The 144,179-nt window shown below is 41.2% G+C and overlaps 2 protein-coding genes across 3 annotated transcripts; one reads left to right on the plus strand and one right to left on the minus strand.

Annotated features, from left to right (window-relative positions):
* Positions 1-1,289: 1,289 nt before the first annotated feature.
* DLL1 (delta like canonical Notch ligand 1) lies at positions 1,290-12,139 on the minus strand. 2 transcript variants are annotated; one of them, XM_038396060.2, is made up of 11 exons: positions 10,002-12,139; positions 9,367-9,681; positions 8,518-8,578; positions 7,781-8,038; positions 5,232-5,292; positions 4,614-4,744; positions 4,305-4,474; positions 3,977-4,193; positions 2,369-3,161; positions 2,134-2,248; positions 1,290-1,707 (listed from the first exon to the last, which is right to left on the minus strand). In XM_038396060.2, the coding sequence occupies exons 1-11, from the start codon at positions 10,059-10,061 to the stop codon at positions 1,702-1,704; spliced, it is 2,187 nt and encodes a 728-aa protein (XP_038251988.1). In that variant the 5' UTR covers positions 10,062-12,139; the 3' UTR covers positions 1,290-1,701. The 2 variants fall into 2 exon arrangements, with proteins under 2 accessions (XP_038251988.1, XP_043367267.1); XM_043511332.1 differs by having other exon boundaries at positions 2,134-2,251; positions 10,002-12,137.
* A 16,818-nt stretch (positions 12,140-28,957) lies between these two features.
* Positions 28,958-118,602, plus strand: FAM120B (family with sequence similarity 120B). The gene is given in 15 exon segments (XM_038395252.2): positions 28,958-29,083; positions 29,085-30,014; positions 32,968-33,148; positions 40,760-40,861; positions 46,811-46,828; positions 49,471-49,499; positions 49,501-49,553; positions 49,555-49,624; positions 54,899-54,983; positions 77,929-77,936; positions 95,997-96,203; positions 100,517-100,625; positions 101,990-102,130; positions 106,873-106,936; positions 115,701-118,602. Coding segments are annotated over 15 exon segments (2,103 nt in total). The 5' UTR covers positions 28,958-28,993; the 3' UTR covers positions 115,717-118,602.
* The last annotated feature ends 25,577 nt before the right edge of the window (positions 118,603-144,179 follow it).

Genomic DNA, 144,179 nt, shown 5'->3' on the forward strand with positions numbered 1-144,179 from the left:
CATAATTTAGAGTTACAGATCACTACTTGCAATGATACTTTGACTATTTGTGTTCTGGACATGTTCTTATTTGCAGATAGGGCCTGATCCAATCCCATTGAAGTCAATCGGAGTATCTCCATTGTCTTCAGTGGACTTTGAATCAGGCCAGTAATGATCAGCCACATTCTGTTATAAAAGATCGGAATGGAAATGGTTTCTTAGATTTTTCAAAAGTACATTGCAGCTTGCAGGCATGCCAGTTAGTACAAACTGTAACTCAGTTAAGATGCCTTGGCATTAAAGGCCAAATTCACCACTGGCACAATGTGGGTTTGACGCCACTGTGCTCAGATATTATGGTGATAGGTATAGTGCAAGTATTTTGAAACAATAATCGATTTGATAGACATACATTAAAGTCATTGGCATAGCAATCACGTATACCATCAATCAATTTAGTCTCATATGCCTAATAGAACTCCCTCTTCTTCTAAGATGGAAGTTTTGCTTTTATTCAGGTTTAATTTGGAAAGCTCACTTTTTATGGCTATACATGAAAGATTTGGCCACAGATGCCCATTCTGGCATGCCTAGTACACCCAAAATTCCCATTGACTCCAAGGAGAATTTGGGGATGTAAGAAATGACAACCTGAGTCCTTAAAGGTTCCATGTATCAAACAGGAGCATGCTTGAATTGATCCTTCTAAGAGAATTACGCAGTATTTGTTTATATACACTAAAAAATGACTGTACAGATATTACTCAGATTTTCCAGAGAAGTTCACTTTTGGGATAAGACAAGCATATGTTGTGTCAACCCCAAAGGTCAATCATTCAGAAAGTTAAAGAGGGAATGAAAAGTGTAAGGAGGGATTTACATCGGAGAAGTTCTTTTCCATACTTTCTTGCAACTTTGAGTCCTATCCCTGCTCCCCCTAATCACCTACTGAAATATGTCAGATTTTGATTGGCCATTGATGGCAAAATTGGATCATATTGTTTTGGAGAGTAAAGATATCTTTTTCGTTATCATTAATAATATTTATTTTGGAAAAATATTTTAAAAATGAATTTCTTCATTAACAAAACAGTAAAAAAAACCTCAAATAACATTTGCACAATATTCCATAAATACATTTATATACAAAAAAATATAGTCACATAGACCCGAAGTGCCTTTGTACATATTTACCAAAAAAATTAAATTATAAAAAAAATGAACATCACAAAATACTCAAGCTTTACAATTATCATGAAAATATTTTTACAGATTCAAAAAAATAACACACTTTTTTTCACCTAGTAAAAAACACATTTTAGTATCAAAAAAGACATTAAAGGCAGTGTTTGTGTCTCTAATTCAAGAAAAGACTGGCTCGTAAGAATCCAAAATATACACTTCACGCAGTGCATGCTTCTTATGTAGTAATTAAGTCCCTTCATTTAAATATATATAGAAAAGCAACTGACCATAGTGCAATGATAAAATTCATAAAGGCAGTGCAACAGTTATTCTTGAACACAGATCCTTGCCTAGTGTCCATCTTGTTTTTTTGCAGTCACTTTGCTAACTTCAGTAGAGAACCAGCTCAGCCTGAATTTAGTTTCTCAGCAGCAGTCAGTGAAGGAATCTCCCTTTCCTCTTTCAGCAGCATTCATTGGGGCATATCTCCTTTGAAATTGTTTTGAACAACAACTTTGTCATATCACTTCCATTTTACACCTGTAGAGAGTTGAGAGAAGCCAAGAACAGACAGAAGCAGAATTTAGTAAAACACAGAGGGTCTCAGTGATTAAGAGATGGACAGAGATCAAGGAGTCCATCGGTGCACTAGGGCAGAAGAGACTCCACAGATGAGGAATAACTCATAAATTAAAAGTATACTACAGCTGTGTCCCAATCCTGCCAGCTCTCTGTGTGTGGAACTCCCACTGAAGCGAATCATTTGCAGGATTGGGCTTTATCTTAAAAAAAAACCTATCAGTTTTACAACCTCCACATGATAAATAAACCCACAGGGCCAGATCTCACCGAGTGTAAATTGGTATAGCTCCATGAAAGGCAGCAGAGCCGTGCTGATCTACACTAGCTCAAGATCTGGCTCAATTATTTTTATTTTCTTTTACAACCATTAGGCACTGTACTAACCTCAGTTGCTATAATGCATTCATCTTTCTCTTCTGATATGACATACACCGACTGGTACTTTGTGTCCTTTGAAGTGGAATATACTGATTCTGGTCGTTTTCTTTCAGAAGTATCACTATTGAAGATAAAACCAACAAAAATAAAAACAAATCAGATGGCTGCTACTAGTACCAACAAGGAAACATATACACTCTTTACAGTAAACTGTTCCCCCAGAGCTATTTCTGAACCGTACCTCTTTAGTGGTACTGCACTTTTCTCCTCTGCCTCTGAATTGTATGGTTCACACTTGGCTTCGCATCTGCTGTGTTCCTCTTTAACAGAGTCCTCATTCTTAAGTTCATGCACCAAATTGTAATCCACTGATGGGTATCTAACTTTGTAGCCATTTTTATCAGAGTTATCACTGTGAAAGTCTACTTTCTTATTTGTGTTTTTAATCTGAGTGGCACCAATGACACTTATTGAAATGTCCTTTTCGCGTTGGCAGTTGGCCAAGTTGTTCATGGTCTCTGTTTCACTCCTGCATGCATCAGGCTGATGGTGCCTCTTTTGCATTTTGAGTCTGACACAGACAACCATAGCAGCGCACCCCAGCAATAGCATCAGGACCAAAATAATCCCAGCACATACTGCAATCCAAGGAAACTGTGTATTCTGACCTTCGGTGTACTTCTCAGTGAAGTCAACAATTACAGGTCCCTGAGGCTGTTCAGGGAGCAAAAACTGGCAGTTGAGTCCACCATATCCCCGAGCACACTCACACACATAACGGTTGTTTCTTTCATGGCAAGTAGCCCCATTGTGACAAGGGTTGTGTTCACATTTGCTGACTGGAGCACTACAGTTCTTTCCATTGTATCCTGGTGGGCAGGTGCAAGAAAAGTCATTAATTCCATCTTGGCAGGTTCCACCATTCAAACAAGGAAAGGAGGCACAGTCATCCACATTATCATCACAGTGTCTTCCAGTAAAACCAGCCTGGCATTGGCATATGTAAGAATTTCCAAGATCAACACACTGGGCTCCTGCAATATTAAATATGACAAATAATAGGTAAGTGTTTTTATAATATCAAGTAACAACTCTTCAGCTTCACAGTGTACTTAAAATGATGAAAATCAAGGCCAAGGCTTTCAAAAACTGGATGCCTAGATACAAATACGGAATTAGGATTCCACTTCTGAAAATCGTAGCTCACCCTTAAAGTTTTTATCTCTGTTACCAGCAGCAAAACTTTCATTAATTTTCTAAAGCTTATTTACTTTTCACCACTTATTCTGTTTACTTTTTTGTCTTTTACTCAGCTTCATTGGTGAAACTAGACTGAATCAATTTCACACCTTGGTTTTTATGCATTGGCACAATGTTGTGGAGTTTGGATTGCAACCAGCATGGAAGAATGTTTTTAAAAAAAAACACTTTTTTTAAATGAAGACAGCTTTACTACTGCTAAATAATAAAAAATATTTAGCATTTTGATGGCATATTTCATCCATAGAGCTCAAAGCAATTTTACAAAGGCATTTTTAAAAGATTGCTATCCCCATTTTACAAATGTGGAACGTGAGGCACAAGGAGGCCAAATGCCAGACCCAAGGTCACACTGAAAGACAATACTATTGATACTGTGGAGCCATATCATGCCATCACCTTTTAAGCGGAACTCCTCCATTTAGTCAATGGGGGAGTTCTAGATAAAAACTAATGACACAACTCGGCAGGGAGTTCCGATTAAAAATAATGGACTGACCTGGCCTATGCTTTGTAATTTTATTTTATACAAACCCTCAACTACATGACAGTGTCCCTTTAAGAGACAAAGGTATATAGTTTGCCTTACCATTAGCACAAGGACTGGAGCTGCAATAATCAATTTTCTTTTCACAGTTAAACCCAGAGTAACCCAATGGGCAACGACAGCTGTATCCACCATCAGGGTTGTCTGTGCATCGCCCTCCATTGAAGCATGGGCCATCAGCGCAAGTCATAGCACTCAGCTCACAGTTTTTACCATAGAAGCCAGGTGGACAGGTACATGAATAGCTGTTTTCAAGATCCTGTCAAAAAGAAAAGATTTATTCAACTTAAATAATTTAAAAATCAAAATGACTGTAAAACTGTCTTTAGTTGATCAGATTTTAAAAATGTCATTAACTCCTTTAACTTACGGTGCAACTTCCACCATTCTTGCAGTGGTTGGCATCACATTCATTGATTTCAATCTCACAGTTGGAACCAGTGTACCCAGGACGGCAAGAACAAGTGTAGCTGCCCTGGCCGGTATTGGTGCAAGTGGCACCATTCTTGCAAGGCTTATGATGGGTACAGTAATTAAGATCTGAAAAAGATTTAAAAGGAGAGACAGATCCATAAAGATGTGCACTAGTTTGCAACTGTTGCATGGCTTGAATGGGGGGTACTCTAGAAAATGGAGTTATTTTCTAAAAGACAATCATAAGCAATGATAGACAACTTACCTTGGTTACAGAAAAGGCCACCCCAGCCTTCCTGACAGTTGCACTGCCACGGTTGTTGACAGGTACCATGAAGGCAGCCTGGGTATCGGATGCACTCATCACAATAACGCCCTTGCCACCCAACCCTACATCTGAAAAACAAACAAAGGATTGTAAGATTTGTACTTCCAACAATTAGAAATCCTATCTCAAACTCTGCAAACACACGGAAGCAAAAACCAGGAATCAAGTTTCCTAAAAAGCCTTCCATGATCCTTCATGTGGGAAAGTCACTGAGTCTAACTGTAGCATCAGCTTTCATCAGTCCCAGCTACCTCTTTCATTGCATTAAACAGAGCTATTGTTCTAGGTACTTATTTTGTTTACTATCATAACAAACCGCTAACCTTACATATACTACTGGAAACTCATTAAGTTAATATTAATGACACTGATGTTTGACTTCTAGATTAATACTTTTGATCTGGTATTATCTGGATTTCTCAGGTTACCATCTCCTATGAGGAAAAACACTTAAACTAACCCTCAAATGACAAATGTTTTATCTAAGTCTAGAGCATCAATTTGACATTACAGACCAAAAAGAAAAAAAAATAGGAAAAACCTCAGAAAACTTACTTGCATTCTCCAGGTTTGTCACAAAACCCATGTTGTTCATCACATCCAGGCAGGCAAATTGCTGCAGACAAATAAAAAAATATAGATACATAAGCTCCTGGGTCAAATACATCCCTTCTGAAAATACAGTTGTGAAGTGTCTTCTGGGTTGGGACAAACCCTCTTTCACTAGTTCAGTCAGTTAATAGCAGCTGAGTTAATCTCTGAAGGCTGTGGAGTATTGATCTTGCTTAGTAACTGGGTATTTTACTTATCACTAGGGATGAGCTTTCTTCTTAATACAGTTGCACACAGACAAAAGAGGACTCACAATTGCTCCCTTCCCTACAGCCCCTCACCCCCCTTTCCTTCCCAGTGAGGGTCAGAAGTCCTTTTTTCCAATTCTATGCACACAGCTCCACCTCTTAATATCCCCAGAAAGTGTGTGTGTAGATAAGAGTGGACAGCTGGTGTGCAGGGTGCCAGTGCAGGACAGCTGCTCTATTGTCTATTCTCTCCCAGCAGCTGCCCCATTGCAACAATACCCCCAACCCCTTGCAGCCAATTGGGGCTAAGACATGCTTCCCCAGCAGCCTATCCCTGCCCAGATCTAATCTATGGCACGCGCGTGATTTCTCTGCAAAAACTTTTTTTCTTATTCAAATAAATAAGTCTAAAGTTCTTCCTCCCCCCTGCAAAAAAAGGGGGCGGGTGGGCACAAACATAGTAAAGAGGTAAGCGGGCCAGAAGGAGGGAGGGTGGGGAAAAAAGAGACTTCTGCTCATTATTTCGCATGGTTATGGAACTCATTAAGCAGGCACTGCAAAGTTTTAATTCAACAAAGCTAGCTGGAGACAATGACATGCAAAAGAAAGAAAGAAAGAAGGTGCTGATAATGAGATTGTCTCACAACTGGAATGAAAGGAGATGAGAAAGGGTATAAGGGAAGCAATCTGGAGCCTGGAAACCTCGCTTGCTAACCAGAAAACATTCTTTTGCATAAGCACACACAGCCTACTGCCTAATAAACATATGATTTCATATTTTTAGCTGATTTTTCATAAGACTCAAAGTACACTATACTGCATGCACACAATGATTCAGAAAAGAGGGGAAATATTCTGCTTGGTTACTGAAGAAGCAGCAATATACAAATATCAAAAGGTGCCGACATCCCTAAACAGTTCATCAAAGAAATGTTTCCTCTCCCTCTACCCCCTAACATGTCTGCAATAGAAACCTTTAATCCAGGGGCACAACAACAATTTAAAGCCTTCACAGGGGAAATTCAAGCCCCCAGTTTACTATGCAAAATTGTGTCACATAGGGCTGTAATCACCTTACTAGTCCCTAACAATAAGAATAAACTGCGGCTGTTTAATATCAGTCCATCTGAATTCACGATTTAACTCTTTTTTTTTTTTTTTTTTACAAGGCAAACAGATAGGCTGCCTTGCACACTACAACATTCAAATTGTTTTCTTCCCGTTACTTATCCTGATTTGTGAGGTTTGAAGGGGGATATTCAGATGGTGAATTATCTGCCAATATATTATTATAGACATACACACAAATTAGAATATTAGTATATACTAGAGTGTATAGTAGAGTCGGGTGGGAGGTGCACTAAATTAATCTTCAATTTATCTGATTTCTTTGACCACCTCAGTTGCAATCTGCTCCATCTCTGCCAGGACTACGTCTAACATTCCAAACCTGCCATCAGAGTCAAGCTCAGCCCTCATTTAAAGCTTACAGTTCTTCATATAATACAAAACAAAACCAAGCCTGCCTCCATAATGTTTCCTAGTTTCCCACAAATGTGTTTTTTTCTCCTCGCAAATTACACTGATCTGGGGTACAGAGGGGGCAATGTTCAGACCTCAACCAGTGTCAGATTTAGGATCCAGTATCTCATGATCTTCCAGGATTAGAAATATGTTCTTTATATCACTAGAGAGTATCTTGGACTCCTCCTTTCCAGTGGGTGACACCACTTGTTTCGAGCCCTGTTAGGTTACGAGGTTGCAAGGTATCAAACCGTACAATCTTGATTTTATGATTGATGGATAAGCTATTTCAGCATTGTAGAAGTTCTATTAGTTATAATTCCTCTTTCTAAGGCCTGTACCTCTTGACTCATGGTGTGAAGATATCCTGACTTCCTGGTAGAAGGATACCATAAATAGCCTCCATATGTTTTCTTTTAAACTTCCTAAAACATTTGTAGAATAATTTTTCTATATAATTTTTAGTGTAAACAAAATATGTGATGGTGTAATATGGCATCAAGATGTCATTGGTGTAAGATTGGATCATTTCAGGTAACTCACTTATGGTTTTGGCACTTCTGAGTAATGAGGTCATCCCATGGTTCATGCCAATAAAACCTTCACACAGCAGCACCATACCATCATATATTCCTTCTACCTTGGTTTTTATTCTCATCTGGGACCTGAACCAATGCATAGTGAAATCAATGGAATGTCTTCCATTGACTTCAGTGGCCATCATAATGCATGTGACTGTAGCCAGGAGAGATTCAATAGTCTTTCTTTATGGACACTCACGTTCGGTGCAGTACTGGCCCTTCCAGCCTGGGTTGCAGACCTTCTCTCCACGCTCTCCGCAAGTGAAGTGGCCAAAGGCATCATCCCTGGGCCGGCAGAAGACAGAGCATCCCTCTCCATAGTAGTGTTCATCACACACAAAGCGGTAGGAGTACTTGAGGTCAGTGCGGCCACTGCTGTGCAGGTCCTGGGACCACTCTTCCCCCACTGTCAAATGCCTCTGTGTGGCCAGCCGACTGATAAGGCGCTCTGGGTTCTCTGAAAGGAGAGGGAAGGAAAAAATGCAATTAACTAACTGGTTTCAGAGTAGCAGCTGTGTTAGTCTGTATTCGCAAAAAGAAAAGGAGTACTTGTGGCACCTTAGAGACTAATAAATTTATTTGAGCATAAGCTTTCGTGAGCAGCTCACAAAAGCTTATGCTCAAATAAATTTGTTAGTCTCTAAAGTGCCACAAGTACTCCTTTTCTTTTTAATTAACTAACTGTGAGTCATGAGGGTGCAATGGGAATAAATGCAATAGATTACCTAGAGGAATTCACAGGAGGGGAGAATTGTAAATGCAGACATGTTAAAGCCATGGGCTGACAGGGCTCTCTTTCTTATAACACTTATGAAGAACAGAAGAGTGAGAAAGGGCAGGGAGTGGCTACATTAATTGAGAAAGTAAGGAAAGTCAGCCTGAGAAGTAGCAGGTTTGGATTTAATCCTGGGAAAGGATTTGCACCAGGGTATTTACCTGGGTTGAGGTCATCGGGAGAATCTGTATGAAGAGCTTCAATGATAAGAGAGAAAGTGCCCTGGAAAAAAAAAATGCACACAAAATGAGAATCAAAATCTAAAGTGAGCAAAAAATGTGATCACAGGCAGGAGCAGCACCAGGAATATATGTGGCCAGTCAGTGCAACCCTCTAACCCCTCGCTTCAGCCTGTTTTCACTTTTCTCAAGGGATTGGAAGAGTTTTTGAAGAGTTGTTTCCTGGCCTGTTTTTTCAGCCTGTTAGTACAGGATATGGTGTAAAAAAGGAGGGAGTCAGGGTAGGATGTGAGGGCAGTTGCCATTAATCTTCACACTTAATTTCCCCAGTTTCACACATTGGGAAGATGGCTGGAAGGTCCTTTGGGAATTTCACGCAGGGCGGACGATTTCTACAGCCTGCACCGGGCACAGAAACGGGCAATCGGGCGGGGAGGGGAGAGAATCAGGACCCTTCCCCCCCGCACTGGGGGCGGGGGGGGGACACCATACATGTGTTGGCAAGTGACGGGAGCGGGGGAACCGCTCTGCCGCTCCCACCGCCGTCCGTGCCTCTGCCCGGCTCACCGGGTCCACGGCCAGACACAGGCCCCGCTGCAGCACGAGTCTCCCGCCGTCCAGAGGCGGCCAGGACATGCTGCCCCCCAGCCCCAGCCCCAGCCCCAGCCCCAGCCCGCTGCCGAGCGGCTGTGGCGCACCCAGGCCAGCCTGTCCTTTGGCCGCAGACCCTTAGCCGCGCCCCGCGCGCGCGCTGCTCCGCGCTCCCCGGCGCTCGCGCAGCCCCTGGCGCGTGGCGGGGCCGGCGCGGGAGCGGCCCGCGCTGGAACTTACGGGCCAGGTGAAGCCGAAGGGGAAGCGGATGGGGTTGCTGAAGGCGGGCTCGGCGCCGCCGGCGCTGTCGGGCACGCTGAAGGAGTTGGCTCCCAGCACCGGGGTGATGGCGCTGCCGTAGGTGCAGGGCGGCTCGGGGGACACGCTGGCCTGATAGTGCTTGAGGCACACGCGGAAGAAGGTCTTGCAGTCGCACTGCTGCAGCCCGGCGCCGGGGCCGCCGCTCCCCCCGCCGCAGCAGTTGCGGTTCCCCAGCAGCCCCTTCTTATTGACAAACTCCTGCAGCTTCAGCTCGAAGACCCCGGAGCACCGCACCTGCGGGGGACAAGGAGCCATTCAAAAGGCGCCCGCCAACCGGGGCGGGCAAGGCGGGTGCAGCAGCCAAGCCCGGAGACCCCACACGCTCCGGTTCAGCTCCCCTAGGAGCCACGTGCCCAGAGCCAGGGCCAGCTGCCCCCGGGGCTGGAGGACAAGCCTCCGCCAGAGAGGAGGCTCAACAGTTTGCCAGTCTTTGCAGCATCCCTCCCAGCGTTTCCCTTTGCCACCGAGTCCCCCGCCGCCCCTGGTTAGCTTGGCAGTTGTTCTTAGCAGTTGCCCTGAACAGCGCCTGGAATACAGACCCCAGATCCACTTACCTGGCAATGGCAAAGCAGCACGGAGAGGATGGCAAGGGTCAGCATGGACTGACCTCCCATTTTGAAGAGTAGGGTTTCTTGTCTTCTTGCCACTTTTTTCTTTCTTTCTTTCTTTCACAGGCAAAAAAAAAAAAAAGTGTCTCTCAAGAAGCCTGAGCAGGAGAAGCCTCTTGTCCTAGTGGAGTTAGTGTTAAAGTTTACCTCTTTCAAGTCTCTCTCTCTGTCTCTCTCTTCTGGTTATGCTTTTAGGGACGCCCTTCGGGGGACTGACAGCTCTTCTGGGTGGCAAAAGAGGGGACAGACTGTTTTTCAGACTGATATTCTAAACAACTTTTTTCTCCCTGTCTCTTCCAATCCACGATTTTTCTCCTTTCGCCTAAAGCTTCTGCCTCCACCAACCAAAACGGAAAAAAAAAAGCCACTTAATTCCCAATAGAGGCAGAGAAAAGGCTTCCCGTGGAAGATTAAAAATCAGCGATCTGGAAATCCCTGTAGACTAGGAGGAGGAAGCGATAATTCCTGTTGCCTTCGAATGAGCAGAGCGAGAGAGGGGGTTTGTGTGTTATCTGCGTGTGTGGAGCTGGCCCCTCGCAGATCAGGGGCTGGGAAGTGTCAAACAGCAGCAGCAATTTGCAGATCACGTTGGACTCTTATCCCCTTCTCGCAAGATGCAAAGATCGGTTATTTCTTGTAGTCTTATTTTTTAAAGAATCCAAGCCAAAAATAATAATAATAACAATAGTAATAAACAGATAATGTCTTAATGGAAGCGAACTGAGCGCGCCCGTGTGTGCTCCTGGGTCTCTCCTTGCGCGTGTATGATCTTTGCTGTGCCTCTCTCCGAATGTAAAGCACTATGGATCTGCCTCTCATCAGGCGCCTGCCTCCCTTATATCCCGCCGGCCGCCTGCATGGCTAATGAGATGCAAATGAGCAGCCCCCCAATCTGGCTAGAGCTGTCACAAAGGAGCCACTTTTCCAAACCCTCCTCTCAATGGATCGCCAAATGGTCAGTGAGCTGTAAAATGTGCAATCCTCCTCCTCCTCCTTTACCCCTTTCCCCTCCTGCTCTCACCAAACGCGCTCATTTACATTCCTGCAAATTTGGTAACCGCAAGAATCCCCCTTCTGCTCTGGGGAGATGGTAACACCCTCTCGCAACATGCACAGAAAGAGAGAGAGCAACACACCCCAGCAAGAAAACGAGTTCCAAGCACTGAGATCTATAATTACCTCTTGAAATTTGTAAAGCACCACTGTGCCCAAAAAAGTAAGTTGTTGGTGATAATATACATTTCCAGGGATATCCTTTAGCTTAAAGGGGGATGGGGGGGGTAGCTTGACACACACGAGAAATCTGATCCCTTTAAATTCACACCATCTTCCCCATGGATCATTTATTTAAAAAAAAAAAAAAGCTCACGAATATTTTTGTGGGACCAGAGAAGGTCTTTGCTGTTCTCCTTCCAGTTTCTTAAAACCAGGCTATACCAGGGAGTATGTTAAAGGTGCTAAAATAATCCTACCGCGGCAGGGGGAGAGAATCTGGCGTTTCAAAGTTGGCAAGCTGGAAGAGGCAGGATGCTTAGGGACTGATCATTATTCTGGATACACTACAGAGATTTTCGTAGCGAAGTAAAACTGGGAAGAGCCATGAGTTAAGTTTCAGGGGATGGGGAAACATTTGGGCTTTTTTAAAAAAATATGTATCTCCTCGCTGAGAACAGGTTGCGAACTGCTGAAGCAAGCAGTTAGCAAAGCCCATTTGAGTCCCATATCCCTATATTATTATGATCAGCCTCCTCCTCATCCTCTCTCCCTTTTTCCCCCTCCTTCAGCTTAGTAAAAAGTGAGTTTGGTGTGTGTCGTTCGCGTGGCTGTCATTAAGGCAGTTTGTTATTGTGTGAGGGCTGAATCAGTTGGCTCTTTGTGCTCTCAGCTGTATGGTAATGTAGACAGCACCTGCTCGCTGCACAATGCAAGGGAGAGAAAGAGCTCCCCTCGGCGCACGCTACTGCCTCTACAACAATGTCCGCACATTTTTAAAAAAGAAATCCCATCCAGCACCGCCCCCCCCCATTAAAAAAACAACTTTACACCAACAGCCAACTCCTTATTTTTTTACACGTCCATCGGACACTAGAACTTTTGTTTCGATTTTAAAAACACGGCCAGGAGTTTACTGGGGGTAGAAGGGCCTCTCACTGCGAAATTTCTTAATTATGGCTCAAAGTGGAAGATAAAAAGTTTGCAGGCGACTTTGGGATATAACTTGGAGATGGGTTTTCACTTTGTTTTGGGCCCTTTTCAAGCACCTAGATAGGCGCAGGCGGATTCATTAGGATGCAAGGTGTAACTGTCTGTGTAAATGTCATTTTAATTGTAACACAGCATTTCAGCGCAGATTAAGCTCGTGTGCAAAGGAGAGGATTTGGCTACAATAACCTCACTGTAGGTATGCCATGCTAAAAGCCTTATTATGGCTACTTTATTGGGTTGTAACGTGCATTTGCATGGCAAAATGTGACTTCCATTGAAGCAGATGTCTTGATCACAAATTATCTTACAATGCACTGGAAAAAATTCTCAAACACTTTTTAAAGTAAAATCACTGGTTAATACCAATTAAAAGAAAATCATTAATGAGTCCATTCAGCCTAGCACATCCTGGCTATTACACGATTGTAACTGTATACTTCCCAGGGCAGCATAGCCTTTTTTCCTCTGCTGGCACCAAAACTTTCCAAGTATCTGTGTCATTTAAACAAGTATCAAAATATTCGCACCCTTTCACCTTTTAAATCTCCTTTGTTTAAATATAACTTGGGTCAAACGTATCATTTTTACCCAAATATTCTCCCCTCCCCCCCTTCCCGATTATAAAATCTCATGTGCACAGGAATGTTTGCTTTTAAACTACAGGTACTTCTGGGATAATCAGTTTTAAACGTAGGATCTCATCAAACAGTCTCCCATTAACATCAGTGGGAATTTTGCCTGAGTAAAGATGGCCGGATCGGGCCCATTAAGCATGTTCATGCTAAAGACTAAAAATTCACCTACACTTTCACCTTCTTTAAGTAAGGAACATGTGGATATGTTAACAGAGGATATTGGAGAGTAGCGCTAGATTTAACTTGTAAATTACTCTTGCCACCTAGCGTCAACATCTTTTTTAATGACTTGCCACTGCTTCTGAAACTTTACTGCAGCCTCTTTTCCCTCGGAAAGCAAATCTGGTTTATATAGGTTTTCTGGGCACGTGGGAGGGGAAAATATGTTTAAAGTTGGGGTCGTCTGTAGACTGAGGTTAGAAGTGATATATCACCACAAATCTTTTAATCTGGGAGAGATAGAAAGTTCTTTCATTTGCATCGCTGTTAAAAAACTGTAAATAAAAAGTTACACGCGCAAGAGCTTAAACCTACAAAAAAAAAAAACTTGCCCCAAATCTTTAACATCACCCTTCAGTATCAAGTATTTGTTAAATTGACGTGGCACAGATTTCTCGATTACTGCTGCAAAGCGTAACTGAAAGGCGTCGTAAAATCCATCAGAATCCTGACCAATGCACTTATTCTTTTCCAACTTAATTTATGCCACGCGATTCTGTGTTGGGGAAATCAAGCAGAAAGCTCCTTTTTTTGCTTTTTTCCCCCCTCTCCCTCTCTCTTTCAGATGCTGGGCTAACGGGGAGACTGTTTAACTTAAGTGTTTCTATAGGAGGCTGTTGTAGTTTAACTCCTGCCCACCAGTAGCTGGGACGAACAAAAGAGGGACTCGAGGTCTAACTATTCATCCTTTCTCTGCACTTTAATTTTCATTGATTTTAAAGACAAGGGGAGCCCTTAGGGATTCGAGCTGAAGGGGGATGACACGCCTTTAGACGCGATCAACCCCCTAGCCAGCCATCTGCTCCTAACCAAATGGCGTTTTTTCACTCCTAACTGCATGTCTCTATACTCCTCTCACACTTACATACCCGAATCAGAGCCCCCCAAATGCAGAGGCAGCTTACGTTGAAGTATGTTAAGTAGACTATCGGTGGCATGGCCACAGCAGCCAAAGTCCTGAGCTTGAAGGGAGGTAATAAATCCTAACCTTTCTCGTTAAGAAAATGCTGAAACCCGCTTTTAAATACTTTTTGATAACTCAGCAAATATACAGTACAAAGTCAGGCTCATTAAGGAGCGGAAGACAGCCCCAGACACTGGCAATGGGGATGGAAGGAAAAATTTCCCTGCGAACAGGATTTTGGTAATTCAAGAGAATCACGTGTAGGCACCTTGCTTTTTTGAATGACGTGTTAGAAATCGAGTTCAATAAGGGAGAGAACAGAATGCATTTACGCGGTCTAAACATGTAGGACTAAAAGGTTGAGCCTTATCGTTAAACAATTCTCTAGAGCGGAGATCTTGCATTGTCTCAGGCGGACTGAATACTGTATATTTTAATTTATAGCATCCTGTAGTGCCAGGCTCCCTCTTCCCTTGCAAGAATTACAGCTCAACCACAGAACAACAAAACTGAAAACTTCCAATCAGTCAAATCATCTTTTATTTATAACCATGCCAGATTATAGACATAGTCATTGCATGATGTCTATTAATTAGGGTTAGTAAAACGCATCAATTTCTACAGGATACTGCTTATTCACCCTTTATTGTCTTGTATTTTTCTAGAAATGTATCAAGCATAGCCATATGGTGCATGTCGACATATGCATGCATACGTGTATGTGTGTAGTTATGTGAAGCTGATTGGGGATAATATTTTAATTGGGTATATATTATTTACCTAAGTGTGTGTCATTGATATGTATACTACATATCCGCTGCCATGCTAATACACAGAAATATTTAACATACAAGTATATTTATAATGCATCTGAAGGTCTAGAATGGTTAGGTGCGGTGAAGCAGATGGTTGTATTCATACTTTATGGCAACGGGGGTAAGGGTAAGTGGATGTGATTGGAAATAGTCCCACATAAACCACTGGCCTCAACGCAGTTCGATGGTGGCTTTTCTGATACGGTAATCAGGACGTAATGAGTATTATATCTATCATTGTACTGTACACTTTTCTGATCTGGAAAACTTAAACTTAGCCACCTCCTCACTAGGAACTGGCAGACCAAGCGCTGGTGTGGGAAAAGATTGTTTTCCCCAGAGTGTTATGCAATGTAAGCTTTCCTGTACCCCAGTCCTGTATAAAAAATAGGGCGAGTGGTGAGAGGGGAGGGGAAGAAGGGAATGTATTACAATAAAGCAATTATGGGGGTAATATGATTGCTCTGTATTTTCTGATGGATATTCGCATGTTTTTATGTGTGAGGGGGATTAAGAAGTTTAGCATGAAGGTTTGTAGAAAGTTGCAAAGGCATGTGCTGATTAGAATAAGAAAGGGCAGTCGCGTGGCTCAGCTGGCACACAGAGAGGCCAGATGATAGATAAGCAGCTCGGTGGCTTCTCCCCCTCCTCCCCCATCCCTCTTTTTCAAATCGCAAATCATCTGCTCTAGCCCTATCCTAGCCCCTCATTTTCATAACAAAGGTTGTGTGTTTACCTGTGATCCTAGAACCGACGGGGCATTCCTTTGTCTCCAGATCAGATTACTGCAGCCAGCTGCTCTTCAGCCCTTTCCTGTGAAAATCCGAAAGTGGCCCCTATATATGTTTTACTGACTGAACATGGGGGGAAACCTTTTCCCTTTGCTCTGGCTGTTTGTTTGGTTGTTGGCTTGTGTCCGACTCTATTTTGGCTGTGGGAAACTGTGATGAGGAAAGTTGGTGACTGTTCTTTGTGTGTGTGTGTGTATGTGTGTGTGTGTTCTGTTGCTGTTATTTCAAAATGGCAAGGATTGTTGGTTGAATATTCTTGCAAGGGTTGAGGTCAGTCGCGTGCCGATGTCTGCCACGGGAACATCTGCCGGTTCCTTAGGGCAAATTTAGCAAATGTGATGTGCTCAGGATTACACATACCTCCGGGCCATAGAAGAAACAAAACCAAACACACAAAAAAAGGCACGACAATAGACTGGCCCATCTCCCCCACCAACAGATTGCCATCGATCCCCAAAAAAGAGAAGCCAGTGTGACCTGCTCCGACCATCTAGCTATCTCTCTCTCTCTCTCTCTCTCTCTCACACACACACAGAGAGAGAGAGAGAGAGAGAAAGCAAGCGAGCTTAGCTGCACATTCAATATCTTCTGAGGCTAAACTCCAGAATCTCATAATCGTTTTAGATCTCAGATTGCCTTTCTAAATTAAAAATAAAATGTAAAATGTATCCAAAGGCGTCTGTGTATATTATATATGCATTCCAATATAACTATATAAAGCACACATGCTCTATAGAATACATTTCTTACATTTTCCTTTGTAAAAAAAAAAAAAAAAAGGAGTACTTGTGGCACCTTAGAGACTAACAAATTTATTTGAGCATAAGCTTTCGTGAGCTACAGCTCACTTCATCGGATGCTCACGAAAGCTTATGCTCAAATAAATTTGTTAGTCTCTAAGGTGCCACAAGTACTCCTTTTCTTTTTGCGAATACAGACTAACACAGCTACTACTTTGAAACCTGTCATTTTCCTTTGTGTCCATGTATTGTGTGCAATTTTAGTAATAATTCTAGGTGTTAATGATAACTCAATACCAGATGTCAGAGAATTTGCTGGGAAAGACAAATATGGACACAGGTTCTTTCTGGCAATTCAATTATATTTTTGTTTTGTTTTGGTTTTGCTTAGCGCCTTTTCTTTTGATTTCTTTTTTAAACGACTAGGTCAATGGTTAGAAATTATGTAAAAGGATTCTACAAACAAGTTTGATAACTTCAGTCATTATATGTGACCTATAATACTTATCAATAATGGCCCAAGTTTTACAGGAAATGATAGGGAGTTTTGACGAAGTAAAAGACTCTAAAGTTTGATCCATCGGATAGTTCTCCAATTCTTCTTTCGAGAGACTACAAGAAAGAGGAAAAGGTTAAACGTTTCTCCTCCCCCTCCCTAGTTCTTTTTAATTGACTCTAAAAATCTCATCTATTTTACTCTCTAAAGCTTACTGTAAATAAAAAAAACTTTATGAAAGTGGTTTCATCTTGGAAGAACTGCGGGTGGGCTCATTTTATCTGATTATACCATTGACAGGCTGTATGCACCAAAATCTCCAGTTATAGATCAAGTAGTGTACAAGAAACACTTGGTAATTACAAAGGTCATGGTTTTAGCGCTATTTTTGGGTGGACTCAAACCATTAAAATAATTTAAATTATATTTTCCCTTTCCGTTTTAGCTCCGCATTTGACTTCATGAGCACGATCATTACTTCACAAATTCTGATAGAAATAGCCTCTATGCTGGGACAAATCTTGCTCTCCTTACTCATGCAACACTCCCATTCACTTGAAAGGGAGTTCTGCGTGAATAAAAGGAGCAAAGTTAGGATTCCTATCAATGACTTATTTGTCATAGATCTCAGTGTGAAGTCATGGAATGTGTTAAATCCTAAAGTGGTCATGATTATGGACCGGATACTGCCTGTCCAGTGGCATCGACTTCAGTAGGTACATGAATGTGAATCTAGACATTCTAGTAAGATAAGACCATTCTCTTTTTCTATCACAGTGGCTGGATCCATGGAGGGGGAGTCAGGAAAACCTTCCATTCCTGTTGTTTATTTTTTTGTTTTTTGCTTGAGCAAAAAGTGCAAAATCCAGCCCATTCTTATTTCAGTCTAATCTTTCTACTTGGCACATGAAGAAATCTAGAGATTGTGGCTACTTGTTAATTTCAATATGTTCTAGAAAAATATGAGTTATTCACTGGTTATGAATTTTCAGAGAGTGGATATAAATGTTCCCATCACTGTAACCCAAATTTTAGTAACAATGTCATCTGTGTTCACAATGTCATCTGTGTTCACTCGCTACTAAAGGGAAAGAGACCTCTTCCATGTTCCAAGTTTAATTATTCACTGGCATAAACCCTAACATTTTAAACTCCAAATAATAGCTTGATACATTATTTCTTTATTACTGTAATTATAGCAGTTTATACTATACTATACTATACTTTACTATACTACACTGAGCTTGAGAATAGTCTTTTCCTCTTATACCTATGGAATGCATCCGACGAAGTGAGCTGTAGCTCACGAAAGCTTATGCTCAAATAAATTTGTTAGTCTCTAAGGTGCCACAAGTACTCCTTTTCTTTTTACCTATGGTCTAGTAAGACCACCAGTTTTACACTGCAGTTTCAAAACCTGGAAATTATAATGCTTTGGGGTTTGGGGCTGGTTTGTTTTCTTTGCACTTGGGCTTTCAAAACTTCCTCCAGTTTCCATGAGGTTATTTTTATTTTCTTTGTGGATCTCTCTACGTCTCTCTCTCTCACACACACACACATACACACACACACAAAGCAACTTCTTTGCAGAAGGTGATTGTAAAAAGAGGATGGGTTTGGACGGGGTGGATCGGAGCTTTTGGAAATGCTCTCCCCTTTTCTGTGAGCATCTGCCTGGAGAAGAACAGATGTGGGCACCTGCGGTGACAGGCTGCATATGTTCCATCCTATTCACAGGCATTCAGACGTGGCCACAATGGTAAGCCTTTGTGTATGCAGAGTCACTAAATATATTAATCTGTACTCCCTCGAGCACTGCTCTGTTTAATTTTTCACTGGCAATAACATCTGATCTAATCCTGAAATCGGTTTCCCAAAGTCCCTTCTTCCCCCCCTGAAAATATGTGAAGTTATTTAAGCTTCCACCTGTTGCCTATGGGATAGAGTAGGTTATGTGAACATCTTGTGGTTGAGAGAGGAGAGCATTAGTGTTAGTATGCTGTGTGCACACACAAGGAGGGCCCTGGCATTTTTATAACGATGATATTATGTGTGGTGACTGCTAGGAGAATAACCTGATAGAAACAAATGATATATGGAATGTATATGTAAAATGTATGCAGGCACAATAACTATTAAATAAAACAACCAATACCCCCACCATTTCTACTCAGTGCCTTTAAAAATGGCACATAAAGTTCCCATGTATTGCTTTGTTTATTAAACTCTAGTGGTTATTATAAACATCGGTCAATAGGCCACGCAGCCAATAGGTAACATAAATCTCAAATGTAAGACTTAGATTTTTTGAACAATTTTGTTGCATGACTCTTTTATCTTATCATCTCTTATTCTATTTTGATTTGTTTTCGACCACAATGAGTCCTTTAGTCCCATTGTAGCCAGCACAATACGCATGGATATCAGGCTGTGAATGAAGACAGAAGCAGTTTAAACAAACCAGGCTCTTTCTTTCCTCTCTGCCCATTGTAATATGAATGGGCCTTCTGCATTCTGCTGCTAGGAAACGCTTTTTTTAAAGCCCAAGTCCAATAAATGGACATAGCAAAAGAGACCCCAATAAAAAACCTAAAGATTTAGTAAAGGGGGAAGACATGTTTAAGCAAGTCCTTTTCACGTCAGCAAATTCTGAAATCCTAGTATGTCCAAGAAAACAAATACATCTTTTATAACGTTACCCCTTCCCTCTGCACCACACATGTGAGGGGTACAGCAAGCAAACAGGATCAGTAGTAAGAACTGTTTTGAAACACAGTGCTGCCTTTCAGAAGAAAGAGAGACGGTGCACACTGGGGTTTTATAATTTGGGGATAACAGTAAGATATATTTGGGGGGTACAATTGGGGATAACAGCCGGACAACAGAAAAATAATAAAAGATATCTTTATGCTACGGTTACCACGAGAAGGTAATGTACCGGTCTGGGAAAATAGGCATATCGTAGGCAGTGGGACGCAGTATATATATAACTGGGGAGGACATAGTGAGATGTAACAGATTAGAGCTAAGAGGTATACTGTATCGGAGTACCATGTGTATATGAAATAACACAGACACTGCGATGTACCGTAAACACCCCAGGGCAGGTGCTCTGGCATGTCTGAACAGCACCAGGTGCAATGATGCTAGAGATGCAGAAATACTGGTGTCACATGATAGCAATAGGTGGGATTTACACTGGGGGAGGAGGTGCCTTGCAGTTTACAGAGCGCGCGTGGGAGCCCCCGGACTATCTGCGGCTCTGGGGAGGCGGGGGCCGAGCCCCTGGCCGGCGGGAGAGTTAAGTGCCCCTCCGCGGCACTTTCCTCTGTCAATCAGCGGCGAGGTAAGTGCAAACTGCGCGGCGGGGGGCGCAGCGCGCGTGCGCAGCCCCGCCCTCTGGCCGGAAGCGGAAGCCCGTGTGGTGCGCGGCGGGGTCGCCGGTGTGTCGCTAGGTAGGGCCCTGGCGGCAGGTGTCCCTCCTCCTTCTCCTGCCACCCATCCCCCGCCCCCGTCCCAGCGGGCCTCTCCCCAGCCGGCGGAGAGTCCGTCCTGCAGCTGTAGGGGGCAGGACCCCATCCCCGGAGCGGGCAGGCAGCCGTGCCGGCGGGGGGGGGTCTCCCACCGCCCCCGGGGCCAGCCAGGGCCAAGACTCCTCCCCCCAACCCCCGCACTCTCTTGCGGCCTGTGCGCTCGCCGCGGGGAGGACAGAGAAACGCTCGCTACCTGGTGTGCGTTTCCTGGCCGTTGCGCCCTGGGACCAGCCCCAGGAACGGGCCTGTACCGGGCCGTGCGGGCTTGGCGACAGGTGTGTTTAGATACAGTGATGCGGGGCCGTGTGTAGAGGCGCGCATTTCAGGGGTTCATCGTGGTTTGACTTCAGCTGGAACAAGACAGTCTACATACAGGCTCTCACCGGCTCAACTAGACTGGTATAAAAAACCCATACTTCTAATGAAACCAGTGCCAGTGTGAGCACTGCTGATACCACAGAGTTCAGGGAACAGCAAGAAACAGGCGGGGCCTGATTCTCTGTTTTGCTGCATCTGACTAGTCATTAAGTGCAAACTGATGTAAGAATGGTTATGGTTTACACCTATTTTTGTGTTAGAGTAAATGACCACACAGTGTTCAGGACAGCATAGACCGGCTGCCTATTCCCTCAGGCCTGCCCTGCACTTAAAATGTAGATCGACATAAGTGTGTCACTCCGTGGCTCGTGGGGGAGTGAAAGATTCATGCTTCCAAGTGCTGTGGCTATCCCAACCTAACCCTCGGCGTCGATGTGGTTAGGTTGATGGAAGACCACTCGGACCTGGGTTACCTACAGCAGTGGTTCTCGGCTTTTCCAGACTACTGCATCCCTTTCAGGAGTCTGATTTGTCTTGCATACCCCAAGTTTCACTTCACTGAAAAACTTGGGCTTTGGCTTCAGCTCCATGCTGCAAGGTTCAGGCTTCAGCTTTCTGCCCTGGGCTCCAGTGAATCTAACACTGGCCCTGACGATCCCATTAAAACAAACTTGCCCACAGTTTGAGAACTGCTGATACAGTATATAGAACTGTATAAACAAATCGTTGTCTATATGACATTTTAGTTTGTACTGACAAAAAGAAAAGGCATACTTGTGGCACCTTGGAGACTAACAAATTTGTTTGAGCATAAGCTTTCATGAACTACAGCTCATTTCATCGGATGCATATAGTGGAAAATATAGTAGGGGGATTTTATATACACTGTATATATATACACACACACACACACTGTAAAGAGAGTGATCAGGTAAGGTGAGCTATTACCAGCAGGAGAGAAAAAAAACCTTTTGTAGCGATAATTGAGGTGGCCTATTTCCGGCAGTTGACAAGAAGGTGTGAGGAACACTAGGGGGGAAAATAAACACGGGGAAATATGTAATGACACATCCACTCCCAGTCTTTATTCAAGCCTAATTTAATGGTGTCCAGTTTGCAAATTAATTCCAATTCAGCAGTCTCTCGTTGGAGTCTGTTTTTGAAGTTTTTTTTGTTTTTTGTTTTTTTTGTAATATTGCCACTTTAAGGTCTGTAATCGAGTGACCAGACAGATTGAAGTGTTCTCCGACTGGTTTTTGAATGTTATAATTCTTGACGTCTGATTTGTGTCCATTTATTCTTTTACGTAGAGACTGTCTGGTTTGGCCAATGTACATGGCAGAGGGGCATTGCTGGCACATGATGGCATATATCACATTGGTAGATGCGCAGGTGAACGAGCCTCTGATAGTGTGGCTGATGTGATTAGGCCCTATGATGGTGTCCCCTGAATAGGTATGTGGACAGAGTAGGCAACGGGCTTTGTTGCAAGGATAGGTTTCTGGGTTAGTGTTTTTGTTGTGTGATGTGTGGTTGCTTGAGAGTATTTGCTTCAGGTTGGGGGGCTGTCTGTAAGCAAGGACTGGCCTGTCTCCCAAGATCTGTGAGAGTGATGGGTCGTCCTTCAGGATAGGTTGTAGATCCTTGATGATGCATTGGAGAGGTTTGAGTTGGGGGCTGAAGGTGACAGCTAGTGGCGTTCTGTTATTTTCTTTGTTGGGCCTGTCCTGTAGTAGGTAACTTCTGGGTACTCTTCTGGCTCTGTCAATCTATTTCTTCATTTCAGCCGGTGGATATTGTAGTTGTAAGAGTGCTTTATAGAGATCTTGTAGGTGTTTGTCTGTCTGAGGGATTGGAGCAAATGCGGTTGTATCATAGAGCTTGGTTATAGACAATGGATTGTGTGGTATGATCTGGATGAAAGCTAGAGGCATGTAGGTAAGTATAGCGGTCAGTAGGTTTCTGGAATAGGGTGGTGTTTATGTGACCATCGCTTATTAGCACTGTAGTGTCCAGGAAGTGGATTTCTTGTGTGGACTGGTCCAGGCTGAGGTTGATGGTGGGATGGAAATTGTTGAAATCATGGTGAAATTCCACAAGGGCTTTTTTTCCGTGGGTCCAGATGATGATGATGTCATCAATGTAGCACAAGTAGAGTAGGGGCATTAGGGGACGAGAGCTGAGGAAGTGTTGTTCTAAGTCAGCCATAAAAATGTTGGCATACTGTGGGGCCATGCGGGTACCCATCGCAGTGCCGCTGATTTGAAGGTATACATTGTCACCAAATGTGAAATAGTTATGGGTGAGGACAAAGTCACAAAGTTCAGCCACCAGGTTAGCCGTGACAGTATCGGGGATACTGTTCCTGACGGCTTGTAGTCCATCTTTGTGTGGAATGTTGGTGTAGAGGGCTTCTACATCCATAGTGGCTAGGATGGTGTTTTTAGGAAGATCACCAATGGACTGTAGTTTCCTCAGGAAGTCAGTGGTGTCTCGAAGATAGCTGGGAGTGCTGGTAACGTAGGGCCTGAGGAGGGAGTCTACATAGCCAGACAATCCTGCTGTCAGGGTGCCAATGCCTGAGATGATGGGGCATCCAGGATTTCCAGGTTTATGGATCTTGGGTAGCAGATAGAATACCCCAGGTCGGGGTTCTGGGGGTGTGTCTGTGCGGATTTGTTCTTGTGCTTTTTCAGGGAGTTTCTTGAGCAAATGCTGTAGTTTCTTTTGGTAACCCTGAGTGGGATCAGAGGGTAATGGCTTTTAGAATGTCTTGTTGGAGAGCTGCCTAGCAGCCTCTTGTTCACATTCTGACCTATTCATGATGACAACAGCACCTCCTTTGACAGCCCTTTTGATCATGATGTCAGAGTTGTTTCTGAGGCAGTGCATGGCACTGTGTTCTGCACGACTGAGGTTATGGGACAAGTGGTGCTGCTTTTCCACAATTTCAGCCTGTGCACGTCAACGGAAGCACTCTATGTAGAAGTCCAGTCTGTTGTTTCGACCTTCAGGAGGAGTCCACCCAGAATCCTCCTTTTTGTAGTGTTTGTAGGAAGGTCTCTGTGCTGTTCAGAGGTGTGTTGGAAATATTCCTTGAGTCGAAGACATCGGAAGTCTTATTCTAGGTCACCACAGAACTGTATCATGTTTGTGGGGTTGGAGGAGTAGAAGGAGAGGCCCCGAGATACGACAGATTTTTCTGCTGGGTTTAGAGTATAGCTATAGCTAGATAGATTAACAATATTGCTGGGTGGGTTAAGGGAACCACTGTTGTGGCCTCTTGGGGCATGTAGTAGTTTAGATAGTTTAATGTCCTTTTTCTTTTGTAGAGAAGCAAAGTGTGTGTTGTAAATGGCTTGTCTAGTTTTTGTAAAGTCCAGCCACGAGGAAGTTTGTGTGGAATGTTGGTTTTTTATGAGAGTATCCAGTTTTGAAAACTCATTCTTAATCTTTCCCTGTTTGCTGTATAGGATGTTGATCAGGTGGTTCCGCAGTTTCTTTGAGAGTGTGTGGCACAATCTGTCAGCATAGTCTGTATGGTTTGTAGATTGTAATGGATTTTTTACCTTCAGTTCTTTTGGTATGATGTCCATCTGGTTGCATTTGGAAAGGAAGATGAGTTCGCTAGTGCTTTTTATGTAGCCTGTTGTAAAGACAGGCAAATATCTAGATGAGTTGATGTATCCCCTGGAAGACCTCTGCGAACTCCCAGAGGCACATATACCCCTGGTTCAGAACCACTGATCTACAGTGGTGGAAAAACCCCTTCCATCACTGTGAGAAGAGTCTATGCTGTGACACTATAAAGGCATAGCTGCCGTAGTGCCCATAGTGTAGACAAGGCTTCATTCTGTGTGCCTTGGATGGAGGAGTCTGATGGGGGCTGGAAATACTTATTTTAAATATTTTTGCCATCTAGCAGCATAATGTCTAGTTGTTGAATGGCGGGCTTTTTTCAGCTACTGACAGACTGCACTTTAGCTATGAGTCTAATAAAATTTGCATAATGATAGGTTAGCTGTTCGGTGCTGACATACATGTAGGTTATATCTGACTGATGATTTGCCACCATTCCAAAATAAGGGTGGGCCATGCACATCTGTATCTATATACAAACTTGAAGCAAAAAATAGTTCTGATTATATTGCTCCTTGGAGAATAGGAGAGCTTCCATGCAGGTGTACACACTTGATATTTTGGTAATCAGGACACCATGATAGGCTGAACATTGTATTTTCAATAGCAGTTAACTTGTTAATTACCTGAGGAAATAATGTTAAAAATAATGTTTAGATTTATTTTGTGTTAGATGTAAACAAATGATATTGTGTATGTATTTTCTGTTGTTGAGGATGGAAAGGCTGTTAGAAATCTACCTGGAATTTTAAAACAAAGCATTTGTGGCCCAATTTTGCTACATTTATTCAAGTTAAGTAGTCTTGAAATCAATGGGTCTGGTTGTGTAATAATCTGCTACTGAACCTGAATAACTGACAGATTCAGGATCTGGGTTTTCTTGTTTTTTAGGGGGACTAGTGGCTCACAAGATTGGCTGTAGAATATAGAAACATTCTTCTCTTAGTTGTAAGTTAGCCTAGGTCATTAATGTTAAAAAAAAAATATTTAAAAGTGAGGGCTATCTGAACTACATAAACTAATTTAGTGGTCTCAGCCCAGATCCCACAAGCCTCAGAAAAAACATCATATTTAACACTTACGTTTTTTGTCTACATTATAAAATGTTACATTTAAACATGATTGTAAATGATTGAGTTAGATTTTGACTATAATTTAGTGCTTAATGATAGGTTTCAGAGTAGCAGCTGTGTTAGTCTATATTCACAAAAAGAAAAGGAGTACTTGTGGCACCTTAGAGACTAACAAATTTATTTGAGCATAAGCTTTCGTGAGCTACAGCTCACTTCATCGCATGCTTATGCTCAACTAAATTTGGTTAGTCTCTAAGGTGCCACAAGTACTCCTTTTCTTTTAGTGTTTAATGTAGCCCAGGAAAAACAGGTCAGTATCCTGTTATTTGACTTGAAGCTGAGCGTGATTTGTCCCTGGTCTACACTGATTACTTAGTCATGGTCATTATCATCTTATTTTATTGTTCGCAGTTGTGTTTAAACATGATCAGATTTTGTTATGTAGATCATTGGTTTTCAGCTAGGGGTCTGCGAGGCCCCATGACTGAAGCCCGGAGCTGTGGGGATGAAGCCCGGAAACATGAGCCCTGGTGCTCCCGTGGGGCAGAATCCTGGAGCCACGAGTCTGAAACCCAGAGTCCCAAGCCACAGAATCCTCCCCCTCCCCCCCAAAAGCCAGAAGCTTTGAGCCTCGTTGCCTCCTGTGGGGCTGAAATCCAGAGCCACAAGCCCCGGTGTCCTACAGGTCAGAAGCCCTGGGCTTTGGTGAGAATCTCTGATGTAGACAACCCGAAATTGGTACCCTTGTCAGTCTCAGCAGGGAGTTTGAGGACTGAATGCACCTGGAGACTGAACTGTCTCACCTCTTAGAGGTTTCAGAGGAGCAGCCTTGTTAGTCTATATTCGCAAAAAGAAAAGGAGTACTTGTGGCACCTTAGAGACTAACAAATTTATTAGTGGGGCAATGCAGGAAGCTTGCACTGCTGCTGTTGCTCAGGCTGTAGCTGTTCTGTGGTTAAAAAGAAGACTTAAACCTCCAGTACTGTCTGTTATCGTTCAACAGCACTAAAATTAATGCACAAAAAGTAGCATTGTGTTGATTACATCTGTTTTGAGTATGGTTAAATGATAGTGCTGAAAATACTGATGACAGCCCACAGTCTGTCTACACTAGGTTCCCCAGCACTGCTGTTATTGATGTTACTGAACTAGTACAGGCAATAGTGGGAAGTTTTGTGTAAATGTTCCTAGTATAGTTTGGCCTTAGTTATGTGAGAGAATGTTTCAGATATTGATATAGCCATGAAGGCTGGAGAGTATTTGCATCACCTTTAAATAGTGCTGCTTCTAAATTATTTAGTGCAGGCTTCTTCCTTCAGCACCTGGATGGGAGAGAGTGTCTCCTTTTCCTGGATCTGGGGAGAGAGAGTGTCTCCTTTTCCTGGATCTTCATAGCTAAACTGTTGCTTGGACCCAGTGCATTCTGCAGAAACCTGTGAGTTCCTTTCAAAACCCAGTGGCAGACCTCACCACATCACTTGGTGTAACTGCAAACAATAATACCTAGGTGATGGAGGGGTTCTCTCAGTTCACAAGTCCAACTATTGCTGGGTCTCCATAGAAATGTGATAACTTCGCTTTAAGGAACTCTTTATGGTGCAATTGTATACACCAGTCCTCAAACTAAAGAGATGTGTAACGCCTCTTGTGATCACAGGTGCAACTGAGTGAAAACCTCTGTTTTATGACACACACAGCTGGAATTTGAAGGACACCCACATGGCCTTAGAAATAGTGCTTGGGAAAGCAACCCTGTACTGTATACACCTTTGCGGTAGTGATGGGGATAATATTTCTATTTTTACAAAAGGTAATATCCACAGTGTAGTTCTAGATTGCTTTAAACATTTCATCTCACTTCACACTGAAGAGGGTGTTTGAAAACTGCATGTGAAGGGTGTTACAACTCTGAGGAGGAAGAAAGGCTCATAGGCACCTTTCAGAGTTGTAAATTCATGATACTTTTCATATTCAATTCCTTTTTTTTAAACACTCCTGAGGTCGTTTGTAATTCAAAATGTGAGAAATGAGCAGTGTGAAAGACAGGAATACTTGTACTTGCTTAATTAAAACAGGCAGTGAATTTCCTCACTGTTTGGTGTGAGAAAGGAGGGGACAATTTGAATAAAGTCAAAGTAAAAAGAAAAACAAGCTTGTCTTGCTGCATAAAAAATTCTGTATTGCCACCAGCAGGTTTGGTAGAAAATCCTTTGAAATAAAAAGCCTTTGTATTAGTAGAAAAAGACAGCTATCATTAAAGCTATGTAAATCATTTAATATGAGCAGGGATTTCTGTAAACAAAGATGGAGGTGGTTGAAGGTTTTAATTTTAACCCTTCTCCCGTTCTTATTTTCACAATATATAACTTGGGTTCCTTTGCATGTTTTTAAACACAGAAAATGATGGGGGAATCCATATTTCTATTATCATTTGGCAGTTTTTTAATACAGAAAAATCTGTTTAATCCCTTCCTTGTATTAAGATTGTAGTCAGTATGTGTCATTTTTTATTTAGATTAATTGATTCAAAGTGAACACGCATTATAGTTTTCAGAGTAGCAGCCGTGTTAGTCTGTATTCGCAAAAAGAAAAGGAGTACTTGTGGCACCTTAGAGACTAACAAATTTATTGGAGCATACGCTTTCGTGAGCTACAGCTCTGTAGCTCACGAAAGCGTATGCTCCAATAAATTTGTTAGTCTCTAAGGTGCCACAAGTACTCCTTTTCTTTTTACGCATTATAGTGACCATTAAAAGTGTTAATCCTTTACCAGTCAAGTTATCAAACTTACTACATATAACTAGGGACATAATTATGAAATGTGTTCTGAAATTTAGCTTTGAGCTTGAAAATATGATAGTAAAATGCATAAGATTTTAAAATCAAAATACAATGGAAGCAACTAAAACAGCATGCAGAAATATGGGTTCTCAGTCTTGCAGTTGGATTCATGAGGATGGACCATTGACTATACTGAAGCTTCAAGTAGGCATGGAGGTTTGCCTGCGTGGATCCAGTTGCAGGATCAAGGCTGTAGGCTGATTTTAATAGTTGTTGAGCCCCTATTTCCACTAACTTCAGTTAGAGTTGTGAGTGCTGAAGGCCTCTGAAAGTTAAGCTAGTAGTCTCTATGTTGTAAACCCCCTTGGCACAGGAAAAGTTACTGTTACACTGAATTTTTAAAGTAGACTTTGTGGTTTGTATTAAAATAAATCTGTTTATTTGAGCTTTGTTCATCTTTGTTCATCTTGATTTTTAAAGTAATACTTTTAGCATAGATTATAATGTTTTGTGCTAATATAGTGAGAACTAAAGATGGAAGGCAGAGTGCATCACAAAGGTTTTATTCCCCAGTGTAAAGATATAAAAGCAGGTTTAGAGAGTTAAGGCCTAAGATAACACAAGGAATCGTGAGCAAAACTAGAAACAGAACCCCATTCGTTGAACTCCCAGTTCCCTTGTCTAATCATTGAACATTGCTTCTCTCTTAATATTGTGGTTTAGAACATTTTTGTTTTGTTTTTCCTTTTTCAGATTGCTCAGAGAATTCGGCTTAAAAAGAGATCAACTATGGGCATTAAAGGTTTGCAGTGGTTTGTGGCAAACACTTGCCCTGATGCATGTACAATGGTAAATCTGAAGGAAATGGCAGAAAAACACACACATCAGTCATCCTGACTCCCCTCCTGTAATTGTGGTAGATGCCATGGGTTGTATTCGACACTGGTACACACCAGAATCCTGGGTCTGTGGTGGCCAGTGGCAAGAGTACCTTGCTAATTTGCAGGATTTTATTAAAGCTTTTATGGCAGCTGATATCAAGCTGGTGTTCTGCTTTGATGGTGTGGTAGAGCAGAAAAAGAGAGCTGAATGGGTCAAACGAAGATTGAAGAACAACAAAGAAATAGCCAGAATCTTTCAGTTCCTCAAGTCCTATAGACAACAACCAGGGAGAGGGATGTTCTTTATTCCTTCAGGGTTGGCAACTTTTACACGCTTTGCCTTAAAGTCTCTTGGTCAAGAAACAATATGTTCATTGCAAGAGGCGGACTATGAGGTGGCCTCTTATGGTCTGCAAAATAATTGCATGGGAATTCTTGGACAAGATACCGACTACCTCATCTATAACACCTCTCCCTATTTTTCTATTAATAAGCTCTGCTTGGACAGGATGGTCACTGTTATGTACTCTAGAGAGAACCTCTGTCATGCACTTGGCCTCAACATAACAGACCTCCCTCTTTTTGCTTGTCTGCTTGGGAATGATATAGTTCCAGAAGACATTTTGGAGGGTTTCTGGCAGAAATGTGTAGCTTCATGTCCTCCAAAGAGCCAGAGCTATGATAAAAGGGCTAACATAATTTTAGCTGTAGCAAGCTACATATCAAGAGTTCCATGCTCTTATGATAGCCTGAAAGACTTGGAAGAAATGCTACCTTTGGCATCTGACAAGAAATTGCTTTATAGGGGAGTGGAGTCCTATCTCTTGCCTGGCCAACAGTCTCCATGGCTTCCTCCCAGTGTATCAAATTCTCAAGTACACCTGGTCAAGCAAGAAACGGCCATATGTCCAGATCAGGAGATCTTTCAGGTATCTCATCTCTTAAAGCTTCGCCATCACCCTTTTGCTGTAAACGTTTATTGATACGTGATAATGAGTGGACTCATATATATCTTTTTTTTTTCTGAGCAAAATATTATTTTCCTTACTGAATGCTAAGGCTGATCCTGAAATGGTCTGGAGTTCTACAGGCACTGGTACTTCAGGATCAAGCTAAGAATAGTCTTTTTTTTCCTTGAATGAACCAAGTCTTTTTTTTGGTAACCAGAAACACAGAGATTTGTTAATTCTCTAATATATTTTGTAAGACTTTTCATTTACATGACAGTGTTAAATCTATGACAATGTATTAAGAGAAAACTTTGAGACTTCAAGAAAATTCCCCTTTAGAAATTGTGTGTAGGATCTAATTTAAGAGCCATATTTTGTTAGGTGCCCATAGGCTTTGAACATAGGATCTCTCAGTCTACCTCTCTTAGATATCTTAAAAAAAAAAAAAGTCTCTGAGTATAATTTGAAAGTATATTTATATTTACATTATGATTTCCATCCCAAAAGATTCCAAAGCACTTACAAACTGAAAAAAAAACTACACAGTATTCACTTAGTCCACCTTTAAAATGCAGCTATCCCTCAGTTAAAATATAGCAACTGTTTAAAGATACACATCCACATATAATTGATTGTAATGACTCCTGTTAGAGTGGAAAGTCAAAATGAAGAAGAATACTGTTTCTGATTGAAAGCGTGAAGGAAATTTAGGTAGGTAAAATTTAATTATCTAGGACTACGTCTACACTGCAACCTATGTCGACAACACTTATGTCACTCAGGTGGTGTGAATATTCCACCCCTCTGAGCGACATAAGTTACACCAACATAAGCATTCATGTGCATAGTGCTATTCTGGCAGGAGAAGCTCTCTCCCGCTTGCAGAGGTCATTTTTTTTATGCCAACAGGAGAGCTCTCTCCCGTCAGCGTAGAACGTCTTCACCAGATGCGCTGCAGCAGCGCAGCTGCATTGGTACATCTGTGCCTCTGTAGCACTGTAAATATAGACATACCCTAAATTGGAATATGGCCAGGACATCAAAGTTGATATTCCTTCTCTTATGGAACATACCATGAATCATAGAAATGTAGGGTTGGAAGGGACCTTGAGATGTCATCATGGTCATTACCTCGGTTTGATCTTTAATGCAAAAGGATACAGTTTCCTAAGATGATGAGGTAGTGTAATAAAATCAGTTAATAAATGATAATGTCTGGAAGCTCAGCTTAAGTTTGTGGCCCTGTTGTACTTGTTTCTTTATAAACCCTAAGTAAAGAAGTCCCTGCCCCAAAAATCGTACAGTCTAATTTGTAGATACACGGTTTGTTTTTCCATGCTTGAACATTGACAAAGCAAATACAACTGCTTACATTTTGGAATGAACACAACTCTGCTATCTTAAATGCAAACAAATCCACATATATACTTCAATTTCAGCCTGGGTACATTGTCTCCCAATGCTGCTCGTCTTGAAAAGTTTGCACCTCTTGTGTCTGCCTATTTATATACAGTGGAAACATTTTTCAGGATGCAGTGTCAATTACACTTGTATCCATGGTTAGTATGGAGCCCAGCTTGTGTTTTTACTTTTCAGTATATTGTAAATCATGAATTTTTGGTACATTGTGGCAACCAAACTTGCAATTTCAAAAAATTTGTGAACTCATGTCTATGCAAGCTATATGCCTAAAATAAAATAAAATGAAATGACGTATATTATTAGTGTAGCATATTTTGTATCAAGTCCTAATCCAATTTTGTAGCATCTAAAATGGGCTATTGGAATAAAATTTATTACTTCATTGAGGATATAAATTGGTAAAATAGCTGTAAACACCTCTTCTGGAGTAGCCATCAGCACTATGCTAATGAGTGCTGCAGATAACTGCTAGAGCAATGAGTGCTATAAAAATCCTGATACAAGCCCTTCATTTATTGACTTAATATAGAGTTGATTTTGTAAACTGAAGCCCTGTTTACTTTATTTGGACATTAAAGATTTTGATGTCCTTTTATGCTTAGCCAAAATTTTTCCTTCCCCACTATTGTGCCGTGTGCTCTGCACTGATTGATTGCCAGGGTGTTCCCTTTAGATAGCTGCATTTCAGTGGTGGTATGTGGATCCTTGGGGATGAAAGATGCTATTTCAATGTGAAATATTGCTACTGATAGGTTTCACTGTGGCATCTATGGCCTTGTAATTTGCATAGCTATTTTCTGAGTGTACAAATCGGGGGAAAAACCTGAAATGGTTTTTGTAAAACAAGCTATGCTGGTCCCTTAGTCTAGCATCAGCAAAGCTTGCTTCCAAATGTGGGTCCTAGGCTTTTAGAGACTGGAAGTGTTGCAGTGTTGCTTGGTCCCTTTTGGTATGTTGCTTTCCAGTGACATCTTTAGTCCTTGTCTTCTCTGCTAAAAAAGGTGAGGTCAGTACTGTACCCCTGCCTGGGGTTGACCTCACCCAGTTTACTGCACAGTAAAACTAAAGTGCTTTGTCTTCTCTGTGTTTTCACCTTGGGATAGCTCACACGTTAGTTCCCCCAAATTAAAAAAATACACATTTTTAGCAGTGAAGACAAGGCCTCAGCTGACGAAAGAGTAGTACTGATTTTCTCTGATGGGAGTTACTGGTAGCAAAGACATTGGCACTAATTGCCATGGAGAGTGGGGGAATAATAGGAGGAGAATGACGGAATTCTTGTGGACTCGTCCTCGCCACAAAAAAATGACACACCAATAAGATTATATTATTTGCCTTTTCCTTAAGACAAAATGTAGGATTCTGATATTTTGAAATATCAATTGTTTCCTTTTTGGGCATCATTTCACCAAGATCAGAGGAAATATTTATTTTAAAAAGTTAATTTTGCCATTTTTTGTTTTCTTAATTTTAAAGTAGAAAATAAATGACTTCTTCCCCATTTGAACAGCTAGCTAAAGAACAACACGTCAGAGCTGATAATTATATGGTGTACAATGTCCTCAGTAAAGGAGAGGTTGACTGCAGCAATACATTGGAAGATGAACTTGATACAGAACTTCCTGGACAGGCACTTATTTACCGTCCTGTTCGACAACATATTTATTCTGTTCTGCTGGAGTCCGGAAAAGGTAAGGGTTATCCCTGTATTCATTGCGCAGTGTCAGAGACAAGTAGTTTTAGGGCATGCAGATTGGACCACATACTTGAATTATTTAAGAGACCTGGTGAGTGAGGTAATATCTTTTATTGGACCAACTTCTGTGTGGGAATGTTCCAGAGAGAGTTTAATGGACAGGTGGTAGTTGTTGAAGTTGTGGTGGAAATCTATGAGGAATTTTAAAGCCGTCTATCCAGAGAATGAAAATATCATCAATGTAGCTTGAGTTTTGTGGTGCACTAGTCCAGCAATTCTTCTTTAGGGTGACCCATGAAGAGGTTGGTATATTGGGCAGCCAATTGATTGATTAAATTAAATTAACAAGCAGCAGTTTAAAGCAAAAAAAAAAAAAAAGTACTTCTTCACAGAATGTACAGTCAACCTGTGGAACTTGTTGCTGGGGATGTTGTGAAAGCCAAAACTATAATGGGTTTCAAAAAAGAACAGGGGGATAGGTCCACCAGTGACTATTAACCAAGATGGAACCTCATTCTCGAGTGTCCCTAAGCTCAGATTGCTAGAAGCTGGGAGTGGGTGACAGAGGATCACTCAATGATTGCCTGTTCTGTTTATTCCTTCTGAAGTACCTGGCATTGACCGCTGTCATAAGACAGGATACTGGGCCAGATGGACCACTGGTCTGACCTAGTATGGCTGTTCTTATGTTCTTATTAATACCTTTCCCAGACGTGAAGAAAAGCTCTGTGTGGTTTGAATGCTTCTCTCTCCCACCAACAGAAGTTGGTCCAATAAAAGATGTTACCTCACCCAGTTTCTTTCTAATGTCCTGGGACCGACAATGCTACAACTGCACTTAATTATTTGAGGACATTTAAAATTATATTTTTGGAAATCTAAATTCTTTAATTCCAAGTTTCAGCGGCTCACATCTGTATCACATTTAGGATAAATACTGTGGACAATATACATGTAATTAGTGAGGAATCAATCAGAAATCATGAAAATTAGAATGTTGTAATGTTTCTACATACTGTTGAATTTTAGTACCTTTTAAGTTTTTTAAGTTTAAAAAAAAACTGAATGTTTTTCATTTATTGTTAAAAGAATACATGTGAAAGTTATTAATGATCAGAAGACGAAACAAAACCATTTAAGTTTCGAACGTTCTGGTTAAGAAATATGGGAACATTCTTTTGCTTTCACGACAGTCCTAGGTCTCAATACAAGGCTTCTTCAGAGGCTAAAGTACCTATTATTTACGTACTTATAAAATTGAGTAATTTTACTCTGATTTTTTGTTTGCAAATAAAAGGAAGGTTTAGGCAATTCTTGTTATTGAGCTAACTAAAAATAAAAATAAATGGAAGCACTTTTGAGAATTGTATTTCTTTCATCCAGTTGTGAGTGAGAAAATATCATTTCTTTCCCCACTGATTTGGACCCAATTCTGTAACTGGATTTGCTTATGTGGAATCCCATTGAACTCAGTGAGACTCTGCATGAGTGCAAAAATCTATTTGTACAGATCTGAGTGGAAAATTCATGATCTTAAGTCTTCTGTTTCATTACTGTTGTATATTTATGTGTCTTTTGCCTCAAGCTTCCAAAGATTTTTAGACAATGGATTGAAAATGAAAACTGTTGCACTTTTATATGTTTTGTAATGTTTTCTCATCCTATTTACTTTGTATGATTAGCAATGAAAGTTCGACATCAATTAAACGTTTTTTATTACAGACTGAAATCACGTAATTGGGCACCTGACTTCCTTTGTCTACTAAAGATTGAAGTCTTACAGTAAAAGGAAAAAATAGGAAAAAGACTGAGTTTAAAAGGCACATGAAGAGAACAACATAGGTTTCAGCAAAAATAATGCGCAACAGCCATTTTTCATTTTTCAGCCCATCGTTTCTCAGTTTTTGAGGACAATAACAGCCTGGTTGGCTTTTGTTTACTCATCTGAGCAGCAGGACTTCAGTGATGTCTGCAGGAACACACACAACTAATATCTTGTCTACACTGGCACTTTACAGTGCTGCAACTTTCTCACTCAGGGGTGTGAAAAAACACACCCTGAGCGCTGCAAGTTTCAGCGCTGTAATGTGCCAGTATTGGATCTCTTTCCCCAAATCCCTGCTCCAACCCCACCTCTTCCCAAGCACGCCACGTTCCCCCTCCTCCCCCCTCCCTCCCAGCCACCCAAAACAGCTGTTTTGCAGCGCAAGCACTGGGAGCTAAGGGGATAAAGTGGGCACGCGGCGCACTCAGGAGAGGAGGCAAGACGGAGGCGAGTTGGGGGGGGGGAGCAGCTGGGAGCTGCCGGTGGGTGCAGAGCACCAACCAATTTTTCCCCGTGAGTGCTCCAGCCCCGGAGCACCTGTGGAGTTGGCACCTATGGTGAAACCTATGTTGCTCTGAGGGGTGTTTTTTCACACCTCTGGGTGACAAGTTTTGCTGACAAAAGTGGTGGTGTAAACAAGGCCCTAAGTCAAGTCCTATTGAACCAAAATAAAAATTTTAAAGGGATATGTCTTCTGAGGTTCTTAAGCATATGCCTACTACTAACTACTTTGGGCAAGTGATTCCATGTTTGTTTGTTAAAAGTTTTCTTGCATCTTCCGCTAATATATCTGGTTCTAGCTGTTGTTGTAGATGGGATATTAGACAAGATAGACCAGGGGTCAAATTTGAGGCTAGCCTACACTAGAAGCACTACATCGGCACAGCTGCACTGTGCTGCTGCAGTGTGTCTGGTGAAGACTGATGAGAGAGAGTTCTCCTATCCGTGTAATAAATCCATCTCCCACCGACATACCACTGTCCACACCAGCGCTTAGGTCGCCGGTGTAACTTATGTTGCTCAGGGGCGTGGCTTATTCACACCGCTGCTTGACATAAGTTTTAACAATATAAGTCGCAGTGTGTACAAGCTGTTGGTGTGGCAATTCATAATTAAAATAAGAATATAAACACGGCTATACTGGGTCAGACCAAAGATACATCTAGCCCAATATCCTGTCTTTCAACAGTGACCGGTGCCTCAGGGGGAATGAACAGAACAGGTAATCATCAAGTGATCCATCCCCTGTTGCCCATTCCCAGCTTCTGGCAAACAGAGGCTAGGGACACCAACCATCCCTGTCCATCCAGGCTAACAGCCATTGATGGACCTATCATCCATGAATTTATCTAGTTCTTTTTTGAACCTTGTTGTAGACAATACTGCATTGTTTTTCCAGAAATTATTTTTAGAGCTTTAAGGAAGGATTGTTGGTGTTCATCACTTTCCAATTTCTCCCTCAAACAATGCCATCAGATGGCCTGTTCTGTTCTGTAATAGTGATTTTTCTTAAAGCCTCTCAGTTTAAAAAGAGAATTGGGAAGGGAGCAAGTGAAATCATTTAGCTAGTGTTAAATATTATACTTAATTTTTTTGAATCCTTAAAATCTATCAGTTTGACATTCCTGTCGTAGAAATTGGCCTCTTCTTTTTGCAGTCATCTGATATACCTTGGCTTCTTTTAGTTGCTTGAAGAAAAGGAGTACTTGTGCCACAAGTACTCCTTTTCTTTTTGCGGATACAAACTAACACAGTTGCTACTCTGAAACCTTTTAGTTGCTTGATATTTTTTAAAAAACAGTTAGCTCAGAATAGATGAAACTATGAAACAGTCACACAAACTGCTGCCTCAGGGCCCTTCCCCCCCCTCCCCCGAAGCTCCTCAGGATTGAGAATTTAGGCTGTTTTTTTTCAAAAGTGCCTAAGGGAATTGAGAATTCAGTAGGAGTTGGGGGCCTAGCTACCTTTAGATCCTTTAATCCCCACCTTAGTAAACCATGATGTTTTTCCCTCAGGCTCTGATCTTGCAAACACTTAAGCACGTGTGCACCTTTACTAATGTGGCTGCTCATGAGTAAAGTCAGTCACACAAGTCCTGATGTGTTTGCAAGATAGAGGCCATATTTTGAGACTCATTAAAAAGTACGGGCTTGATTGTAGTTTTGCCCATGACAGCAGGCAGTTGCTAAATTTTTAAAATAAAGGTGGTTCATTTAGCTTCATTAGTTCCTTAAATATAATTTAGCAGACATACTACCTATACAGCATTGAGCTTTTATCATCTTTCTTTTAATAATACTTTAATAATACTACTGGAAAAAGTATTTTAGATAGAGAAAAAGTTAATAGTGGATAATGCTTCTGTTAACCCCACCTCAATAACCCAAACAGATTATTTTTTTGTAATAATTCTGAACAAAGCTGGCAGTTATGTTTTAGAATTTGCTCATTACATGGAAACGTCTGCACCTGTATTGCTGTTGCTAATTTTAAAAGTATGTGATGTATCATAAATACTTGGCTGACTCCCAGAGATCATGGAATTACTCCCAGTTCTGAGATTAGCCTGCCAAACTGACCCTTGCTTTGACACTGCCAAAAGACATCCTGTGTGGAGGATTCTGTGCTCGTTGTCACCAGTGTGCACTCGGTAGGGCTGAAGTGTTCACAGATGTGGAGGAGTATATGTAACATAACATAATTTATAGACGTCTAAAGTTATGCATGTTGCACACAGGGGTCCTATCCAATTTGGAATATTGTTTATACTAATAGACAACAGTAATTCACAGATCGTTCACAAAAATTTTTTTTTTTTTAAATAGGTGCCACTTTCCACTCCAGATGTGTCTGGATTTCAGTGATGATTTCTGTATACATAGTGCAGAAGCATTTTGAAAATGTAGTCTGAGATTATCAAAAGTTTCTAAGGGAGTTAGGAATTTAATGGGATCCCTCAGGATCGAAGGTGCAGCCATTTTAGATTATGGTATAAGATTTGAAGTGAATATGAGGTCACCCAATATTCACATTAAGTTCATGAAAATCTCTCTTTATTAATTCTTAACTTGGTGTATTTTGGAATCATACCCAATAGAGAAGCACTAATGCACAATTTCAGTGGACATTTTACTTGATCAAAGAAAATCAGCAGGGTGGTTTTTTCCTTCAAATGTCACTTAGGTGTTACATTTTGATCTTTGAATGGTAAAGAATTTAAAATATAATCTTTGAATGGCTCACTTCCTGGCACCCTAGAAGCCATGCTGCTTAAAAGATTTGTCATCAGTGTTATGCCAGGATATGTAGTGGATGTGAACAAAGGTAATACGAATGTCTTGTTGGTGGGCAGAGGCTTTCAGTCTTATGGCATTTAAGGAGTTTCAGTCTAATTAGTGCAGCAGGTTTTATTATGCCACCTGAGCAGTAGCCAGGATGGACCCTTATTTCCAGAACTGGGGAGAGACTGAATTTGGCATTCACATCCCTGTCCTGTTCTTGTTGTATTTCTATGTTGTCAGTTGTGCAGAATCGTGCTTTTAGCAGTCATTGTTTGTTTGACTACCTCAATTGAATAATTGAAAATTTATATAATTGATGGATTATCATCACCAAGATGTTGTGATGTTTTGTAAATATATATATACAAACACATACAAATGTATACATAAATATAATAATAATAATAAAGGTTTACAATGACTACTCTCTCCTTTTTGGTATGTTAATGCTTGAGCAGCGTAAGTGCCAGAAAAACGTTCAGTGTAAAACTTGTTTATTTCACCCAAATTTAGAACCCAGTGACAGTTTATAATCTTAATAATAACATTTTTATAACCCAGCATCTCATTTTTATTGAAGTATCCTGACTTGCTCATAAGTCTTTTTTTTTTTTAAGATAAATACAAATTTCAGAACTCTCTTCAAAAGGTGACACTAGAATTCTAAGTTAGACACTCCTGTTAATGAAAGATTATCAATCCAAAGCATTATTATTCCAAAGCAGGATGTTAGACTCTTCAGCAATTCAATTGCTATACAATCTCAGGGTATCTTTTTAATGTAGGATTTTTTTTATCCTCTAGCATCTGCCTGGAATTTGACAAATCTGTTTTCTTCATATTGCATATTGAAACACAGAAGTGAAAATTCAGAGCATGCTCCACTGAGCTGTATGAGATGGTTGTGATGCAAGCAAATTCTGGACCGAAAGGGAGAGCACCATGTACAGGGGGAATAATACTAATTTAAGTATTTTTTCACAATGATGGGAGGTGATCCGGAAAAGTTTCTATAAATCAAATTACAACATGAAGATGATGTGTTGAATACGCCAAACAGAATTAGGATACTTTTCAAAATTACTTAATTATTGTATTGTTTTAAAAAAAGCTTCAAGTAGTTAGAGCATGAAAATAGCAAATGTAACATTTAAATACTTTTAGGGAAAAAATGGTTATAACTATTTCCATATCAGTAAAAAAGGGCAAGCCTGCCAGGTAGTAATAACTAATAAATCTAGTTAAATATGTAGGAATGTGTGCTGGGCAAAAGAGGTTTCTGTGACTTGCAACATCATCAGGAAAGCATGGACATGCCCAATACTACTAAGGTAAAAAAATAAGCAAGAAAAAAACTTTATTTTGGGGGGACCAGGAGACTTTTCAGACCTTCTTTATACAACTAATTCAAAAAGGACAAATGGCTATTTCCCCCCCTCCTCACAAATGGTTTGCCTTTAAACTGAGATTTTCAAAGGAACCTGAGAGAGTTAGGCACCCAGCTCCCATTAGATTTCAATGGGAGCTGGGCCTGAAAGTCAATGGGAAATGGAGGCCTAATTCCCTTAGACCTTTTTTTGAAAATCTCAGCCTAAATTGCTAGCTACCTCAATCATCACATCAAGCATTTTTCAAAAATATACTTAGGGATGAGATCCTCAGCCCCCATGCCAGTCCCTTTACACCAGGTGAGAGGGCTGGAGTGGTGTAAAGGGGCCCTAAAAGCCCCGGTTCTAGCCAGAGGAGGATTCCACTGGTGCAGATAGCTGTATAGGCTGCCCTGTAATGACCCCTTGCAAGACCTGATATAGCATGTGTGCCAGGGTCAGATCTGGGAGCAGGCAGGGAATGTTAGGGGCGGTGCTGGAGCATGCAGCACTGTGGAGAGTCTGGGCTGCTTTGTGATCTATCAGGCAGCCTCGGGAGGCTGACATAACATAAAAAGAAAAGGAGTACTTGTGGCACCTTAGAGACTAACAAATTTATTTGAGCATAAGATTTCGTGAGCTACAGCTGAAGCATCCGATAAAGTGAGCTGTAGCTCACAAAAACTTATGCTCAAATAAATTTGTTAGTCTCTAAGGTGCCACAAGTACTCCTTTTCTTTTTGCGGATACAGACTAACACGGCTGCTACTCTGAAACCTGACATTACATAGGTTCCCAAGACTGCCTAAGTTACACCGAAGGGCAGCCCAGGATGAGAAGGGCACAAAAAGCTAACTTAGCCCTTCCTCCTCATTGCCACATGGATAGCTCAAAATTTTGCCTTGAGTTTTCAGTTGCGGTTCCAACACTGAACTCTTGTCATAATGTATAACTAAACCTATAGCCATTTGTTCTGATCACTTGTGAAAAGATGCTCTAAACTGTTTCTTGTATTTTTAAAGGATCTGAGCAACCAGCTGTAATCTAGTGCTTTGCAGTCCCCTCCTACCACTCTTCTTAACCCTTATGTGAACTTGTATTTCGTTTATTGATCAAATTGTCTGTTCCTTTAGACACCTGCGGAGCCTATCCTATAGTAAAGGAGTGGTTTGTGTACTTTGGGAATCCAATGGAGCAACCAGACCTCGTACAGCCTATACAGCTTGACATCCCAGGTAGAATAAATCTCATCTTTATATTTAACTCCAAACCGATTAATTATATTATTTGAGTATTTGGTTACAAATCTGTTTAGAAAATCTTTCATCAGATATTTGGTGGTGCAGTCAAAGAGGACTATGAAAGACCAGTTGTTAAAATGTTAGTGCTGTATCTCCATAGCTGCTTGGAATTGCACTGTGTGTTTAACAGTTTTAATCTCAGAATTTCATATTAATACTGTATTAAATTAAAATCTCAGACCGTTCTTGAGAAATTGACATTTGAAGCAGATGTGAACAATTATATAAAGAGTTTGAAAGGTATATTGCATTTGAGGACAAGGAAGTGAAGAGAGGCTGTTTTACCAAACCATACATAAATCTAAAAATTGTCCCATTTTCAAAAAAAATGTAATTGGACCTCCTATATGGTGCCTGTGAATTCTTTTCTACTATTTGTGGCCCATACACTTGCTTTCGAGGTTGCACTGCTTTGTTTCTTCTCTATCTTTATTTTGCTTTAAGAAAAGGGACACATAGCTGAAATGCTGGTGGTGCAATCTTATTGTGATTGTAATATTAAAAGGACCGTTTTACATTTATAAAACATTTTTCATCCAAATGTTTTACACATTTTTAACTACATGATTGGTCACACTGTATATGAATTGCCTGTCTACCACCGCAGTGCAGTCACCCCTGGGATTGAATGTGACATCTTTTTAATAGCAAACAGCTATACTGTAATAGTTTAGGATAGGAAGTGAACAATACCAGTTGCATTCTCAAAGGGAATTCAGATTGGCCAAAAGCAGTTACCTAGCTGAAATTTATCCAAAATATTTTTAGTGTAACACCTTTACCCTTATCACAAGTGTGTCAGGAGCTCAATTTTATCTCTCACTCAAAATATGGCATCTCCGTTAGCGCGGCACCCCCCAATAAAATACCAAACTTTGGTACCAACCCCCAATCTTTTGACAGTGAGCTATGTACAAAGGGACCCCTGCAGAGCTCATTACATGGCTGGGGCCTATGCTGTAACAATAAAGTTGTGACAAAAATGACCAGATGCTAGTAAATTGGTCCTTTGGTCCAGTTTCCGACCTGGAATAAGCAGGTGCAATTCCCATCGACTTTAATGGGAGTTGTCTACTTACCTCATGGATAATTTGGTCCTTAATTTTTAATTCACATAGTGGAGGGAAAAAATGCACAGCCATCATGAGTTAAAGGGGGATTGTGAATCATTGACTAACCTGCCATTTTTTTTCTATTTGTGTCATTATTTTAAAACACAGAATATTATAATAGCTATCCTGCCTTGCCTCTTTCTGGAAGTAGCAAGTACTCCCATGAACTGTTTGGCACCAAATACTGCTGTTACTTTTCTTACTGCATTTATGTAATTGGTTGTGTTTATTTTTTCTATTTTGGTTCTTTTTAAAATAAATAGGATATAGAAATGTGTCTCTGAACTTACTTGACTATCACACAATCCAGTAAAGGAAATAACTGGTAAGACCTACCTTCTTCCTTGACCCCTCAAGTCCTTTTAAGATGATATAAGAAGATGCCGATTAAATCTGGTGACCTTTCTACTTGTTCCAGCACCCCTAGTCTCAAATTCACATTTTCCCTACTGTCAGTGCACTCCAAAACATGCAGAATTTGAAAAGCATGTGCTACTTATATGCCCTTCTTCTTCACAGTATCTGAGCACCTCAAAATCATGAATGTGTTTTATTCTTACAAAACACCGGTGAGGTAGCAAAATATTCCAATTTTACAGGTGGGTAACTGAGGTAAAGGATATTAAATGATTTGCCCAAGGTCATAAAGGAAGTTTGTAGCTAAGCTATGAACTGAACCTAGGTTTCCTGAGCCCAAATCCAGTATTCTGTCCCAGAGACTGTCCTTTCTTCTCTAGGAATTTAGTGATGTAATGATTGCAAATTCAAATACAGATGTTAGGGGAATTCAGGAGACAGGCAGCTGGCTGGGGAATGAGATGGATCTGGAGATGCCTAGGATAATATGAAGCCATGGTATAAAAATCAGTTGGTCTGTCTTATACAGCTTTCACTTTATTTCATTTGAGTATGTGTTTACAGAGCACCACACCTTCTCATTTTTTTTAAAGTGGGGGGAGGTAAAATCTTAGCCCCAAATCTGTCCTGAACACTCAATCTGAGTACTATGGTTAAATCTTCCCTTCCAGGTGGTAGAGTCGGAGAAGGACTTACATAAAATGGCAGATGCTCTGGCTACACCATTCACCTTCATGTTGAGAATAACCATAAAGAATTCAAGTCCAAAATATAGTTTTAAAAGTATGTGCAACCTAAAAATGGAGGTTTATTCATTCCTAATAACTACCAACTCAGTAATAAAAAGCTGATCTACTTTCAGAGCAGACTATTACAGAAAGGGAGGATGACTTCTGGTGTTTATTTTTAGTGCTCTGTTTTCATTCCTTCAGAGAATGAATATTTTTCTGAATTTTTTGCTGTCCATATTTGTATGACTTAAATTCTCTCATGCAGCTTTTATTTTCCACTGCATAACTCTGATTCACCAAATAAGGATATCAGCAGCACATCACAGTTTTCAAATGGGAATCTTATTTGGAAATAAATTTAAAGATGTTGTTATAGGAAGTTAGAATTCAAATCTGTCAATCAAAGTCAGACCAACAAAAAAGAGGAATCTTGATAGAAGCTGTTGTTTGAACCACAGGCATTTGTAATATGTGTGATGGGTTTTGGTTTTTTGTTTGTGTGGTTTTTGTTTTCTGCTGCAGATTCTGATAAAAATATGTATCTTTTTGGAAAATTTTATATTATATAAACATTTCATCACTTTTTCTCAAAGAAGAGTACTAAGAGATTATGGATGAAATCATGGCCTGTTGAGATCGGTGTGAGTTTTGCTATTGACTTCACTAGGTATAAGTTTTCACCTATATCTTTTCAGGTTTCTTAATTTGTTGAAGTGGTTAAAGAAAAAGCTTACATTTTGACATATATTTTAAACTTTAATCTGGATCATTGCAGATATCAGAAATTTTCAAAAAAAAACAAAACAAAGGGAAAACACTACTAAAATATACTTGTTATGGGACATAAGACAGTAAGATTGTCTGTCTGAAAATCTTACAGCTGATAGAAGATGCAATATTCGGTTATAAAATCACTGGTGTTAAGGCTTCAAGAACAATAATTTAAGATATAGTGTGTGTGCCTGTATACAAACAAATCCTTATATGATCCAGCCCTCTGAAGGTGTCCCATCTGAAATTTTGGAGTGTCTCCTTCCATTTGAATGACTAGGGTATGGATTTTCCCTTACTCTCCCTCACACATTTTAACAGACCAAAATTAAATTTAAACCCTTAGATGACTTTTTTGTTATTTTTAATTTAATGGTTGAGCAAAGATGGCCATAAAAACATAAAAAAAGACCTATTACGCTATCTTGTCCATCCCCCATGCTATTGATGGGGATATACTAGGGTGACCAGGTGTCCAGTTTTCGACCGGAACACCACTGACTGGGCCGTTGACTGTCCAGTTGGCGGTGCCTCTCAGCGGGGCTGGCAGCTCCCTGCTAGCCTCTGCGCCATGCTGCTCCCAGGAAGCAGCTGGCATGTCCCCCCGCTGCCCCTGGCCCAAATGTTGCCCCTGGCCCAAATGCTGCCCCTACAGTTCCAGTGGCTGGGAACTATGGCCAATGGGAGCCGGGTAGGGGGGCAGTGCCTGTTGATGGAGCAGCACACAGAGCCGCCTGGTTGCGCCTCCACGTAGGAGCTGGATGGGGGACATGCCACTGCTTCCAGGAGCTGTTTGAGGTAAGCACCGCCTGGAGCCTGCACCCCTGACTCCCTCCCGCACCGCAACCCTCTGCCCCAGCCTTGATCCCCATCCTGCCCTCGAACCCCTTGATCCCAGCCCAGAGCACCCCAAAGCCCTCATCCCTAGCACCACCCCAGAGCCTGCATCCCCCCAGCCGGAGCCCTCACTCCCCCTGTGCCCCAATCTTCTGCCCCAGCCCTGATCCCCCTCCCGCCCTCCAAACCCCTCGGTCCCAGCCTGGAGTCTGCATCTCCAGCCAGAGCCCTCACCCCCTCCCACACCCCAGCCCCTGAGCCAGCCTGGTGAAAATGAATGAGTAAGGGTGAGGAGTGAGTGACAGAGGGAGGGGGGATGGAGTGAGCGGGGGACAGGGACTTGGAGGAGGGGAAGGGCAAGGGTGTTTGGTTTTGTGCGAGTAGAAAGTTGGCAACCCTAGGATACACAAATCTGTTTAAGGAAAATGCATGTAGATTTAATCAATATGTTCTGTTTTCCAGAAATAATCTAGCAAATAAAATGCTGATGAAACATTTCTAAAGGAGATTAGATTTGATAACAGAGACGTGAAGTGTATTAGGAATGTACCATTTAATGAGTTTGAAAACATCCTTATCTCCTGAAGATAACCGATCCATTTGATGTATTCAGGGTCTGTATTTTACTACTGATTAAAGAGATACTTGGCAGCCTCCGCTGTCACAAACATATTCTGATACTGCTTTTCATTTTGTTACCAAAAGTATCTCAGATACTGTAGGTGAATTTAAATATCAGTCACTTCACATAGGAGGGGTCTGGATGTACTTTCATAGTTCCAATCATTGGTTAGTACAGGCATATATGTAATGGATATACCTGGTTTCAGAAGAGGGTAATTCAAAGATTTATTTTTAAGAGTCAAATTTAACAAGTGTTCTGGCTTGCAGTAGTAAACCTTTAAAAGTGGCCAAGACTTTTGACAGGTTAATGTTAAGCATTCCTGATAAGCAGTTTTCTGAAACCCTTCTTATAGTTGTTTTTTCATATACATGTAAAATAGCTAAAATGTTTGTTTTATTATATTTTTATAATTATATTTATATCATATTTTACTATAAAGCCACATCTCAACTCTCATTATTTATTTCTTCAGGTTGGGAAGCTGTATTTTTTATTTTAAACTGTGTGGCTTGTATATTACACATGCAGTGCATGTACCATATGGTGACCTGACTTAGGTTGGTGTAAATTTATACAGCAGCTTCATGTAAACCTAGAGTTTAATGACACTGAGGTGTTAATGCATTCCACCAGTTTGTCTGAATGCATTACTTGCTTATTATAAATCAATTATTGAAGCTCAGCCAACCAAAATAAAGACTTACTATGCATGTGAGGTTTTCTTGTTTTTTATTCATACATGATCACATTTAAATACATTTATTCTAGCACATGAATTAAAGGAAAAATAATTTGATCAATGATCTTTTCACATATTGACTAAAAAGTATCTTTCTTGTTAGAAAAATATCAGCTCGTATCCCTGAGGTGACCAGGCAACTCATCTTGGTGATAGTCTCACTCTAGGAATGCATAAGGAGTATAAGCATGAGTACTCCTAAATTTAGCTCTTCACACAATTTTATTGCATAATAAAGGAAGACTGAAAAGGACAAAAATCATGTAAAGTTGTAGGGCATCTTTCTTTGATTTACATAAACTTGTAATTGTTAAATCTCAGATAGGACCGTTAATTTTCCCTCGAATAATCCTTCTAGTAGCAACTGCCCAAGCAGCAATTATGAATTTTTTCCCGTTTTGTTTCTTAAATATTTTTTTCAAAAGTGAATCAACGGATTGGTCTACATGGCACTGCAGTCTGAATTACAGGAGTGTGAATTGTAGAGCTCTCTATATGTTGAATTCTAACTGTCCAATCTGGATCCTGCTGGCACAAACTAAAAGGTACCTAGTTCGTGTTGCTGTAGTCCCATTTCTAACATGTTGTGCTCTAAGTGCCCCATGTAGATCCTGCTGGGACAGTCTAAAAGGTACCTCGTGCACATTAATGTAGTCCTTTTTCAAATGGGACGACATCAACACAAACTAGATACCTTTTAGTTCACACTAGCAGGGTCGACATCGGGCAGTTAGAGCATAATACGTTAGAGTGCACTACAGTTCACACTCTTGTAATTCAGACTGGTGCCGTGTAGATAAGCTCTAAATAAGAATATCCAGAAGTATTAGAAGAAAAATGTATTTTCTTTCATATCCAAGTAAACCCCTCTCTTCCTCAGAAGTGTATTATAGTTATTGTTAAATCTAGCAGAGAGACAATGTAGTTTAGTGGTTAGAATAAAGAACTGAAAATCAGGACTTCGATGTACTTAATCTTGGCTTTGCCATAAACTGTTGATGAAACCTTGGGCAAGTCATTAAACTTTGCTGCATTTCAATGTACTTGTCTGTCAAATGAGGGTTATATAATAGCTAACTCCTAAGACCATTGTGAGTTTAATTACTTGTAAAATGCTTGGAGATCCTTGGATGGAAGTGGTTGTTGTTGGTTGGTTGGTTGGGTTCACTTTTAATTAGAGAGATAGAATTATGTTTTCCTTTACAAGTACAAATAATTTATAATTCACAATCCATCATCTTCCCACCGCACATGTGGATTTTAATTAATGATGGAATCAGCATCTTTTACAGGGGAGATCTATTGATTTTTCTGCTGAGATTTTTCAGCACACCTGCATGCTTGTACATTGTACTTGTTCAAGGGGTGTATTTTGGAGGAATCATTCCTTGGATCTTCATTCTGTTTCATATAACATGATTCCATTATCACTGCAGTTGTTAAGCAGTGTTGTTTTGAAGATAGTAAAATTATTATCTACGCTCTTGAAATAAAATTCACTTATAAAATCTTAGAAATTAGAGATGAAAGAGATTATTTTCTAACAACTGACTCTTGGAGTGTATCTGCCTATCCAGAGGCAGCTGCATAACTATTTTATCTTATTTCTCCCCCCTCCCCCCAAGTTACTCTCTCTGGTTGCTCTTCTGAACTCTTTCCAGTTTGTTGACTTTTTTCTGATGCAGCGATTCCAGAATTGGATTCAATATTCTAGGTCTCATCAATACTGGATAAATCACTTCTGGTTGGTCTGTGGTGGTATTAGTCTGTATTTTTAGCACAAATTATTCTTTTTGCTAATTAATGTCAAAACGATTAATGTTTTCCTGAAGATTCCTGCATATTTTTCCTGCAACATGACTTGAGACTGAAAAATCACCATTTATTTGGTATGGGTAAAAGCAAAGAACTTTATCAGTGTTGCAGAGAACAGTTCTTGTTCCTATGATTGACATCTGTTGATGGGAACCATAGTCTTGAGAATATTAAAGTAACATTCTGGAGGGTGAGGAGGAAAATATTTAAGGATTTGCTTTTAAGTTCTCTCTCTCTCTAGGCACAGTACCATGTGGTTAATGGCTTTCTTTGCTAAATAAACACGTCAGCCGTCTAGATCTCAGCACCTTGACACTTTAATCACTTGTTGTTGCCAAGTGGCTCTAATTGTAGAATGCAGCTGCTGCTCATCATAAGGAAGATGTGTTACCAAATGTAGCTTTGTCCAGTCTTAAAACTAGCACCTCTCTGCTTATTCAACAACAAAAGCACATTGCTTTACAGTAGGTGTGTATCTTTATTGGGATTTTTGGTGCAGCTGTCTAGAGTATCCACCTGGCATTTCACCCACAATATTATTTATGTTGACAGTGGGATTAAATGTAATATAAGTGGAGAGCTCCAAAGTTCCATTGAAAATAATAGGAGTTTAGGAGCCTAACTACCTTGTGGATCTCCCTAGTTACCATACTAAAGAGTCCACTAAAATGCCTAGATTGATATAACATGAAACATAGTTAGTCTCATAACGCATGTGTGTCCATTAGTAGTGACATTATCATACTGTAGTCTAGAGGAATAAATAGACCCTCGTGGGTTTGATTTAGCTCTGGACTATGCCACTGGACGTAATGTAGGGGGCTGACAATAGTTGGGTGCTCGAGGAGTTGCCGTGACAGAAGTTACCTACACCACACTCTGCCAGGGAATACCAGTGTCATTCCTAAAAGTAGGTGTCTGGCCCAGAGAGGGCATGACCACTGTTCCCAAGGACGCACTGATTTACCACCGGGGGGATATGCTGATTCCTATCAAACCCTGTTTCAGGTTAATACTGACCTCTCCTTGTACACTGAGCTCTTACGGGAAGGGCAGTAGTGAAGACAAAAGCCTGCTGTCCCAAGAGATGATCCCCTTTGGCTTCAGAGTTGCCTACACTAGCCCTGGTATAAAAGTGTAGCTCTCTTCAATGAAACTTGTTTAGATTGCAGGCTTTTTGTTTGTTTTGTTTGGTTTGTTCAAAACGAACTTTGTTACAAATGTAAATTACTGTTAATTTTCACATTTGTTCCTTGCAAACTTAAAGAGCAGAACAAGCGTTTCCTCTTAAAGTTTAATTCAGTGGTTCTGAGCCCATGGCCCACTTGTGGCACAGTCAGCACACAGCTGCGGCCCATGTGACATCTTCAGGGTCATACGGGTAGTATATTTATTGTGTGGACGTGGTCCACATAACACACGAAAGCTACATATGTGTCCCACAGTGGTAAATAGATTGAGAACCACTGGTTTAATTTAATAGGCAAAACTTGTCTTGTCTTCCTATTGCAAAGATAAAATAATGGATTTCTTTGTAGGTGAACACCTAGTCTGAGGAACATTGTGGCTCACTAAAGGACCAGAGGGTGCAAACACTACGGTTTAGCACATTTCTGGCATGCTTTCACCTTCAGACAATGTGGAGAGTTCCAGTTACTGGACCCACCTGTTGCGGCTGTCTGCTGTCTGCTGATTTACCTTACTCTGCAGGTAAGAGTGAATAGTTACTATGTAACCAGCTCTTGCAGCTTACAGTTTTGTCATTTATCTCTTCATCTTTAGCTCAAGCATAGTTGATTACATTAATAGTACTAGATTACAGTATTTTTTATTATTCCCAGTTAACTCGTGTCATCCGTCTGAGAGAAATACTGTTTCCGTACATTATACATCTTAATTTTTGAATGCCTCTGACAAAAGACCTTTGCGCTCCTAACAAAAAAATAACTACTAAAATGTAATCTTAGGATTTTCTCCGTATACCTGGCTCATCGGTAAATTGTGGCTGTTCTTTTGTTTTTCATGTCATGATTTTTGAAAAAAAGGAAAAGAAAAAAACCTCTCTAACAGAAAAGAAGTACTTGTGGCACCTTAGAGACTAACATTTATTTGAGCATAAGTTTTCGTGAGCTACAGCTCACTTCATTGGATGCTTCTTAGATTTCCACTCAATACGGAATGCATCCGATGAAGTGGAGCTGTAGCTCACGAAAGCTTATGCTCAAATTAATTTGTTAGTCTCTAAGATGCCACAAGTACTCCTTTTCTTTTTGCGAATACAGACTAACACGGCTGCTACTCTGATCTCTGCTAACAGAGGCTGTCTGTTTCTATGGCTACTCTAGGCCTTCTCATCAGCTCCCATGACTTCTTCACACCACCCCTTGTCAGCTCCCCCAGTTCAAAGCCTCAATGAGTGGCCATAGCAATTCTCACGTGCAAATACAAATTCTTATCTGACTATAATAAGAAGTCATGTACATATTTCTGCTGTTACTCTAAAATATTTGCTGCTTATGTACCTAAAACAATGAAAACCAAAGAAATTTAGGACTGAATAGGATATTAATTAATTGTTTCCATTTCTAAGAGATTTTAACACAGTCTTCACAATTTTAGTCACCTTTTAAAAGAGTGAACTCACAAATATATCGTGTTTTATTAGTGCAACAAGAAATATTTCCTTAATCTAATTTGAATTAAGCTTTTTGTATTTCCTGTTTCGATGAACTCTTCTTTGATTAAAATATAATTTGTTTTCCTCTGACTCTTGGTTTTCTCAGTAGAGGGTTTTTATTTGTATGTGAAAATAGGATCTTCCTAATTTTCTCTTACTCTTTTCAGTCACATGAATTACCCAAACTAAGATTTTTTCTGCGCTTGGAAAGTACATGTGGGGAATTGTACTACTGTGTACAGTAATCACTTTTCCCTCCCTTTAAGTGGTTGCATTTACAAGCACAGATCTTAATGAAAAGTACAAAGGCACATGCTTAAGTGCTTTGCTGAATTGTGTGGTTGACATGATTTTGACAGTGTTAACTATGTATCACTTTATTCCTGGATACCCTTCATACATTGCATACTAATATCTGTAGGAGGTTTTTTGGGTGGGACTGAGGGAAGGGATAGCAAAAGAAGCTCTGAAGAAACTGGGCTCCCCTCCCTCTTGGCAGTTTAAAAAAAAAATCCTGTGTCACAATTTCGGTGTTAACGGCACCTTTGACCCCACCCCACCTCCGGGTCTTCTTTGAGGGCAGCCTCTTTAGGTTTCCATGTCCCAGCTATTCACCTCTTTTGGGCAGAGACCTGTCTCTCCTTCCCTCCAGACTGAAGATTTAGGCTTATAGTCCTTCTGCACCTCACTGTGGTTTCCCCACCAGGTCTAAATGAAGCCTGGCACCTGTGGTTAACCTCTCTACAGGGACTATAACAGTATATACAGTTTATCAAAAAACCTTCACAAAGCAAGCACATTTATTCTTAAAGTAAAAGTATTACAGAGAAAACATTAAAAAAAAAAAAAAGCTCCCATGCACAGGCTAAAGCTTATCAGAGGTCATCTGTCATTTATGGGGCCCTACTATACCAAAGTCTAAGGGTTGGGGCCTTTGGATAGGAGGTCCTGTCCATTTGCTAGATCAGAAAGAAGCCCTGGAGTCAGTGTTAACCCAGCTTTTTATCCAAAGTCTTTTCTTTGTCTGATGGTCTCTAGGAAGTTCAGTTTGAACCAGTATATGTGAACCTCTCCAGATGGTGGTATCTCTCTGGAGGTGTTACAACCTGAGTGATTTGTCTTAATCACCTCCCACTGTTTTGGTTTCTGGAGAAGTTGTAACCTTCTCCCCATAGTTGCATACATATACAATCCCGAACTCAGTGATACATAAACTTAATAGAATGGTGTGTGCCTCTGGGTTTGGCAATATCTGTCACATCTCCCTTATAAGAGTTTGTGTAACTGGGCTTCTTGACCAGCATCCTAGGGAAACGCCTTATTCCTTGGATGGTGTTTCTGCCATTATCTTGCCTAATTTCAGTTTTCAACTATTCTTTAATAAACATTCTGCTGACAAGCCAGTATACATCATTCATAAATCTGTGCAGTCATTTGACAACCATACCATATATTTTGTTTCTTTGGAACTATAAGGCAGTTCTATAGGTGGAACTCTCTCCACACACCTTTTACCTCTGTCCGCCCCAAAACCTGGTCCTCCAACTCCCACCTCCTATCTGGTTCTAGGGGGGTCGCTCCCATAAAAGGGAGCTCTTTTTCCCCCCCCCCACACTTCATTTATCACACAGACAAAAACACCATATCACTTGTGGGTGTACACGGTTCTCAGAACATTCACTCCAAATCTGACCTCTCAGTCCTCATCCTCAAGAAAATCTGCCAACACCTTCAAAAGATAAGCCTGGGAATTTAAATTCATAACTTTGCTAGAAACTAAAAATCATGGACTCAATAAAGACACTGGATTTAAGGCTCATTACAACAATCTGTAATCCACTACCCCTCTCCCCTTTGTCCTAGGACTGCAGAGGTGTTAATCGCCCATTTCACCTTGATGATTAATTGCAACATGTATTAACTCATTATGCTAAACATCTGTTCACCTTGTATTTAGCTGTGACACTAGTACCTTTCCCAAATCTGAAGAGCTCTGTGTAAACTCAAAAGTTTCTCTTTCACCAACAAAAGTTGGCCCAATAAATATATTACCTGACCCACCTTGTCTCTCTAAATCAACAGAACCAGTTTAGAAAGCAAAGTGCAGCACTCCTCTGTGTGTGAGCACCAATTAAATGTCTCTGAATTAAGAATAAAATGTTAAAAATAAAGATCCAAGTGATAAATCTGCTCTTAAAAATCTAAATAGACAAATGAGATTAAATCATGAACGGTCTTTGGGGTAGGGGAAGCCAGACTTATCTTTTGAGGCTATTAAGAAATTATAAATGCTCTGATACTGGATGTGTGATAAATGCTTGAACAAATCAAGAGGAAATGCTCAATAAAGTGTTTCTTAGAAATGAGTATTTTGACATTTAAATAAGCTCTTAAATTCTTTGGGTGATTGTGTTAGCACAATAAAAAATACAGACCCCAAAAGCAAAATACAGAGATTTGTTGAGGAGCTCTGTCTTTTAGAACAAAATTCTGGGAGCATTAATAATGTTCTGTAGTTAAAATCACATTTTTTGGTTGGCCGCACAGACTAGGGTTTTCAGATTAGTAATTTTCTCTTGCTGCCATTTACACAAAGGTATCACCTGCCTTGAAAATAAAAATAGGGGAGGGTGAATTTGGGGTTGGTAAAATTATCAGATTTTAGCAGGCAATCAATAATTCACGCTTCGGTGGAGTTAATGAATGGCAGGAGTACTTTGCAATGTTACACTATTCTGATATCTATTACGCAGTCCTGCTTTGTGCAAGGTTTAAAGACCTTCCAGAAGAAAGAGGGTTTCAAGGAGGGAAAGGGGGTTGAGCAGAAGTCCCTAATGCAAAGTCTTCCAGTTTTATGATGGTGTCATTTTTTATCTAAGGTGGGTGGATTAAATGTTTTTTATCATCTAAGAAGAGTAAATGAAGTTACCGTAGATGGCTTCTCTCTGTTTCTCCTCTTCCCTGGTTCTTTCTCATTGACCTACCTGCCCTTTTTCCCCCTCCTCCACTTCTCTCTGAAATTTATAAAACAGTATTATTCCATAAACAAATTCTTTGTTTAAAATGGATTGTGGTTGGATAAGTGTAACATTCCCCCGCCCCCAAAGAAAACCCCTTAAAAGCAAGGAAATGCCAAATTATGGAATACCTCTTAACTGTACCTGAAACCCTACATAGCATGTTTGCACGACAATGCAGATTCCATATATTCACAAACACTTCCTTCTGTTTCCAGCTGATAAGGAAATGCACTGTACACATTGCATGGATCTCCTTCAGAGTAGAACTCAAAAACCTTATTACAATATTAGCAAATATTCAGTATTGACATATATATGCACAGATTAAGTGTGCAGTCTTTTGGGGGAGAAATAGGAGATCATAACTTAGTTGGGATCCATGCTGCAGAAAGAGCACAGAGGGTGTGAGGGTGCAGTTGCTGGTGCAAAACCATAGGGCTCCACACAGAATGTCCCTTTGTCTCTGTCAGATCCCAGAGACCCATGAATTTCAAGGAGTCAGACGTCTGCTTCTTCCACAGGGGCAGACCCCACCTCTCCTTCCCTTATTTCTGAAGAAAACAACTAGATAAAACTCAGAGTGTTCCTCTGTCGTTTGGGTTGTTCTTTATAAGAGGTGAGTTTTCCCCAATTTTCTTCAAAAATTTAAATTCCTCCCACAAAAAAAGATCCAACCCTGCCGCTCCCTCCCCACAAAAAAAAATACAACCAAGGATTAATCTAATCTGGAAATTTACTTTTGAAGTAAGAAATTTTGTTCTAAATGATCTTGTCATTTTACTGACACACCCATTTTAATGATGTAGCTAATTTTTTATATCTTTCTACTGATAGTCAGTAGATCATTTGTACTGGAGATAAATCATAATAGCCATCAACAATGGCTGGTTCAATTAGTCTTCACTTGGGACCCTAGTTGTAGATTGATTTGTACTGTAAAGATACTTTATACCTCTGAAGTAGCCTTGGTATTGTGGCTACTGATAGATATCCTGTGGGTACTACTTATAAAGGTCCTAAAAGAAAAAGAAGAGGGAGAATGTGAAAGTTAGCTTTTGGGTAAGTTGGGGAGAGTGGAGCTAATACAAAGCTACACAAATGGAGTTGTGAAATTAAATACCATGTTCTTTTCTTTATCTAGATTCTTTATCTAAGTTGTTGGAATGTCACTCCTTCACCACTGCCATACTCATTTGGTATGTCTGTCTGTACACAGTGATAAAGACCAATTTGCAGAAAGGTTTTTCTTCCATACTCACAGCTCGATTTTTTTCATCTCTGTTTCAGGTGGACAGTCTCTCTCTGGAGGACTTGAATGCGTTTGTGGCTCACACTCTGTGCCTTCAGGGGAAGTCAGCTGCTCAGCTATCAGGTTGCAGGTAAAGACTGACTGATCTGCTAACATAATGCAGGTAACTAGGGTAAACAAAATGTGGCTTTCTTTTGAGCATTCTTCTCTTACAGTTACTCACTCAAGGTTTGGGAATTGAGCGTCAGTGTAACATTTACAAGCATTTTATTTCTATAATTTTGTCTGGTTCATTTGTGTTCATTAATGACATACAGTGTTTAAACGTGAAGGGGGCATTTTCTAGAGATTAGAAACCAGGACTGGGAATCTGAAGATCTAGATTTGTTCCTGGCTCGCCACTGATTTGCCATGTGATCTTAGGCACGTGACTTAACCTCTTTTAATTTACCCATCTTAGGCCTTGTCTACACTACAGAGTTTTGTTGACAAAAGTTATTTCGACACTCAAAAAGCACTGTAATAAAAATGGGTAATGCATGTTCACACTCACTCCCTCTGTCAGCAGAGCACATCCACACTTGGGGCACTAACATCGACAGTGTGAGCATGCACTGTGGGTAACCTATCCCACAGTCCAGCTCGACACCTTCTGTCGCTAGGTGTTGTGAGAAGGCGGAGCAGATTGCTGCGCATCTTGGGACAGGGCTCAATGTCCCATGATGCATTGCTTTCTGTCTCAGCAGTCCATGGGCTTCTGGTTTGCTGTCATAGCATTTTTTGATGCCCCTTCTTGCTGTGCACACTGGCATTTTATGAGAGTGGATGGATCCTGATCTGCTATCCAGTGTTCTAACTGTCATGAAGACATCGCGATGACAGCGCAGTTAATTGCGAAGTTTCCTAACTGAAGAAGACTCCCAGTTGCCTGACCATGCTGTGTGATATGGATAGGAGCACTTGAAATTGTTTTTGGCATTCACAGAAGAGCTTCAGAGGAGGTGCTGTCGTCATCATGAATAGGTCTGAGTATGAACAAGAGGCTACTAGGCAGCTCTCCAACACCACTTTCTACAAGCCATTACCCTCTGATCCCACTGAGAGTTACCAAAAGAAACGACAGCCTGTGCTCAAGAAACTCCCTGAAAAAGCACAAGAACAAATCCGCACAGACAACACCCCTAGAACCCCGACCTGGGGTATTCTATCTGCTTCCCAAGATTCATAAACCTGGAAATCCTGGATGCCCCATCAGCTCAGGCATTGGCACCCTGACAGCAGGATTGTCTGGCTATGTAGACTCCCTCCTCAGGCCCTACATTACCAGCACTCCCAGCTAGCTTCGAGAACCAACCACTGACTTCCTGAGGAAACTACAATCCATTGGTGATCTTCCTAAAAACACTAGCCTAGCCACTATGGATTGTAGAAGCCCTCTACACCAACATTCCACACAAAGATGGACTACAAGCCATCAGGAACACTATCCCCGATAATGTCATGGCTAACCTGTGGCTGAACTTTGTGACTTTGTCCTCACCTATAATTATTTCACATTTGGGGACAATGTATACCTTCAAATCAGCGGCACTGCGATGGGTACCCGCATGGCCCCACAGGAATGCCAACATTTTTATGGCTGACTTAGAAGAAACGCTTCCTCAGCTCTCATCCGTAATGCCCCTACTCTACTTGCACTACATTGATGACATCTTCATCATCTGGACCAATGGAAAGAAGCCCTTGAGCAATTCCACCATGATTTCAACAATTTCCATCCCACCATCAAACCTCAGCCTGGACCAGTCCACACAAGAGATCCACTTCCTGGACACTACAGGCTAATAAGCGATGGTCACATAAACACCACCCTATATCGGAAACCTACTGACCGCTATTCCTACCTACATGCCTCTAGCTTTCATCCAGATCATACCACTCGATCCATTGTCTACAGGCAAGCTCTACGATATAACCGCATTGCTCCAACCCCTCAGACAGAGACAAACACCTACAAGATCTCTATCATGCATTCTTACAACTACAGTACCCACCTGCTGAAGTTAGAACAGATTGACAGAGCCGGAAGAATACCCAGAAGTCACCTACTACAGGACATGCCCAACAAAGAAAATAACAGAACGCCACTAGCCATCACCTTCAGCCCCCAACTAAAACCGCTCCACGCATCATCGAGGATCTACAACCTATCCTGAAGGACGACCCATCACTCTCACAGATCTTGGGAGACAGGCCAGTCCTTGCTTACAGACAGCCCCCCAATCTGAAGCAAATACTCACCAGCAACCACACACCACACAACAGAACCATTAACCCAGGAACCTATCCTTGCAACAAGCCCGTTGCCAACTCTGTCCACATATCTATTCAGGGGACACCATCATGGGGCCTAATCACATCAGCCACACTATCATAGGCTCGTTCACCTGCGCATCTACCAATGTGATATGTGCCAGCAATGCCCCTCTGCCATGTACATTGGTCAAACCAGACAGGCTCTACGTAAAAGAATAAATGGACACAATCAGACGTCAAGAATTATAACATTCAAAAACCAGTCGGAGAACACTTCAATCTCTCCGGTCCACTCGATTACAGACCTGAGGGTGGCTATCCTTCACAAAAAAGCTTCAAAAACCAGACTCCAACGAGAGACGGCTGAATTGGAATTAATTTGCAAACTGATACAATTAACTCTAGGCTTGAATAGAGACTGGGAATGGATGAGTCATTACACAAAGTAAAACTATTTCCCCATGTTATTTTCTCCCCCCACCCCACCCCCACTGTCCTCAGATGTTCTTGTTAACTGCTGGAAATAGCGTACCTGGCTTGTCACCATGAAAGGTTTTCTTCCTTCCCCTCCCCCCTCCCGGCTGTTGGTGATGGCTCATCTTAAATGATCACTCTCCTAACAGTGTGTATGATAAACCCATTGTTTCATGTTCTCTGTGTGTGTGTATAAATCTCCCCTCTGTATTTTCCACCAAATGCATCCGATGAAGTGAGCTGTAGCTCACGAAAGCTTATGCTCAAATTTGTTAGTTTCTAAGGTGCCACAAGTACTCCTTTTCTTTTTGCGAATACAGACTAACACGGCTGCTACTCTGAAACCAGAGTGTGGACTGTCACTTTTGGGCTTGGGAAACAGGCATTGAATTGTGGGATGGTATCGTCATGCAGGTTACAGGAATACATCAAAAAGAAGGGATACTTCTCCATGGTGTTGCAGGTGTTTATGTATCATCGTAGGTGTTTGACTGACATCAACGCAGGGTGGTCCAGGAAGGTGCATGATGCATGCATCTTCAGGAACACTCGCCTATACTGAAAGCTACAAGCAGGGGCTTTCTTCCAGACCAGAAGATTACAGTGTCGGATGTTGAAATGCACATAGTGATCCTGGAGACCCAGCATACCCCTTATAGCCGGGCTCATGAACCTACACAGGAAACCTGGAAGGCAGCTTAAAGGCGCGCTAGCGTTGCCTTTATGGCCGGTTAGACCTCACTGAGGATGATATTCCCATGGTCATAGGCACCTGTTGTACATTGCGTAATCTTGTGAAGCTAAGGTGGAAGGTTTGCTCAGGTGGAGTGTTGAGGCAGAACCGCTTGGCTGCTGATTTTGAGCAGCCAGATGCCAGGGCTAATAGAGGGGCACCCAGATGGGGGTAATTCAAATCAGGGAGGCTTTGAGGGCAACATTTTGAAAATGAGAACCAGTAATGTATATCACTGTGATTGGTCCTGCAATGTTACATTACATGTAGTTTTCCTAGGAAGCAATGGTGACATTTGGGGCCTTATATTCCGGTAAGCAAATTATTAAACTTCCTGTGCATGTACTGGTAATGCCTGCTATCTCAATTTGTAGGAACAAATAAAGATGAGTTATCATTCAAAAACTTCGCTTTTATTGCACAAGAAACCACACACACACACACCACACCCTTGGTGGAAAAGGAGGTACCAGGGAAGGGCAGACTTTCAAAGCTGTGTGTAGGTCCAGCTGTCATTTTGAAGTTGTCTGAGGGAGTGGAGTGAAGGGGAAACTGAGAAGTCCCGGAAAAGTGGAAAGGAATGTGTGGGTGGAGTTTGGTGGGGGCATGGAAAAGAGTTCTGAATGTGTTGTAGGAGAGGGCGGGCACACATTTGCTCAGTCCTGCAGCATTATTAAGGACTTTGGTATCTGTGTTTGCTCCTCCATGACTTTAATCATCCATTCAGTAGCATCCTTAACAAACTCCTGATTTTCTTTTCTGTCCTGCCTTTTGGCTTCCTTCTACACCTTAAATTCCCTTTTCTCTGCATTGGAGAAATGCAGTACTTCCCGGAAACATGTCTTCTTTGCTCCATCTTGGGTGCTTTTTTTATCTGGCGGAAACTCTTGGCTGGTGTGTGTGGGGTGTTCCTGAAGGCCACATCTGTCGAAGCAGAAGGAACAATTCACAGAAGCATGATTATTAAATTCATGCACAGCATTGAAACATTTCAGTAAAATACACCTCTGGTAACACAACAATCACTTTCTCACTGACCTTGGCAAGCACACATCTCTGCGAACACCCAAAGCATGGTGAGTGTTGGCTGGGAGGATGGGGGGCGCTCTACATGATGGAAAAGAGCACTGTGCAAGAGTTGCGGTGCAGCCGACTAGGGAAAAAAATTCTAAAATTCTCCCACACTTTTCGACAGGCAGCGGTCATTGTTGCAGATATCTCACTGCTGAGGGTAAGCAGGAGAGCGAGGGTACATCTACTACACACTTGGTGGCTCTTCTCTGGTCCCTATGCTCCTCACCTCTGTGCCGCTTTGGTACCTGCACAAGTGATTGCTGATGGTGTGGGAAAGTTTCTTATAATGGGGGGGAGGAACAAAACAGCTCTGCCAAGGAACCTTCGGCAGAGGATTGCCGAGTACCTCCAGGAAATGTTCCTAGAGATCTCTCTGGAAGATTCCTGTGAGATTTGGCATGCATCAACACCTTGTTCTGCCGTACTGATTAGCTACACAGGGAAATGTCCAGCATACAGAAACACAGACAGCCCTGTACATTTCTATACCCTGAACCCACCTCTGCACTATACAAACTGCAGCGACTTACCAGGCATCTCCTCTCCTGCTTCTTGCTCACCAGAGAGCAACTTCTGAGACTGGCTAGACACCTCTGGACTGGTGAACAGTTCCTGGCTGCCTGCCCCACCGGGTGACCCCGCTGGGAACTCTACCTCTTCATCAGTGACTTCATCCTCTGGGTTAGATCCTTTTCTGCCGCCTCCAGGCCTTCTGAAGGGGCTCTTGGTGGTGGAGGTGTGGTCACCACCAAGGATAGCATCCAGCTCCTTATAAAACTGGCAGGTCTTAGGTGCAGCACCAGAACGATGATTTGCCTCCCTCGCCTTATGGTACGCCTGCCTCAGCTCCTTTATCTTCTCTGTGCAGCGTGTTCCAATCACAGCCCTTTTCACACAAGCCTTAAGAAATCTGCCTGTAGGTATCAAATTCCTACGGCTCAAGCACAGCTGGGACCGCACAGCCTCCTCTCCCCATATCCTGAGCAGCTCCAGCAGCTCTGCAGTCATCCAAGCTGGAGATCGTTGCTCTGATAACCTGCCATGATCACCTGTGAAGATGTGATGAGACCTCCCCACACCGAGCAAACAAGAAATGGAATTTCAAACATTCCCTGGCTTCCCTGGGGCAGATGGTTGTTGAACTCCACTGCCCTGCAGCCAGGTAAAACTACTGACCAGAGTGGTCACAATTGGCATTGTGGGACACCTCCTGGAGGCCATTAAAGCGATAAAATAAAGTGTGGTGTCTACATTGGTACTTTGTCGACAAAAATTTTCGTAAAAAGCCTTATGTCTCTCGTTGGGGGTGATTTTATTTTGTCTCCAAAAACAATTTTTGCTTCCAAAAGTTGCATTGCAGTGTGTACGCATCCACCGTTTTAACGACGACAAACTTTATAGTCTAGACAAGGTCTAAAAGATAGTACTAATACATATCTTTCACATGGACGTTGCAAGAATACTGTAATTAAATAACAATGGCAAAATAGTTGGAGATTATTGGATGAAAGGTATTAGATAAGTGCCAAGTATCATCATAGCCAATGCTGCAGTTAAGATTGAATTGTTTCCATAATAGTCCCACTTTTCCAGTTGCTCATAGCTTTCCTCAAAAATGTTCCTTTCAGGTTGAAATTTTCCTGGGTCTAAGTATAAAGATGAATTTGGTTGACTAGTGCAGGAGGAGGGTGAACATGTGCAGTCAGTTGCAGGATTGGGGGCCTTTGTATGGAATTTGAAAAAATTAGCTGAGGTTTTTATGAGATACTCGAGATGAAAAAATAAAATCACTCTTCCCATAAGTTCCAGTCAGAAATTGGTAAGTTCCCTGTCTATACTTTGAATTGGGGATGGTAGCGTCTAGTCTATTTCAGATCATGTTAGACAGAAACTTGTTTAATTCCACATGCCATATTCAAAAATTATTTTTTAATATCTAAAGGAATGTTTGAATGCACATTCCTGTCTAACGAGAGAGTCTATTTTTTCTGAGAACTCTTAACACATTTGAGAATACAAATTGTATGAAAGACACAGTACAAAATAATGCATTGTTACACCATTTGTACTAAAGTGTTAGCCTCCTTGTAAAGAATCACATGTTGTTTTACATTTTCCAGTGTTGTAAAGATCCTCATTTGGGATCCAATACTGCAGTATCTAGGGACACAAGACAGCGTTTAAGGTGTGGTGGAATCCTTTAGACACAAGTTCTGTTTTTGTGATTTGTGGGCAAGGCCTTTAATATAATCAGAAAGATCCACAGAAGTGGTTTACAGTACTTGTTTGACTTTATTATTTAAAATTTGGAAGAGAGAATGAAAGTATAAACTAAATAACATTGAAAATATGTCCTGTAATGATGGATTTTTTATGGAATCAGCCTGAGATGTGGAGTGTGTCTGTATGGAACAGTTAACCAATGTTAGATGAAGTGCTGAGGTCAAATAGTCTATTATTAGCAGAGCAATAGCAGCTCCTATAGTTAAGATTTCCTAATATTTATAGAGGTGACTGTCAGGAACAGAGGCCTGTTATTCTAAGCACTACAAACATATGAAGTATGGATTATAGTCTAGAATTTTGTGTTGAAATATTGGTTTGATATCATATGTAGGATGATCAGATAGGAAAAACAGTCAGTCATATACAGTATATATTGCAAGTAGCTGGGTGGAAAATGTATGGATTTTCGGGTTCCTTTCTCAGCTGTGCCACTGATTACTTGTGCCATTTCTGTATTGTATCAGCCATGGCTTGTCTTCACTTTCAAGGCCCTTCATAGCCTGTCCCCACTCTGCCTATCATCTCTCATTTAGTAGTGAAAGGTTGAGACCTGCCTCCAGTTGGTCAGTTGGCCTGTGATGCCAGCCTCTATCAGAGAGGCTAAATTTTGTTAAATTTTCAAACAAGCACCTTTGTGCTGTCTATAATGCTGTCCCTTATGTTTGGGAGGGTACTCCTTGTAAACATCTGCAAAGCCATTTCATTATTCTCCTTCAGATCCCTCCTTTAAACTCCTTTGCAGTGATGTCTACAAAAAATTTGTTAGACTGCTGGTTTGTTAAGACCACAGCTTATCTTGCTGACCAATATTATCTCATTGTTTCCTTGTACTAGTCTGTCTATCCATCTTTTTTTCTCATACTGTACTTAAACTGTAAGTTTTTGGTGCAGGGACCATCTATCTATCTATTTGTTCTATGTTTGTACAGCACCTTGCACATGGTGGCGTCCTGGTTCACGACTGGGGCTCATAGACCCCATGGTAACAGAAATAATAAATAATTTTGTGCAAGTCATTAATGTCTCCATGCCTCAGTTTCCCCCATTTGCAAATGATTGTCACAATATTTATTTAACTGAGAATTACCAAAGAAACTACATCATCTGCTCAAGAAACTCCCTGAAAAAGTACAGGAACAAATCTGCACAGACACACCCCTAGAACCCCAACCAGGGGTATTCTATCTGCTACCCAAGATCCATAAACCTGGAAATCCTGGACACCCCATCATCTCAGGCATTGGCACCTTGACAGCAGGATTGTCTGGCTATGTAGACTCTCTCCTCAGGCCCTACGCTACCAGCACTCCTAGCTGTCTTCGAGACAACACTGACTTCCTGAGGAAACTACAGTCCGTAGAGTGCTTCCGCCGACGTGCACGAGCTGAAATTGTGGAAAAGCAGCATCGCTTACCCCATAACCTCAGCCATGCAGAACACAGTGCCATCCACAGCCTCAGAAACAACTCTGACATGATAATCAAAAAGGCTGACAAAGGAGGTGCTGTCGTCATCATGAATAGGTCGGAGTATGAACAAGAGGCTACTAGGCAGCTCTCCAACACCACTTTCTACAAGCCATTACCCTCTGATCAACTGAGAGTTACCAAAAGAAACTACAGCATTTGCTCAAGAAACTCCCTGAAAAAGCACAAGAACAAATCCGCACAGACACACCCCTGGAGCCCCAACCTGGGGTATTCTATCTGCTACCCAAGATCCATAAACCTGAAAATCCTGGACGCCCCATCATCTCAGGCATTGGCACCCTGACAGCAGGATTGTCTGGCTATGTAGACTCCCTCCTCAGGCCCTTCGTTACCAGCACTCCCAGCTATCTTCGAGACACCACTGACTTCCTGAGGAAACTACAGTCCATTGGTGATCTTCCTAAAAACACCATCCTAGCCACTATGGATGTAGAAGCCCTCTACACCAACATTCCACACAAAGATGGACTACAAGCCGTCAGGAACAGTATCCCCGATACTGTCACGGCTAACCTGTGGCTAAACTTTGTGACTTTGTCCTCACCCATAACTATTTCACATTTGGTGACAATGTATACCTTCAAATCAGCGGCACTGCGATGGGTACCCGCATGGCCCCACAGTATGCCAACATTTTATGGCTGACTTAGAACAACGCTTCCTCAGCTCTCGTCCCCTAATGCCCCTACTCTACTTGCGCTACATTGATGACATCTTCATCATCTGGACCCATGGAAAAGAAGCTCTGAGGAATTCCACCATGATTTCAACAATTTCCATCCCACCATCAACCTCAGCCTGGACCAGTCCACACAAGAGAGCCATTTCCTGGACACTACGGTGCTAATAAGCGATGGTCACATAAACACCACCCTATATCGGAAACCTACTGACCGCTATTCCTACCTACATGCCTCTAGCTTTCATCCAGATCATACCACTCGATCCATTGTCTACAGCCAAGCGCTACGATATAACCGCATTTGCTCCAACCCCTCAGACAGAGACAAACACCTACAAGATCTCTATCATGCATTTCTACAACTACAATACCCACCTGCTGAAGTGAAGAAACAGATTGACAGAGCCAGAAGAGTACCCAGAAGTCACCTACTACGGGACAGGCCCAACAAAGAAAATAACAGAACGCCACTAGCCATCACCTTCAGCCCGCAACTAAAACCTCTCGAACGCATCATCGAGGATCTAAACCTATCCTGAAGGACGACCCATCACTCTCACAGATCTTGGGAGACAGACCAGTCCTTGCTTACAGACAGCCCCCCAATCTGAAGCAAATACTCACCAGCAACCACACAACAGAACCACTAACCCAGGAACCTATCCTTGCAACAAAGCCCGTTGCCAAATCTGTCCACATTTCTATTCAGGGGATACCATCATAGGGCCTAATCACATCAGCCACACTAACAGAGGCTCGTTCACCGCGCATCTACCAATGTGATATGTGCCAGCAATGCCCCTCTGCCATGTACATTGGCCAAACTGGACAGTCTCTACGTAAAAGAATGAATGGACACAAATCAGACGTCAAGAATTATAACATTCAAAAACTAGTTGGAGAACACTTCAATCTCTCTGGTCACTCGATCACAGACCTAAGAGTGGCTATACTTCAACAAAAAGCTTCAAACCAGACTCCAACGAGAGACTGCTGAATTGGAATTAATTTGCAAACTGGATACAATTAACTTAGGCTTGAATAGAGACTGGGAATGGATGAGTCATTACACAAAGTAAAAACTATTCCCCATGGTATTTCTCTCTCTCTCCCTCCCACCCCACCCCCCACTGTTCCTCTGATATTCTTGTTAACTGCTGGAATTAGCCTACCTGCTTGTCACCATGAAAGGTTTCCTCCTTTCCCCCCCCTTCTGTTGGTGATGACTTATCTTAAGTGATCACTCTCCTTACAGTGTGTATGATAAACCCTTTGTTTCATGTTCTCGCATCCGATGAAGTGAGCTGTAGCTCACGAAAGCTTATGCTCTAATAAATTTGTTAGTCTCTAAGGTGCCACAAGTACTCCTTTTCTTTTTGCGAATACAGACTAACACGGCTGCTACTCTGAAATATGTTCTCTGTGTCTGTGTATATAAATCTCTTCTCTGTTTTTTCCACCAAATGCATCCGATGAAGTGAGCTGTAGCTCGCGAAAGCTTATGCTCTAATAAATTTATTAGTCTCTAAGGTGCCACAAGTACTCCTTTTCTTTTTACAGTCCATTGGTGATCTTCCAGAAAACACCATTGTGGCCACTATGGATATAGAAGCCCTCTACACCAACATTCCACACAAAGATGGACTACAAGCTGTCAGGAACAGTATACCCAATAATGTCACGGCAAACCTGGTGGCTGAACTTTGTGACTTTGTCCTCACCCACAACTATTTTACATTTGGGGACAATGTATACCTTCAAGTCAGTGGCACTGCTATGGGTACCCACATGGCCCCACAGTATGCCAACGTTTTTATGGCTGATTTAGAACAATGCTTCCTCAGGTCTCGTCCCCTAATGCCCCTACTCTACTTGCACTACATTGATGACATCTTCATCATCTGGACCCATGGAAAAGAAGCCCTTGTGGAATTCCACCATGATTTCAATAATTTCCATCCCACCATCAACCTCAGCCTGGACCAGTCCACACAAGAGATCCACTTCCTGGACACTACGGTGCTAATAAGCGATGGTCACATAAACACCACCCTAGATCGGAAGCCTACTGACAGCTACAGTTACCTACATGCCTCTAGCTTTCATCCAAACCACACCACATGATCCATTGTCTATGGCCAAGCTCTACGATACAACCACATTTGCTCCAATTCCTCAGACAGAGGCAAACACCTACAAGATCTCTATCAAGCGTTCTTACAACTACAATACCCACCGGCTGAAGTGAAGAAACGGATTGACAGAGCCAGAAGAGTACCCAGAAGTCACCTATTACAAGACAGGCCCAACAAAGAAAGTAACAGAACACCACTAGCTGTCACCTTCAGCCCCCAACTAAAACCTCTCCAATGCATCATCAAGGATCTACAGCCTATCCTGAAGGACGACCCATCACTCTCACAGATCTTGGGAGACAGGCCAGTCCTTGCTTACAGACAGCCCCCCCCAACCTGAAGGAAATACTCGCCAGCAACCACACACGATGCAACAAAAACACTAACCCAGGAACCCATCTTTGCAACAAAGCCCATTGCCAATTCTGTCCACATATCCATTCAAAGGACACCATCATAGGACCTAATCACATCAGCCACAGCATCAAGGGCTCGTTCACCTGCACATCTACCAATATGATATATGTCATCATGTGTCAGCAATGCCCCTCTACCATGTACATTGGCCAAACCGGACAGTCTCTACATAAAAGAATAAAAGGACACAAATCAGACATCAAGAATTATAACATTCCAAAACCAGTCGGAGAACACTTCAACCTCCCTGGACACTCAATTACAGACCTAAAAGTCACAATTCTTTAACAAAAAAACTTCAAAAACAGACTCCAACGAGAAACTGCAGAACTGGAATTAATTTGCAAACAGGACACCATTAAATTAGGCTTGAATAAAGACTGGGAGTGGATGAATCATTACACAAACTAAAAACTATTTCCCCATGCTAATTTTTCCCTTACTGTTACTTATACCTTCTTGTCAACTGTTTGAAATGGACCATCCTGATTGTCACTACAAACATTTTTTTCCTCTTGCTGATAATAGTTCACCTTAATTGATTAGTCTTGTTAAAGTTGGTATGGCAACACCCATTTTTTTCATGTTCTCTGTGTGTGTATATATATGTCTTCCTACTGTGTTTTCCACTACATGCATCTGATGAAGTGGGTTTTAGCCCACGAAAGCTTATGCCCAGATAAATTTGTTAGTCTCTAAGGTGCCACAAGTACTCCTCGTTCTTTTTGCTGATACAGACTAACATGGCTACCACTCTGAAACTGAGTTTTGGTGACTCAAGTGAGCTGTTAAGAATCGAATCAATAACACTTATGAAACCTGTAACTTGGATTCACTGTGACATTCTTTATAAAAACAAATATGTAACTTTTATTCTTTCTCATATTTTTGAATCAACATGTATAAAAACAATTTACCAGATGGTAACCTTTGATGTATTGTAATGGAGTAACATGAATTATGCCTCTTTCATATGTGAGATACAAGGTGGGTGAGGTAATCTTTTATAGGACTAACTTCTGTTGGTGAAGGAGACATCCATTTGAGCTACACAGAGCTGTTCTTCAGGTCTCTTTCATATGTGATAATGTAAGAACTTTAAAGCTAATTACAAAGAATTTTAAAAAAGAAAAGGAGTACTTGTGGCATCTTAGAGACTAACAAATTTATTAGAGCATAAGCTTTCATGAGCTACAGCTCACTTCATCGGATTCCACCAAATGCATCCGATGAAGTGAGCTGTAGCTCACGAAAGCTTATGCTCTAATAAATTTGTTAGTCTCTAAGGTGCCACAAGTACTGCTTTTCTTTTTGCGAATACAGACTAACACGGCTGCTACTCTGAAAAGAATTTTAAGGCACTTGATGTAACATGCCCTGTGGCACAGTCAGAGTATATGTGTCTGTTATTTTCTAATCACTCTGGAGTTTGGGTTTTATTTAGAGGTAAACAGGGTGTGTCTTGGGTCTGCCTATTTAATAGATTTGCATACAGATAAAATGCATGGGGAGGAAGCATGGGAGTGGGTGGAGCCTTATTCCAGATCCTGATGATCTATTCACACACTTGTGGAATGCTTTGTTACTTTGAACAGGCCAGGACACACTTTTGAAAACGCCTTCTCTTGATAACAAAGTAAATGAGCCACTTGTGTGTAGTGTGCCTTGTGTCATTGCCCATTGATCACTGGTGTATTTGAATTGGAATTCCAAAAATGCTCGGTTTGCCCTGTATCCTGTCATTTCTTGTCTTGTCCTAACTGCTGAAATCCAAACTTTAAAAAAATCATTTCTGCTGAGTCATCAAGGAATTGTTGTATTGTAGAGCAAACATTAAATCTGCATAACAAAAGAGAGAAAGCATACATTGAGTTGAAAGCAGTGTGGCTCTTAGCAAAAATAAAGCATTTATTCCCATATAGAAATCCTGTTACATATAGTATAGTACTTAACATCTGGAATTTTGATGTGCTCTGAAGCCTAATATTATCTATCACAGTCATTCAATAAAAACATAAAGCAAATAGAGCATGAACATAAAGTGTTGACTTTTTTATTTTTATGAGGATACTTAGGTGTTCTTTTATGTACTTTTGTAAACTGCTGTCACATTACTTCCGTTTGAATTAGATGTTACTTTGTGTAAGCAGTTTAATCTTTTGGGACAAATACTGCTCTTGGATGTTGTACATGGCTCCCATTGTGGTCAGCACACAGGGAAGAATTTTGTCATTTTGCTATGGAACCACACAGTGCAGCAGCATAGTTCTATCTTGATGTTTGGAGCCATGACTGAGAAAATCCGATGAAGTAAGCTGTAGCTCACGAAAGCTTATGCTCAAATAAATTTGTTAGTCTCTAAGGTGCCACAAGTCCCTCCTTTTCTTTTTGCGAATACAGACTAACACGGCTGCTACTCTGAAACCTGTCATTAATTCCTACAGAGACTGAACATGGGATGAGTTTATAAATGTATTGTCTTGTGCTCCTACAAGTGTACTTAAAATATATATACTTGATCAGTAATAAGTCAGCACTATGTCCCAATTCTTTCTTTTCTTTCCCTTCCTCCATCTTAATACAGAGAATGGTCTGTGGCTACAAACATTGTTCCACTGTGAGAGGCACCCTCTGCTCAAAATAAGAGGGGTCTGGAATTTTCATCTGGAATTTGATTATGGAAGAGTTTTCTCTTCCCTTGGGAACTGCAGAGCTGAACAGAATCCAGAAAACCCTGCCAACTCTGAGGCCTGGTCTACACTAGGAAATTAGATCAGTATAACTACATGCCTCAGGGTGTGAAAAATCCACACCCCTGAGCAACTCAGTTAAACTGACCTAACTCCCAGTGTAAACAGAGCTAGGTCCACAGGACAGTTCTATTGACCTAGCTACAGCCTCTTGGGGAGGTGGATTATCTATTCCAACGGGAGAACCCCTCCCATCAGCATCGGTAGCGTCTTCACTGAAGCACTACAGCAGCACAGCTACAGTAGTGCTGCTGTGCCACTGCCGCGTTTCAGTGTAAACAGGCCCTGAGCATTGTGACATCGAAATTAAATTTTTCTCCTGTATATGTGAGTCCTTATCCAATAGTCTTGCTGTTAGACAAATGGCTGAAGTCTTGAGCACTAATGATATACAGTCCTCCTTTATTAGCAGCTACCATATACAGATATGTTGCCTTGCATGTTTAAATCCTTGCCAGACTAACAGCCAATTAATAGTTCTCATGTATCATTTTAAAACAATGTCATTTTGCCCTAATCTTGTGCTGGACTTGGACTTTTTTCCTAAATTGGAAGCTGCTGGAATGTTCCTCCATTTCTTCTAGCATCCTAAGGCTCTGCATATTCCTGCTTGTGGGATGCACCAGCCATTGCAGCTTAAATGATGTGACCTTCTCAAAGCCGTGCCTGTTAGAGTACTTACTCATGCCTCCTACCTCTACCCTCTGTGTTCCTGAATGCTCTGAAGCTGAGGGTATAAAAGGTGGCAAGGCCACTGCTGTCTCAGTTCTTTGTTCAAACCATAGCAGCAGCTGGCCGTAAATATCTCTCTCTCTCTCTCTGGTTCTTCCTTGATAATCCTACCATCCTTTTTTCCTTTAATACCGTCCCCCCTCACAGACTGTAACTCTCTCCCCGTCAATCACAAACCTCTTACAGAAAAAACCCTCATTTTATGTATGATTGTGTCATATTTTACTGGATGAATGTGATCTTGATCTTTGTGTGTTTAGATGCCAGACCTGCTTAGCCTTGCTTCACTAAATCATCTATTTAAAATACTCATGAAATAACATTCTTTTTCACTCAGGTGGACCACAGCTATAGCGTAATTGTTAAAAGTGGTACTTCTGACATAAAGTCATAATCTATGGATTGACATGTGAGAGAGGAAGTGTAGTCTTGTGCACTGTATTGGGACTCAGGTGATCTGGGTTCAATTCCAGACTGTCCCAAATTTCCTGTGTGAACTTGGGAATGTCACTTAATCTTCCTGTGCCTCAATTCTCTATCTGTAAAATGAGGCTACAAATACAAAGCTGGTGTGAAGATAAACTCATTAATTTTTGTGAATTGCTCAAATACTGTGGTGATGGAGGCCATGTTCATACCTAGATAGATAGAATAACTTTTAAAGTATTCATAATTGTCGGTAACATGAGCATTCTGGGAATTGTAGTTCGAGTGACTTTCATGTTAAAGCACTTTACTTGCTTTTCTAATATATTAATGTAATAGTTTCATTACATTTTAATGTAGATCTTGCACTAATAAATATGTTAATTTTAAATATTTTGTAAATTAAAATCAGGTGGTGGCTTCAGAAGCAATGAATATACTACACTGTCTAACATGGAAGTAATTTGAATTTAAGATTTTGGTAACAAGATGCATCGTGGGAGCAGAGCTCAAGTGGTTTATCATAGCGACATAACTTCAGTGGAAAAGTGAAAGTTAAATATGGACTTTAGAACACAACGAAGAGCCTTCTAAGAACTGAAGCCAAACTTACTTCCTTCAGCTCATAGGAAATTTTATGAGAATGCTATAGAATCATTTAGTACAGCGTTTCTCAAACTGGGGTCCGTGGACCCCTGGGAGTCTGAGAGGGTACTCCTGGGGGTCTGCAGGCCCTGCTGATCAACTCCTCCCCTACCCTCCCATTGCCTCCTGCATGCTGGGGAACATTATCCCCATTCCTCTCCCTCCCGCCCAGCATCTCCTGCACACTGGGGAAGAGGCGTGCTCAGAGGAGGGGGTGGAATCATGTCCGGGGCCACTGGCCCCAGTGATTGACTCCTTTCCCTCCCTCCCAGTGCCTCCTGCATGCCGGGGAGCAGCTGTTCAGTGGTGTGAAGGAGGAGCTGGAGAGGGGATGGGGCGTGCTTGGGGGAGGGGGTAGAAAGAGGAGGGGCAGGGATGGGGTGGGGGCGGGAAGAGGTGGGTGGGGGTGGGGTGGGGGTGGAGCCTGTGCTGAGCATGGGTGGGGGGCTTGGGGATCCGATAAAATTTTAAAATCAAAATGGGGGTCCTCAGGTTGCTAAAGTTTGAGAACCGCTGATTTAGGGCTTGTCTACACTGGCAGTTTAAAGCACTGCAGCTTTCTCACTCAGGGGTGTGAAAAAACACCCCCCTGAGTGCAGCAAATTATAGCGCTATAAAGTGCCAATGTAAACAGTGCACCAGTGCTGGTAGCTACGCCTCTCATGGAGGTGGTTTATTTAGAGCGCTGGGAGAGCTCTTTCCCAGCGCTCTGCCGTGACTACACACGCCACGTTAAAGCGCTGCCAGTGTAGACTAGTCCTAAGTATGTCAAAGCTTAATATCTGTGATGCCGGTATTTTAATATACATTTTTATGACTAATCACGTATTTAATTTATCAAAATCATTTACCTGGGGATTAGTTTATGAGCAACTTATATCCTCTGTACAAAATAATTTGGCCCAATTCTGAAGGCTGTGCAAGAGTCTGTCCATTATTTTTAGTAGAAGAAAACCCTTTGTTAAGCATAGAAGTAAGTAAGCAGGCTACATCTTTGATATGATAAATATATGTTCTCAACTCCCACCCTGAATTTGCTTATTATGCTAATAGGTCATCTATATTTAATATTTCATTAGAGTAATAACTCTATAGATTTATGTAATGTATCTGTGGTTTGAATAAAATAAGTTAAATACAGTCAAAATATAGTTTGTCTGAAGTTGAGAGAAACCAGGCTGTGGATATGGAACTAACACACACATTAAATTGTTACTTTCTTAGAACTAATGGAATGTTTATAAGTGCTCATTTGATTATTTTTCGTGATTGATGGCTTCAAAATACTGAAAAGTGCTCTTCATATGCAGGATTTTTTTATTCATTCTTTTTCCATAAGATTGTTCCAGCTTCCCCTTTTCCCCTTTTATGGTATATAAACATTATGTTTTGCACAGGCCTCCCATGGAGCTGTACGTAAGGTCAGAATTAAGATTTTGGACCCCAGGTTGCCTATTTCCATTCTTTCTATTTTAATCTGATGTGTGGTTTTGGCAAAGAGCCCAGAGAGCCAACATTACAAGTTTGCAGGCATTGCAGAGAAAGAGGCACCAGCAGTCATGTTTGTAGTGTCCTTTCTAACACTGTGCCATTCACAGTTGTTTTGCAGTAAGTGCAGCCATAATTTATCTTTCACACAATGTATGTAGAATACTGTCCAAACAATAGTGGCTGTAATAAGTTGTAAAAAGGGGCACCCTATAATACTGTCCCTTCAAGCTGAAAGACAGTTCTTGTAAGATTTCTGTAAAATATAGGAGTGGAAAGATTCACACTGGAGACAAAAAGCTTCTTAAAGTTGAGGTTAAAAATCAGTAGAGGACATCTAATACCATGTTCAAAGTAAATATGCTTAGGCTGACATTTGAGTCCTATGCAATGTGCAGAATGTGTTTTAAAGTGAACTGCATGCAAGCAAGTATGAATCAGATTTGACAGACTCTCAGCACTCTCTTGTGTTCTGTTTTTTTCTCACTTTTAGAGCAAGTTTGTTTTAGTACAATGTCTCTGATTTCTTGCAGAAATATACAACAATTGGGATGAATTTAAGTATTATAACAGGAGCAGATGGCATATGTAGAAATACACAGCACTTATAGTGGCACCATTTCCAACATTAATATTTTTCAGAGCTTTATAACTGTTGTTAAAAAACAAAACAAAAGATCCCATCAAATTATCTGCTTTGGAACAATATACCTTTTTTGACCAGTGTTAAAATGATCAGTTTAGCTATTTAGATGTACAAGAAAGTAAAACACTGAAATGTACTTGTTTGAATATACTTCTGTTTTGAATGCTCTTGTTGAAAACAATTACATATTGACGTGAAATAATTCAATTTGGTACGATGTTTGGTAGAATATTATGCTAAAAAATGTGAAAAAATAAATACAACAAATGAAATTATAAAAGCTGCTTTCAGCTCAGCTCCATAGGTATTCAGATAAAAACTCTTTTTTTTAGTAAAGAGTTAATTGCTTTATCACCTCTTGGAAGAGAATATTTTCTTACATGGTAAGAAAATGTAATCGCAACAACAGTTGCAATTTATCTGTGTGGTCCCAGAATTCTCTGCCATACAGAGCCATGGATGATGTTAAATGAATTTGTGTTATTACCATAACATAACAAATCAACAGGCATTTTTTTCTGTGAATATATTTTTAGGACATGCCTTGTTGATCCTATCCTCCCAAGTGATATGTAACAGCTTGTAGTGTGTGTTTGTAGATGAGAAAAGTGGCCTGAGTTACGTGATTGGCTTCAAATATCAGGCAAGGCAAAATACTATAGAGTACAGAATACTCTCCTTTTGAGCTCCACTAGATTTTCCCCCCCTACATTCAACCAGAAAAGGAAGGAAAAAATAGCTAATTCTGAATATACCAGAACTTCAGAGTCCTTTGACCCGTTTGGCAAATCAAAACTTCATCTGTCAATTCTCTTAGACGTAATGTTTTTCTGACGGATTCCAAGCAGTCTCTGTGAACTAGCTACGTTATTCAAAATAAAATTAATTGCGGTTCAAAAATTCACTCCCCACCCATGGAAAATAAACAAAGCTCTTTGTTGATTCTGCCCATGTGATTTTTCTTGTTACTAATAAAATTTTGCCTGAAGCCTGAACAAAATAAAAAAATAAAAGCAAAGAAAAATGTAAGATTTCCTGGGTAAGCATTTATTGCTCACTTAGGACCTGGTTCAGTAAAGCACTTAAGCATTGACTGCAATGAGATTTAAGCATATTCTTATGCTCCAGCTAGGTTTGGTTCTGCCAAAAGTCTTCTAAAAACTGTGAGCAAAACTGCAAATATGAGGGAGTAGGAAGGATTTAGTGGTCTTGTGATCCTTGCCCCCAGCCTGTTCTCTCATCTGTGGTCTTTAGTCTTTCTCAATGCTTTGAACTAACTGGACCAAAAGTGATGATAACATCCTGGGGGGTGAGATAGTTTCACTCCCCTCCATGTCCTCAGAAGCTTAGATGTCTTTACCTTTTCTTGAGATGGCCCAAAGTGAATTACAGTATCCCCCAAATTGTCCAAGTCCTAATGGATCTAAAGTAAGAATAAAAAATTGAGTCAAACCAACCTTAAATTATTTATGAAGAATAAATTATATCAAACACATTTAGTTCTGAGGCCATTTGTTCTTGCCAAAGTAGGTCTAAACCTTTGGAGTTACACTACAGAAAACCAGAGAATTAAAAGGATTCTCTTTAGGTATCCTGATTAATAGCCTGATAGATTTAATATATATAATGTCAGTTTCTGTCTCTCTGACAAGCTGCGTTTCAGTCTCTCAATTCAGCATGCCCACTTCCATGTGTCTCTCTTGTACTGCAGGATTTTCCACCGAATGCATCCAATGAAGTGAGCTGTAGCTCACGAAAGCTTATACTCAAATAAATTCGATAGTCGCTAAGGTGCCACAAGTACTCCTTTTCTTTTTGCGAATACAGACTAACACGGCTGCTACTCTGAATACTGCAGGACTGTTTGTTTTATATTCTAGTCTGGGGACTTTTAAGTGGTCAGGTATGATGTCCCTATGTCATTATTAGCCATGGCATCCTGTATTGTAATCGCATAGATAAAATGATGTTTGCACAGGTGTCATAGCTTAGGGACTGAAATTACCCATTGTTTACTATATTTAACAACAAAAACCTTCTAGAACTGTAGCCATTTTTCTGATTTTATCTTTTGCCCCCTAGTATTTAAAAATCTCCTTTGATCCTGATGCATAGACAATCACTTGTCTTCCCCAAACAGCGCCTTTCCCCAGCTGACAATGGCCCATTAACATGTAAATATTCTTTAGTCCAATCTGATACATCAGTCTTTAAAGGTAGATTAGCATTCTCTCTCTCCACCTTGTTGCTTTCTGTCAGATGCCTCTGCATTTTCTGATTTAATTATTAGTGTAATCAGAGTATGTCATCCCCACACATTCTTATATCATTTATTTATAAATATGAAAACACTGTAATTTCTTGATGGACAGTATCCATTCTGTTATAGGTCCAGATATCAGAATTGAAATATTTATACTCCCTGGAAGCACAGGTACAAATCTTAGCAGGGTGGACTCAGCCCTTCATCATTTTGAGGTAGATGCATTTAGTTCTGTGCAGTGTACTAGTGTGCACGTTTTTGGAGCAAGTCCTTAAAAGTGAGGATTTGTCTTCCCTTTGTGGACCTTAAATATATTTTTGTATTTTTCATAGGGGGATGAGTTTTCCCTGAAATCATGGGCCAAAATGTTTTCTTCCTCTACTATGATGTAGCTGCTTGTTTACTGGTTGTTCACCTGGCTAATAGTAGCAGCATTTCAGTTGTGAAGTATTTCCATTCTGTGAATAATGTGGTAAATGCTTTTTAGGATCTTTCAGGATAAAGGAAATGGAAATGTTAGGATAATTATTGCTACTTTCACATGAATGCAAGCCATACTCTATAACAGTATGGAAGATTTTATATATAGGAAAAGCCTTCCTGATTCCTGCTGGCAAAGCAGCAGAGAAAGGAGAATAAAACCCCTCCCAAAAGGTTGATTAACAGAAACTGACAACTATAGAAGTGACAAAGTGGGTGAGGTAATATTTTTTTATTGAACCAGCTTCTGTTTATGAGAGAGATTAGCTTTTGAGCTTATACAGAGCTGCTCTTGTCTTAGAAGAAGAGCTCTGTATCATCTTGAAAGCTTGTCTCTCTTACCAGCAAAAGTTGGTCAAATAAAAGATATTACTTCACCCACCTTGTGTGTCTAATATCCTGCACCAACATGGCTACAACGTCACTGAATACAGCTATAAAAGAATCGGGGTAACTTTTAACATGCAAGGGAAATACTAATTTCTGGTGTGGACTGACACGATCCAGCCACTTTTGTATTGATCATAGTCTACATTTGTTCATAAGAAGAAAGAGTTGTCCTTTCAAGATAGGTTGTAGATCCTTGATGATGCGTTGGAGAGGTTTTAGTTGGGGGCTGGTGATCACCTTCAGCCCCCAACTAAAACCTCTCCAACGCATCATCAAGGATCTACAACCTATCCTGAAGGACGACCCATCACTCTCACAGATCTTGGGAGACAGGCCAGTCCTTGCTTACAGACAGCCCCCCAATCTGAAGCAAATACTCACCATTAACCACACAACAGAACCACTAACCCAGGAACCTATCCTTGCAACAAAGCCTGTTGCCAACTCTGCCCACATATCTCTTCGGGAACACCATCATAGGGCCTAATCACATCAGCCACACTATCGGAGGCTCGTTCACCTGCGCATCTACCAATGTGATATATGCCATCATGTGCCAGCAATGCCCCTCTGCCATGTACATTGGTCAAACTGGACAGTCTCTACGTAAAAGAATAAATGGACACAAATCAGACGTCAAGAATTATAACATTCAAAAACCAGTCGGAGAACACTTCAATCTCTCCGGTCACTCGATTACAGATCTGAGGGTGGCTATCCTTCAACAAAAAAACTTCAAAAACAGACTCCAACGAGAGACTGCTGAATTGGAATTAATTTGCAAACTGGATACAATTAACTTAGGCTTGAATAGAGACTGGGAATGGATGAGTCATTACACAAAGTAAAACTATTTCCCCATGTTATTTCTCCCCCCCACCTCAGCCCCCACTGTTCCTCAGATGTTCTTGTTAACTGCTGGAAATGGCCTACCTTGCTTGTCACCATGAAAGGTTTTCCTCCTTCCCCCCTTCTTCCCCCCCCCCCCCCCCCGGCTGCTGGTGATGGCTCATCTTAAGTGATCACGCTCCTTACAGTGTGTACGATAAAACCCATTGTTTCATGTTCTCTGTGTGGATATATAAATCTCCCCACTGTATTTTCCACCAAATGCATCCGATGAAGTGAGCTGTAGCTCACGAAAGCTTATGCTCAAATAAATTTGTTAGTCTCTAAGGTGCCACAAGTACTCCTTTTCTTTTTGCGAATACAGGCTAACACGGCTGCTGCTCTGAAACCTGTCCTTTCTTTTGTTGTCTTGAAAGGTGATTGTTAAAGGAGAGGTTTGAAGGTTGGAGATAACATGTTTGCCTGGCTCAGGTGTGGCTGCACTCCATCATGTTTAAGAGCTGACCTGTGTCCTTAAGTGGCACGTGTTGGCCAGAGGGCAGGGCCTCTGAAGGAGAGGGGAGCCTGTATTAAGTAAGCAGTGGCACGCGCACCTGCCTGTCATCTACTTTTCCTTGCACCCGTCAGCATGTCCATTGTTTTGCATGACCAGGAATGCTAATTTCACATCTGCCCAGGATTTTACTGCAAAAGCAGATGGTTGTGTGACGCTGAAGAGAACTAAAAATATTTTGCGTAATCATCCTAACAAGTCATTTGTAGGTGGATGGCAAAGATAAAATAAACCTTCAGGCATACAGGTGCAGTGCTTTGTAGGATGTGCTGGAATGTGTTTAATGGAATTGTTACCTTAAAGATGCCAAAAGACAGCCAGGATAACCATGAACATCTTTGCTCACGTTTTCTCTGTGAAATATGTTGCTAGTTGGGAGTATTGTTTACTAGGTAAGAGTACAGAACTGGGAGACAAAACTTTTATGTTCTGTTCCTGTTTCTGACTTGATTTGTGACTTTGGGGAAGTCATTTAACTTCTCTTTTCCTCTGTTTTCCCATTTGAAATGGTTAAAATATTTATTGGTATTATTTATTAATTAATAATAATGTGATCTTGGACTTGAAAGATGCCATTAAATGCAAAGTATTATTAATATTAAATTAATAAATTTTAAAGGGGTTTTCTTTACATTGCTATTTTCCCCCTCTTTATTTTCTGACTGTTTTGTTTGATGTTTGCCTGTACTATGGCACTTTGATTTTGCAAAAAGAGTAAAATGGTTCTTTTCATATGTGAGGGTGAAAACTGAAACTGTCTATCTATTTTACATACTTATATGCTCCCCTCCCTTGCCACAGTATCTGAGTCCCTGACAATCTTTAATGTATTTATCCCCACAACACTCCTGGGAGATAGGGAAGTAGTATTATGAGGCACAGAGAGACTAAGGTCATGGCTACACTGGAGACTTCAAAGTGCTGTCGCGGGAGTGCTCCTGTGGCAGAGCTTTGAAGTACGAGCTCTCCCAGCGCTCAGAACCTGTTTACATGAGCGCTTTAAAGTGCTCTGACTTGCTGCGCTCAGGGGGGTGATTTTTCACCCCCCCCCGAGCCAGCAGGTTAGAGTGCGATAAAATGTAAGTGTAGACAAGCCCCAAGTTACTTGTCCAAGACCACACAGGAAATCTGTGTCAGAGAACGGACTCAAACCTAGGTCTCCCAAGTCTTAGGCTAGTGCTCTAACCACTGGGCCATGCTTCTTAATGGGTGTCAGCTCTTCCAGTGATCCATGGCCACATCTACATTACAGTTAACAGCTTAATTGAGCTTGACATTGTTTTTTTTATCTGACATCATTACAGTGAACACAATTCAGCACCTCCACATGATGCATTTTTAAGTTATAGCAAGGTCACCTATGTGTGGATAGGCATTCTTTCTAGCATATGTTATAAATATTTAACAGTTTCCCCCGGACACCTGTGTATAATCAGTCAAGCAATTCCTTAGGCCTGAATGTAGTTGAGACACTTAGGTGTAGACCTAGCCTAGGTCAACTTAGCTAAGTCACTTAGTTAAGCCAACCCTGTACCCCAGTATAGACACCGCTGCAGCGATGGAAGAATTCTTCCATCAACTTGGCTACCACCTCTTGAGGGGGTAGATTTACTATAGTGGCAGAAAAACCCCTTCTGTTGCTATAGCAAGTGTCTACACTACAGTGCTAGAGTGGTATAGCTGCAGCGCAACAGTAGTGCGTCTATAGTACTTGTAGTGTGGACATAGCTGTATTTCCTCAGCAAAGTTCCTAAGGAGCCAAACACTGGCTTAAAATTCCACCCATTGCCATGTGGTTTTGCTTTGAAGAGCCATCCCAGTCCATGTTAAGGTAAGTCTTTAAAATTGTGAATGAGGAAGATGTCCAAGTTAACCTCTTTCCTATTTGCACTTGTATTTTCAACTCATACTAACATACTGGTGGCATTGCAGAACATTAAAAAATGCCATATTTAAATCACAGCATTAATTTCCTTGCATTTTCTGTTTATGGTCACTCCTCTGAGAGCTGATGTAGTCTACCTTACTCCAAACATCCTATGTGGAGTTTTTTTCCTCCAGTTCCTTGCCCCAAACAGGTGAGGGTTTGCCAATATGATTGTTTTAGATGTTTAATTGAAATATATACATAAACACACACACAGACCAATATTCATTCCTAAATTTGCTACTTTTCCATTCAGTATTGGGCCGTATAACATATGTATCATACATTCAATATAATTCATTTTTGTAGAAGGCACACATGAATCATTTTGCACTGAGAATAAACTAGAGAATGAACTCTGTATTGAGTAAGGTATAGCAATTTATACATGCACAAAAGGACAATAAATACAGAGACAGAGAAAAAGAAGAGACATTTTAAAATGGCAGTATTATAAGTAAGATCATGGAAGTTCATGCTACTTCCAGGAAGAAAAGAATGAATGGAAGCAGTAAATATTTACTTCAAGATTTGCATAGAGAGTGATTCATGGGGTAGCAGAGAGTTCATTACAGAGCAACACAAGTGAGGCAACAACTTCTAGCTATAGAAAACATCAGAGGAGATGATGTTGTTGAGGAGAAAGTGGTATACGAGATCAGCAATGTAGGTGGAAGCAAGACTGTGGAGAAATAATAAAAACTAAGATGCAGTTATGAATTGAATTCAGCAACAGGAATTCAGAGCATAGAGGTGCTGTAGCTCCTTTGCCAAAAGGTAGGATATTTTGCAAGTAGGTTTCCCGTTGGAGGAGAAATTGGTGATATGGAGTCAGGTGTTTTCTGTTGTAATTTGTTTATTTACAAAATGTACACAAGTCTTGATTTCTTGAACAGAAGTGGCCAAAAGCTGTACACAGACAACTCCCTTTTGCAGATACCTCATCTAAGACACCAGTGCCCTGTCCCAAGGAGCAGTTGTCTTGGGCCTCTAGACTCTCCTGGAGTCTAGGATCCTCACAGCATGAACACAACTCGTGGACATGTCTTCTGGGAAATCAACTAGCCCAAAGCTGCTAATTTTGGACAACATAGCTAGAAAGGTGAGCCTGGGTGTCAACCCTCCTTTTGTGTAACTGCTTTGCAATACAAACAAACTTCAGAAAAAGTTTGACATCCTAGGCAAGGAGTGTTTTACCTCATACAGTCCCTTTCACAACTGGTTGGGTGCAAGGAGGGTTTCAGCTTGAGAGCTTATACATCAGCCATTTCATAACACACATGACATTAGCACCAGTTACCAAAACAATATGGTTCAGTTTTCTGGAGCTGTAGATCTTTCTGGATGTCCAGTTAGTGTTTGATCCAGCTCCCTTTGAAGTCAAGGGGTGTTGGAGCCTTAGAAAGTAGATCTTTAAAAGCATAGAAAAGAGAATTATAATCTGTTGAGACCCTTAATCATAAGCATAGGTAGGCATGAGAGAAACCATAGCTTGCTAGGTTCCAGTCTTGGTTACATATTATTACCTGGTCTAAACTGGAAAGTTTTATCAGCAAATCCCAAACTCCCACAATTCCCTGAAAGCACTGATGTCATCCCACAATACATGGCAGCAGCCCCACTATGCACTGCAAAAATTTCCCACAACTAGGTGCACCAGATAGTGGTCCTGGGGGACACTGGAATGCATACCCACAGGGCCATGTTTTTTCCCAATACGATGATGTAAGGTCATACTTTACCATTAAAAACAGCCAAGTGTGAATATTCAAATAGCTATGCCATTAGAACTACCGCTGGTAAAATATTCTAGTATAGACAAGGCTTATGATTGAGCAAGACAAAAACTGTTAAAATAAGGCATGAATAGGAGTTTCAGAAGGGGAGGAAGGGTCAAGATACACTGGCACATGCAGCCTCTAGTTTTAGAGGTGATGAGATACGGTCTTGAATACAAGGGAGATGCTGAAGAAAACAAAATTTTCAGTATAAAAGATGACTGTAGGCTCTCCACTTTATGATGAAAGTTGTGGTTTGAATTAAAGAGTTTGATACCTGTGTTTGGAAGGTATAGCAAAGAAAATACTTTACCTTGAGAGGAGAATGTTAGTCTTTGAAGCATGTAGTAGGAAGTTATTGGAGCTGAAAAAAAGAGTAGATAGTGAATGTTTTTATAGTAGGAAAAGGAGTGTAGTGTTTTGTTTTTGTTTCTCCCGTGTTTTCATGGCTCAGAAAGGGACAAATGAATTTTTTTGCAGTTAAAACAAAACAGAACCAAACTTTGGGCTGAAACCAAGCATTGAAAAAGGAAAAAAAATCATAACATATAGAACATGGGGTGGTGATGGTTATAATGAAAGCCCCAGTAAAATATCAACTGTAATTTTTATTAGCAAGCGGGTGCAATAAGGTGAGTATAGTGGGTGAGAGTGTTCCATGACAAGCTGTCAGAAAGTACAGAAGAGTGCCCATTGAGAGAGTGAGTAAAACTAATTAAATACACAGTGAATCTGCTCTTTTTTATGGGTTTTATGGGTATAGCTGCTGGGTGTGTGACAGTTAAACAGATGGTTTGCCTATTTAAGTTATCTGTGAAAGTTTATGCAAATATTATATAGATGTGTTTTGAACTGTCACTAACCCAATACAAATTCTGGATCAGAGCTGAGCAAGATTTGATTCTACAATTGTAATAAAGTGGAAAAGGAAAAGAACCCATACTTGTATCTTTTCTGATATAAGCTCTGAAAGCACTGATATTTCCCATTACGTAACTATATTATCACTTTGAGTTTCTAGAGTTGAACTGGGTATTAGCAAACATCTGCCTTTTTCAACTGCAGTAAATCCTATTTATAATAGGTACTTATGGTCTATCTGAGAGGGAGCTCTCTGAGGAAGACGCATTTTTGAGCATAAATTAAACTACAAGCAAACTTTTTATGAACTCTAGAAGTAATTTTAACTGGCTGTTTTTAATAAACAGTACCATATTTGTAGTGTGTTTCTTGCTTTGTTTTGATATTCATTTTTTATAGAACACCCAAGGTAAAGCAATATTTGAAGCTTTGTTTAGGTTTACTTCTGTGTTTTTTGGCTTAATGTAAATAGCAGTTTTACTCAACAGAAGTATCCGTTTACACCAACCTGCCAGTAAAACCCAGTAAATAAACCTTCCTTAGCATATAAACACCAAACAGTTGGACTGTTTACTGTTAAATATTTACTGGGAAGTATTAGGAACATTTAAGAACTGGTTTTTCTAGTTTTCTGTCCCACCAGATGCCTGCACAGGGACCTCCTTCTCTTTTCAGTCACACTGCCTTTGCACCCACCTTGTCTAAGCAGGAAGAGCTTAGTTTAAGCTGACGCTGTAGTCCTTTATCAGAATACACCCGTAAGCGTGTTTTCAAAATACTGGCTTTTTTCACTCAGACAAGCCGAGGAAGCAGGTGAAATATAACTCTTTCAACAATCTGTTGCATCAAGCTGATTGATGCCAACTAAAGTTACCACCTTGACTAAGCTGTCTCTACACTAAAATTTCCCGCCATTGTTATCCCTAGTTCAGTGCTTCCAGTGGTATAGACAAGGCTCCAAGCAGCTATTGGTGTTCAAAGTGCCATGAGCCAGATCCTCAGCTGATGTAATTCCATTAAATTCAATGGAATGATGCCAGTTTACATCAGTTGAGGACTTGGCCTTGGGTCATCAGACTCTGCTCAGACCAGCTTTACATGTCATGGTACTTTAAGTTCTGGTGGCCACCAGAGTCTTGTCTGCATCTAGTGCTCCTACTGTGGAGCTGATCCAATGGAATCAACAGTAGGATATCTTAACCAAAAATAAATGAATAAAATAAACAACCTTGTGTAGATAAGGCCGTAGATACTTAGATCTGAAGTTCCCTTGTGCCATCTTTATCTCCATTACCAAGTGATTTGCAGTTTGCAGTAGAATTCTTTCAGGTGGAGGGTGGCTTCTTGACTCTCTCATCCCTGTCTATGTGGAATTTCAGCCATGGGTTTCCAGCCCAGTAGTGTAACACAGCACTGATGCAAACCCCTAGTATAGATAGGGCAAATCGCCTTGCACACCATTGTAGCTTATCTCTGCTTGAAAACAAGGTGAGTTGCCCCACCACAGGTGTTGGTTATTTCAGCCAGTCTATACTAGGGATTTGTGATGATGGAAACAAGGATGAATTCAAAGTGCAAATAAAGCCTCTGTCAGGGGAAGATTAACTTCATATTGACACTCATAAAATTTGTTCTCTGTGGTGTTTTCCAGTGTTGAGACTTTAACTATAGTAAGGGTTGTCTCTTCAGTATCAGTTGGTAGAGTTTGTGTTTGTTTATCCCTCCCAGCAATTTCCATGAAGAGCAAAGCTAAATTTTGCTTTTCTTTACTGCAAGTTTTAAGATATGATCTACTTTGCTGTATTTGCCTAAGCATATTTTCACTACAGTTAAATATAGAATGACTTATGTTCGAGATGGGAAACGTAGGATATGTGGTAATCTTTCATAAGTGGCAAAATAGAATGAAAACTCTAGTACAGTGGTTTTCAGCCTTGTTTCATTTGTGGACCTCTAAAAAAATTTGAATGGAGATTCAGACCCCTTTGGAAATCTTAGACATAGTCTGTGGATCCCCAGGGGTCCACAGACCACAAGTTGAAAATCAGTGCTCTCCGATGAAGTGAGCTGTAGCTCACGAAAGCTTATGCTCTAATAAATTTGTTAGTCTCTAAGGTGCCACAAGTACTCCTTTTCTTTTTGCGAATACAGACTAACACGGCTGCTACTCTGAAACCAGTGCTCTAATAGTATACTGGTCCAGCTCAGATTAATCTAAAAGAACCAGTTTGTTTAGAAAAGTGATAGCTTCAGATTCTGATCACCATCATTTGGTTTGAGTTCCAGCAGTTTGTTACTTGGATCAGATTTCATTTGTTTTAATTACTTCTCTTGCATGGATTGATTGAATCAGGAATTAGCAAGTACTAACCTGTCCTGGAATCTGTTTGAATGATGTCTTTTGTTGAATTTTCTTTTGTATATAGACAGAAGCATGCTGCTTTATTGGCAATGCTTTCATGTCCGTAAAAATGAGAATAAAAACTACAGACTATTCAGGTAATTTTGTAATCTCTTGTTTATTTAACTGTATATTTAATTTTAAAAATTAAAGCCAAGAGGAAGAAAATGTAAGATAAGGAAAAGATAAATGCACAAGATCAAATACTAGACCTCTGCTTCTTTCAGTGTAGAAAATAAACCATAATTTATTTTTATACCACTATGATGGGTATAGTATAAACCTGAATAGAATAAAATGTTAAAACCCCATTAAAGTAGCCAATCAACATGCACAATTACATAATATTAATATGTATGCTATGAAGTTCTGTTAGACAGTTAATTAAGTCAGGTAAATGAGTGTAAAATCATTAAATATTCCCATCATATCTTCTTGATCTCAGCTAGGACACTTTCTAGCCTCCACTTGCGTGATCATACATGCAGCCACATTGTGCATGTTCAAACACTTGCCATTGCACTATAAAAATGCTAAAATCTGCACACGCATGTGTTAGAATTTGCATCCACAAAACCCATTAAAGTAAATGCATTTTGTGAGTTCATATCAGTTGAATGCACACATATAGTACAGTTTTTGAAGTGCATGGGCAAGAATTTGCACCTGCAGAATATGGTTGCGTATGTCCATGTAAGAAGAAGCTGAGAACTGAAAATCTGGCCCTAAAAATCTTAAGACATGTTTGCATCCTCAAAATCTGAACAAGAAAATATTGACTGCCATCTAAAAACTACTTTTAACTTCGCTGGATGAAAATATTGCTATGTCTGCACTAAATTTAATAAACTTAATTCTGTTTTGTTTCCTTAATTGAGTTGATCTAGGCATGTCAGTCACAGATGGATGAATTTCCCTACACATGTGACTATTTTTTCTGAATTAGAACTTGAAAAGTAATGAGTTCCACATTGATCAACAGATTTCTGTCCCCTCCCCCAGACAATCTCATTATCAGTAGTTACCTCTGTGACACTAGCACTTGGTTCAGGAATTCAGTAGGCTGATACAGTTTGAATTGGAAGTATATATTCCAGATCAAAGACTCTCCCCTCCTCCCCAAACAGGTTGGGCAAATCAGCCAAAAAATCTTTAGAATAACTTCAGAAAGATCTACAATCTATGGCTCTCCTCCCACAAACTGCTCAAAGTGAGAACCCCTGCTCCTAGGCAGATCCCAATTCTGAGGTCAGTGGCGGTCCAGATGGACACAGGTATCTGCCCACACCAACAATTTGCAGGATCAAGGCTTGTGTCTGTAGAGCAGAAAAAGATCTGAGATGGCGACAGAGATCAGATTTCTCAAGTTGACCAAATGAGTGTTTCATCTTATTGATTCTGGATACCATAATATTTTTGTATCTCTTTTTTTAAAGTTAGATTATATATACAGTATGGCTCAGGAGTAGGCCCCCTAAGAGCAGTGTCAACAACCTCAATTACAGTGATTAAAAAAAGTGAGTGAAATCTAAGTTCACTTTTAAATCTTCAATTAATGTTGGTAAATTGGGAAAATAATCTTTTCCCAAAAATGTTAAGGGGTGGGAAGCTGCTGTTGGTAAGAGCAGTGACGAGTACAGCACAAGCAGGTGGAGCAGTTTTCACACACTTCCCCTCTCCTTCCTCCAAATGTTATCAGTTGGTGGTAGGCGCAGCAGCAGAATCCTAGTACTCTATCTCACATCATGCGTGGGAGTCCTGTGTTTATAAAAATAATAAAAAGGACAAATGCAATTTCCAATAAGAAGTAATCTGTAGGGTGTAATGCCCTCAAAGGCAAGCCTGTCTTTTCTTTTGAAATTTTCCGTTTGTCCTCGTTGTGACATCTTTGCATTGCTGACACCAAGCAGCTGTGAGCTTTCCCATGGGTTTCCCATGTGTGTCCATTCGTTGCAGGCTCACTGTGCTTTCATTTTATTTGTTAGTTTCCAGACATGGGGGGAAAAAAACCCTACCCGTGAATGACTGCATTTCCTGCTTATTAAAATAAAGAACTCACTGTGCTAACTGTAGTCCTCATTCTTATCAATATTGATTTCCATTTGTAATTTTTTCTTTAAAAAAGCCCCAAACAATTATTTTTAACGTGCAAGAAAGGTACTGGATTGACATCCCTTGAGAATGAAGTCTTCTACTTTCAAAACAGGACCACCAGCATCAACAGCAGCATAAATTTCCTTTAACCTTTCCAACAGTGTGTCTGAGCCATGGTGAGGATGGGTTCAGCTAGGGTTACAAGGTAGTTCTGTCATTCATAGATTCCAAGGCCAGGAGGGACCTTTGATAATCTAGTCTGACGTCTTATGTAACATAAGCCATAGAACTTCCCCAAAATAATTTCTAGAGAAGATCTTTTAGAAAAACGTCCAATCTTAATTTTAAAATTGCTGGTGATGGAGAATCCACCAGCACCCTTGGTAACTTGTTCCAGTGATTAATCACTTTCACTGTTAAAAATGTGTGCCTTATTTCCAGTCTAAATTTGCCTAACTTCAACTTCCAGACCTTGGATGATGTTATAGCTAGACTGAAGAGCCCATTATTAAATATTTGTTTCTCATGTAGGTACTTATAGACTGTAATCAAATCACCCCTTAACCGTCCTCCTTTGCTAAGCTAAATAGATTGAGCTAATTAAGTCTATCACTCTAAGACATGTTTTCTAATCCTTTAATCATTCTCGTGGCATTTTGCTGGACCCTTTCCAATTTATCAACATCCTTCTTGAATTTTGGACACCTGAACTGGATACAGCATTCCAGCAGTGGTCACACCAGTGCCAAATACAAAGGTAAAATAACCTCTCTACTCCTACTTGAGATTCATCTGTTTGTGTATCCAATTGCATTAACCCTTTTGGCCACAGCATCACACTGGGAGCTCATGTCCAGCTGATTATCCACCAGGACCCCCAAATCTTTTTCAGTGCCTACTTCCCAGGATAAAGTCCCCCATCGTGTGAGTATGGCCTACTTTCTTTGTTCCTAAATACATACATTTACTTTTATCCATATTAAAACCCATATGATTTGCTTGAGCCCATTTTGTGAGGCAATGCAGATTGCTTTGTTTCAGTGATCTGTATTCTTCGCTGTTTACCACTCCTCCAATTTTGTGTCATCTGCAAACTTGATACTTGTGCAGTCCGTGGTGCCTCTCTGAGACTGTCAACACTGCTATCAGTAAAGATGATGGTTCTCCGTTCCCAAACTGCTGACATGATAAGTCTCTTTACTTGTTGTCCTCTATGTACAGTGACATGCAAGATTTATACTATTGAAAAATAAATTTAAAACGGAAGGGTTTTTTTCCTGACATAATCTGTGGGTCTGCTTTCTATCTTGACTGAGACCCAAAATCTTAGTTATTAATCTTTTAAATATTAAAAGCCAATCTGTAGTTTTATCAAATAGGTAATATTGCAGCACCATTAATTCAGGGATCTGAAATCATTTTACAGACACTGATTCTCACAACATCCTTCCGATAAGGATGCCTAGTAGTTGTATACATTTTGCAGATGGGTTAACTGAAGCACAGCATGACTTGCTATATGTCATAGTGGCAGAATTGGAAATAGAATTCAGAAGTCTGAATATCAAGAGCAGGAGGCTTAGGAGCCAACAAACAGAGCTGAAAACAGAGGAGTTTGGGTGGAGAGCTGTTGGAGGAGAAGGGAGCAAGCCCCTGTTCCTTAGGGACAGTAAACAGGAGCTTAGGATGGAAGGCTATGACAGCTACAGAGGCAGCAGTGGTAGTGATCTGAGGAATGGAAGAGACAATGAAGATGACTGGATGCGGAAGCTGCAGGATGTACATTATTCTGGAGAGATTGCCTGACAGATACTTCATTTGTCTGACGTGTCACCTGATAGATCTGATGGAAGAGAAGATCCAAGATTCGGAGAGGCATCTGCCAATTACGGTTGAGTTATGAAGGGGATTTGAGTGGATGATAGCAGAGGAGGTGAGAGGAAGCTGAAGAGAAACCTCAAGACTTGCAGAAACATGACTTAAAGTAATCCGAGCTCCCTTCACATTCATATCCTTGAGTTCTTCAGTTCAGTCCATTTTCCTAACTAATTCCCTTAATTTATTAAAGTTTGACCTTTTGAAATTAAGGAGTTTCAGGCCTATTTTTGTTTATCCTTCCACTTAGTTTAAACCGTATTAACTCATGATCACTTGAGCCAAGGTTGTCCTCTACAACCAGATACTCTATGAGGTCCTTCTGCTTACAAATACTAAATCTAAAATGGCATCACCTCTTGCTGGTTTGGTGACTTTGGCAAAGAAATTTATGCGCTATCACATCCAGAAATATCTGAGCTCTACCCTTATTGTCTTCCAATGTGTATCTAGGAAATGAAAGTCCACCACAAATCACACAATTCCCAGTAGTATTTATTTCATTAAAATATTAAAAAGAGATCTCTAGCCATATGCAGATCAGACCGTGGGGGTCTGTAGCAGACCCCAAACGCTATCCCAGTGGAGCCTTTGTAACTTTTCTTCCCAGAAGTGATTTTGACCGAAATAGATTTCCTTGTATTCATTCCATCACTTCTAATTTGCAGTCAACCTTGTGATTAATATACAGTGCTACCCCACTACCTTTACTTTTATTTCTGTCTTTCCTGAAAGCAAATATCATTCAATATCTGTATTTCAGTCATGACTACTATTCCACCATGTTTCTGTTATCCCTATAATATCTGGTTTCACTTCCTGCACCAGTAGTTTTAGTGCCTCCATTTTGTTCCCCAGGTACCCTTACACTGGTGTACAAAGATCTTTGATTCTACTTGGCTTCACCCAGATTCTTCGCCCAATTAGGTACTGTCATTTTACTGCCACTATCACATACCTGACTGTTAGTGTCATTAGTATTGGCACCACCTTTCCTCTTGATGTCCATTCTCATATCTTCTGTTGTTTCTTTCTCCATTGTTGTATCTTTTCTTACTTGATTTTCCTCCCACCTAATATTAGAATCAGGCATGGAGATTACGTGAGACTCTCTCCGCCATCTACCCTGAATTCCTAGTTTAAAGTTCTTTCAATCAATTGTGCCATCCTCCATCTCAGAAGTCTATTTCCCTGCCCTCTCAAGTGGACTCCATCCCATGACAACAGTGCTCTGTCTGTGAATGCCTCCCAAAGCCCTACTTATAGCAACATGCCCTGACCCACCTGTTGATCACCATAATCTTGTCTCACCTTCACTCTCCTCCTCTAGGGAGGTATAGAATCCCATTGAAGATAATCTGTGCTTACAATCTGTGGAGAAACAATCTGAAGCCTACATCCTAAGAAAGGGGGGGAAATTGTAGGGAAGGTATGCAGACCAAACTGAATGAACAAGCATTTCAAACAGGTTATTAAGAGAAAGGAGAAAGGGATGGATCAGCAAGGAATGCTACCTCTTTGAGGTCAGAAGGTGTAGGGGGAAAAGTGAGAATTGCCAAAAGCCAAGCAGAATTGGATCTTCCAAAGGAAATTGAAACTAATGGTAAAAGGTTCTTTAGCCATATAAATAAAAATAAAACAAAGAAAGAAGAAGTGGGACCACTAAGCATTGAGGATGGATGGAGATTAAAGATAATCTAGGTATGGCCCGACATGTAAATGAATGCTTTGCCTCAGTTGTTAAGAAGGGTAATGATGAGCCTGGGGTCACTGGTAGGGTAGCTAATGGGAAGAAGGATATGGAAGTAGAAGGTGGAAGCCAAACTCAAACAGCTTAATGGGACCAAATCAACAGGCCTGGATAATCTCCATCTAAAAATCTTAAGAACTAGCACATGAAATTGCAAGCCCACTAGCAAGGATTTTTAATGAATCCATAAACTTGAGGGTTGTACCCTATGAACTGGAGAACTGCAAATATAGAACCTGTATTTAAGAATGGAGGGGAAAAAAGTGATCCAAGAAACTACAGTTTGAATCCATTAATTTGACCTCTGCTGTATTCAAGGTCTTAGAACAAGTTTTGAAAGAGAGAATACAATACAACATAGTTTTACAAAAGGCAGATTTTGCCTCCTGATCTCTTCCTTTGAGACGATAACCGATTTTCTCAAAAAAGGAAATGCAGTCAATATAGTTGACCTGGATTTCAGTAAAGAATTTGATACAGTTACACATGGAAAATTATTAGTTAAATTGGAGAAAGTGAGGATAATAAATTAACTGAAAGGTGGGTAAGGAACTGGTTAATGGGGAAACTACAATGGGTCATGCTGAAGGATGAACTGTCAGGCTGAAGGGAGATTATTAGTAGAATTCCTTAAGAATCAGTCTTGGGACCAATCTTATTTAACGTTTTCATTAATGATCTTGGTACAAAAAGTGGGAGTGTGCTAATAAAATTTGTGGATGGCATAAAGTTGGGAGGTACTGCTACTATGGAGAAAGACTGGAATATTATACAAGAAGATTTGTGCAACCTTAAAAACGAGTTACAGAAATGGGATGGAATTTAATAGTACCAAGTGCAAGGTCAGATACTTGGGGACTAACAAGAAGAATTTTTGTTATAAACTGAGAACGTATCAGCTGGAAGTGACAGAAGAGGAGAAAGACCTAAGTGTGTTGGTTGATCACAAGATGTCTGTGAACTGCAAATGTGATGTGCCCCTGTAAAAGGCTAATGCAATCCTAGGATGCATCAGTTGAGATATTTCCCGTAGAGATATGGAAGTTTTACTACCATTATACAAGGCACTGGTGAGATCTCATTTGGAATACTGAGTGCAGTTCCAGTCCCCCATTTTAAGAAAGATTAATTCAAACTGGAACGGGAGAACGGCAATGAGGATATCAGAACCTACAGTATGAGAGGAGACACAAGGAGCTTGGCTTGTTTCACCTAACAAAATGAAGGATGAGGAGAGAGATGATTGCTTTCTATAAGTACATCAGAGGGGAAAAACACCAGGGAGCAAGAGAAGTTATTTAAGTTAAGGACAGTGTAGGCACAAGAAGAAATGAATACCAATTGATCATCAATAAGTTTAGACTTGAAATTAGATGAAGCCATCAGAGGAGTGAAGTTCTGGAACAGCCTTCCAAGGGGAGCAGTGGGGGCAAAAAACCTAACTTATTTTAAGACTAAGCTTGATAAGTTTACGGAGGGGACAGTATGATGAGATTGTCTTCTATGGCATATGGCCTATCAGTGACTTAACAAATCTATCCAATGGCCAGAGATGGAACACTAACTAGGGAGGGCTCTGAGTTTCCCAGGTGTCTGGCTGGTGGGTCTTGCCCACATGCTCAGGATCTAACTGATTGCCATATTTGGGGTCAAGAAGGAATTTTCCCCAAATCAGATTGGAAGAGGTCTTAGGGGTTTTTTGCCTTCCTCTGCAGCATAAGGCATTGGTCACTTGCTGATTTGAACATGAATAAATGGTGGATTCTGTGTAAAATAAAGTTTTAAAATCAAGATTTGAGGACTTCAGTAACTCAGCCAGAAGTTAGGGGGTCTATTACAGGAGTGGGTAGGTGAAGTTCTGTGGCCTGCAGTGTACAGGAGGTCAGACTAGATGATTGTGATGGTCCCTTCTGACCTTAAAATCTTTGAGTCTATCTATCCTAATCACTAGATTTAAATTGTAAGAGCTTTGGTGAAGGGCTGTCTTTTAGTTATGCACAATGGGGTTCTGGTCCATGACTGAGGTAATACAAATAACTAATAATAATAATTGATTCACTGCTTCTCGTGCAATAAATACATTATGAACATTTGCTCAGTCTTCAGGTTAGTGAAGTTCTAATTTTATTCTCCTCTCCATGTCTATAAAACGGACAAAACAGGAGAGTTGGATTAGGAAGGGAAAAGAGTTCTTTGAGAGCAATGGATGTGAATGAATCACACTAGAAAAACAATAAGTATGCTGCAGGTATCCATTTTAGTTCAGAAAATGAACTAAGAAAATCTCAGTCGTAAAATCCTCATACAATAAAGATCACATTTACGTTAATACAGGATACTTTCTTATTACTAAGATTGTAAACTGCTGGTTTAGAGTGAGAACCAAGGACAGGTATTGAAGGCAGGGGAAGGCTAAGCCTCCCCAAACAGCCTTGCGTGGCCCTGCCCAGGCCCATTCCTGGTTCCAGGTGCTGTTCTGTGCGGGGCTCTTCCCCCCGTGGCTGGGGCCCCAGGCTGGGGCTAATGGGGCCAGCCTGCAGTTGTGGGAGAGCGAGCCTACACCGCCTGCCCACCCAGTGCTTGGGGGAAAGGGGTTGTGCTGCCCTCCCGGCACGCTTGGGGTGGAGCCTACTTGATGCTCCAGGGCATGCCACCCACTCACCCGCCTGGAGCTGGGGGAGGAGAGCCATGCTCAGCACTCTGGGGCTTCTGCGCTTTGGTGGGAGGGGCGGGGCCTCAGGCAAAAGGGGCAGGCTGGGCCAGGGGTGAGAACAATGGACAAATCGTAGATGATCACTTCTGCTTTTGGTATGGCAAAATTTGTGTACCAGTGATGGTGGGGACATGTCCCCAACTCTTGTTTACAAAAGTGTGGTTATACTCGGAAAATGAACATACATATACCCAGAATTGTGGGGTGAAGATTTTTATTCTAACAGTGAGTGCTGAAAACTCAGCCTGGGACCTCAAAGTCAGTCTATGCTCTTTCTGACTTGTGCATCATCAACAGTCGTAAAGAATCTCTAATTTAAGTTTATGCTCCAAACCTGCAAAAACTTAAACATGTGCTTAACTTTTACTCACATAAGTAGTCACATTGAACTGTCACATGCCTAAAAGAGAACACATGCATAAAACTTTGTGGGATCAAGACCTTAAATATGTATTCTGTCAATGAAACATGAGCCAAAATGGAATCCAGCTCACACACTATACTAATAATATTCCCTAGTAGCTGTTCTAGCTCTTCAGTGTTAATTGGAGTGAAAATCAATAACAATATATTTTGATAAGTAAATTAAGCAGATATGAATCAGAATCCACATAGGAGCAGATCTGTTGAGTAAGAAGATGACAGATTGTCCCTCACATATGACAGTGTTTACTATTATTATTTTGAGTTGAGCCAAGTTAAACCTGTCCTGCTTGGGTCTAAACATCATTTATTTGATCTATTTAGTTTATTGAAGGCTATTTTCATGAGTTCTACAATTAAATTCCTGAACATTACTACTGGGAAGTCCTCTAGGGAAGATGGCATTTCAGAATCTGTCTGAAATATACTGTGTCTCCCCCCCCGATTAATCTAAAATAACAGAACAACAGTGAAGGGCATGTATCATTATAAATTTTGGTAATGCTATTGTAGTTGGTTGGAATATAGTGTATTACAGTGTTAGCATTTGGGATTCTGCTAATTTGGTTTAATATTCCCATTCTGTTTATAACTCGGATGCTAGGAACTTGATTTATGCTCACACATCACATACTGTAATACAAAATAATTGTATTTAAGGGTCTTAAAAGCTTGTTGAAGGATGCTAGAATTCTGAGCGGTTCCCCCAGCAGGAATTATGTTGACCCCAGAGGGAGTCCTGAAGATTCCCATCAGTGTTTTTCCTCTGTTTGTACTCCCTCTTACTAAATCTTATTTCATAATCACAAACCAAGCAGGTTTCATTTTGAAGATGACAAGGTGCATCTCATTAAGTACAATTGCTGTATATATGATTCAAAAAAATTACAAGGAGCTATATTCATTTCCTTGGCATGTCACTGAGACAACTTTAGTTCTAAATGATACAGGTTTGTTTGTATGTTTGTTTGTTTGTTTTTCTTCATCTCGAGTACGGTATTAGAATGGGGTAAACTTCTATTTAATCTAAATGAATTACATAACATCCTTCAATTTAGTGAAGAATAATTGTAGGGATTACTTAGAAATCCTTCACCCTAGGGAGCTAGATACATTATGTTCCTTATACTTTACTGTGTGTTGATCCTTTGGATGAGACCTTAAAATCTGAGGCCTGGTTTGCTCCAAGTGACCAGTAAAGAGTCCATGCCTCTTTGGTTTTGCTATGCTGTCCCTTGGCAAAAATCGAATGTGGTTCAGTGTGCTGTATGCTGTTATCTTCACTCTGTAGGTGTTTTTCAGAGGTGCTGTTATGTACGTAGTTTCTGAATCTCTAGTCTTTGGGATCCTTCAAGCTGTAAAGCTGCTGTTATTGTTACTGATAATGACTGAGATTCTGTGTTGCACCTTAAGCAGAGAACTCGCAGCCCTGTGGAATAGAAGGTAGACAAAAGGGGCTTTAAGCCACCTTTTTGCCCTCCGTAATATGGGCTACTCTCAGAGCCAGTGCAGCCCCTGATTTAACTTATGCAGCCGGGGCAGTTGCTTTAAGTTAAGGCAACCTCCATGGGCTGGTCTATCAATGGTGGCATTGCCAAGAATGAAACCCTCCTGCCCCGGCAGACTCCTGTACCAGGGCCTGTAGAGGTGGCATTACTCAGAAGGCAGCCTTGACCTGCCCATGCAACGCCTACATCAGGGAAATTGTCCCTTTGCTGGCTCCAGAGCTTTTATGGCTTTTGTACTCTGGCACGGCAGCCGGTTAAATCCCTCACCACAAGTTTATCCTGGCTGCAAGGTTTTAGGTTAATTTTGTATTTCTTAGATGATGTTGCTACCATTCCAGTATTTCTTCTGAATAAATCCACATTGAAGAGAAATTATTTGATCTTTGGACTGCTGGCAGAGGAAGTCTTACAGTGTTTAAAATATTTCTACAGTTTGAACACAATTAACCCTGTTCCTTCAAATCTTATAGCTTGTATGGTCTCCATCAAGCGTGGTAACATTTCTCATTTGACTCAGTTATGAAAAATCTATGAATCAATTAATCATTTCAGTTAAAGTTTTAAATTACACTAAAAGAATCCCTGAGGGAACTGCTAATATTTAAGGAGTATTGTAGAGATTATAATTAACTTTACTCATTTCTTTAGTCTTACACTTAAAACTAAAAATTGGCTCAGTGAATCAAGTTTTTAAACTTGAGTGCGGTATTGAACTCCTAATTTCTTGTAAACAAATCTCGCAAATTCCTTTATTTCAGTGAATTAAAACCTCAATATACAAATAAACATGATGGTGCTACAAAGCTCTTTAGCACCTGTGGGGGTAGAGGACAGCAATATCAGAGTTCCCCTGGCCTAGAGCCAGCATATTGTTTGGTGCAGAGGTGGCCTCTGCCTGGTATAGTTTGTGTTATGATGGAATCATCACTCAGAAGTTCATTTAGGTCCTCTGTTATCTGTGTTTTTAATTTCAACAGCTTGCCCAGGTTGATTCCAGAGCTGTTCAGCTTGGTTCTCTCTTCATTCGTGGTCTTACAACTTTAATTATGGCCAATAGTTCCCTTGGCTTTCCAATGAATATGAATGATTTGATGCCTTGGAAGGTGTTTGATGGAAAACTTTTTCAAGAGAAGTATCAGCAGTCACACAGAGGGTGTTCTTTGGAGGAGCTTTTGGAGGGCAATGTGAGTATATACATCCCTTGCAAAAGTTGTACATTCTTACCTGAAAAACTGTAACCATCAACTACAAACATTTTTTTATTTTAAAATGGAGGTTTTCATTGGTCTCATTTCATCCTTTTCCCTGCCCCTCCCTCCCCAGCTGACCTCCCCTGCTTGTGCCCCCCCCCATACAAGTAAAATTAATGTTGAGGCTATTGGGGAGGTTACAGTTTTACTGTTATAGTTTTTTGCTGCTTCATAAACAATAAAAAATACAAAATTGGTCATCTGTTTAAAAAAAATGAGAATTACAAAATGTGTTGCAGTTTCTAATATTAGTGTTTCTGAGAACTTCTGCCATAAACATTTCAGAGGAATTCATAAAGGTTCCTTAAAGTAACACAGTGGATAAAATTTTGAAAAGGCCTTTTGGCCAGATTTTTGAAGGTATTTAGGTGCCTAAAGATGCAGATAGGCATCTAGTAGGATTTCCAAAAGGCATCTAGGCACCTAACTTCCATTGAAATCCATGGGAGTTAGACACCAGGTGCTTTTGAAAATCCCAGTAGGTGCCTATTTGCATCTTTAGGCACTTTGTAAATCTGACCCTAAGTAATTTAAGAGCCCAAATCACATTTTCAGAAGTGATTTGGGCTCTTGGGAGGCTGTCTCACTGAAAGTTAGTATAATTTAGGCTCCTTATTGCCTGTCACTTTTGAATGTGGAACTTGCATTCCTAAATCACTTTGGAGCTTTTGAAAATATTACCCATCATCCGCTTAAAAAATCACACTTCTCTGAAATGTTTTACCTGATGTTACTGCAAGTATCACGTAAGATCACAATAACTGAAAGATATTAGAGAAATTATTTTACTGCTTTTTCAGTTTGCTGACTTAGTACATTTGACAGCATTTTGTGTATAATCGGTTTCACTGTTTTTCCTTTGTCGCCAATTAGGCCCCACTCCTGGAATTTATTATGTGGGTGGACCCCCATGGGCATGATCCCATACAGGCGTAGGGATTTTCCCAAGCTGAGTCAGGTGCAGGGTTGGGTCTACACAGCCTTATCCAAATCAACCACTGAAGTCAATGAGAATTGTTCTTTTTATTTCAATGGGTTTTGGATTAGGCTGATAGTTTCTTCTGTTGTTTGCATGCACCTTTCCCACAGCAACAGGGGAGATTAAAAAATACATTTATATTTTCCTATTTAATTTAAAACCACAAAAAATTGGCAGGAGGTCACAGACAGGTGGTGCATCTGAAACTACTTGTTAACTAATGTTTTTCTTTTGGAAAACTTGGTCGATTCCAAGTTGATGATGACTCTTGCAAAGAATATCTAGACTAGGATAAAGGGTTGGGGTTTTGTTTTGTGTTTTTAAAACATGTTAGGTAACATGTTTTAACTAACATTTTAAACCCCTGGTGTAGATAGGGCAAGTTGTATTTTAACAAGTGTTTAACTGAGTCAACCCTAGAAGGGAGCTCAAGGTTCACCTTGACCAACTAACTTATCTACAGCAGGGCTTTTTTTTTTTTTTTAAAGCCACCTTTTATCATAATCTAAACCTTCCCTATGTGAACAGTTCTGTTGTAGAAAAATAATCAGTCTAGACTCTTGAATGTTTAGAGTAGATTGAATATCTTTTTCTTTTTTTAGTTAGGGTTTTATGCTACAAATATGGCCGATTTCAGAGTAGCAGCTGTGTTAGTCTGTATTCGCAAAAAGAAAAGGAGTACTTGTGGCACCTTAGAGACTAACAAATTTATTTGAGCATAAGCTTTCGTGAGCTACAGCTCACTTCATCTCACGAAAGCTTATGCTCAAATAAATTTGTTAGTCTCTAAGGTGCCACAAGTACTCCTTTTCTTTTTGCAAATATGGCAGAGAGAGCTCCCAGACTAATGAAATAGTTTTGCAACTTTTCAGTTTGAAAGGCAAGGATCTGTTTTCAGATGCATTCCCTAGAGATGCCAGTTTAGCTGCGGACATTGGCAACGCAACAAACTTATGTGATTGGTTGTTGCTGCTATTATAAAGTTAGCTTTATAGATACAATTGGTACTTATTTCCTGGCACAACTTGATGTAGTGCTGGGAGCCATGATCTTTCAGTATTTATTTCTTAGCAGTCTTCCTATAAGCATCATAAATATGATCTACTGAGAGCTACAGCATTGTATTCAGAACAGTTATTCTATGGGTGATGTTCTACTATTGAAAAGTTGAAAAAATTGCTCTTTTCACTGTTGCTCTCTATCTCTAAACTCTTAAGTATCACTTCTCTACTGGTGCTTTGGAGTGGGTCCATGTAACTTCAGTGAGTTAGGAGATGCAGTCTCAGGGTTGTTTTGATCATAAAGATATAATTAAGTACAAGAAACCGCTTTAAGTAAACTATAATAGAGGTACTTTATTTGGTCTACGCATAGCACAGGGTAGCAACTTCCTGCACATTCTAAGGGCAAATCCACACAGAGACGTGCACCAAAACAGAAAAAAGTAGGAATTAAAACCAATTTAGTTATTTTAGTGCAATTTTGTGTAGACCAGCTGTAAATGGTATCAACAGCCACTATGGATAGCGATGGAAGGACAAGACTTGGGCTTCTGTTACAGATGAAAACAAGACTTACTGATTTTTTTATAAATTAAACTTATGTTGGGCCTCTGTTTTCTTTAGCAGTAATCCAGTTAGTTTGTTTATCCACACAAAAACTGGATATAATAACTTCATAAAACAGAGAAGTGATGATGATATCACTTAATTGACTTTTTATTGTTTCTCTCACTAATAAAATATGTTCATGCTTTATTTTTAAATTAAAAACAAGTTAACTGACAGACTCAACATAAATCATATGTTTCAGAGTAGCAGCCGTGTTAGTCTGTATTCGCAAAAAGAAAAGGAGTACTTGTGGCACCTTAGAGACTAACAAATTTATTAGAGCATAAGCTTTCGTGAGCTACAGCTCACTTCATCGGATGCATCCGATGAAGTGAGCTGTAGCTCACGAAAGCTTATGCTCTAATAAATTTGTTAGTCTCTAAGGTGCCACAAGTACTCCTTTTCTTTTTTCATAAATCATATGTTTTGTCCTCTTTTTTGTTGCTGCCTTTCAATCTGTCTTCTTCATAAGTACTTTCTGAGCTTCTTCTCCCAAGAATGCAAGGGGAGTATTTTAGTATTAATGGGATCTAACCACAGAAACTTGTCAGCATAGATAGAAAAATAAAGCTACAAATTGAGAACAAAACTATATCGATAATCAGGTTTGTCAAATTAGAAACTTTGTTAGGAAAATTCACTGAAACTTTGAGTGAGTTGAACTCCACCAGGAGCTAGTTAAACCTCTCTAGTTAGTTAGTGGCTATCTTGTCAACCTTTCAACCTTATCAAGTAGCCATTTGGGTCTCCTCTTAGTTACTGAAGGAACTGTTGTCCCAATGAAAATCAGTTCAGCTTTGTGAAAATCAGCAGACTAGCTTGAAGTCAGGCAGAGAATCCCCAGCCTTGCACACACTCCTAACCTCTACCAGCATTCCAAAAATTTAAAAAAAAATGGATAAGTTATTAGGACCTGATCATGTCAAGGTAATTAGTGTCTGCAAATCACATTTGAATCTGTGGAAGTTCAGGAAATGCAGCACCTTGCTGTATTGGGACCTTAGTTAAATTAGTTCTATTTGTCCTCTGGACAACTGGATTTTTCCATCAAAACAGGATTCCATAGGATCAAAACAAATCAAGTCTTTTGTTTTATATTCCTCCTTTCATCTTTAGTCTAGGTTATATTCTATCAATCAACAAATATCTAAAATATGGCTGAAGTTATTCTGCCAAGTGTTTCTTGGGGTATATGAAGTAAAATGCACAGACTTGTTTCTCACTGATTCAGTTTCCATCACTGTAATACTGTAATAAACACAGGCATCTATGCATCAATCCTTATCAAGTTGCCTTAGCCATCGTTGCCTAAGCTAATGGTTAGGTAGGTCTAGTCAGGTCTGTCTGTAGTGGCAAGTCAGTGTAATAGAAAGCAAGGGGTGCGAAGCAATTTACAGAGATGAGTGGAGCAAGAAAAGCAAACTTTATCAAGAAAGGAGGAGGAACAAACACTCCCTCTCCTCCCTCCCTTCCCCCCCCCATCCTCTTTCATTATGGAATATTTTTAGCTTTGGGTCTTCAGGAAGACAAACCAAAAGATACTATGAGGCAAGACTAGCAAAATTCTTTTGATTGCTATTTAGGTGTTTTAGTGGTGCTACTCTTGAAAAGAGAGAGAGAACCTACAACAGTCATTGATTTAAGTCCACTGTCTGCAGGGATCTTTGCACATGCAGTTCCAGAATCTGAAGTCATTCATTTGCGAGGCTTGCATGGTAAAGAAAAGAACAATTCAGAGCAGACGGCGAGGGAACGGATTTATCACAGGTTGGCATCATGTTAATTTTACAGTAAAGCCACTATATTGATGATACCTATTACCTTTCAACAATTCCCCCAGGGAATTTGTCAATTAAGTAAATCCTGGGAGAACTTGCTGACACTAACTGAAGGAAGAATTTAAATCAAAGCTTCCTGATTTTAGAAAATTTCATGATTTCCCAAACTTAGGTGAAATATTTCCATCCAGTTACGCAGCTAATAAAATGTATGTATGCAATAAATACAATAATGATTACTGTCAGAATAATAACTGTTCTTATACTTAGTGACTAAAGCTATTTTTGTTCTGTTGCAATTAGATGACTCAGGATTTCCCATTCTGCTTTCAGGAAGTGTTCTTCAGGGTTAACAACACTGAAGGGGTTTGAACACGCATTTATATTTTTTCACAGCTTAGTCTGTGAATGCTGATGCTTCAAAATCCTTTGTAATTATTCTCAATTTAAAGCTTATGAGTCAGCATCAGTTCTAATGACAATTGATGCATTTTAAAATACTGTTACTGCACAATTACTTAGCCTTTGTGCCTATTTGTTTGAAATGGAGATAATAGAAATGGGCATGGTTCTCTTGATCTTGTATGTTATCCAGACAACAAGAGGAAAGATTTAATCAAGTCTCAGGCTTTTGATCATATTTATGCACAAATGTAAGAAGAATCCTTTCTTTCCCTCCCCATCCTTTGTTTTGTGTTTATATAAGTGGATGGAAGCTTCTTGATAACCTTGATAAGTGTATGGAGTCTTAAGATATATGTCATGTCCTCTGTATTGGGTGCTTTGGTTTTTTTTATCGGTACATCTCTTTTTTCCATTGCCACATTGTTTGGCATTTGGGGGTACATGCTTTTTGAAGACCTGATACTAGATATACAAAAAATGATGCATGAAAACGGAGTAAGGTGTCCCTATAAGATCCTCTCATCAATGGCACATCAAACCACATTAGCATCTACCATGACTTGTGGATTCATGTTTAACTGTTTCCAATATGATTTAAGGCTCCAGTGTGGACAATGTTTTTTTAAACATAGCTGTGTTAACCAAAACTGTGCTATTGATTACCACCATAATAGAGTTTCAGCATGGTTTCTAAACATTCTTGTACGGCTTGTAACCATGATGAATGTGGATAGAAATTGAGCTGTGAGCACGTGCACAGAACCGTAGTTAATTATGTTACCTGTGAGAGGGAGGGTGCTATCTAGTTTGGAGGAATCAAAAGCGCACATGAATATTGTGGCACTTCTCTTATAAAATGTTATTTCCAAAAAATGCAGAATATGATTTATCTTTTGTTCATAAAATTGTGTATATAATCAATATCAACTGATAAATATTGTTCCTTAGAAATGCAAGAAGGAGGAAGGGAACGTAGCTTCCAGCAAGCATACACAACTTCTTTTGTTCCACCATATCATAGTCAGAACAGGGGATTCCAGTGGAGAGGCTCTCAACCTTACTTTTATGGGTCTGAGGCACAACCTTCAGGTAAAAAAATCAATATAAAAAAATAGAATTGACACTGCCAAAGGTATATGACTGTGTCTGTGCGTAAACGTACATCATGTATTTGTACATTATGGTTATGATCTTGCACCCATAGTCATAAATGGCAAAACTCCATTGCATCAGTGAGATTTGTGTATTAGTATTAGCTGAAGCTAAACCTGCAAGTTACATATAGAGTTCCGTTATGACCCCGTGTTTTCACTCATTTGTAACTTTTGGAAAAATTCTTCTGTGGGTCTGAAAATTCTCATTTTGGTCTCAGTTGAATTGTTTTAGAAAGTTTTAGTAGTTTTCAATTACCACAGTAGCATAGAAGTGTCTAGCTAATGCCTTTAGTTTCAGATCCTAACTCATACCACAATCGAGAAAAGCACTTGAGCACATGCTTAATGTTAAGATTTAAACACAAGCTGTGCTCTTTTTTGGTGAGAGTTGACCATAAACCACTCACCAGCAATATCTGTGGGTAGAACAGAAGAGACATTTAAAGGAAGCTAAGGTCAATGCCTCTGGTAGGAAATGGGTTCTTGAAACATTACAAGAAGGAGGGAAAATGTTGCCAGGGTCAGGAGGCATCTATGTGGAGTTTGGAGGAACCAAGCCCAGGAAGAAGGAGAATCATCCAAAACAGACTAAATATTTTCTTGGGTCTGCAGTACAGCAATGTAACCCTGAGTTTCTTAGTTTTGCTTTCTAAAGAAGTTTGGTGAAGTGATTGGTAAAAACAAAACAAAACAAAACATTTAAATATAGTTGGTCTCCTGTGGGCACAGGATAGACAATGTGATACCTATTATTAGACCCACAAGTAAAATGGTTTGGCATGGCCTGTTTGGATGAGGCCAAAACATAGGACCTTGCTGAGTAACTTGGTTATAAACAGAATCAAAACTGACCCTGTGTCTTAATGATTCTGTTCTAGGAAGCATGTAATTCAGGGTCCAGCCACACAGAGATCTTATTGCAAAATGTGTTCTTAATAACAGCACTGGGTCATGTAAAAACACGATGCAGTAGCGTTATTAAAACCCAGTTCATGTAAAAACATGATGCAGTAGCGTTATTAAAACCCAGTTTGGACTTTTCTATAGAGATGAAACCAAACCATGATATAACAGTCCCAGGAGACTGTAATAACACAATTCTCCAATTTGATCAAATTTCCTATGTATATGTAAAATAGGTTTATTAGAGAAATGAGTGACGGGTCCTATGGAAAAAATGTTATGAGATCATGTAAATAAAGACTCAAAATGCATGTTCAAAGGTGTGGGGGTGGGAGCAGAATTAAGGTTGCATATTTCCTAACTTTCAAGTTTGCAACTTGATAAAGTTCTTTTAGTGTGTTTGTGTGTGTGTAATGTCATATTTTTTTAAAAAAAACTGCAAACAACAAAAATTCCATCATGTAGCATCATATAGACACCCACATGCGTCATCAGCAGAGTTGGAACCTTTAGTTCCACCACTCACACCTCTGCTTCTTGAGCTAATGGCATATCTGATAGAGGATGACAACTTCCTCTTGCTATGTGGAACAGCACTAGGGGGATGAGATATACATTTTGCCAGTGGGTTTCAGAGATATTTGCTGACAGCAGAGAAATGGTGAGACTCAAGAATGTTGGGTGCCATTCCAGGCTCTGGAGGGAGGGGAGAGTGCTCCTGTTCCTTCCCCATCCAGGCTGCTTGTCCCATTCGCTTTACCTACCCAATCCCAATTCTCAGGTTCTTTTCCCTGTCTTTTTGCCTAGCCTGTTCTAGTCTTCCTCTTCAAGCTCAGTATCTGAGTCCATATCTTCCCCCCCACTTCCAGTCTTTTCACCTCCCCTTACCATGGAGCATGGGTTTGAACACAGGTCTCCCAAAGGCACAGGCTAGCACCCAAACCACAGCACCATCTTTCCTCTATATAATACCCAATGAACCCATTCAGTTTCTCTTCCTACATGGGTAGGGGTTTTCCCTGCAGTACATGTTCTGTTGTATTTCCAGTCTAGTTTTAAATCCCATATTTGCAGATCTGTTTTGGCCATACAGTTACACAATATGTATAATTCAGGTGCTAAAATTACATCTCACAGGATATGTCTACATAGCAATTAAGCATCCGCAGTTGGCCTGTGCCAGCTGACTCAGGATCACGGGACTTGGGCTTCAGAGATGTTTCATTGCTGTGTAGATTTCTGTGCCTGGGCTGGAGCCCGAGCTTTGGGACCCTCCGACCTCAAAGGATCCTATAGCCTGGGCTCTAATCTGAGCCCAAAGGCTACACAGCAATGAAACAGCCCCACAGCCTCAGTCCCACAAGCCCCAGTCGGCTGACATGGGCCAGCAGCCAGTATCTAATTGCTGTGTAGACATACCCATAGAGTCCTGAACTGAAGGTAGCTTTCTGCCCTCCTCTTTAATTTAGAGATGTAGCTAATGGAGACTATGGGTCCCAGCAAGCAATGCGCCAGCCTGATCTGAGAGCAATCACTCAGATTAAGACAGAATGTTGCACGATGGAAGTAATAGTCTCAGTGGGTCACACCTCCATACTAAAGTCAGCCACAGGTTTTTCACATATTTGGCGTGAGCTGCAGGCTCCCAAGGTATACACAAAGCAGTACTTAGTTGAACAAATTTTGGGCACCCTAGATATAGTCTCCATCTACTCTCGGTTGGGAATTGTGCTACCTATATTGTTTCGTTGTTGTAGAGTTTACTGTTTAAAAAACACACTGTTTAAAACTGAAGCTGTTGCTAAATTTGCTTTAAACATAGTTTGACCCCATTCAACTAAGTTAGCAAAAACCAGTTTTAAACTATGTATAAAACCAGTTCAGGTAACAGAGTTGCTAGCTTTATGTAGACAGGGCCACATGGCATATTTTCAAACAAAACTTCATTAATTGTTAAGATTGCAAATGTGATTCAAAACAGGACACACTGTACCTTTCCACACGTCACTAAAAATAAACAAAACACTGAGAACTATAGAAACCACAAGCGAAGGATACATCAACAATTCTGTCACTAACCTCAGTACTCACACTAATAAACAGAAAAATTGTCATTGATCAGTATGCAAACCACTTTCCAAACAACCTTAATTCTATCCCTGTTCAAAACACAGTTAACAAAATCTAAATCAAACTTATCCGTCCATTACTCAACTCTTTCATAACAGCATATAAAATCTTCAGTAGCTTCCTTTTATTCATATGAGGGTTATACTGAGTCTGACCTTTTATGCAGTCACAACAGTTTTCTGAGTTGTTTGTGTCTGGCCCTGACTATACAGTTTTATTATGTATAGTGACTCTTGCGCTGGTATTGGGAAGCTTGTCTAAAGAAACAGAAAAGGCTATTGCCTCAGTGAGCCAAAGATGTGGGAAAGGGAATTGAGAGTAGAGCTGGGCAACATTTTTCACCTCAATAGTTTATTCACTGAAAAATGTAGTTTCAGGTCAACCAAAGGAATTCTTTGCAAATTTGTCTAAGTTCGTCACTTTTTGTTAATGTTGAAAAATTTTGCTGTGACTGTCAGATGTTTTGACAAAAGCAAGCCAAGGATCACAAAATGAGGAAGTGCCCACTTCCCTCATAAGCTTTAGCCCAGTGGTTATTAACCAGCACTCACCTGGGATGTGGGAGACCCAGGTACAGTTTCCCCCCTCTGCCTGCTGTGGAAAAGGAATTTGAACTTGGGTCTTTCCCCATTGTAGGAGAATGTTATAACCACTGAGCTATGGGATATTCTGGCATGGACCTTTCTTATTCTCTTCTCTTGAGGCTGTTCCATTTTTTATAAATAATTAAGTAATCTTTGGAGCAGGGATTTGAACTTGGGTGTACCACATCCTAGGTGAATGACTGAATTGCTACTATGAACGACAGTGGATCGTCATTGGGCCAGGGAAAGAGAGTGAGAATGAGTCTATAGCCTGGTAGTTAAGACACTCACCTGTGCAAACTCAACAAATCACATTCCAGAACATGCAACAGCTGTACTGCAGGGCCTTAGTTTATAGCATGATTTTGTAAAATGTTTTATGACATAGTTAGATCTTGTCAACACTAGCCAAGGCCACCACCTTGGTAATGTCTTGCCCACAAGAATTGTTTAAACATTGTTCTGGCTAACATAAATTGAACTGTAGTGTTGACCAGATCTGATTATGCTTCATTACTGAAGTAAGGACTGGTCTTCACATAGTTTTTATACTGTTTTGCCTATAGAAACCTACATAGTTAAAGCAATACAATCCCCTACAGTGACTGCAGTTCTGCTGATAGAAGGGTGTTTATTATGTCACTATTACTCACATTTAGGATAAAATTAAGATGTAGATTGAAGGAATACAAAAAACAATGTAAATAAGTTCTAAGTATCACATTGTCCTTTCCCTAACTGGTACAACCTGGTTTGCGGACCATACTGTATGTCCATCAGTTGCAAGTAATTGGCTGTACTAGTATTAAAAGTGAAGATTTATGCAGATAGCTGGCGTACTGTCTTTAAGAAGAGCAACTCCACCATTAACTTTAGCCACCTAAATTTAAAAAATATTGGCCTTCATTGAATATCAAGTGAATTATTTTGAAATGGATTTAGAATAAGAAATAGTGAGGGGTTGTGGCAGTAACAGAGGGGAAAATATTCTTTTTTCAAAGTTATTTTCCTGTTTTGAATGTTAAGAGGAAAATATTTTATTTCCCCTTTCACACTCCAGGTAGAGGACATCGAGACCAGAGAAGACATCGAGGCCAGAGGAGAAGGTTCCAGCTTGCTCCCCGGTAAATAATAGAACTACAAAGATTACAGAAGGTCTGTAATGGGTTTGAATGAAAGGATAATATTCCTCCCACAGATAGCATCTTTACTTACAAAAGCCAGGATTCAAGGGGCAGGGGTGGCAGGTTTGTAGAAATTTTGGTGGTGCCCAGAACCCACCCCCTCCCAAACTCCGCCCCTCCACCTGCCTAAGACTGTGGGAGGGAGTTTGGGTGAGGGGAGGAGTTCTGGGGTGCAGGCCCTGGGCTTGGGCAGGGGATTGGGGAGGGAGTTTGGGTGAAGAAGGGGTGAGAGGTTGGGCTCTGGGAGGGAGTTTGGGGATGGGCAGGGGTGAGGGGTTTGGGGTGTGGGAGGGGGCACAGGGCTAGGGCAGAGGGTTGGGGTGTGGGGGAGGGTGTGAGGGCTCAGGCTGGGGGTGCAGGATCTGGGGTGGGGTGGAGCTGGGGATGAGGAGTGTGGGGTGCAGGCAGGCTGCCCGGGGCTGGGCTAGAGAGGACGACTCCCTCCAGCCCTCTCTCCGCTGGCAGCAGTGAGCTCTGGGGGAAGGGTTCCCTTCTCACCCCTGGCAGCACACTCACCCCCGCCACTGTCACTGCACGTGCTCCTAGGGCCCCTCTCATGTCCAGGAAGCCACCTCACCTGCCCTGTGGTGGGTGCCAGGACGGGGGGGGGCTCCATCAGATGTGTGCCTCCTCTCCTGCTGCTGCCCCTCACTGTAGTCTACTGGGGGTGGGGGATGGGGCTGCCCCTTGCCCAGCGTGGGGCAGGAGCGGTGACTGTGGGTGCGGGGCCCCTGTGCTGGTGGAGGATCCTGCTGGAATAAGGGAAGGGTCTGAGGGGGAAGGGCAAGGTCAGGGCAGCCTGCCCTGGCAGTAATGGTTGGGGGGCACTAGGACCCTGCAGCGGAAGTTGATGCTGAAAGCCAGCAGAGCAGAGTCAGTGTGGAGCTGCAGGGGAGAGGCAGGGACGCTCTGCTCCAGCAGCCCGAGAAGGTGCGTGGGGGCAGGAGGAACACGCAGTGGAGATGTGGGGGGGCGGCAGGTAGGGCTGGGGGAGAGACTGGCCCCAAACATTGGTGGAGCCAGGCCCCCAGGCCCTGAATATTCCTGGAGCCCGGGCACCACGGGCCCATACAACTCGCCACCCTTGTCAAGGGGCTTTACAGAGTGGTTGAGCACCTGCAGCTTCCAATTATTTCACCTGAAGCTGTGGTGCTCAGCCCATTATGTCCTTTCCATGCTAAGATTGAGCTAACTTTATGTGGAGAATGGTTTCACTAACTGCTGTAAAACCAGTGTCGGGGGATCTGGTTACTGCTTGGCACTATCTAGTTATGGTTAAAAAAACACACATTCCCATTTATACAGGAAAGTCCAAATCAAGATTTAACGGTGCCAGAGCACTCATATAATGTAACTAGATCTTCCCAATATAGTTTTACATTGCAGATGAGAACTTAGTGTGCCCATTAAGAACAGTGTACAGTACATATGCTCGGTTTCAGAGTAGCAGCCGTGTTAGTCTGTATTCACAAAAAGAAAAGGAGTACTTGTGGCACCTTAGAGACTAACAAATTTATTAGAGCATAAGCTTTCGTGAGCTACAGCTCACTTCATCGGATGCATTTTTTCCACCAAATGCATCCGATGAAGTGAGCTGTAGCTCACGAAAGCTTATTCTCTAATAAATTTTTTAGTCTCTACGGTGCCACAAGTACTCCTTTTCTTTTAGTACATATGCTGTGTCAGTTCTTGAATTAGGAGGCCACTGTTGGTTATGCCATACTTTTCTTATTGTAGCCTGCTGAAAAAGTTGGAACATGACATCACTTTTTTTAAACTTCACTTACCAGTGAAACATTGGTACTTCCCTGCTGGATTGCAGTGCTGATTTATAAGTCCCAATAGCACTTCATTGCAGTTTAGGAGGGGAGCAACTGTGCATATCCAAGCTATTTCTAAATCTTATCATGTCTGCCTCCTAAGTATTTCTGAGATCATCCTTTTCTTTCTGTCTAGACAACCAAAACTCTCATCCAGGCCCTTATTAATTTTAGAATTAGAGTTCTTCTTTGAGTGATGGTACCTCTATTGTACTCCACTCTGGGGTTACACACACGCACCATGTGCCCAGAGCTGGAGAATTTGAAAGTAGTGTCTTTTGGTCTGGACTTGCGTCCTGGTTCACCTCTTGCCTCCATCCGAGGGGATAAAGGTGGACCAACCGTCTCTCCAGTTCCTTCTCAAGGCCACATGGTCAGAGTTGGAACCTCCAGTGTCTGTAGCTTTGGCTTCGTCCTCCATAATAAGAATTAGATTTAGCTCTGCAAATAGTTTTAACAGTTTTTATAGTTTAGTGTTTTATAGATCTCTTAGTGTTTAGATTTAGTCTCTTTAGGGAAACCTCCCCACCCCCTGTGCCCCATTCAGGTACTGGACCGTGCCCAGGAATCCAGGCTTCAAACCCTGTGCTTCCTACCTGCGATCCTTCTTGGTGAGCAGTGACCACCAGCACTGCGTCTACTGCCTTGGGGAATCCCACATTGCAGTGAGGTGCAGTATCTGCCGATCGTTTCCCAGCCATACCTGAGAAGAGCAGAACTTCGTCTCTGCAACTGCTGATATATTTCATTTTATTTTACAGCACAGTTTCAGTGATGGAAATGTAAGCCATGCATGCTCAGTGTGACACTCTGTCCCCCTTTGGTGGTAGCCCTGCACAGCTACATTCAGGGCACCAAATCATCACATTAGACAGCACCAAATCCCCATTTTTTTGTTTTTTGCTTGACAAGTTTGTTTGTTTTTTGTTTTTGATTTTTGCTTGTGTCTTTGAGGCAGGGAGGGAGCACCAAAAGCATTTTCCATCATAGGTAACAAAACACATAGGACCAGCCCTGGCTAAGACAGCTGAGGTTTTTTAGACCAGGCAGTAGAGGCTGATGCATGAAGATCCAGAGGCCCACCCAAGGGCATCAGTGTTTCATAAATATTTCTTTTAACAACCAAATGAATTAATTTTGGACAGAGCAATTACAGTTATTACTAAATAAATATATAATGACGGAGCACATAACGGTGTTACCAGCACCGTTACCAACACCATAAGGTTGTATACTGGTTAACTGATATTACAAGTACTATCCTGAAGCTTTTTTTAAAAAAAATTTATGGAAGAAAATGTCTGTTTCAGAAGTCACATAAACATATTTTCTTACATTTTCCACTTGCAAACCCATTCAGTGTAAAACAGCCAGAGGTACTTTACCTAATTGCTACCTTCAGGGAAAAACGTTAGGTAATAACCATAAAAATTCTTCTTTAAAAAATGAAGCATACAAATTGTATCCAGAAGAAAAATTGCTTTAAGTGTCAACAACACAGTGGTCATGTAGAAAATGGGTGAAGAGTTAAAAACTGGTTATCTCATTGCTGGGCTGTAGCCCAATAACCTAACTGAAAATTGTCTTCATCCATGTCATCTTCAACTGCTTGATATTTTCCTTAGCTTTCTCGTAATCTTTGGATTGAATTGGCTCAAGAGGATGTTTATTAAACTAACTGATAATCGCTCTTTTCCATTTATATATTTTGGAGCTACCATGGCTTTATTTTTGTATTGTAACATTTTCAGTACATTAAAATGTATAGTAATCTCCCTTTGCTTTAATGAAGAGGCTATTGCAGTTACTTGAATATTCCTTGATAATCCATATCATAAATTTTGTTGAAGTTTTCTTACTATCATCATCAATGCTGATTTTTACTAGCAAAGTCACTGCATCTAATATCTGTTTCTTGGTTTAAGTATAGTTTTGCAGATAGTTTTTATATCCAGGATCTGATTGCAAATGATGATAAAAATAAATTTTTAGTTAACCTAAGCTCCCAAAGCAGTGACCAGATTTTATAGTACTTACTCTGGCACTGAAGCCAAGAGAAGTTTTGCCTGGGTGAGGATTGGATGACAGATAGTTAACTGGATTAATGATACAGAGATTTTTAAGGCCAGAAGAAAAGGAGTACTTGTGGCACCTTAGAGACTAACAAATTTATTAGAGCATAAGCTTTCGTGAGCTACAGCTCACTTCATCAGATGCATTTGGTGGGGAAAAAAAAATTTTTTTTTCCCCACCAAATGCATCCGATGAAGTGAGCTGTAGCTCACGAAAGCTTATGCTCTAATAAATTTGTTAGTCTCTAAGGTGCCACAAGTACTCCTTTTCTTTTTGCGAATACAGACTAACACAGCTGCTACTCTGAAACCTGTCATTAAGGCCAGAAGCGTCCATTATGATCATTTAGCCTAACCTCCTGCATAACGTAGACCATAAAATTTCATTCTGCTTTAAAACCATAATTTCTGGCTGAGCTAGGGTTTTTAAAAAAAAAAAAAAAAAAGACGTCCAGTCTTGATTGAAAGACTTCAAGAGATGGAGAATCCACCACGTTCCTAGGTAAATTGTTTTACTGGTTAATTATCCGCATTGTTAAAAATGTGTGCTTTTTCTCCCAGTCTGAATTTGTCTAGTTTCGGCTAGAACTTGTTAAACCTTTTTCTGCTAGAATAAAGAGCCCTCTACTATCAGTAATCTCTCCATGTATTTACTTATAAACTGTGATCAAGTTACCTCTTCATCTTTTTGCTAAGCTAAATAAAGGTAACGATCCTGTTAATACTCTTAATATCATCATGCCTTTATTCATCTAATCCCTGAGGGAATACAGTTTCTCCTTATCATTCTCCAGTAATGATATAGCCATAGAATCATGGAAATGTAGGTCTGGAAGGAACCTCAAGAGGTCATCTAGTCAGTCCTCCCGACACTGAGGCAGGATCAAGTATACCTAGACCATTCCTGACAGGTGTTTGTCTAACCTGCTCTTAAAAACCTCTAACAGTGGGGATTTCACAACCTGCCTCAGTAAACTATTTCAGTATTTAACTATCCTTATAATTAGAAAGGTTTTCCTAATATCGAACCTAAATCTCTCTTGCTGCAGATTAAACCCATTACTTCTTGTCCTACCTTCAGTGAACGTGGAGAATAATTGATCACCATCCTCTTTATAACAGCCCGTAACATATTTGAAGACTGTTATCAGGTCCCTGTTTTGTCTTCTTTTTTCAGCATTAAACATACCCAGTTTTTTGATGCCTCATAGGTCAGGTTTTCTAAACCTTTTATCATTTTGTTGCTCTCCTCTGGGCATACTTCATAAAGTGCGGCACCTGAAACTGGACAAAGAACTCTAGCTGAGGGGCCTCCCCAATGCCGAGGGGAGCAGAATTACCTCCTCTGTCTTACATACGACGCCTGTTAATGCATCCCAGAATGATATTAACCTTTTTCACAACCGCATCACGTTGTTGTCTCTTGTTCAATTTGTGCTCCACTGTGACCCCCAGATCCTGTTCAGCAGTACTACCACCTAGTCCATTATTCCCCATTTTCTATCTGTGTATTTTATTTTTTCCTTCTGAAGTGTAGCACTTTGCACTTGTCTTTATTGACTGTCTTCTTGTTGATTTCAGACTAGTTCTCCAATTTATCAAGGTTGATTTGAATTCTAATCCTGTCCTTCAAAGTGGTAGCAACCCTTCCCATTTTGGTGTCATCCACAGATTTTAAAAGCATAATCTCTACTCCATTATCCCCATTATTTTTAATGAAAGTATTGAATAGTACCAAACTCAGGACAGATGCCTGTTGATCCCACTAGATACATCCTCCCAGTTTGACAGCAAATCATTAATAGTTACTCTTTGAATTTTACAAACAGTTGTGCACTCCACTTTTCCGTAGTTGAGAACATCATGTGGCACTGTGTCAAAAGCCTTACTAAATTCAAGATAAATCACGTCTACTGCTCCCCTGTGTCCAGTAGGCCAGTAACTCTGTCAAAGTAGTAAATTAAATTGATTTGGCATGATTTCTCCTTGACAAATCCATGTTGGCTGTTGCTTTTCACCCTATTATCCTCTAGGTGCTTACAAATTGATTGATTGATACTTTTTCCCAGTATCGTCCCAGGTATGGAAATTAGGCTTTGGCCTGGTCTGCGCTTAATATTTGGATCGAGATACCTATGGCATCAGGTGGTGTGAAAAATGCATACCCCTGAGCACTGAAGCTATGCTGGCCTAACCAACAGTGTAGATGCAGCAATGGAAGAATGCTTGGGGAGGTGATTTTCCTACTGTGACAGAAAACCCTCTTCTATTGCTGTAGGCTGCCTCTACCCTACAAGATTATGCTGGCCTAGTTATGCCACTATAGTCCCGATAGTATAGGCATGGCCTGACTAGTCTATTATTCCCCAGCTCTTCTTTGTTCCCCTTTTTAAAGATAGTTATTATGTTTGCCCTTCTCCAGTCCTCTGGGACCTCATCCTTCCTCTATGAGGTCTTGAAGATTATTGGTTCTGAGATTGCTTCAGCTAGTTCCTTAAGTAGCCTCGTGTTAATTTGGTCAGGCCTTGATGACTTGAATACAACTAACTTATTAAAATATTCTCTAACGTGTTCTTTCCCTGTTCTGGCTTGTGTTCCTTCCCCATTGTTGTTGTTAATTGTGTTAGGCGTCTGGTCACAATTAACCTTTTTAGTAAACATTGAAGCAAAATAGGCATTAAACACCTCAACCTCCTTGGATTTGTTAGCTCTCCTTCCACTAAATAGTGGTCCTTCACTTTCCTTTGTCTTTTTTTCTCCTTATGTACTTATAGAACCTCTTCATATTGCCTTTTATGTCCCTTGTCAGGTGCAACTCATTTTGTACCTTAGCCTTTCTGATTTTGTCCCTTTGTGTTCTTTTGTCCTCATCTTTAGCAATTTGTCCATGTCTTCAATTTTTATAGGATTCCTTTTTCATTTTCAGGTCATTAAAGAGCTCCTGATAGAGCTATATTGGCCTCTTCTTCCCATCTTTCCTTTGCTTTGGGATAGTTTGCTGTTGTGTCTTTAATAATGTCTCTTGAGAAGCTGCCTGAACTCTTTTCCCCTTAGATTTTCTTCCCATAGGACCTTATCTACCAGTTCTCTGAATTTGTTAAGGACTGTTTTTTTGAAGTTCATAGTACTTATTCTACTTCTCTCACTCCTTCATTTCTTTAGAATAATAAAATCTGTTGTTTCATGATCACTTTCAGCCAAATGGCCTTCAATCATCGGATCCTCAACCAATTCCTCTGTTAGACAGAATCAAGTCTAAAATGGCTGCCCCCCAGTTACTTCCTCACTCTTCTAAAACATGACGTTGTCCCCAGCACATTCCAAAAATTCATGTATTACTGTATGTTTTCCAGTAGAACTCTGGTTAGTCAAAATCCTCCATTACTACCAGGTCTTGTGTTTTGGATATTTCTGTTACTTGTTCTAGAAATGCCTTGGTCACCTCCTGATTGGATGGTCTACAGTAGACCCCCCCCCCACCATGACATTGCCCCCGTTTTTTCCCCCTTTTATCTTGATCCAGAGACTTTCAACGGGTCTGTTTTAAAGCAAAAGAAATGATAATATCCACCAAGTATGATAACAACGAGAGCAACATTTTCCTACGGATGTTTGAAAAATCTTTGGGAAGTTATAGAACATCCTGAATCCTTTGTTGTTGTTGCTAATAATATTATTTATATTTTAAGTCCCATAGACTGTCACTAAAATCCAGGCAATAATTCCAAAAAAAAATGATTACCTAACATGACTTTTACATTAGTCATATAATGCTTGTTGGTATTAGAGAGACTTGTGCTTCTCTTTTCCTTTCTTCAAATATACTAGTTTTTTTAAAACAGTTTGAGAGAATCAAGGTAAATGCTATTCAGCCATTGGATGCTTTTCTGATAACATGTGGCCTTGTCATCTTCTTAGAAAACCTCTCTATATAATATCATCACTGAAGAATGAGTAAAAATATTAAACTTGTAGACTAATGATTCTATCATAGATGTCAGTAAAAACTGCCACAAGGAATCTTGCATTCATCCACTCTAGTCTGTAAATACTGTAGATGGTATTTCAAGGAAACGGCCCAGCCGTGTGCTAAAGGCTGCCCAGTCACCTACCTAGAGCTCTGCTCCTGGCCCCACTCTGTGGAGGGGTCTCTGGATGGAAGGTGTTGGGTATAGGGGTCTGGGGGGCAGCGGGGGGGAGTTAGAGGGGAGGGAGTTAGAGGGGAACTGTAGTTTTCAACCTGTGGCCCAGGTAACAGTTGAGAACCACTGCACTAGTGGGATTTTTAAATCCTATCTGCTTCTTTAAGCACCTAAGTACCTTTGAAAATCTTTTGAAAAAGAGACTAAGGGCTTGTTTACATTTAAAATGCTACAATAGTACAGCTGTGCCACTGGTAGCGTTTCAGTGTAGATACTACCTATGCCAATGGGAGAGATTCTCCCATTGACAGAGAGGTGATAGGTAGGTCGGTGAAAGAAGTCTTCAGTCAACCTAGCCCTGGCTACACGTGGATTTAGCAACTCAATGGGATTTGGATTTGGCTTAACAACGCAACTCAGTGGGGTGGGTTTTTCATACCCTGACTGACTTAGTTAAACTAACCTAATTTTCTTGTATAGACCAGGCCTTAAGCTCCTAAGCATTTTTGAAAAATTTACCCTAAATACTCTTTGAAATTTTAAACACACTTTCATTCATTTTGTATGGCCACAGGAGCCATTTGTCTGCTATATCTTTTCACAGGGATTTTATTATTTGAAATTGTTTACATGTTGTTGATACTTGAGTGTCTTGCTTAGCCCATCACAGGCTGTTTGTATTTTAGATGGCCCAGATGACTTTGTCCTTGACTGGAACTGAATGAAAAGTGATAAGAAGACAAGATGTTTTTATAAAGTACTATACATTGAATATAATAAAAATCATTTCAGTATTTCTATTGTACCATCAAGAAAATGTCAAATTGAATACACATTTTAAAATCGGTGGTGGGAAGGATTTAGTTACAAACACATTATCCTGACTTCACTCGGTATTTCCAATCCCATTTCATTTTGTACCTCTGATACTACTTTTTCATTGCTAATGTAATGTTTATAAGAGTATGTGTTTGTTCTGAGGCAAATTTTGAATTATTTAATTCCCAGTACCACAGTGATGAGCACTTTACAAAAGCCTAAGGCAGACAGTTATGAAATCTAATAATAAAGGAAATGTGTACAGAAACAGAGGCCACCTTTATGTGGTGAAGGAGATGGAGGAAATCTAAAGTGGTAAAGACGTGAGTGAGCTTAAGAGTATGTCTACACTGCAGTTAGACACCTGCGGCTGGCCTTTGCCAGGTGACTTGGGCTTGGGCTAAGAGCTGTTTAACTGTGCTCTAGACATGTGGACTCCTACCTCACAGGCTCAAGCCCTTAGTCCAAGCCTTGTGAGCCCACATCAACTGGCACGGGCTAGCTGTGGGGTTTTAACCTTTAAACCTTTATGCCACATATACACACATTGTATGTATGCCACATCTTTTACAGAAGAAGTATTTTAGAAGTATTTCAGATAGCTTTAAATACAAAAGCTGTGTTTTTAAGTATCTATCTATCTGTAAAGTCAGGTGGCTTAGTTACATGAGACCATCTATGCAGGGCTCAAAGGAAGAGGAAAATTTTATAGCTAAAACATTTTAGAAATCTTTAAAAATACCCTTAAGCTCACTTATGTTTTTTCTAGACACAAAACTGTTCACAGCTTTAAAGTCTCATTCTTAGATCTTCCAGAGCAAAAGGAGTGTTGTGTCCCCATTTGGGAAACCTAGTATTTTCCTTTTCAGTTGTGTAATGGTCCCATTTCTAGTCTTTTGCAGTATTATACATCAAACCTTAAACTGGTCATTGACTGAGAAGAAAATATTGCTCATCCTGGACCTTGGGCCTCTGTAGTTTGGGGGGACATTCCAAATGGGGGGAAGGAGACAAAACAAATATTTCTTTCAAATTCATTTTTTTGGTCAGCAATTTGAAGCACAACAGTTGAAATGATTTTACCATGTGTGTAGAATGCTCAGAATGGTCTCACCCGATATAGATTAGTGGACAGTGCGCAGGTGTGGCAACCAATCATGTACCATAAATTAATTTCTCACAGGCCTACAATTTGTCATATGGATTTCCCTATTACATGTAGGGTAGTGTGTATAGAATGTGTGGGCGTGTATTGTAGATTAAATCTGTATGTACAAATATTTGGCATGAAGAAAATACATAAATTCTTCTTGTATCTCAAAGAATAGGTTTATTTCTAATGTTAAGGATTATTAACAAATGAATTCCATAGCCACAGTAGAAGCTTGATTTATCGTTATGGTACAATGATTACAGATTAGTAGTTTGTAGTTAATTCTGGTACTAGTTAGCTCTGTTGCTGTCACGCCTTAGGTCTTGTGCAGATGTCCATTTTTGATCCAACTATCCATCGAGTTTTTCCCATCTAACTTCTGAATTCTCTAAACATAAACATGCTGTCATTTGTACATAATGTGGTACTATGATTTTCTCATATGTATTTTTATTGTCTGAAATACAATACATGTACTGTGACATAAATACAAAGCTTCAACGCAGCTAAATAAATAATTAATAGCCCAGTATTTTTAATTCTATTTAAAAAAAATGATGCTGATTTCACTTTATTTAAATAGGACACTATTTTTGTCTGATTTGCTTTCTGAGGATGATACGATTATGGGTGGGGTAGTCCTGCCATATTTTCCTACCAGCTATTCACTTTATGTTTAAATGTACTAACTGCTATTTAGTCAAACTTTTTGGGAGAATGTAGAAATGTGGGCTTATTCAAAGATCACTAGTTTCAGAAACCTCATTATATGCAATGGTGCTTTAAAAAAAATCTAATTGTGCATCAGCATTTTGTAGCTATTTTTACATCAGTGTCTTCCAGGACTTCTAGTGGCCTCAATAAATGAAGTGGTAGTAAACTAAAATTAAATATGAATTTAGTGGGAGCTTTTGCTGTGATAGGATTGGGCACCTTTTAAGAATTGCCAATGAGATGAAAAGGCACTCTCTGACATTTTTCTTCTTATGCTGGACCATAGCCAGAAGCTGCTAATTATCCAGACTTCTAAGCAAAAGATTTTCTCCTTAGAAATCATGGGTTTGGATCAGGAGTTCCATGCAGGTGCTGTGCTCCTGTCCAAAGAGTATTAGCTTGTGTTAGAGTGCTTTGTTTCTGTCCTCCTGGCCAAGACTAGTCATAGCTATGTGAGGCCTATGGACAAGAAAAGGTAATCACACAAGGAAAAAATGGGCTTCCTGAACATGCACATTTGACCTGGCCCTCAGTGCCTGGAAGACAGATTTCGTAAGCTGACAGTGTTGCCCCACCTGGGATGCCTTGAGCCTTGGGAGGAAGAAGGAGCTGCACCACAGGTGAAAGACATAGAATCGAAGAAATGTAGGACTGGAAGGGACCTCAGTAGGTCATCTAATCCAGTGCCCTGCCCTGACGCAAGACTAAGTATTGTCTAGACCATCCCTGACATAGCAGTTTGGAACTGGAATTGAGGAGGTGTAATTCTGGAGGAGAAAAATATAAGGAAAAAAATTCTTATTCCACAAACTGTTAAATTGCTAATTACTTCAACAAGTCTAAAATATGCAGCTGTATTTTAAGAAATAAACAAATCATTCACTGATATTGTTTGCTTATATGTCTACTGTCCTTTTAGTGGTAAATGGGAGAAGAATATACCACTGATCATCAGTGATTGAGTCAGCATGTACCTTTGTAGTCTTTAATAGAGAGGAGGTCTTGTCATTGATAGTGACAGACAGACAAACTGTCATGAATTCATTGGCCATCACTTACTTTACCTAGGTGATTTCTATTTTATTACATTGACAGTGCTATACATGTGCAAAGTAAAGTAGGAATCTGAGTGTTGTAAAACCTTGAGTTAGCCCTCACCCCACCATTGTCCGATAGATGTGCATTATTCCCATTTTACAAATTGTGAAACTCCCACTCAGAGATATGAAGCGCCTACGGTAACACTGGAAAAAAAACACTGGAAAAGAGCTAAGAATAGACCCAGATCTGATTCCCAGTCACACAATTCAGCACCAAGTTCATCTTAACTTGAAGTCGTTCAACTTATTAACGTTACTGCTGTTAAGGAGGTAAATAACTGAATAGTTACCATAATTTATCTTCACTCAAAATACAAGCATTTTAAAAGCTTTGGTTTGTTGATGGCCCATCATAAACTATTGGCATTTGAACACTCTTAAGCACCAGCAAATGGCACCCAGTTTATTTGTGTGTCAGGGGTTCTCAAACTTCATTGCACTGTGACCCCCTTTTGACAACAAAAATTACTACACAACCCCAGGAGGGGGGAGATAGAAGCCTGAGCCCCGCCACCCTGGGCCCGGGGGCGCCTGAGCCTAGCTACTCTGGGCCCAGGGGCACCCAAGCCCCACTGCCCTGGGCAGGGAGGGAAAAGCTGAAGCCCAAGGGCTTCAGCTCTAGGCAGGGGGCCTGAAACCTGAGCCCTGCCACCCAGGTCTGAAGCCCTTGGGCTTTGGACCCGGTCAGTGTGGCTTGGGCTTCGGCTTCAGCCCTGGTTGTGGGGCTTCGGTTTTGGCCCCAGGTGCCAGCAAGTCTAATGCCAGCCTTGGCAACATGTTATTGAGAAGTGTCCATTTTTAAAATTAATTTTTCATGTTGACTTCAGGCAGTTTAAGAATTTTTTCATCATAATGAAGATTCTGTGATCTGTAAGGCTTCCTATTCCTCTCTCTCACTCCTCTGTGTAGCAAATTGGATAGATTGGGCCTGATGCACCAAAGCTTTTCTCCAGTTTTATACCAGTTCAGTGGAGTTATACCAGCATAAAAATGGTCTAACCCAGTGGTAAATTGGATCCATTAGGTATAAGGAAAGTAGGCACTTAGGACTCAATTCTGCAACTGATAGCATGTGTGTGGAGTGCTGCACTAGTGCTATATCAATTGCACAGTAAGAGTCCTGGTTTTGCTGGGTAGATTTGCCTTCTTTAAGGCAGTGTTGCCTGGTAGATAGGGCACTAGGCTGTGACCCAGGAGATTTGGGTTCAATTCCTGGCTTTGCCACTACTTTGCTGGATGACCTTAGGCAAGTCACTTTCCTCCTGGTGCCTGTTTCCCCATCTGTAAAATGGGAATAATGAATCTGTCCACCTTTGTAAAGCACTTTGAGATTGATGGATGAAAACGCTATAGAAGAGCGAGATACTGCTGTCATGCTGTCTCCGTATTTATTCATCAACAATTTCTGCTGCCTCCAAAACTGTGGAAGGTTTTTTGTCACAGATGGCCACTTGTACCTCATCAGTTACTATCCACAGCAAGTGTTCTTGCACCTTCATATCCAACAGTTTTTCATAGTTACCTTCAGCCCCTCCCCTATTAGTCATTTACTCATAAAATTATACATCTTATGCACATATTCAACAAGAGTGATTTTGTCAAACATCTTAAGATTTTTATATTTCAATCAATAGGACTCGGATAATCTTAAACCGTTTCAGTACATTTCCTTTAACTGTTTTGTACACCTTAGCATCACTTTCCTCCATATCATTAAAAACTTGTCTTGCCTTCCCAATTAATCTGGTCAGAAGGATTGACTTCCACTTATCCTCTGGAATCTTGTGGCCCGTACATGGTCTCTCAAAGGTCTCTTACAATACAATCAGTCTCTTGATAAATGGGGCAAGCTTTCTTCCACTCCCTGGTGCTGGGTGGGGGTGGGCTCACTGGTTGAGGCTGCTGCAGTATTTGAGCTGCAATGTGTGAGTTCTCTCATCAGCTACTAGTTGTTCCATGCATCTTTGGTGCTGTGGGCTTTCTCCTCCATTTCACCTTTGACTTTGACTGCTGCCATATGTTCCATGCATCATTGGTTGGATCTCTCCTCAGCCTCAGTTCCCAGATCCACAGCTGCGCCATTGTTATTTCACGTTCACATTCTTTCTGGGCTTCCAGGTGTTCCAGTCTGGCCAGTTTCCTTGCAATGTCTGGGGCTGCAGGGCCTTTGGATGCTTGGTCAAAGCTTATGAGCAAAGCTCTCAGTTCCTGATCTGGGGTTTACCTTTTAAAGGATAGTCCCCTGTGTGAGCACAAATGCTCCACGTCTTTTGTATCAAGACCCTCATATGTCTGAGATTCACTCATTGGGATTAACCTTTAAAAACTTTCACTATCAAATCTATACTTTAACAGTTTTGGGGTTATGCACTATAAACCCAACTGACCGTGAGTCATGTGAATCCTGCCAAGGCTACGCCAATTGTCTGGAATGGCTTTATGACAGTGAGTGCCTACCTCAGGGCAGACTATCAGAAACATGCCAGACTCCCCAAACTAGTGGTATGTACTGTAATTAGATTTAGAATCATAGAATATCAGAGTTGGAAGGGACCTCAGGAGATCATCTAGTCCAACCCCCTGCTCAAAGCAGGCACAATCCCCAATTTTTTTTGCCCCAGATCTCTAAATGGCCACCTCAAGGATTGAACTCACAACCCTGGGTTTAGCAGGCCAATGCTCAAACCACCGAGCTATCCCTCACCAAGCCAGTAACAATGTGAACTCCTGGATCGCTATAACAGTCTTACCATGGAGTCACAGACAGTTCCCTTAGACTCTCCAGTCTATCTTGCTACCCAGGCAAGCTGTACTTAGTGACAAAAGGTCCCTTACACCAAAAATCACAAAATATTCAGGTTGCTTCCAGTCCCAAGAGACCAGTTTACTTATCCCAGATCAATTGGTACCAAAGTTCTTACACCAAAGACAATGCCTGTAGCCAATCCTGGCTAAACATTCATATGCCCCTTCATGCTTCATCCGCCATTCCAGAGGACATGCTGATGACGCTTGTTTAAAAAATATGTTAATTACATTTGTGATTGAACTCCTTGGGGGAAAATTCTATGTCTCCTGCTCTGTGGTTTTAGCAAATCTGGCACATAAATATCTTGCAACGCTGGCTACAACAGTGCTGTGCGAACACCTGTTTTCACTTTCAAGTGACGTAAATAAGAAGAGGGCAGCATTATCTCCTGCAAATGTAAACAAACTTGGTTGTCTTAATGATTGGCTGAACAAGAAGCAGGATTGAGTGGACTTGTAGGCTCTTTGAGTGCAGTTATATAAAAAATTAATAATTCTACATTTGTAAGTTGCACTTTCACGATAGAGATTGCACTACAGTACTTGTATGAGGTGAATTGAAAAATACTATTTCTTTTGTTTATATTTTTACAGTCAAAATATTTGTAATAAAAATAATATAAAGTGAACACTGTACACTTTGTAGTCTGTGTTGTAACTGAAATCAATATATTTGAAAATGGAGAAAACATCCAAAATATTTAAATAAATGGTATTCTATTATTATTTAACAGTGTGATTAAAATGGCCATTAATTGTGATTATCTTGTGACTAATTGTAATTTTTTAAAATTGTTTGACAGCCCTAATTTAAAAAATTATGTTTAGAAAAATACAGTGCTGTTAGTTTACTGCTAATATTTCATCCAGCTCTGTTCCTCAAGCCCTGAAAAAGGTCCATTGCATCTAAATCTCACTGCAATTGAACCTGTCAATTATGACTGTCTCTAAACTCTTGGACTTATTCAATTTTATATAAATAAGATTTCTTTGAATAAGACAAACTTTTCTCTTGCTCTCTAATATCACTCCCTGTGTTTGCAATGAGCTCCCCTGCCATTGGTAGAGCAGGTGTGGAATCCAAGAGACTGGTTGAACTCGCAGCTACAGATCAGTTTTTTTCTTCTCTGTATGGCCAGGAGATTGCATTTATTTCTTTCAGATATGGAATGTGCAGCTGTCATCCACACCTTTGTCACCTCCAGATTAGACTACTGAAGTGCACTCTATGTGGGGTTACACTTTAAATCAATCGAGAAACTGAAGGAACTGAAATGTTACAGGGTACATCTTTTGGAGTTACCATTAAACTAGTGCTTTTGGATCTGTACTGGCTGCCTATTAATTCTCAGGCCTGCTCTACACCTAAAACTTAGGTCAACCTAACTATGTCAAATTCACACACACACCCCTCCGAGAGATGTGGTTAAACCGACCTAAGCTGTGGTGTAGGCACCACTAGGTCTATCGGAGAATTCTTCCGTCGACTTAGCTACAACCTCTTGAGGGGGTGGATTAACTACAGCAATGGAAAACCCATTTCCAGCACTGTAGCAAGCATCTACACTAAGGTACAGGGGTGCTGGAACAATTTATATAGTGGGGGTGTGCTGAAAGCCATTGAACCAAACAGTAAATCCTGTGTATGATGAAAACCACTTCAAGCCAGGAGATGCTGCTGGACCCTAGTTCCAGCATCTATGCTACAATAATGTGGTTGTAATGCTGTAGTTGTGCTGCAGTAGCATAGACATACTTTCAGGATATGTCTACACTACGGTCTTTGCAGACACAAGTTACATGGGCATAAAACCTCCACAGTGAGTATGTGCGCGTGTATACTTTGTTCTTTGCTTTGGTGCTGCGCATACTCACCAGTAGTGCTTGTTTTGATGCACAGTGCAGTGCACCATGGATAAGTATCCCTGTGTGCGACTCATCACCATCCAGCGTACTGCCGTTTTGGAAATTTTGGCAATATGTGATGGGCAGAAATGAGTTGTGCTGGAACTGTGAGGTCAAGTTCCCATCATGCAACTTTCTCCACCCCATAATGCCATCCCTACCTCATAATTTTTGCTCCTATTTTTAAAAGCCCATGAACTCATGCAGGACATCTTTCTGCCATCTCTGTCAAAAGCATGGAACCCACACAGCTATGCACTATTGTCATGAGCATTGCAAGCACAGGACACACAATCCTCTAGTATGTGCAGAGCTGCAAGAAGAGCCGTGGGGAATATGATGATTTCCTGGAGGGACATTGCTGTGGGACATAGGGAGAAAAAATTCAAGTTGTTGTTGGTGTTTCCGGAGCAGCTGCAAATGGTAGAGCTCTGCTTCTGGGCCCGAGAAATGACCACTGCATGGTGGGATCGCATTGTAATGCAAGGTTGGGATGACGAGCAGTGTATGCAGAACTTTTGGATGCACAAGACCATGTTCCTAGATCTGTGTACATAGCTCGCCCTAGCCCTCCAGCATAGGGACAACAAAATGATTGCTGCACTGACAGTGGAAAAGCAAATGGCAATTATACTGTGGAAACTTGCAACACCAAATTGCTACTGGTTATTTTGGAGTTGAAAAATGCACTGTGGTAGTCATTGTCATGCAAGTGTGCAGGGTCAGTAATCGCTTCCTACTATGCAGGACTGTGACTCTCAGCAATGTGCCAGACATAATGGATAGATTTGCAGCAATGGGGTTCCTAAGATATGGTGGAGTAATAGATAGCACACGTATCTCTATTTTGGCACCAGACCACCTTGCCACAGAGTACGTCAACAGAAATAACTACTTTTCTATTTTTGTGAAGCGTTGGTGACTTAGAAGGAATGCTGGCCAACATCAGTCTTGGCTGCTCAGGGAAAGTGCATGACACGTGCATCTTTAAGAACATAGGACTGTTTAGAAAGCTGCAAGCAGGGACTTTCTTTCCCAGCCAGCAGATTACCACTGGCAATGTTGACATGCCAGTAGTGATCCTGGGCACCCAGCCTACCCCTTGGCTCATGAAGCCATACAACAACCACCTCGACAGCACGAAGGAAAGATTCAACTACTGTCTGAGCAAGTGCAGAATGACAGGTGAATGTGCTTTTGGTAGATTGAAGAGATGCTGCTGGTGTTGTTTACTCACAAGATTGGAGTTCTGAACCAAAGCTGCCCAGGCCCATATCCTGCTAGCCTGGGTACTGTAATGGTACCTGCTGGAGTTATTGCTGACTGGCATGGGAAATTGTCTTACCACAGAGGAAGAAATAAGGCTGCCATCCATAGAAACCTTTGGGAGAGGACTGCAGCGTATTTCCATGGAAGTTTCATCAAGATCTCTCAGAAGCATTCAAGGGACAGCCCTGTGTACATAAATAAACTGCTCCATATGCCCGTCCGCCCTCCACCCCGCCCCCTCCAGCCTAACTCCACAGGGGAATGAAAAGCAGATAACACTACCTCTCTTTGTTGTACAGCTACCTCTTCTAGTACAAGTAAAGTAATTAAAAGTGTCCTGCAGGCATCATCAGTACATCATTGTAATGGGAAATTAAATAACACAGTTACCAGAGGGTCCTTCCCCTGCATCAGGCTGTCCCATGCTCGACAGCTGGGACTGACTGGACTGCACTGGAATCTCAAACAGGTCTGGGATCATGGCATAGCTGCAGTCCACAGTCGCATGTCCCCCGTCCTCCTCCTTGCTGTTCACTGCAGGGACCTGAGACTTGGACTCCTCAGAGGTATCGATGGTGATCTGTGGGGTGGTGGGGCCTCTGCCAAGTATGGTATGCAGCTCTTTGTAACAGTGGCAGGTCTGCAGCTTGGCAGTGGATCAACTGGTCTCCCTGGCCTTCTTCACTTTTATGCGGCACTGCTGCTGATCCCTGTCATACCCCTTCTCCTGCATACTCTGTGCAATCTGCTCACAGATGCCCATGTTGCTATGGCTGGTCCATAGCTGCGCTTACACTGCCTCTTCTCCCCACGTGCCCAGGAGATCCAATATCTCCTGTCCAGGCTGGAGAGCATCTGGAACATGTAGCCAGCATGGTGAGCTGGGTAGTTGCACATAACGGTGGAGAGCTGCTAGGTGTGCTCCCCAACATGGACAATCGGGAAAAAGCATTTCAAAAATTCACAGGAGGTTTTAAAGTTGGGGTTTGCTTCCTGTCTCCATGACCCATGGGCAGTGGAATTCACAATTGTGACCAGAGCTGTCACTGTCGGGCATTGTGGGACAGCTGCTGTTAAGGTTGCCATAGGTAGGATCATCTACATTTGCACCTCAGTGTTGACCTCAGTACATCAACCGTGGCTCAATGCTGCTCTGGGAATCGGTGTTACTATGTCAGTGTAGTGGAGAGCTTACATCAAATTTAAGTGTAGATACATGCACAACTAGGTCAATGCAAGGCAGCTTACATCAACCTAAGTTGGTAGTGTTGACCAGAACCCAGGTAGAACATAAGGTATTGGTTTTGACCTATAAATCCCTAAACAGCCTGGAACCTACTTATCTAGACCACCTGTCTTCCTGGACCCTACTGCCACAATTATGATCAGCAGGGGGATGTGTGCTGGAGTCCCACTTGTATAAGAGAGAGTGGCCGCTATCAGGACATTCTCTGTGAGCTTTAGAGACTAAATTTGTTAGTCTCTAAGGTGCCACAAATACTCCTTTTCTTTTTGCGAATACAGACTAACTGAAATCTGTGAGCTTTGTAACTCGCTCCCTGCTGGTGTGAAATAGTCCTGCCTTACTGACTTTCAGGGCATATTGCAAGGCCTGTTTGTTTTCCCTGGCTGTGTGGGATTATGAGGACTCTGGTGAGAGGCCATAAAGATCTTCAGTATGCATTCAGCCCCAGGGTTTTGCTGTATGTAAATAATTGAGCAAAGTGCTGTTATTGGAGTAGTTTGTTTTTATAACTGTATTTTTTAATGAGTGAAGGAATACCCAGAGTAAAGGACAGGTGGTTCCTTTTTATGAAATGAGAGTGTACATCAAAGTAAATGAATGAGTAATAAATATATCTTTGTCTAGTTTACACAGGTAAAACCAGATGCTTGCTCTGATCCTGCAATGAGCTCCACATGAATGCAGGGATCTGCCTGCACAGAACTCATTGTGAGAGCAGAGTCTGTGTTATAACATGGTTAGAGCACAACAGTGTTATAAGTAGGTACTCTAACATGATTGCAGTTGTAGTGTGGAGAGGACCTCAACTGTAGTAATCTCAACTTCTGTTTTATGATTTGTTTATCTCAATATGCTACAAACATTGCAGGAAATGGGAAGATAATGCGTTCCCCTGTATAGGATTGAGTATCTCTGAGGGTAAAGCTAGAACCTAAACTGACTATTTAGGTTTGGTGTTAGTCACGTTTCACTAGTCGGCAAGATGTGTTTTGTATAAACATCATCAATAAAATCTCATCTCCTCTTTTACTGTTAGCATATAATACTTGTTTTGCAGTACCACCTGAAGGTGCCACCAGGGCTAGGGACTCATTGTGCTAGGCCTGTACACATATAGAAGGATATGGTCCCTGACCTGAAGAACATACAGTTTAAAGAGAAAAGAGGAATTCAAAGGGGATGAGGGTAGGGATACATACAATTTTTATGTACATTTCCTCTTTTGTATTGTTGTATCAGTTATTCCCATCTGCCCCAATTAGCTATTACACCATTAATTGGCTGATTTTGTATTAAAGCTATTAGTACTGCTGTTCACAAAGGAGCAGAGCAAATAAAATACCATTTTAAGGGAGTCTGATTCAGTATGTTAGTACTGAATAGGTGTGAATCATCATAAAATACATTTGGTTTCATTTCCAGGCCAGCCATTTGAACTTCAATCAAAGTTGATATTTAAAATGTATGGATCTCCATTTCTCTCTGCTAGGTTACACAGGAAACACTCCTCTGGCTTGTGAAAAATGTAAAACACAAAAAGCAACTTGGATACATGCCATTTGGCAATGCCCAGTGATCAAACACTTTTGGATGTCTGGAAGACTATGGAGGCAGCACCCAGCATCCAACTGCTGACTGACCTTTTGACTTTTTTACTAGGAGATCAAAACTGGAATGTAAAAGCAGCATTGCCCCCAGTTGTGACTTTAAAATATTATGTTATAGGTGGTCAGCACTGCATAATATCTTAATGTTTTGGTAAAATCATCCCTAATTTTTAAAACTCTGTTATGAAACGTTGCTTCTCTTTATCCCCTTTTGAACACTGATGGTTGAACTCAAAGTAACCAGGGGGGAGTTAAGTTTATCAGATCTGAACTCCTTTTATTCAGGAGTCCCAGCTGGCTCTGTATTTACATTGAGGACATTTAATTTTCATTTGTGTTTAAGATGCAGCTCATCTAGTAGGATTTAAATGTAGATGATGATGTCTTTTGATATTCATCGTTGCCTTCTGGTTTAATTGCCCATTGATTCCTTTCTTTATCATCTGATCTACATTCCACTCTTGGGGGGGCGGGATGTGTTGTTTTTTGTAAAGTTTATTCAGTGTTTGAGGTATGCCTGTATTAAAACTGTACCTATATTGTATATTTATACAGAAAAACATCACATATAATTATACAGCTTGCTGAGCACAATAGTAAGACTGACACAGTCTGACCATCTTAAGGAAATGTTGCACAGCCTTTCTCTCTGAGAAAGCCTTTCCACCCTGAGTGACACTTGCAATTCAAACACTCCTTTTACTCCCCACCTGCCTCCCTAAAAAATCCCCCCTAGCCTACCCAGAGTTTTCACCCCATAAAGCAATGCCAGAGACTCTGAAATCCACTAGGAACTTTGTTATTGTATTTATTTTATATGGAAGGCACTCAGATAGTATGGTGATGAGCAGCAGTATACAATTTTAAGACAGATAAATAATAAGCTTAGACCAAGGTTTCCATATTTCAAAAATAATTCAGGAATCTTTCAAGATCTACTGACTATCAGAAGTTTTACAATATATTTGCTCCAATCATTCTTTCTGTGTTGACCCTTAGGTTTATTAAATATGATTTTACAAGTAAAACTAGAACATTAAATGATATTATGTGTTTAACTCCTTTGCTAAATTTTGCTTGCTTTCCTAAAGTGGCTGCTTTAGTTTACACTTTTCACTGAAGTTACATTTTGATTATTTCTACAGATGGCCAAAAAACAAACTATTGAAGCATTTTTAGAACACGAGGGAAATAAAATCCTCCAAATTCACCAGGCTTAGCAAGGTTCAGACAGGCTTCTATTGCGTTCCATCACTGAGTGATGCATCAGTTTTTGGCATTGGATATGGTGGTATGAAACTATTGCTTCTGGTAAGTAAAAAAAAAAATCAAAGAGAAAAAATATTAAGTACTTATAAGAGCCATCGTTAGTTCCATAAAACTGGCTAAGTAAGAACAGAAAAATATTCACCAATTTGTGGTCATGGATTTATAGATATGAATATTTTATTGCTTTCTGAATGTACCTCTCTCCCTGTCTGGTGATCATCTTCATCTCCATCTTCTCTGTTATTTTATGGTCTCATCCAAAGCCCAAGGGAGTCTTTTTGTTGACTTCAGTGGCCTCTGGGAAAGGAAGAAAGGCAACTTGAGCTTCAGTAAATTCGTGCGGAATAGAAATCAGTTGAAAAAAGGTTTCAATTGTTATGCAAGAAAAGGAATGAGAGGACATAGAGCCATGGTCATATAGAAAATAGAAATCAGGAGCTCTATATTTTGCATGATGGTAGGGGAGTTATCTGCAGAACTCTAATCTAATGTTAACCACTTCCTTCATACTAGCAATGAAGAACTAGAAAATGAACCCAGGCCTCCTGACTTCCAGTCAGTTCCCTACCTGCCAGACCACAGATGTTCTGACACAATGTATCTAGCACACTAGGCAGCAGAAAATGATTAATGGAAAATCTTTTGCTTGACCGCTGATGTTCACCTCCTCTGCCCCTTTACTTCCTGCACAGGCCAAACACCTACGACTTCCGTATAAGGTTGCCAACAGTCCCTTATTACAAGAAACGTCCCTTATTTTTTCATCTCTGTACATAGGTGCTGGAACTAAGGGTGCTGCCATGCCCTCTGGCTTGAAGTGGTTTCCATCATATACAGGGTTTACAGTTGAGTTCAATGGCTCTCAGCACCCCCACTATAAAAATTCTTCCAGCACCCCTATGACTGTACAACAAGATTGGGAGGAGTTGAGTGCTGCAAAAAGCTGCAAGAAATATCTCTGGCAAATGTAGGTCGGTACTGTGTATTATTATTTATATTAATAATGATGGTAATAATAATGGAAGGTGAGGTGGGGTGGGAGTTCTAAGAAAAGAGTCCCTTATATTTTAAATACAGTTTTGGCAACCCTAGGAATTTCCCTTTCTAAACACTTGAGAGATTCCTATATTTCTACACTTGTTTTCTGAAATGTATGTTGCTTTATTCCTACATTCAGCATAAATATCTTTCAAGTGACACCAGGCCAAGTTTTTCAAAGTAAGTTGTGATTTTGGGTACCTAAACTGAGATGTCTTAAAAGGGGGGGGTCGTAGTTCTTAAAAATTGCTGAGTATCTGCCCTCTGAAAATCAGGCACCTTTAAAGCATTTCAAGTTGGGCACCCAAAAACTAAGCAACCCAAAATTACTAGTGCCTTTTGAAAACCTCAGCCCCGGTTTTTAGGGAGGTGCTGAAGCAGTGCACCTTAGAAAGCAGGCTTTAAAAATCAGCACATACAGTAACATAATCAGCTGTGATTAGAAATCTTAACAATGACCTGTTAATTTCTGACTGCTTAAAAGCAGGCCTGGGGAAATGCTCTGCTTAGAAATTCTGAAATCCCTTTTGCAGCCCTGGAAAGTGCAGCTGGCCCATGGGTTTTATTTTGAAAAGCAAAGGATCATTCCCATTTTGCAGTAACACTACCATTTACTGGGCCGTACCAGTAGCAATTTGCAACAATGGGGGGAGGGGCTACCATTTGACCTAGAATGCAATTTTCAACTAATTAATAAAGTGACCATTAGTGCCTGAGGGGATAATAACAGGAATAAGAACAAATTACTGTGGGGTGCAAAGGAGACACAGGCATTGTATTGCAAATTTCTTATGCCACTATTCTTTTTTTCACTGATACTTTTAAAGTACCCCTACTCAAGACTTGCTTCTTCTAGGATCCTTGCAAACTACATAAGAATTAGCCCTTCAAAGATCAATCAGGATCTGATTGTTGTTAACAAAGTGCCACCTGGAGAGAAATGTTACAATATACCTTCATTACAAAGCATTCAATCTCTCTCATGCTCACAAGCCCTGCCTACACTAGAGAGGAAAAAAGCAGTTGTCAGCACTGGGCCAGGCACCTGCAATTGCTTATAAAACTCAATCTCCATCACAAATGTGCTCCTAATAATTTCAGGGGACAACAAATGAAAAACAGGGATGGGAGTGAGGGTCACAGGTATAAAGTCAAGGGATTCAGAGGGGAACACTGAGCAGAGAATCCTGGACAGTGCCCACTGCCCTCGAAAGTGTCCAGGGAAGCAGCAGACATGGCCCAGAGGAACTCTGCCCAGAGATGTAACTTGAGGGAGGATCAGAAATAGGCCCTGCAGTTGCAGAGCACTCCCCCCACCCCTGTCCAGCTTCCTCCTCTTGATACAGTGGAAGGCCACCTTGTGCTCCTAATGTTGCATGAGCATCCCTAGTTCCATTATGATTGTGCTGTGTCCAAGCACATCTTGACAGTGTCCCCACTCACAGGAGTTTGATTAATATCATTGCAGCTGTAATAGTGATAGGGACTGCAGGCAAGGCAGCTGCACCAATGCAGTGAGCTCTCCCAGCTTGGTCCTGTTGTGCTTCAGGAACTGCTCTGAACAAGGATTCCACCTGTTTTCTACCCTCTGCCCTTAGAAGCCCATGGGGCAAATGCTCAGGAAGTCCCTTAATTGTCTTTATTAACTATGGCTGTATCTATGCTGGGATTTTATCCCCTGGTGTAGCTGCACTGGTGTAAATTGTTCTGCCTGATGTAAATCATGTCTACACAAGGTCTGTACATCAGTTCAGCTGCACTGCCTACAATCCTTCTGCAAACAAGGCCTGTGTCTCCCGGTCACCAACATCCATTTCCATGAGATCATTGAGATACCCTCCAAAAGTGAACGAAGCACTATTTGCCAGCATACAGAGTCAGTCGGCGGGGTCAGCATTGTCAGCATTGCCATTCCCAGCTGCATCATTGGCAAAGTAATAGCAGAGGCCATGCTGCTAATGCTAGCTTTCCTAGTAGTGGCAGCAGCTGAGATATACTGGACCCCGAGGATTTCTGTTTGCTAATATGTGCCCTTCTGCACTCACTCTGCCTACCATGAAACACTTCCACTTTGCTTGTGCAAATGTGCAGAATGCAGCATGCCAAAATAACATAGAGGATAGAAGTAACAGCAGGATCATTCCCCTTCAGAAGGCATCTCCATCTTGCTTCAAGGCACATTCAACCACCAGTCTGCTCCAGCTTAGGTGATCATTGAACTGATGTTCATCACTATCGGTGTATAGACACAGCCTCTAGGACAGATGACGGAGGTGTTTCCTGCTCAATTATTTCCAGTCTCAGTGAGGACAGACACCCCTTTAATACATACTGAACTTTGCCCATTCCCTTCACTGATTCTGTGAGGCCAGGGATTCAGTCAGATATTTGGTTTCATTAGTAGATCTCGGAGTGCTTTACAAAGGAATTCAGTATCATTATCCCCATTTTACAGATGGGGAAACTGAGGGACAGTGGTCACATGACCTGCCCAACGTCATGTAAAACGGCGGCAATTCCTGGGGGATTCTAGGATATTCACAGCCGTCTCACAGAACATTCTTCTAATCCCACAATACTGTGCAAAATTTCCTATAAGCACCATACTGAATAGATGTGCTGGGAAATGTAGGATCAGTGCGTCAATCACATGTCCCACAACATGCTAGCACACCAGTGGCAGGTGGGAGTGCACGAATATTGGTCAGATTTGGAGAACTGGAAAAGGTGGTGTGACAGCTCTACTGGCTCCGTTCAAGCTCTGCTAATATGAATAGTTCATATATATATGTAAGGTGGGCCCAAGAAAGTGTGTTGTGGGAACTATAACTTTGTATTTCCTGACATTTTTGTATGTCAGTCATAACACATCATGAAGTAGCTTATTGCATTTTGGAGGGATAAATCTTAGTTTCTCAGAGTTGGAACCATAGGAAAGAGTCCCCTCCTCCCCCTGACATGGTAGCTCAAGATACCCCCACAGTGAGCAGACGTGGACCTAAGATACAAAACACAGATCAGGATCACTGCAGCCAATGGGAGCTGCAGGGGCGGTGCCTGCAGGCAGGGGCAGTACGCGGAGCCCCTCCCCACCCCAGGGGCTGCAGGGATGTGCTGGCTGCTTCTGGGAGTGGCATGGGGCCAGGACAGGCAGGGAGCCTGTCTTAGCCCTGCTGCGCCGCCGCCCAAGATAAATGCCGCCATGTCAGAGCCTGCACCCCTTACCCCCTCCTTTGCCCCAACCCCCTGCCCCAGTCCTGAGTCCCCTCCTGCACCCAATCTCCCTCCCAGAGCCTGCACCCCTCACCCCCTCCCGCACCCCAATCCCTTATCCCAGCCCTGAGCCCACTCCCAGAGCCCACATCCCAGCCCTGAGCCCCCTCTAGCACCCAAATTCCCTCCCAGAGTTTGCACCCCATACCCCCTCCTGCACCCCAACCCCCTGCCCCAGGCTGAGCCTGGAGCCTCCTCCCATACTCCAAACACCTCAGCCCAAAGCCCGCACCCCAACCCCTTGCCCCAGCCTGGTGAAAGTGAGTGTGGGTGGGGGGATGGAATGAGTGGGGCAGGGCCTCGGAAAAGGGGCAGAACAGAGGTGGGGTAAGGGTATTTGGGTTTGTGTGATTAGACAGTTGACAACCCTAGCCATGCACCATCCCCCTCCCTCCCCCAGCATCAGCTGCAGTCCTGGGCCATGCGCCACTGCCACCTCCCCCCCAGCACCAGTGGTGCCCCCAGGCTGCCCCCCCTGCCCCAGAGCACCCACGGTGCCCTCAGAGCTCCCCCTCCAGAGCAGCTGTAGCACCCCCGGAGCCCGCCCTGCAGAGCACCCAAGATTCAGTCAGGGGTATATAGTACAAGTCATGGACAGGTTACAGCTGTGAATTTTTGTTTACTGCCCATGATCTGTCCATGACTTTTACTAAAAATACCTGTGACTAAATCTTAGCCTTACCCATCAGTTCCTTCTACACCAATCTTTTTTCATTTGTGGACCTATAAAAAATTTCAAATGGAAGTGCAGGCCCCTTTGGAAATCTCAGACATAGTCTGTGGACACCCAGAGATCTGCGGACCACACTACGCTAGACCATGAAAGCAATATGTGTGTGGCTGAAGTTGTGGAGTGTGAGGAAGGCTCCTGTTTAAAAGATAAATGTTTATTGGAACCTTCAAACTCCCCTGTGGTTTAAACAAAGCTTGGAAAATTGTCATGAAAATGTATCAGCCTGGATACAAATCTTCTTGCCTGTTCTTTACTATGGCCTGGTCTACACTACGAGTTCATGTCGGATTTAGCAGCGTTAAATCCGAATTAACCCTGTACCCATCCACACAATGAAGCCATTTTTTCTACATAAAGGGCTCTTCAAACCGATTTCTGTACTCCTCACCAATGAGGGGATTAGCGCCGAAATCAACATCACCGTTTCGAATTAGGATTAGTGTGGACGCAATTCGAAGGTATTGGCCTCCGGGAGCTATCCCACAGTGCAGCATTGTGTCCACTCTGGACAGCACTCTGAATTCGGATGCACTGGCCAGGTGTACAGGAAAAGCCCTGGGAACTTTTGAATCTCATTTCCTGTTTGGCCAGGCGAGCTCATCAGCACAAGTGACCATGAAATCCCAGAATCGAAAAAGAGCTCAAGCATTAACTGAATGGGAGGTACTGGATCTGATCGCTGTATGGGGAGAGGAATCCGTGCTATCAGAATTATGTTCCAAAAGATGAAATGCCAAAACATTTCAAAAAATCTCAGAGGCCATGAGGGACAGAGGCTACATCAGGGACGCAACACAGTGCTGCGTGAAATTTAAGGAGCTCAGACAAGCATACCAGAAAACCAAAGAATCAAACAGATGCTCCAGGACGGAGCCCCAGACATGCCGCTTCTACGCTGAGCTGCACGCAATTCTAGGGGGGGCTGCCACCACTACCCCACCCCGTCCGTGGACTCCGATGATGGGGTACTCTCTGCCATGGCTGAGGATTTTGCGGATGGGGAAGATGAGGAGGAGGAGGACGAGTTTGGGGAGAGTACACAGTACACCGTTCTCCCCGACAGCCAGGACCTTTTTATCACCCTGAATGAAATACCCTCCCAACCCAACGAAGCCAGAGAAGGGACCTCTGGTGAGTGTACCTTTTCAAATATAATACATGTTATAAAAGCAAATGTTTTTTAATGATTAAGTAGCCCTGAGGACTTGGGATGCATTTGTGGCCAGTACTGCTACTGGAAAAATCTGTTAACGTGTCTGGGGATGGAGCGGAAATCCTCCAGGGACATTTCCATGAAGCTCTCTTGGAGGTACTCTAAAAGCCTTTGAAGAAGGTTTCTGGGGAGAGCAGCCTTATTCCATCGTCCATGGTAGGACACTTTACCATGCCATGCTAGTAGCAAGTAATCTGGTATCATTGCATGACAAAGCCTGGCAGCGTATGGTCCCCGTGTTTGCTGGCGTTCAGGCAACATCCGTTCTTTATCTCTCTGTGTTATCCTCAGGAGAGTGATATCGTTCATGGTAACCTGGTTGAAGTAGGGGAATTTAATTAAGGGGACATTCAGAGGTGCCCGTTCCTACTGGGCTGTTTGCCTGTGGCTGAAAAGAAATCCTCCCCGGGGGGAGGCATTGGCGCTGAACTGTTCGTGTTTGGCTAGCAGGGATCTTCCCTGCTACCAGTCAGGCGGTGGGGGGAGGGGAAAAGCGATCATCCCAGATAATTGGATGGTGGGAGGGAGTTAGTTTGGTTTCTGCTGCTGCACGTTAACAGGAAAACTGCAGCAGTAAATGGTCAACTCAACGGGCTTTGCTTGGTATGGGAAAGGTTATGAAGGTTGCAGAAGCTAAAAGACTATGGCTTATGATGGCCACCTGCAAGCCGAATTCTGTTGTCCGGCCCTGCGTGTGTGATCTCTAACACCAAAGCCACAGGCACTCAATATAAGAGGCAAAATGCGACCTTGTACCAAAATCACATGTGCTATGTAATGTGAATAGTGTTGTTCACCGTGAAAGAGTATAACCATTGTTCGGTAAAATGTATCTTTTTAAATACTTCACTCCCTTTTTTTTCCTCCAGCAGCTGCAAATGTTTCAAGCCTTCCTCCTCCGTCCCATAGGCTATCTCAGATAAGGCGGCAAAAAAATCACATGCACAATGACATGTTCTCTGAGCTCATGCAGTCGTCCGGCTCTGACAGATCTGTGTGGATGGACACAATAGCAGAGTACAGGACAGTGGCCGATGAACGTGAGGAGAGGTGGTGGCAGGAAGATCAGACGAGGCATGAGACAATGCTGGGGCTACTGCAGGATCAAACGGACATGTTCTGGTGTCTGGTGGAGGTTCATGAACGGTAGCAGGATCACAGACTGCAGCTGCAGCCCCTGCTTAACTGCCCTCCATCCTCCCCAAGTTCCATAGCCTCCTCACCCAGACGCCCAAGAACACGGGGTGGGAGGCTCTGGGCACCCAACCACTCCACCCTAGTGGACAGCCCAAGCAACAGAAGGCTGGCATTTAACAAATTTTAAAGTGGTCTTTTCCTTCCCTCCTACCCACCTCCCATACCCCACCCGGGTTACCTTGTGAGTTATCTCCCTATTTTTATAATCAATTAATAAAGAATACATGTTTTTTAAATGATAGTGACTTTATTTCCTTTGCAAGCAAGCTATGATTGAAGGGGGGAGGGCAGGTGGCTCACAGGGAATTTAGAGGCAACCAAGGGGGTGGGTTTTCATCAAGGAGAAACAAACAGAAGTGTCACACGGTACCCGGGCCAGTCATGAAACTGGTTTTCAAAGCTTCTCTGATGCACAGTGCTTCCTGCTGTGCTCTTCTAACCACCCTGGTGTCTGGCTGCGCGTATTCAGCGGCCAGGCGATTTACGTCAACCTCCCACCCCGCCATAAATGTCTCCCCCTTACTCTCACAGAGATTGTGGAGCACACAGCAAGCAGAAATAACAATGGGAATATTGGTTTCACTGAGGTCTGAGTGAGTCTGTAAACTGCGCCAGCGACCCTTTAAACGTTCATATGACACTCTACCACCATTCTGCACTTGCTCAGCCTGTAGTTGAGCTCCTTACTACTGTCCAGGGTGCCTGTGTATGGCTTCATGAGCCAGGGCATTAAGGGGTAGGCTGGGTCCCAAGGATAACTATAGGCATTTCAACAACCCCAACAGTTATTTTCTGGTCTGAGAAGTAAATCCCTTCCTGCAGCCATTTAAACAGACCAAAGTTCCTGAAGACGCGAGCATCATGAACCTTTCCCAGCCATCCCACGTTGATGTTGGTGAAACGTCCCTTGTGATCCACCAATGCTTGCAGCACCATTGAAAAGTACCCCTTGTGGTTTATGTACTGGCTGCCCTGGTGGTCCAGTCCCAAGATAGGGATATGCGTTCTGTCTATAGCCCCACCACAGTTAGGGAATCCCATTGCAGCAAAGCCATCCACTATGACCTGCACATTTCCCAGAGTCACTACCTTTGATAGCAGCAGCTCAATGATTGCATTAGCTACTTGCATCACAGCAACCCCCACAGTAGATTTGCCCACTCCAATTTGATTACCGACTGCCCAGTAGCTGTCTGGCATTGCAAGCTTCCACAAGGCTATTGCCTCTCACTTGTGAACTGTGAGGGCTGCTCTCATCTTGGTATTCTTGTGCTTCAGGGCAGGGAAAAGCAAGTCACAAAGTTCCATGAAAGTGCCCTTATGAATGCGAAAGTTTTGCAGCCACTGGGAATCATCCCAGACCTGTAACACTATGCGGTCCTACCACTTGGTGCTTGTTTCCCAGGCCCAGAATCGGTGTTCCACGGCTTGAGCCTGCCCCATTAACACCATGATCTCCAAATTGCGGGGGAATGTGGTTTTAGAGAAAGTGTGTTTATGTCCTCATCACCACACTGCCATCGCCTCCTCGCCTGGTTTTTCAGTTGCTGGTTCTGCATATACTGCACAATAATGCGCGAGGTGTTTACAATGGTCATAACTGCTGCAGTGAGCTGAACGGGCTCGATGCTTGCTGTGCTATGGCATGTGCTCCTGCTTGGGCAATCCAGGGAAAAGGGCATGAAACAATTGTTTGATGTTGCTCTGATGGAGGGAGGAGCAACCGACAACATGGCTTACAGGGTGACTTACAGGGAATTAAAATCAACAAAGGGGTGGCTTTACGAGAAACAGAATGGCCCTCTCAAGGATAGAACTCAAAACCTCAAGGATAGAACTCAAAACTCGGTTTAGCAGGCCGTTGATTTCACGGAGGGAGGAGAAAATGAATACAAAACAAATCTGGTCTATTTCTTGTTTTGATCCACTTCATCTATCTTCATACATCTTGCTGGCAGCAGACTGTGCAGTACGACTGCTAGCCATTGTCGTCTCCTGGGTGCTCGACAGAAGACGGTGCAGTATGACTGCTGGCCATCGTCTTCTCCTGGCTGCTGATTAAAAGACAGTGCACTGCCGGTAGGACTGAATCACCATGAGACGAAACTTAAAAGGGAAATGACCTGGCTGAGTCACTCCCATGTTTGCGCAGGTACCCCTGACCTTATCGAGGTCGGTTAAAAGAGCACCCTGGACTACGTCGACGATGGCTACCAGTCATACTGCACTGTCTGCTGCCAAAAGGCAATAAACTGCTGCTGTGTAGCAATGCAATAGCGCATCTGCCAGCATCCAGGAGACATATGGTGATGGTGAACTGAGCGGGCTTCATGCTTGCCGTGGTATGGCATCTGCACTGGTAACCCAGGAAAAAAGGCATGAAACGATTGTCTGCCATTGCTTTCACGGAGGGAAGGGGGGCCTGACGGTATGTACCCAGAACCACCCGTGACAATGTTTTAGCCCCATCAGGCATTGGGATTTCTAACCAGAATTCAAATGGGTGGCAGAGACTGCAGGAACTGTGGGATAGCTACCCACAGTGCAATGCTCTGGAAGTCGACAGTTGCGTCGGTACTGTGGACACACTCCGCCGACTACATGCACTTAGAGCATTTGTGTGGGGACACACACAATCGACTGTATAAAAAACGCTTTCTAGAAAACCGACTTCTATAAATTCGACTTAATTTCGTAGTATAGACAAGGCCTATGAATGATGATGATAAAAGTACCATTTTGCAAGGCTGCTTTATACCATTTATCCCAAATCCATGCATACCTAGGGAAAGAAGATTATTTTTTTTAATGGGGTGACTTGTGCTAAGAGCCGAAGGGATGAGTGTAAAAAACAAAAACAAACCAACCAGCAGTGACTAATATGAGGAGAGGGTCAGGGAAATCATTTTGGCTTTTGGCAAAGATGCATGTGCTTGTTTTCTGCTTTCACAGTGAGGAACTGGAAGTCAGGTTTGTGGGGTAGGGACGGGACAGGAGGAGGAAGATTCATAGATTCATAGATTCATAGATACTAAGGTCAGAAGGGACCACTCTGATCATCTAGTCCGACCTCCTGCACAGCGCAGGCCACAGAATGTCACCCACCACTCCTATGAAAAACCTCACCCATGTCTGAGCTATTGAAGTCCTCAAATCATGGTTCAAAACTTCAAGGAGCAGAGAAGCCTCCCTCCAGTCAACCATGCCCCATGCTACAGAGGAAGGCGAAAAACCTCCAGGGCCTCTCCAATCTGCCCTGGAGGAAAATTCCTTCCCGACCCCAAATATGGCAATCAGCTAAACCCTGAGCATATGGGCAAGATTCACCAGCCAGATACCCAGGAAAGAATTTTCTATAGTAACTCAGATCCCATCCATCTAATATCCCATCTCAGGGGATTTGGCCTATTTACCCTGAATATTTAAAGATCAATTACTTACCAAAATCCCATTATCCCATCATACCATCTCCTCCATAAACTTATCGAGTAGAATCTTAAAACCAGATAGATCTTTTGCCCCCACTGCTTCCCTTGGAAGGCTATTCCAAGACTTCACTCCTCTGATGGTTAAAAACCTTCGTCTGATTTCAAGTCTAAACTTCCTGGTGGCCAGTTTATACCCATTTGTTCTTGTGTCCACATTGGTGCTGAGCTGAAATAATTCCTCTCCCTCTCCTGTATTTATCCCTCTGATATATTTATAGGGAGCAATCATATCTCCCCTCAACCTTCTTTTAGTTAGGCTAAACAAGCCAAGCTCCTTAAGTCTCCTTTCATAAGACAAGTTTTCCATTCCTCGGATCATCCTAGTAGCCCTTCTCTGTACCTGCTCCAGTTTGAATTCATCCTTTTTAAACATGGGAGACCAGAACTGCACACAGTATTCTAGGTGAGGTCTCACCAGTGCCTTGTATAACGGTACTAAAACCTCCTTATCCCTATTGAAAATGCCTCTCCTGATGCATCCCAAAACCGCATTAGCTTTTTTCACAGCCATATCACATTGGCAGCTCATAGTCATCCTATGATCAACCAATACTCCAAGGTCCTTCTCCTCTTCTGTTACTTCTAATTGATGCGTCCCCAATTTATAACTAAAATTCTTGTTATTAATCCCTAAATGCATAACCTTACACTTCTCACTATTAAATTTCATCCTATTACTATTACTCCAGTTTACAAGGTCATCCAGATCCTCCTGTATAATATCCCGATCCTTCTCCGAATTGGCAATACCTCCCAGCTTTGTATCATCTGCAAACTTTATTAGCACACTCCCACTTTTTGTGCCAAGGTCAGTAATAAAAAGATTAAATAAGATTGGTCCCAAAACTGATCCCTGAGGAACTCCACTGGTAACCTCCCTCCAACCTGACAGTTCGCCTTTCAGTAGGACCCGTTGCAGTCTCCCCTTTAACCAATTCCTTATCCACCTTTTGATGTTCATATTGATCCCCATCTTCTCCAATTTTACTAATAATTCCCCATGTGGCACAGTATCAAATGCCTTACTGAAATCTAGGTAAATTAGATCCACTGCATTTCCTTTATCTAAAAAATCAGTTACCTTTTCAAAAAAGGAGATTAGGTTGGTTTGGCACGATCTACCTTTTGTAAAACCATGTTGTATTTTGTCCCATTTACCATTGACTTCAATGTCCTTAACTAATTTCTCCTTCACAATTTTTTCCAGGACCTTGCATACTACAGATGTCAAACTAACTGGCCTGTAGTTACCTGGATCACTTTTTTTTCCTTTCTTAAAAATAGGAACTATATTAGCAATTCTCCAATCATTCGGTACTACTCCTGAGTTTACAGATTCATTAAAAATTCTTGCTAATGGGCTTCCAATTTCAGGTGCCAATTCCTTTAATATTCTTGGATGAAGATTATCTGGGCCCCCCGATTTAGTCCCATTAAGCTGTTTCAGTTTTGCTTCTACCTCAGATATGGTAATATCTACCTCTATATCCTCATTCCCATTTGTCATGCTACCATTATCCCCAAGATCCTCTTTAGCCTTATTAAAGACTGAGGCAAAGTATTTGTTTAGATATTGGGCCATGCCTAGATTATCTTTAACCTCCACTCCATCCTCAGTGTTAAGCGGCCCCACTTCTTCTTTCTTAGTTTTCTTCTTATTTATATGGCTATAGAACCTTTTACTATTGGTTTTAATTCCCTTTGCAAGGTCCAACTCTACTCGACTTTTAGCCTGTTTCACTTTATCCCTACATGTTCTGACCTCAATTAGGTAGCTTTCCTTGCTGATCCCTCCCATCTTCCACTCCCTGTATGCTTTCTGCTTCTTCTTAATCACCTCTTTAAGATGCTTGCTCATCCAGCTTGGTCTATAACTCCTTCCTATGAATTTTTTCCTCTTTCTTGGGATACAGGCTTCTGATAGCTTCTGCAGTTTTGATTTAAAGTAATCCCAGGCCTCCTCTACCTTTAGATCCATAAGTTCTTCAGTCCAATCCACTTCCCTAACTAATTTCCTTAATTTTTGAAAGTCAGCCCTTTTGAAATCAAAACCCCTAGTTGCAGATTTATTTTTGTTAATCCTTCCATTTAGTTTGAACTGAATTAGCTCATGATCACTTGAGCCAAGATTGTCCCCTACAACCATTTCTTCTGTGAGGTCCTCGCTACTCACCAAAATTAAATCTAAAATGGCATCCCCTCTAGTCGGTTCAGCAACTACTTGATGAAGGAATCCATCAGCTATCGCATCTAGGAAAATCTGAGCCCTATTATTATTACTAGCACTGGTCCTCCAGTCTATATCTGGGAAGTTAAAGTCTCCCATGATCATGCAGTTTCCATTAGTATTTACTTTATTAAAAACATTAAAAAGGGCTCTATCCATATCCAAATTAGATCCCGGAGGTCTATAGCACACCCCAAGCACTATCGTAGGAGAGGCTTTACTAGTTTTCTTCCCCAATGTAATTTTTGCCCAGACGGACTCTGTCTTATCCATTGCATCGCTTCTTATTTCTTTACATTCTACCTCATCATTGATATACAATGCTACTCCACCCTCTTTACCTTTGTTTCTGTCTTTCCTAAAGAGCACATACCCCTCAATACCTGTAGTCCAGTCATGACTACTATTCCACCATGTTTCTGTTATCCCTATAATATCTGGTTTCACTTCCTGCACCAGTAGCTCTAGTTCCTCCATTTTGTTACCTAGACTCCTCGCATTGGTGTATAAACATCTTAATTTTTGCTGTTTGGCCTCGCTCACATTTTGTACCCTATTAGGCACAGTCATTCTACAGCCAGTATAACCTATTAGACTAGTATCCACACCGCCCTCGCTCCTTATATACATTCTCCTGCCCACGGCTGTATCCTTTCTTACTTCATCTTCTTCCCTCTCAATGCTAAAATCTGGCGTGGAGATTTTCTGGACATCTCCCATCCATCTCCCCCTAATTCCTAGTTTAAAGCTCTCTTTATCAGTTGTGCCAGCCTCGATCCTAGAAGTCTATTTCCTTCCCTACTCAGATGAAGTCCATCCCGAGAGAACTGTCCTCTGTCCGTGAATGCCTCCCAGTGGCCATACATCCCAAAGCCCTCCTTATAGCACCACTGCCTAAGCCATCTGTTGACAGTCATAATCTTGTCACACCTTTGTTGCCCTTCTCTAGGAACAGGAAGGATCCCGCTAAAGATCACCTGAGCCTCAATTTCCTTAAGCGTCTTCCCCAGCCTACCATAGTCTCCCTTAATACTTTCCAGCGAGAATCTAGCCGTATCATTTGTTCCCACATGAAGGATAATTAGGGGATTCTTTCCCACTCCCTTTAGGATCCTTTTCAACCTCAGGTCTACATCCCGTATCTTAGCACCCGGAAGACAGCACACCCTTCTATTCTCAGGATCAGCTCTAGTTACAGGCCTGTCTATTCTTCTTCACATAATACTGTTAAGTATGGATATGATAATCTGATGGAAAACTATGCACCAGTTTCAAGATACTTACTGTAGATTCCATTGAAGAAGTCCATCTCTGTTCAGATTTAAGACTCACTGCTTGTCCCACTGGCTAGCTTGTCTCCTATGAAAATAAGTATTTGTTACACAAATTGTTCAAATATGCACACAAAAGATGTTTTTCAGATACAGCGTACATTATACAAAACCAATAGGCTAGACCAGTTCTCTTGGATGCTAAGGAGTCTGCCTAGTAGACATCACTATGAAATGTGTTTGACTGAAAGATGCCTACTGCATATAGACAGCAGCTGTTTTATAGGCAAATTCACTTTGTTGTTCTGGTAATCCAGCCCTTCAATTTTTAATTTCAAATCATTATAACTGAGCTTGAAATGTCTGAAAACAAAAGGGGTGAGATCCTCAGCTGGTGTCTACCAACACAGCTACTTTGATGGCAATGGAGCAACACTGATTTACATCAGGTGATAATTTGACCCACAGGGTTTAATGTGATGCAGCTTTAAGCATATACCAATCAGGTAATCGGTGTGTAATCGGTGCAGCTACAATGCATGTTCTGTACAGAAAGTGTATTTCCACAGAGGGTTTGCTCGTAACTGTTCATTGATTGTTACATTGACATTGGAGGAAAGAAGAAAGACGTCTCTAATGACTGGAGGAAAGACTTGAATTCTAAAGCCCCAAAGGTTAACACTGAAGGAGGCGGTTCCTGACATGTGTTCCCATGTTCACTTTGAGTTTCTGGGTAAAATTCAAGGTATTGGTTTTAACCTTAAGGGTGTGTCTACATTGCAGCTGGGAGCGGGCCTCCCAGCCTGGGTAGATAGACAC

This window comes from Dermochelys coriacea, chromosome 3 (genome assembly GCF_009764565.3).
Source record: "Dermochelys coriacea isolate rDerCor1 chromosome 3, rDerCor1.pri.v4, whole genome shotgun sequence".
In the NCBI taxonomy this organism is placed as follows: Eukaryota; Metazoa; Chordata; order Testudines; family Dermochelyidae; genus Dermochelys; species Dermochelys coriacea.

Coding starts and splice junctions, on each gene's coding strand:
- DLL1 (XM_043511332.1), bottom strand. CDS start 10,061: ATGGGAGGTCAGTCCATGCTGACCCTTGCCATCCTCTCCGTGCTGCTT. Junction 9,682..10,001: donor TGCTGCTTTGCCATTGCCAG/GTAAGTGGATCT, acceptor TGTCCCCCGCAG/GTGCGGTGCTCCGGGGTCTT. Junction 2,252..2,368: donor AGTGCAGTACCACTAAAGAG/GTACGGTTCAGA, acceptor TTTTATCTTCAA/TAGTGATACTTCTGAAAGAA.